This window comes from Pipistrellus hanaki (genome assembly GCF_964339955.1).
Source record: "Pipistrellus hanaki genome assembly, chromosome: 2".
In the NCBI taxonomy this organism is placed as follows: Eukaryota; Metazoa; Chordata; class Mammalia; order Chiroptera; family Vespertilionidae; genus Pipistrellus; species Pipistrellus hanaki.
Genome location: NC_140504.1, coordinates 152,528,229 through 152,630,674, shown reverse-complemented (window position 1 = coordinate 152,630,674; position 102,446 = coordinate 152,528,229). Strand labels below are relative to the sequence as shown.

Below are 102,446 nucleotides of genomic sequence, written 5' to 3'. Positions count from 1 at the left end.
CAGGCCAAACGTTTTTTTAAATGATGTCCTTACAAACATAACTGGGAAAGATGCTCTCCTTCCTGGGAGCACGCCCATGCCTTTCCCATCTTCCTCTTCCCTGCCCCACACTTTTTACCAAGTTCCATGGGCTTTTCTTTACCTCCATAACTTGTTTCCTAAGCCCACTTCTAGAAATTTTCCTGTCATTTACCAAATAAATGTTCTCTTATACAAAAAAAATAATAATTGGGAAGTGACATGTTCTCATTCTTTCCAAAATGTCACTTTGTAAAGGTTATTTCTCCTGTGCACGGTCACTCATGCTAAGCTGGTTAGCTAAAGTATGATGCTTTGGACATAAGAAATTGAAGGTTAACAGTCACAAAAGTGAAATGTTAAAATTTTCATATTTGAATATTGTTTTAGAAGACACATAGATTTAACTTTTTTTTTTTTTTTTTTTTTTTTTTTTTTTTTTACCAGTCAGCATTCTAAGAAAAAGATTTGTTACAGGGATTTGACCTTCATTTTGGGAGCTGGTTAACCAGTTTCAAATCTTGTAATGGGCTTTGTATGATGCCTGACGTTGAAGCCTGCAGGCAGTTGAGAAGGGAAGATGGATAATTAGAGGGAAGATTAAATTAGAACCCCAAGCACAAGCTGGAACCAGTAAGGATGGGCTAAAACTCGGGTATCATTGCTTCTGAACTGGGTGGCATGGCAGAAGCCAGGATTCTGCATCATGAAGCTAAACACACATATCTGGCCCATAAGCTGAAGGAGAAGGTAAAGTAACTGCAGGCCTGGCTTCTACCTCATCCCAAAGGCGCCAGCAGGTAAATTACAAAATTTCTGCTTCGATTCTGCTCTCCAAAACTGCTACATCACCCATTTTATTAAAGCATCCCAGCCAGTCATTGTCAGCCTTTAGTGACCAAGAATGCTATGGGAGGTACAAGTAATTTGAAGTTTTTTTATTTTTTTGTGGTTTTTTTTTTTTTAGTTTTTAGTTTACCCTGTATGTTGTTTTTTATTATACGTTTTTTACTTTAGGCAGGTTTTGTTTTTATCTGCAAATCGATCAAATTCAGAAATGCTTGCCAAATACCTTTCTTTAATATCCTTAGATTTAGCTTAGGTATTTGCAGGCGCTGTGGCAAAAGTGAAATTGTAACTGTATCATAGGTGCCATTATGAATAAAAGTATTATACTGAAAGATTATAATTTTAGAAATTCATCGCTAGGTAGTTCTGTAAAGATCAAAAATGCAAAAATAATTGAGATGACGTGTTTAGATGACAATCTAAGATACTACTGCTCCAGATTTCTGACATAAAATGCTTTGCAAAAAAGTAGTTTTTGCTCATTTGTAGTACATAACCGATAGGCTTTAATTTTGCATTTCACAAATAGTGTAATATCCTCTGTCCTTTTTTCTTTTGGGCAAGTTTCACTGTCAGTTGTCTGAAATTTTAGTTTCCAAATATAAAAATTTTGGTAAGGATGCATTTTCTTAATTTTAGAAAACATTGGTAGGATACCTCTTGCTGGAGTTAATAGCAGAGGCATATTGTGTTCCATGCTAATCAAAAATTCTCTCTCAATTTTAAAGGCAGGACTTAAAAAATAAATAAATAAATAAATAAATAAATAAATAAATAAATAAAGCAGGACTTCAAATTTACCTAGTGTTCAAATTCATCTAGTGTTCTACTGCAACTTTTTTACTCATGCTATCTATATATATAAAAGCCTAATGTGCAAATTGTCAGGAGATCAGAAGTTTGATCGCTCATTATGACGTACGCTGACCACCAGGGGGCAGCAGTGGGAAGGTCAACATAGGCCCTAATCACCGGCAAGGCCAAGGGACCCTATCCGAGCACAAATTTCATGCACCGGGCCTCTAGTTTGCAAATAAAAGGAACATAAATGAGTAAAAGAAGGCAATCCTTATATCAATATGGAAACATTTAGTCCAGATCTATTTTGTCCCCTGGAAGCAGGATCAATTCTGTAGACATAGTGAAAAATAAGAAGGGATCACTAAAGATCATTATTCACTACCCTCCTGTAAGGTGTGGATTATAAACTATACATGAATAACAGTATAAAAACTCTATTAGTGTGAGTGGGGTTCAATACCAATTCAAAGCAGAAACAAAATTGTTTTCAGCTTCTGTCAGCTATTAGCTTCTCTGAAATGTGTTAATTTCCAGACCATCATATGTTCCTAGCTTCACAATAATCAAGCATCTGCTTTATGCTTCTTTTATGAAATCTGTCAATTCTCTATGAAGCAAATTCTCAGAAATTATTTTCTTTAAGACAAGAATCATACCTTCTTTTGATACTACACTGGAGGGCAGAAATATTGAGCTCTTCAAAATAGCTATTTAAGGTGACCATTTCTTAGGCCCCCAAGTTTTAATTTTCTTCAATCACAAATAGAAGACACAGAATTTTATGGACCTACACTACAAAATCTAGATTTTCATGTGAGATTAATTAAAATATATGGTGTTTTGATTTAGTTACTTGAAACACAGAATACAGCTTCATTCATTAACTGGATTAAAAGGCACATTTTGAAAAGTTTAATGTGAAAAGTTTATTTGCATTAATAACTCCTTGTTTTCACCATTATAAGATACTGACATTTGCTTATTATTTATGACCAAATAAAAGACATTTGGAATGGATCATCTCTTTCTACTAACCTTTATGAAAGAAAAAAGTTGAGTTAAAAACAAAATCCAAGTGCAAAAGTTTTCAGTAGTCTTCCTACCTCCAGTGTACCCCAGCAAAATATTCACAGCTTTTAGGAAATTGGTAAGTTCCAAGTTGCAATTTTCCATGTTTTTCCCCTGACTAAATTGTCGGTACTTGTGAAAAATCTATAGTATAGTCCTGAAAATATAACATATTCCCAAAGAGAAAGGGAGCCTAAAAGCAACAGTGATAACTACCATTCAGTGTCTCAAACATCACAAATTACTGACAAGGTAATTCAGTTTCTAAGTCACTTGATCTATAAGGTTTCCCAAAATAATTGGGATCAACTTGTATTTAATAAACCTAGTCTGGGTTTCAACTCTCCACAAAATTCAACAGACCCACATCAGGTAGTAATTGGCCTTTGAATTTTTAACTATCATTATTTTTCTTTATTATAAAATGTATTTAATAAAATGTCAACATATTCAATTATGTTATCAGCATGAAAGATGCAGCTTTAAAGATGTTTATTATAAAATTTTTCTTATGATTGATGCTTTGGATTTGTAAATAATCATCTTTTCAATAAAGTTTTTTAAACTCATTCAAATTATTTAAAATTCTTGAAAATGTTTAAATTACTGGTCACTCTAAAAAACCTGACAGATGCATTCTCACACATTTATCAGGATACATTTAAAAAGCATTTCTTTAGCTAATTTCTTAAATACAACATAACATATTAAGTCTGTTATACCTTATTCTCCCTAATTTATTTTCATTCTTGGACCATCAAACCATCTTGGAATAAACATGAAAAATTTTAAGTGTGAAAATGAGTAATGCATGATTTTTTAACACTTTGAAGATAATTAAAACCAATAAATATTTTCTTGTGACTTAAAAAAATAAACAGTAGGAATTATCAATCTTGTGTACATTTTTGGAATTTAACTTATAACAAATATATTCTGTTAGCATATAAAATGTTTTTACCTTACTTTGAAAGCATTAAATATGTAGGGAGTCCAAAATGTGAGTTGTTTAAAACTGACATGAACACTAAAAACAAACAAAATAATCAGAATGATGTGCAGTTATTAGGAAGCAAGTTTAAAATTTTGGAATATTTTTAAAGTGCTGAGATTTGGAAGAGGACTATACTTAAGCATGCTAGTTATATCCTATTATGAACACAAAAAAGGCTTTAAAACTCAAGTTTAGAAAAAAAAATAGAGGTTCTCTGAAAGGAAGATTAGTAACAAACATTTACCATTGAAGAAAGAATTCAGGTAAAAACAAATAGCACCACAATGAATTGCACTAAGGTGCTAAAGGAGGTACCTTATTCCCTGCAGAGTGAATGCTCCTTCTGAAATGTATTGCAACATATAAATGCAATTGTTTAATGGTTACCATTTGGTTCATTCATCTACAGAAAACTGCATTCCTTTCTAGTTCATCATATTGAACAAACATTCAAATTACTGAACTATACATAAAGTTACATAGTTTACATTTTATGAAAACAAAGTTGGAAGGAATATTTATAAATGCCACCTTGAATATAAGATGACAACTGTAAAGGGCTTCATATCTCTTAAGACATTTAATTTATGTTACTGGTCCAGGAGTGTTTTAGATATAACTATATATATAGATATAGATATATATGCATATATATTTCAACAAGAAGTGTAAAAATTTTTAAAAACAAATCACAGCACTCATAGCTGTTTTACATAAGAAGTACTTAGGGTCATTAAGGTGTCAAACTATTACACTATAATATGTATATATTTAAAAAGACTGAAAATGGCACATCAGGAAACTTTTTAGAGGCCCATTTCATTATGTCATATCACTGATGTGTCAGTTCCACGAAATTCCCTTTTCTTCACTGAGAGTCTGTCCCTCCTCCTTCACCTCCCTGTGGGGTCTCTGCACCCTCTTGCTTTCCTTGGTGAGATGGAGTCATGCTCGTGTCATTAGAGATCAGGAAAACGGCTCGGGTCTTCCTTGTAGTCGTCAGGTATAGTAAAGATGGAGCCATCAAACTCATCATATCGAAACTCCTGGAAAGTCACAGTGGCTGTGATCGTAGGAAACACAGGTATATCTAGAGAGAACAATCAATGATAATACTGTAAAATGAAATGTTAATCTACATATACATATAAAAACCTAAGCGACCATTACAACCAGTCGCTATGATGCGCTCTAACCACCAGGGGGCAGATGCTCAATGCAGGAGCTTCCACTGGTGGTCAGTGCACTTCCACAGCCAACCTCCTGCGGTTCCTTTCCCCCCCCTCCCACTTGGCCAGCCAACCTCACACAGTCCCTCCTCATCCCCCAGACTGGGCGACGGCCCTGATTAGCCCCAATCACCGGCCAGGCAGAGGGATCCCAACCGTACACAAATTCATACACCAAGCCTCTAGAAGACTAAAAATACTATTAGAGATATCCAGACTCCCTAAATTAAAAAAAGAAACATCATTCAAGCACCAGTCCAATCCTACCTAATATGTGTTTATTACTGAGTATGATGTTTTGGGGAAGGATTTAGTTTTTGGTTATGTGAGAATAAACAAACAATCTTTTCTGTCAAAGAAGAGTTTCGGCAGCTGCCATTTTGGCTCCCGTGAGGGGCTGCCATTTTGAAACAGTAAAGGTCTACGCCTTCCTTTAAATTAGCCAATCGCGCCAGAGAGTAAGCCTAAGCTTGTCCAAACAAGAATGAGGAACAGATGACATGTGCCAGGCATGAGAGCCGAGCAGACCGCCACCCATTGTGCCTGTGCTCCCAGACCATGGGAATGCGCACCCTCCTGCAGGAATAGATATTTGCCTTGCTGCCTGGCTCCCGAGTGTGCTTTGTGTTTTACCAGGACCCCTGACTTTGAGGGCTCGCCTTATATCTAACAGAAGAGAGACACAGAAGAATAAAAAAAACTCAAGTTTCAATTGCTTCCCAATCTTACATATAATGCCACATTCAACCAATCTTTTTTTTTTTCCCACCAATCTTGTTTTTCCCCCCTTCAGGCAAAGGGACAGTTAGTTATATTTGTAATCTTTGCAATCTGACATATTTTCTTCAAATTATAGTTATATAGATAGATAGATAGATAGATAGATAGATAGATAGATAGATAATTCAGACTCTTAGCTAATTTATTTTGATTCTAAAACAAAATACATGAGCCCTAGCCAGTGTTCCTCAGTGGTTAGTGTTTGCTGGCCCACAGACTGAAAGGTTGTGGGTTCAATTCCCAGTCAAGGGCATGTACCTGGGTTACAGGTTAGATCCCAGACCCTGGTCGGGGCATCTGAGGGAGACAACCAATCAATGCATCTCTCTCACATTGGTGTCTCTCTCCCTTGCTAACCTCTAAAAAGCAATGGGAAAAAATATCCTTGGGTGAGGATTAACAAAACAAACAAAAAACTTAATTAAACATAAAGTTTACATAAAGAAATCAACATAAGTATTACACAGTTTCCAGTTACTTCTGGGGGGGAAATTATTCACTTGTGTCTACTATGTGCAGATGCTGTTCTACCTAATTCCAGGCATCAGCAAAGTAAAGCCCATTGCCTGGCTCTTTCTGTAAGGCTTGTGAGCTAAAAAACTATTTTCTATCTGTAAGTGGTTAAAAATAAACAGAAAGTCGCCAAAACCGGTTTGGCTCAATGGATAGAGCGTCGGCTTAGGGACTGAAGGGTCCTGGGTTCGATTCCGGTCAAGGGCATGTACCTTGGTTGCGGGCATATCCCCAGTAGGGGGTGTGCAAGAGGCAGCTGATCGATGACTCTCTCTCATCGATGTTTCTAACTTTCTATCTCTCTTCCTTCCTCTCTGTACAAAATCAATAAAATATATTTTTTTTAAAAAAAAAGAAAATCATTGAATTTTAAATAAATAAATAAATAAATAAATAAATAAATAAATAAAAATAAACAGAAAGTAAAAATATGTGTGCCAATAAAATTACATGAAACTCAAACTTCAGTGCCAATGAAATTTTTTTGGGACATAGGATGCCATTCGTTTACTTTCTATGGCTGTTTTCATTCTCCAAGTTGGGCAGTTGTGATAGATACTATATGTACAGCCCAAAAAGCCTAAATATTTACTATCTTTCAGAATAAGTTTTAGTTATTGAATATGCAACTTTATATAAGAGAAAAACATGATAAATTTACAAAGATTACATTCTGGTTGGGAGACAGAGATAACAGAGTAGTAACATCTTTTGGCTTAAGTTTTAGAACATGAAAAGTAGCATTACAAGAGTAAAAGGGGAGTAGCCAGAAACCTAGCAGAAAACCAAAACAGAATGCTATAAAAGAAGTCAGAGGAATTTGAAGAAAAACTATCATTCACTGGGACAAGGACTCCACAAAAATAGTTAAATCTTGGAGAGATTTTAAAAGAGCAACAGAAAAGTATCCACTATATTTAACATAATAGCATGAATATCAATAATAAGCACAGTAAAGAGTGGTTTCAGTAATACAGAATGAAGCAAGATAAATAGATCTGAGGAATTATAGCAAGGTTATATTCACTATTTGTTTATTTTTCTCCCCCACTAGAATGTAAACACCTAGAGGGCAGGAACTTTTATTGTCTCTCATGTTAGAAAAGCATCTGGCAAGTAACAAGCATTGATTAAACATTTGATGTCTGAATTGATGGATGGTACTGAAGACTCTCCTGAACAAAGCCTAAAGTCAGTAGAGAAGGTAGTTAAACTTCTCCTGAAGCTTAAATTAATGCTAAATCAAATGCCTAAACTCCCAGAGAAACTTCTAAGTCACTTGTTCCCAGTTTTTTGATGTAGTTAAGAAGATAAATGTGATTTTACTGTTCTTAAAGAACATTAAGATAAAATTAAGTTTAAATATTTGAAAATAACCCTAGCCGGTTTGGCTCAGTGGACAGAACATTGGCCCGTGGACTGAAGGGTTCTGGGTTTGATTCCAGTAAAGGGCACATGCCTCACTCAGTTGCAGGCTCCATCCCTGGCCCGATGAGGACATGTGCTAGAAGCAACCAATCGATGTCTCTCCTACATTGATGTTTCTCTCTCTGTCTTCCACCTCCCTTCCATTCTAAGAATAATCAATGGAAAAATATCCTTGGGTAAGGATTACCAAAAAATAAATATTTGAAAATAAAATGATTATTACTTTATCTGTAAATAGTGACTCCAGAAACATTCCCACTGTTCAGAAACTCAGTCTTCCTATTTCACTTTAAACACATTATCAAGGTACATCATAAGTTCACCCACACCCTCTTGTAAGAGGTACCTTTTGCATATCCCATACATTTAATTTAAATGAAGTAGAATTAAGCCCAACCATCATGACTCACTGGTTGAGCATCAACCTATGAATCAGGAAGTCAAAGTTCAATTCCCGGTCAAGGTATATAACGAGTTGCAGACTCAAATCCCAGTGTGGGGCATGCAGGTGGCAGCCGATCAATGATTCTCTCTCATCATTGATGTTTCTAGCTCTCTCGCTCTCCCTCTCCTGTCCTCTCTAAATCAATAAAAATATATATTTTTATAAAAAGAAAAGAAGGAAATCTAGTAGAATAAGAACTATCATCAGGCATTTTATATATTTGACCAAGGATGACTATCAAAGCATGTAATAAAAAAAACTTTAAAAATTTTTAGCAGCCGAAACTGACTCAGTGGTAGAGCATCGGTCTGTGGACTGAAGGATTCCAGGTTCCATTCCGGTCAAGGGCATGTACATTGGTTGCGGACACATCCCCGGAAGGGGGTGTGCAGGAGGCAGCTGGTCAATGTTTCTCTCTCATCGATGTTTCTAGCTCTCTATCTCTCCCCCTTTCTCCTCTCTGTAAAATATCAATAAATTATATATTTTTTAATTTTAGCAAAACTTAGAAGTCCATTTTCCTTCAAAGCATATTTTTACTAAATGTTAGTAAACAATACCATATTTCTAATACACACAGAAATTATAAGCAATTTTTCTCTTACCTAGTTTTACAGGAAAGCCTGGAGGAAGCTTCATTTGAACAAATTCTCTAAGTTTGTTAAAGTGCTTGAAGGGAGCTATCACTTCCAAAACATTCAATATACTGAAAAACAACAAAAGAAAAAAGTTTTCATTTTTAAAATGGATTTCTTTGTGTCTTTATGTTGTTTTATAACCACAAGCTTCAAACTTAAGGATGAGGAAATGATACCTCCTTCCTCTTAAATTTTTTTGTTTTTATTATTCTTTTTATCGTGTCAGAGTTTAAAACTTTTACATGTTACAGTGCAAGCATAATTTCCAGTTGTTTGATTTTAGGTCCATACATAAATGGATTCAAGGCTTCTTCTTCCAGAAGTTAAATTAGTGTTATTTTTTGCATACTTAAAGGAAATTTGGCTGGCATTACATTTCAGTTTATATTTCTTCCCCTCTGAACTACAATTTCATAATGTCTCTTAGCATTCAGGATTGAACTAGTCATACTGCAGCTTCTTCCCTTCATGTTTTTGGCTTGATGGATTTTACTTTTTAATTGAATCTTTATTGTTGAAAGTATTACATATACCTCCTTTTCCCCCCTTTGACCTCTTCTAGCCCACTCCTGCCCCCCACCCCAGGCCTACTGTCTATGTCCACTGGTTATGCATATATGCATACAAATTCTTTGGTTGATCTCTGCCACCACCCACCCTTCCCCACCTTTCCTCTGAGAATTGATAGATTTTATTTTCAAGTAGTTGTATTTTTCTTTTAAAAACGGCCGATAGCTACTATATTTCTTGAATTCTTCTGTCTTTTTAAATTGCCTTTATATTTAAATGACATCTTAGCTAGATATATTATCAGATCATACTTTCTTTTGCTTCAGAAATGCTAAGATGTGAAAAAATGTAAGGCCAGACTGTATTTTAGCCTCTTTCTGCCTGAATGCCATTATACTTCAGAGAGAGGGGAAGGAGAGGAAGAGACAGAAACATCAACATAAAAGAGACCATTGAATGGCTGCTTCCTGCAGGACACATACTGAGGATCGAGCCCACAACCTCGGTATGTCCCCTAACCAAGAATCGAACTGGCAACATTTTGGTGCACCAGATGCTCAACCAAATGAGCCACACTGGCTAGGGCCATTAAACTTTATTATAAAGTCCAAGTCAAATAGTTTCATCAGGATAATTATTCTTACTAATCTAATAATCATTCTTTTATCAAATTTTCTTGGACCCTAACTATGTATCTCCATCCCTGATCTACAGCTAGAGGGCTGTATAGCACATCTATCTCCTTTTCTCAAGTTAGGCTATTGGGTGGTATGAAACATATATAGACTTTAGAAAAATATAGATCTTGCTCTATTCTATGATGATTTCTTTTTCTGTTATTAGGCCAGTGATAGGGGAAGGAATTATGAAAGGAAAATAGCCTAGGGCTTCAGTCCGCTAATTGAATTTTTAAAAAGATCTATAGTTTTTAATTGATTCATGAATCAGACAACATCCCACCCAGCACTTTAAAGAGTACTCTAAATTAAAAATTTTATGAGTATCTGCTGAGTACAGTTTGAGAGATGTCTACTACAATATCTTACCTAATAATAGACAAACATGTAAATTGCCCATACCTCCACTATGCCACCAGCCAATTAGGAGTGATATGCAAATTAACCCAACAAAGATGGTGGTTAATTTGCATACACAGGCACTGAGTGACAGGGGTGGGCGGGATGCTTGCCATGGCGATTCTGCCTCACCCCCGGTCTCCCAGGGCACTGGGCAGCGTGGGAAAGTGGGGCTGGAGTGGAAAGAGGCAGCTCCTGGGCCTGAGCGGAAAGAAGCTGGGCCAGAGTGGACAGGCAGTGCCGGCAACCAGGCAAAGGAAAACCCATTCTAGCACGAATCTTTGTGCATCTGGCTTCTATTTTTCATAATAGTGACAAACTACAATCAAAATATTTATCAGCAGGGGAATGATAAAACAAATTACAATAAATCAATCCTGCAAAATAACAAGAAGAAAAAGAGACACTAAAAAGTTATTACTCTAAGAATTGCAAGATACATTCACTTTTTAAATGAAAATAAAAAAGGAACTCACAGAACAAAATGTAGACAATGCCATTTTTATAAAAATGCAAAAACAGACAATCCTAGATAAAAATATAGCAGTTATCATCTATTAGCAATTACTAAGATAAAAGTAAACTATCATTTTTATTCTATAAACCCCATTCTGTTAGATTATTAAATAAAATATATGTATTGCCCTATGCAGTTTGGTTAGCGGATAGACCATCAGCCTGTAAACTGAAGGGTCCCAGGTTCAATTCCGGTCAAGGGCACTTGCCTTGGGTGAGGGCTCAATCCCTAGTAGAGGGTGAGCAGGAGGCAGCCAATCGATGATTCTCTCTCATCATTAATGTTTCTATTTCTCCCTCTCCCTCTCTGAAATTAATAAAAATATATTTTAAAAAATACAAAACAAAAATGTATGTATTTATGTATTATTTTTATAATTAAAAAACTATACAAACATTTTTCTGGTTAAAACAATAAAAATATTGCCCTAACCAGTTTGACTCAGTGGATAGAGCTTCGGCTTGCGGACTGAGGGGTCCCAGGTTCGATTCCAGCCAAGGGCACATGCCCAGGTTGTGGGCTCGATCCCCAGTGGGGGGCGTGCAGGAGGCAGCCGATCAATGATTCTCTCTCATCATTGATGTTTCTATCTTTCTATTCCTCTCTGAAATCAATAAATATACTTTAAAATAATTATAATAATCTTACTATTTTGTAAACTAAAATTTCGAGAAGGATGCACACACTATCAAAGCAATGACTATTTGCTTTTGCATGTCAAAGGCGTCAAATGAACCACTCAGATACAAATATTATTACAGTCTTTAGGGTTTAGTAGCTTCTTTATATAGTTAGTAACTAACTTACGACTGAATTCCCAAGGGAAATTCCTGGCTCATGGCTATTGTGGCTTTAAATGTTTTCTTATTCTCTTTGCACACCAGTTCTCTACCAAGATGAGGAGCTCTAAAATGGAAAAATATATATATTAGTAAACTTTTTCCATGTCTTATCATCTTCTTAAGAAGAATCTGTCCTTTTACAATGACACTTATTAACATTTTAAATTTTCTTACTCTGAGCATAGAAATAAATTAAAATTCTGATAAAAGAAAATGAGACATGTATAAGAAATAAGACAAGGATGACAAGTATAAAAGTTCAGAAAAATGATCAAATCTCACATTGATATAATAAGCACTTTTAGGAACAAAGCAAACCACACAAAAACTGTATCACTGTGTATCTTTAAAGTCACTTATTCAATTCAGCCGAAACCGGTTTGGCTCAGTGGATAGAGCGTGGGCCTGTGGACTGAAAGGTCCTGGGTTCGATTCCGGTCAAGGGCATGTACATTGGTTGCGGCCACATCCCCGGTGAGGGTATGCAGGAGGCAGCTGATTGATGTTTCTCTCTCATCGATGTTTCTAGCTCTCTATTCCTCTCCCTTCCTCTCTGTGAAAAATCAATAAAATATATTTTTAAAAATAAAATAAAATCACTTATTCAATTCAATCTCTGTTATTGTCTACAGTTCTCAGCATGACCAATAAAAAAATAAAAAATGATGTGAAGAATGAAGAATTCAACATTCACTACAGAATACTGTACAAGGGAAACATTTTGGAAAAGTTAGAAAAGTATAATAAAATTTTCAATACAAAAATAATAATCATTGCAACTTCTTCCTAAACATTAGGGTAGGCAATATTTTATTCTCTGTCAAAGAAAAAATACTATTTTCTGTAAAGGATTATACTTTACCTCAAATGGCCGGCCAGAAAAAAAACTTATTTATTGATTCATTCAAAATAGTTGTTTTATATCATTTTTTTTACTCAACAAATATTTGCTGAATATAAACTATGTGCTAGATACTCCAGTATGTATTAGTAATAAAATATCAAGTAAATTTCTTATGTAAGGATGGTGAGAAATAACCTGGCATAGGCTAATGCACAGAAATAATAATCAGAGATGGAGGAGCTTGAAAAACAAAAAAGTAGAGAAATAGTGAATGGCCTTATAAACCAGTCATCCATCTCTGGTCATTATTTCTGTTTTAACAAATTATTCTGTTTCAAAACCAAAGAATCCAAAACAAACAAACAAACAAAACAAAAAAAAAACAACACTTACTTTCCATTTTCAGCAGATATATACTCTTCCCATGTAATCGTGTTCTGAGGAGGAGGGGTAAGGGACTGCCTCCGAACCGGCTGCCAAAAAAAAGAAAGGAAGAGGCAGAGCGACAGGGAGAGAGAAATAGACAAACACACAGAGTGAGAGACAGACAGAGAGGGAGACACAGAGAAAGGGAGGGGGAGAATGACATTTTTAAAAATATAAAATAAAGCTATTTTAAGCTACTATTTTAAATAAAATTAAACTACTAAACTGTTTAATCTCTTCAATATAATTCTTTAAGAGTTTACTTCCAAGATAGTTCCACGGTGATTTAAGCTCTATCAATTTTTCTTCTAAATCTCAAGAAGATACGTTATCAAAGTAATAAAATCCATTCAATTCAATGTTTTAATAATCTAAAATGTTCTTGGCATTATGCTAAAAAGTGAATATGAAGTATAAAAACTAACCATGACTTCAAGGAGTTTACAATTCAAAAGAAAAATCTATATATGAACAGTTAATCAGAAATACAAAATATATTATTAAACACCAAATGAGCTTACAAAAGAATTAAATAATATAGCAGCTAGAAAAAGGAGGAATCTTCTATGGATAATAAATTCAGATTAGGGGACTGGGGCTCAGGTTGTATTAATGTCAAACAGACACCACTTACTTGATCAACACTGATAAAAGGTAATGTCAGGTTTTAAAAGTTACACCTTTGTTAAATATGCATTTGGGTCATTATAGAGAAGCAATATACTTAGAGCCAAAGAACTGATTTTTGCTACTTCTGAGAGATTAATTTCTTTAAACCTCATTTTCCTTCTATAAAGTGGAGCAATGACACTCAACTCATTAAATAACTGTAATAATTAAGAGATGAAAATATTTAGCACAATGCCCATGTTAACAACGCCAAGGTTATTTTGGCGCACTGGGCATTCCCTTCACACCATCTCCCACTGGAGTCTCTGAGCCCTGGAGAACAAGTCTATGCTCCATTCATCTTTGTATCAATAGGACAACTATAACAATATATTATAATAAAAGCTATGTGAATGTGAAAAAAAACACAACTCCGATGTTTTAAACCAACATAAATAAAAAAGAAAACTCACTGAGGTACATATGAAATTGCTTTTTAACTTGTAGAAGCTGAATTTAAATTTATGTTACTTAATTCAGATTAGGCCACTAGAGAATCCTTTGTTATTCGGCAATAAAATGATGTTATAATAATCACTAAAGTACATACATTTGAGTAACTAACATGTGTTTATGTGTTGCAAGTTGACATAACACATAATGATTTTCACACTCGATTCATTTGTATATTACCAGTTGTGACCAAGCAGCCATTAATTTCAATACTGATATATATGTTTTTTAAAACCTTATTAAGATTTTAAATACAATTCCCCATTACAATGGAATTGTCTCTTGAATTTGATAGGTTCCTCTCATTATTCTTTTGACCACCTATTTTTTAACTGTGCATGTTAATTTATATATACATTTCCTGAAAGCTTATTATTTTGGTTTAAAAGAACGGTATTCCCAGAACTATCTATGAAATGCATACAAGTATTTCTTTTCTCCTTTAATGCCCACTGTGGAATATAATTAAACTGGTATCAATTCCATGCTGCTTTCCCTGTGTTTGTAAATTCTGTTTCGGGGGGGGGGGGGGGGGGATCTTTTTTACAATTAAACTAGAGGCCCAGTGCACAAAATTTATGCACAGGGGGAGGGGAGTGTCCCTCAGCCCAGCCTGCACCCTCTCCAATCTGGGACTCCTTGAGGGATGTCCAACCACCTGTTTAGGCCCGATCAGACATCCCTCTCACAATCCAGGACTGCTGACTCCCAACTGCTTGTCTGCCTGCCTTCCTGATTGCTCCTAACGGCTTCTGCCTGCCAGCCTGATCACCCCCTAATCACTCCCTGCCAGCCTGACTGATGCCTAACTGCTCTCCTGCCAGCCTGATTGCCCCTAACTGCCCTCCCCTGCAGGCCTGGGTCCCCCCAACGGCTCTCTTCTGCAGGCCTGGGTCCCCCCAACTGCCCTTCCCTGCAGGCCGGGTCCTCCAACTTCCTCCTCTGCTGGCCTGGTTACTCCTAACCGCCCTCCCCTGCAGGCTTGATCGCCTGTACCCCCCCCCCCCAACTGCCCTCCCTTGTAAGCCTGGTCCCTCCCAACTGCCCTCCCCTGCTGGCCATCTTGTGGCAGCCATTTTTGTCCACATGGGGGCAGCCATCTTGTGCGTGACAGTCAATTTGTATATTACTCTTTTTTTTAAATTATCTGTGTACATATTTTAACACTGCCCCCCCTCCCATACACACCCTCCCTCCCCACAGTTTTGAGTCCACTGGTTGTACTTAATGCATGTATATAAGTCCTACGGTTGATCTCTTATCTCCCCCAGATCTCCCTACCTTCCCCCTGTAATTTGACAGTCTGCTTGTTGCTTTACTGTCTCTATAACTATCTTTTGGTTCATCAGTTTATAATGTTCGTTATTATCCATAAATGAGTGAGGTCATGTGGTGTTTCTCTTTCATTGACTGGCTTATTTCACTCAGCATGATGTTCTCCAATTCCATCTAGGTTGCTGCAAATGATGAGAATTTCTTCTTTTTTATGGCAGCATAGTATTCCATTGTGTAGATGTACCATGGTTTTCTGATCCAATCATCTGTTGACGGGCACCTAGGCTGTTTCCAAATCCTAGCTATTATAGATTGTGCTGCTATGAACATAGGGGTGCATATATCCTTTCTGATTGGTGTTTCTAGTTTCTTGGGATATATTCCTAGGAGTGGGATTACTGGGTCAAATGGGAGTTCCATTTTCAGTTTTTTGAGGAAACTCCACACTGTTCTCCACAGTAGTTGCACCAGTCTGCATTCCCACCAGCAGTGCACAAGGGTTCCTTTTTCTCCGCAACCTCGCCAACACTTGTCGTTTGTTGATTTGTTGATGTTGGCCATTCTGACAGGTGTGAGATGGTACCGCATTGTTTTTTTGATTTGCATCTCTCAGATAATTAGTGACTTTGAGCATGTTTTCGTGTGCCTCTTGGCCTTCCTTCTGTCTTCTTTTGAAAATATTCTATTTAGGTCCATTGCCCATTTTTTAATTGGATCATTCATTTTCCTTTTACTTAGTTGTATAAGCTGTCTATAGATGTTGGAGATTAAACCTTTATCAGTGATAACATTTGCAAATATGTTCTCCCATACAGTGGGCTTTCTTGTTGTTTTGTTGATGGTTTCTTTTGCTGTAAAAAAGCTTTTTATTTTGATGTAGTCCCATTTGTTTATTTTCTCTTTAGCTTCCATTGCCCTAGGGGCAGTATCAGTGAAGAAGTTCTTTTGGCATATGTCTGAGATTTTGCTGCCTGTGGATGCCTCTAGTATTTTTATGGTTTCCCGTCCTGTTGCATATTACTCTTTTATTAGATAAATTCTGTTTTGATGTTCTTTCATCCTGCACCATACCAGATTCAAACAAATCAAATTATATGTATAGATGAATATAATAGAATATTATCTTTAAATTTCTTCTATTTATAACTGAACTCCAGAAGGATTCTTAAATATAATTAATCAGTTCTTCTCTATCAAAAATCCAACATCATCCTAATCAAAATCCCAGCAATTGTTATCTTTCATAGAAATTGACAAATTGATTTAAATATTCATCAAAAACTGTAAAGTTCAAGGTGCTATGATTCACATAGAAAGTGTTTTATTTTTGCTCATAAGTCAAAACCTTAATTATTTAACTTAATTCATATTACTTTGTTCTATTATGTGGCCATCTGAAATTAAGCTATATCTTAATTTCAATGTATATAAAACTATAACTTATTAAAATGCCATTTGCAGACCCCTTTAATAATTCAAGTACATCAAATTAAGTTGTATGCTGCAGGTTTAAACACAGACAAATCAGACAATCAGAGACAATGGGCAAATGGTACATGAAATGCTATTCTATATGGTTTTTCCCACCATATATTCATCACAGAATGGTTTGCTGCCAAAGTTAAACGAAAGTAGCAATAAATACCACAACAAAATTATTTTTTTTAAATAACTAAATAAAATGTAAATCACAATATAAGTCCAACAATGGGTGAGAAAAGCAGTTTTGTCCAAAATTGAGCTCAGCATTTTATCTCTCAATTTATTTCTATTTACTGAGCATATCATGCTCTGCATTTCCTACTTATCAAGATATCAGTAAATCCCAGGAGGGCTTCTGAAAAATGAAGTCTGGTAAAGCTCAACTCTATCCCAAAGCCAAAAGAAACCTAAGGAGTACAGAGAGGATCTGGTAGGAAGGAAATAGATCACACTAAACTAGCACAATCACAATTTTAACTTAAACATTGAATGGGGATTCTCAAACATTTTACATTCTGTACTTATTTAATTGAACTACATGGCTGATTCACTCAATACATGCACTTTGTAAATGGTAAAATACTTTCCTGGCACGCGCGCGCGCACACACACACACACACACACACACACACAGTATTACCATGTCTTAGTTGGAACCTGGCATACTATGGGAAGTTACAGGCTAGAAATGATTTTATAAAGTAAGTGGACCTTTACTTCGGCCTTCAAAGCAGTTGATGATTTCAATTAATGAAATAGGAAAAAGAATATATGCAAAGGAACATGGATTAAATATTAATACTGGGTTTCATGCTTATAAAATAATTTAATCTATTTGTTAGTTAAGTCTCAGACACCAAGAACAGACTCACACACAAAAAGATATATCCCTAAAGACAATGTAAAAAAAAAAACAAAAGCTGTATAAACAAAACCCACGAGTGTACTTATATAAACTCACTAAATGCCAGGAATAAAATCTATTCCCTCTCTCCTTAGAACATTATAAATTAGAAATGAAAATTATACCTCAAAATTTTGTTCCATTATGTTTCCACCTTTACTAAGACTCTCCATAATGGCCTTATTTCGAAGAATATCTTCTTCACTGAGATGTTCTCTTCTTTTTCTCGATTCTAAAACAAGTCCATTCACCAAATAAAAGTCTGCCAAAAAGTTTCCTACTCTTTCCTAAAACAAAATCAAATATTTCAATATAATGAAAAGATTACGTTTGCAACAAGAAAGTTTCAAAGTAACATACATATACATGTTTTTCCATAAATATGTAACATTAAGGCATACATAAATAGTCCTTTGGTACTTGAAATTATCAAATTATCTTATGTGTTCTATTAAGCTAAAAGAAATATATTAAACTAGAAGCCCGGTGCAAGAGATTTGTGCACTTGGGGGGTGGGGAGGTCCCCTCAGACCAGCCTGCGCCCTCTCGCAGTCCCGGGAATGTCTGATTGACAGCTTAGGATATCCTTAGCACTGCTATGGAGAGGGCAGAGGCTCCTGCCACTGTTGCTGTGCTTGCCAGGCCAGCTGTAATCCCAGCTTCTAGCTGAGCGGTGCTCCCCCTGTAGGAGCGAACTGACCACCAGGGGGCAGCTCCTGCATTGAGCGTCTGCCCCCTGGTGGTCAGTGAGCATCATGGCGACCGGTTGTTCCACTGTTCAGTGGATTTGCACATTAGCCTTTATTATATAGGATTACACATTTCAAATTTGTAAAGAAAAATTTAAAACACACCTATTATGGCAATTAATCTGAAAATGAGTTAAATTTAAATAAAAATACCACATAGTATTCCTTTAGAATCTACTCCCAAGTCGCACAAAGCTATCGGAAAACTTTATTTAGTTAAATCCAAACATCACAAGGAGGGGTCAGGGATGATTACTGTTCCCATTTTATAGATAGAAAAGAAAGTGGAATAAAAAGAAATAGTCTAAGTCACATAGAAATCTCTAGGACAACTAGAATTAATTACCTATTCCAATACTCTATTCTATATCAGGATCAAGCCTCAAGTTACATTTGCTTACTACTTTCAACAAAGAGTTAACAACAGAGCATTCCAGCTCTCCAATACAACTGTTTACATGAGAAATGGGGGACAAGGAAACTCAAGACGTATAAGGACATCAAGAAGAGAATTCTTATTTCCTTCAACATCAAACATTACCCTTTTAACTCAGACCCAAGAGGAAGTCAGAGTTTCAAAAGTTTTACTTCAAAAAACATGATGGAAAGCAAGCTTCCCAGTTCCACCTGCACACAGATCACTTTGTCTCATTCTTACTATTGTTTTCTGGCATTCCAAAACTATGTGTTTAGAGTTGTTTCCATGTCCACCTTGCTTCTGGTGGTTCTTTTACCAGTCACCAGAAAGCAAAGCATTCTGCACTTGTTTCTACCTACAAAATGGGAACTATAAGGATTACTGACTCCCTCCTTACCTGTCAAAGATTTAAGAAGATCACCTAGACGCGCAAGAGCTTTGAGCTGCTTAGCAGTAGCACTAGATGAATAGCAGCTTCAATTTTTATCTTCTCTTGAAGAGATCCTTCTAATGCTGTCCAGAAGAACAGAGTACAAATAAATAAGATTTAAGCCAACAAATGGATTTCGGTGTAGGAGCTTACAACTGGGAATCCGATATGCTATTTGTTGCCAAATAGGCTTAGAGAAGAAAGCTGATGAGACTAGATCTTCAGTGAGAATTTTATTCTGTGGTTGTGAGATACTCAGGTGATTATTATCAGTTTTTGAAATCTCATAATAGTATTTACTAAAAGTAAACCATCAGAACAGTAAAAATTTTAAGTGAATAGTCTCTATAATTCAGCCATTTTATTTCTTGCTATCTGTAACAGACACTGCAAAGGAACGTAAAAGAATGCAACATCATTCATAATGGCAGAAAACTAGACAAAATGTATGTCCACTCATTTAAAAGTCAAAAAAAAGAGCCTGGGTAATAAATAAACAACAACATACCCATATTATGAAATACTATGCATTTCTTAAAAAGAATGAAGCATCACTACTAATAAGAAAAAGCACCTAAGACATACTAAAGAGAAAAAAAACAGTTGCAAAAAATAGGTATAACAGTTTATGAAAAAATAAGTATCAACAACTAAAGCTACAGATTACTGTAAATACATATTTATGGAAAGCAAATAAAAAGGTCTAAAGGATATATAAATGGATAACCTTCTGCAAGGTACTCTGGGATTGTGAGTAGTGGCCAAGGGGTTCATTTAACTTTATATGTAAGTTTTTGGTAGTTAATTTTACGCCAATTTGGCAAAGACTATGGTGTTCAATCTTTTGACCAAACACCAGTCTAGATGTTTCAGTGAAGGTATTTTTTAGATGTGATTAACACTTAAATCAGTAGACTTGAAATATAGCATATTACCCTCCATAAAGTAGGTAGGCCTCGTCTAATCAATTACAGTCCTTAAGAGCAAAGTCTATTTCCCAAAGGAAAAGCAATTCTGTCTCAAAACGACAACACAGAAACCCTGCCTGAGTTTCCAGCCTGCAAATTTCAGAATCAAGACCATATCAACTCTTCCCTGAATTTCCAGCCTGCTGCACTGCTCTACAGATTTCAGACTTGCCAATTCCTACATTCACATGAGCCAATACCTTAAAATAAATAAATCTCTCTCTACCCACCACCCCCCTCTACTTATACATCTACTAGAGGCCCAAGGCATAAAATGTGTGCAGGAGTAGGCCTTCCTTCTCCCAGGTGCTGGCACTGGCTACCCTCCGGCACCCAAGTCTCGAGTGCTGGAGGGAAAACTGGGTCCCGGGTGTCAGAGGGAGAACGATGCTGGCAACTGGGGGAAAGAAGGCCTACTCCTGCAGGAATTCTGTGCACTGGGCCTCTAGTGTAATATAAGATGAAACTAACTTTTAAAAGCAGTAAGTACGGCCCTTGGCTGATCTGATTACTTATTCTTTTTTTCTTTTTCTTTTTAATTATTTTATTGATTTTTTTACAGGAAGGGAGGGAGAGAGATAGAGTTAGAAACATCAATCAGCTGCCTCCTATACACCTTCTACTGGGGATGTGCCCACAACCAAGGTACATGTCCTTGACTAGAATCGAACCTGGGCCAAAACCAGTTTGGCTCAGCAGTAGAGCGTTGGTCTGCGGACTGAAAGGTCCCAGGTTCGATTCCGGTCAAGGGCATGTGCGTTGGTTGCGGGCACATCCCCGGTGGGGTATGTGCAGGAGGCAGCTGGTCGATGTTTCTCTCTCATCGACATTTCTAGCTCTCTCTCTCTCTCCCTTCCTCTCTGTAAAAAATCAATAAAATATATTAAAAAAAAAAAAAAAGAATCGAACCTGGGACCTTTCAGTCCAAAGGCGTATGCTCTATCCATTGAGCCAAACCAGTTAGGGCTGATTACTTATTCTTGACTTTAAATTTTTATGAAGTGCTTCTTCATGTGTCTATAATTTAAAAAATGTCTGAGAGCCCTAGCTGGTTTGGCTCAGTGGATAGAGTGTTGGCCTGTGGATCGAAGGGTCCCAGGTTCAATTATGGTCAAGAGCACATGTCAGGATTGTGGGCTTGACCCCCAGTGGGGGGCATGCAGGAGGCAGCCAATCAATGATTCTCTCTCATCAATGATGTTTCTCTCCCTCCCTCTCCCTTCCTAAAATGAAAATAAGTAATTAAAGTATAAGGATATGTCAAACATCTTTTAAAATACTTTTTCTTTATTGATTGATTTAGAGAATGAAAGGAAGGAGGAGGGGAGAGAGAAAGAAACATCAATTGTTGATACACTAACTTCTACATTCTCTGGTTCCTTCTGGTATGTGCTCTGACCAGGGATCAAACATGCAACCTTGGTACTCGAACAAACTGAGCTACCCGGCTAGGGCTTGAGCATTCTTACAGAAACTCTTCTTGACAGATGAAATGGTAATTATGGGGGAAATTTACAATTCACTAAAGAGAAACCTTCAATGAAATTCAATTTAATGGCAGTAGTGTAAAAATGTAAGCATATTTCATTTTAGTCATATATATGGAATACTGAGAAATGAATATTAGATAAGTAAATAGTTTAGAAGTCTAAGAGTAAAAAAAAAAAAATATTCAGGGAAATGAATTAAAAAATGTATTCCTTTTTGTGGTCTTCCTAAAGAATAAAGCATTAAAAATATAATGGAAACATGTGAGGATAAGACAATTGACAAAAAGAATCTTTCCCAACATGGAATTCAATGAGCTAAACTTTCTCTCATGGCTTCTCTAAGAATATGTTCCAATTCTGTAACCAACCATTATAATTCCCTATGTGGCCGCAAAGTGGAGAGAATAAACTAATTTGAAGACAATTCAGTAAGCTACTTCTTCTTGCATTTCCATTACCTTATTCTGGCCACATTAAATACTAAACAATCTTTAAAGTTTAAAAATCTGATTTGTACATACTGTTTTATCTTCCCGAAAAAGCCATCCTGTTTGGGCACGTGTGAAAGAAATTGATTTGGTTGATAGAGTTGCAGAGTAAATATCACTACTCATCAAAATGTCAACCTCTTCTTCTGTTTCCATCTCTGATTCCTGGGGTGGGGGTAAAAGTTAAATATTAGAACCTAGGTTTTCAAAGGTTATTAGCATGGCATATGAAAATAACAAAATGCTATGAATTTCTAAAAAGGAAACAAATTCTAAAAATGTGAAATGCTACTTATTCTAAAACCAATTACAGAATTTTAAACTATATATATCTAAGTAAGTTAAATTATGATTAATTATGAATCTATAAATACAGGACATGAAATACTGTACTCTTACACTGTTATAGATAATGTAGTTGAAACAATACTAGATTATCCACTTCAGAAACATACAGTATATAAGGCAATTTTAAAAGATTACTTAAAGAATTGCCAAAACGGTTTGGCTCAGTGGATAGAGCGTCAGCCTGGGGCCTGAAAGGTCCCGAGTTCAATTCCAGTCAAGGGCATATACCTGAGTTGCGGTCACATCCCCAGTAGGAGTTCTGCAAGAGGCAGCTGATGGATGATTCTCTCTCATCAATGTTTCTAACTCTCTATCCCTCTCCTTTCCTCTCTGTAAAGTCAATAAAATATATTAAAAAAAAAAAAAAAAAAAGAATTAAGTTGACAGGCGTGAGACAAAATGTCTATATGAAGGTTTCATTTTATTTCAACACAGATGAATCTTACTTTAGTTCTTTTTAATCTAAAGACCCACCACTATCATTTGGGTCTTTCTCAATAATTCTTAAGTTGAAGGGGAAAAAAAGGAGGGGGGTGAGGCGCGGAAGGGAGGGAAGGAAGAAAGAAAAGCAGTACAGAAGGGACCTGCCCTGTATTTCTTGGGGGGGAGGGGGGGGGACCATTCATATCAACCTATCAGTTCTAAACTTGATAAGTAGCCTTACTCCAGGTTTTATTCTCTGCATATTCTCCAGTGTTGGCACATAATATGTGATCAATAATTATTTTTTAAATGAGAGAAGAAGAAAAAAGAAAGCTTTGTGCTTGCTTCAGGAACAGAAAATTAAGAAATCAGGTACAGAAGGGCCGAAACCGGTTTGGCTCAATGGATAGAGCGTCGGCTTGAGGACTGAAGGGACCCAGGTTTGATTCCGGTCAAGGGCATGTACCTTGGTTGCGGGCACATCCCCAGTAGGGGGTGTGCAAGAGGCAGCTGATGGATGACTCTCTCTCATTGATGTTTCTAGCTCTCTATCTCTCTCCCTTTCTCTCTGTACAAAATCAATAAAATATATATATTTTTTTAAATCTTTAAAAGAAATCAGGTACAGAAGGGTAAGTGAGCAGGTATAAGATGAGATTCTATCTTTACAGGCCAAGCGAGAGTCAATGATACTTAGGACCAAAGAGTCTTAAGTAGGGGGGGGCGAGGGGGAAAATAGGAGAATAAAAGACAGAACCTAGAGAGCTCACTGGAGAATGAGAACTGTGCACGAAGTTTATAATGGCTGGAATCTTGATTTCCCCCACCTCCTCATTTCTTTTTTTTTTTTCATATATTTTATTGATTTTTCACAGAGAGGAAGAGAGAGGGATAGAGAGTCAGAAACATCGATGAGAGAGAATCATTGATCAGCTGCCTCTTGCACACCCCCCACTGGGGACATGCCCGCAACCAAGGTACATGCCCTTGACCGGAATCGAACCTGGGACTTTCAGTCCACAGGCCAACACTCTATCCACTGAGCCAAAACGGTTTCAGCACACCTCCTTATTTCTATACTAGAGGCCCGATGCATGAAATTCGGGCAAAGGGCTTGGCCCTTGCAGTTGAGGCCCCAGCTTCCTCTGGAAGGTTGTGCAGAAGGGCATCGGGAAGGTCATTCGGTTCAGTCTAATTAGCATATTATACTTTTATTATTACATATAGATTACTAAGAGGCCCATTTTCTATTTTTCACCACTGAAATTCCACCCAGATATAGTCCACTTCTTAATCTATTGTCTATAGAAAAAACAGCAATACTTGGGGGGATAGTACCATTTCCTTCACCCTTACAAGTGAGGAATGGAAACTCTTGACATTAATGCTAAAGTACAAATGTATTTCTGGTAACCCAAACAAATTCAGAACACAATTTTCTAAAGAAAATTTTGAATAACTTAATAATAAAAAAAATGAGAAAAAATAAATAAATAGAATTGGTAAAAAAAAAAAAAAAAAATATATATATATATATATATATATATATATATATATATATATATATATAAAAGGGGGGGAAGAAAATTTTGGACTGACATAGGTTATACAGAACTGTCAAACATTATCTTTCGAATATATTACAATCAATTAGGATTCTGTGTATTAGCTTGAGAATAACTGTGAAGAAATTTACCTTGCATTTCAAATACCCTATTTTTAAAGAAACTTTTAGAATATAACTCTTCTATAAATCATAGACTAATCATCACCGTATCATTCAAAAAACCGTATTAGTTACAACCATTCAACAAACATTTATTGAACAGGTATTACTTATATATGCACATTAGAATAAACAAGTATTTCCTTCTTAAGGATTATTGCTCAAAACCCAACTTATCTGTAATTTTTAGGCATAAAATACACACACACACACACACACACACACACACACACACACACCTTAAATACCAGTTCTTTGGTTTCCCTTTCAGTACCATATGTCCACTTACCTCTGCCTAGTTAGCTATGCTATTCTCATTTAATATTCAATAGGTCAAATTATTTATTAAATATCTGAATCTATAAGAAAGGTCAGCAAACTATGGCCAGCATGCCAAATCCAATCCACTACATTTTTCATGAAGTTTTATGGGAATATATCTATAATTATTCATATACATAATATCTCTGGCTGCTTTTACACTAATCACAGCAGAGTTGAGTAGTTGTGACAGAGACCATATGGCATGCAAATATATCTAAATATCTAAAATATGTATTATCTGTACCTTTACAGAAAGGTTCCCAAGCTCTGGCCTAAAATGTGCTGAAGCTGTATTAGGTACCAGAGAATACAACTAAATGAACCCCATATCCTTGAGAAGTTTAACCCCACAAAGGAAGAAAGCCACACATAAAATGCAGAAGAGGGTCTTTGATACCATATTCAGTGAAAGCATAAAGAAATCAATGGTCACCTGGGAGGAAGTGACACTAAGCCGTGCCCGTTAGGTATGAGGGTGCAAGAAGAAGGACATTCCAGGAAGTGGGAACAATGTGTACAATAAAATGAATGCTAAATAGCCTTGCATGTCTGAAAAAATTGCAAAGAAATAAGTACTACTGTATCTAAGACAGCAAAGTAAGGAAAAGGCTAAAAAAGCCAGGTCACAGAAGGAACCATGTCATGCTAAGGAATTTGGATTTCACTCTTTAGGAATAGGAAACTATAAAATGTCTTTAAAGAAGGCAGGTTTCATAAATTTGTTTTCAATGTTCAATCTATCTCCAGTATATGAGATAATTTAGAAGCAGAACAGAAGGGGGGCAGGAAGATCATTTATAAGACTTGTGATAGTCCAGTTGAAAGACAGTGAGTATCTCTGGGGGAGATAAGAGACAACAGAAGGACTTGTATACATGCATATAAGTACAACTAATGGACACAAAACTCTGGGGAGGGAGGGTATGTATGGGGGGGGGAATGTTAAAATATGTACACAGATAATAATTTAATTTAAAAAAATAAAAAAATAAAATAAAATAAAAATCCTCTATTCCACGGGGGGGGGGGGGGGGGAAGAAAGATAGTCTCTAAATTAAGGCATTAGCACTATGAATAAAAAAAGAGATATTTATTAGTCACATGAAGACAGAAATGACTACACATAATTTCTAACTAGAAAACATGGAGTATAAGAAAAGATGTCAAAAATAACTCCCTGTTATCTGGATGAATAGAAAATGATGTCATTCACCAAAAGAAGAAAAATGGGGGGCGAGGGGGAGAGGAGTGGGAGAAGAGGCAGGTTTGGAGGGAAAATAATGAATTTAGCCTTAGACAAACTAAATTTTGAAGTTATCTTAGAGACATACATGATATCCCATTTGAGTAGATAGGTCTCCACTCAGAAGATTTATCTGGGATCCAAATATATACTTTGTGAGAACAGAAGATATTATTCTGCCAGTTTGTAAAAATGAGAACCACACCAGAGGCAAATCAAGATTAAAGAGGTAAGTAGGGAACAGGGAAAGGAGAATAAGATAGAGAGAAAAGAACAGCAGACTAAAGTCAATTCATATGGAAAAGAAAATTTTAAGAACTGAGTTATTAATAATAGCAAATACTTCAGAGAAATTTAATAAAGTTGAAACAAGTGTGCTGATTTTAGCAATGGACTCAAAATGAGCATTATCCAAAATCCCAAACGTATTTCCTTTTCCAAATAACCCAATTTTATCAGTGGAAAGTGTCATTCCACTCCTCAAGACAGAATCACTACACTCACCCTTAAATCTTTCTAATTCTTAATTCACTCAATCTATTAGCAAGTCCTATTATTTCATTCTTGGAAATGTAAGTCATAATTTCTTTCTTATTCACTTCACCATCCTAGTTAAGGACCTCGTCACCTCTCAACTGTATAACCATAATTCCCCTGCCTCCAATCTCTTCCTTTTCCAATCCATCCTGCATATCAGCTATGTGATCTTTAAGATGTCATTTAATATCTGTAAGCCTCAATTTTCTCATGTGTAAAATGAAGGTAATAAAAGTATTTACTTTAATAGGTTGAGAATTTAATGATAAATACTTTTTAATTAAAATACTTAAATAATAGTTCCAATATGCTAGCAAGAAATGCTTAATATTATATATATGAGTAATAGCTATACACTATTAATAAAGATCCACTATCCATAGCACCTAGAAGTGTCTAGCATTTACTAGATCCTTGATAAATGTTTAAGAAAGGAAGGGAGGGAAAGTGAAAGAAATACATAAGATTAATTCCCTTAAATTACTTTTAGATCATATCAATAATCTAAGAATCTATGACTCTGTTACTAACTACAGCAAATCCCAAGTTATCTTTCTGGCTTTTAAGACCTGCCATAAATCATGTTCGCATACTCAATAGGAGAAAACTTTATTCAGATCCCTTTTCTGTTTCCCCAAAAGACCATTTTTATTCCCACTTCCCTGACTTTACTCACCCTGTGCTCCATAAGAAATACCTTCTCCTCTTCCAATCTAAATCTTCATTGCTCAGTGCAGTTTAAGACACTACTTTTCAATAGTACACATACAAGGTAACTAAGGTCTCATCAACAGATATGATAGTAGGAAGTTCTAACCTAAGAGATATTGAGGAAGGAACTATAAGATGTGGTGAATGACAATATATAGAAATGAAGTGGTGAAAAATAACAACAAAATTTAAAAAGTGACGAAACAAAATGTTGGCTAAGAAAATTTTGTAGTATTATCAATGATAGAGATACTAGAAAAGCTTTGTCTTCCTGGCATCTCTAAAAGCAGGGAAAGGGGAGTTCATGGAATAAAGGATGAGGATAATGATGCATATAGTTTTCAATGATGGCTGGGTAGGCAATACTAACATGGATTTCTGGTGTGATGAAAGGAAGGTAATTTTGTACTTTAAGAAGAAAAAGATAAAAGAAAGGCAGCCAAAGAGTAAGGAAAAATAAGAGTACAGACAGATAATCAAAGTACAGATAGAGAGAGGGATGGTCAGTAACGTTTTAAACAAAACTAACGTTGTAACATCAGTGAATTATGAGCAAACAGACTCACTGGCTTAGTCAAGATGAAAACCAGATGATAATATATAAAATAAAATAAAATAAAACTAAAAAACTAGTAGTAAGAAAATAAAAGCTTTATAATCAAATCCCATTTATACCTTAAGCCCTTTGAAACAATTGCACTGACACTTGGTTCCATACAAAGTCATTTTTTAAAAACCATTTAGAGGAATGCTCACCTCATGGTGTATTCGCTGGTAAACTTTTTGTTCATTGTCTAATACTACAAAAGATTCAGAGGGTGCTGCATCCCCATTGAAAATGAAGCTTAAGTCCCCTCGTTGGCACTTCATGTCAGTAAAGTCTATGAGAGTAGTGTCAAGCCTGTGAAAGATATGTAGATGAGAAATTCTGACAAATAAATTTCAATAACAGTCCATAATAATTAAACCAAATTTTGTTCCTTCTAAACTCAAACCAAGATGCTAATATCATATTGCAAAGTCAAATTTAGAGAGAAAAAACTAAATTTAAAATATCTTATTTAAAAAAACAACACACCAAAAGAATATTTAAATATATTCAATTTTACTTGTATTTCATTTTTCTGAGTATATACTCTAAGAAAGATTGTTTCCCCATTGCTGAAGTATTGTGCCTTTGTTCCTTAACATTTCCCTTACTGTAACAACTCCATAAAAATAACAACCTCAGCACAGAAAAAGAAAGCAGACCTAACATTCTGATTCCTGTAAGACCATGTTACTGACCCAGCAGAGCAATTAAGAGGGTTGTAAAAGCAATGGATGTACCACATTCTTGGCCTTTTGCTCTTATCCCCAACTATCAGGTACCAAAACTTGCTTCATCCTTCCACTTGGTAACCCACTTAACTTATTCCAAAATCTTTTAGCCTTTCTGTTTGACTTCCCAGATTCAATCAGCGTTCTCTTTGCCAACATCTCTACAGCTTGAAAATCTTATGAATCATTCCTACGTCAAAAGCTCATAGATTCATTTCAGTGTATTTATTGTGCTCTTTGGTAACCAAGATCTGACACAATCTACCCCAATGAGTTGGTCTCAAATTTCACAAATCACTACTTGCTGAAATTAGGGAGAATACTGCAGTGGAAAAGTTCCCAAGCACCCTAAAGTCCTTCAATCTTTGAAGACTTTGTAGATCACACCAGGACCTCTCTGACTAGCTCCTCAAAACATAGTCCTTAATCTAAGAAATTGGTTGACACATTTGTTACATGATGGTGATCATGCCCAAGGAAACATCTTTAAGTCCCTGTGAAAGATCCACTCTGGCTACTGAGTTCTAATGCAATTATAAGAATTCATTACTTTGTAGGCTTTTCAGTTTTCACCCTGGACAAGGCAAAGTGAATGGGCATTCTTGGTTTCCCTATACAAAAAGGCTGAGAATGAAACATCTCATACACTGCATCAAAAGAATAACTCGGGTTATTTTTAAAAGTAAAAGTGAGCCCTGGATGGTGTGACTCAGTTGGTTGGGTGTCGTCCTTGCATCAAGAGGTCACTGGATTGATTCCTGGTCAGGGCACATGCCCAAGTTGTGGGCTCAGTCCCCAGTAGGGGGTGCACAGGAGTCAGATCAATGTTTCTCTCCCTCATATCAATAAAAAACTTTTTTTAAAAAAAGTAAAAAAGTGAAAGTGGTCCTATTAATCATTTTACCAGGTAACAGGGATAAATCAGACCAAATAGGAAAATCTGATTATCCTATGTACAAGGCTCTTTTCTGAGCCATGTAAAATATACGTATTCCCTCAGAATGAAATCAAAGAGCACTAAAAAAAGCACGTCACCAACTCCTGTAGGGATGAACCCTGACTGCTGCTTTATAACTGAATTCTGGCTTCTGGTCTGCTGCCAGTGACCTGCTATTGCACTACTAGTGCTTGTACTGCTAAACATGTCAAGTTGTTGCTTGTACATATGGCATAAAAGAAAATAATGCTGGTTAAAGGGGCTTATCCCTTCCCTTTATAAGGTGTGGACTACTGATACCCTGTTTCCCCGAAAATAAGACAGTGTCTTATATTAATTTTTTCTCCCAAAGTTGAGCTAGGTCTTATTTTCAGGGGATGTCTTATCTTTCCATGCGCTAGGTCTTATTTTCGGAGGATGTCTTATTTTCGGGGAAACACGGTTGTATCAAAAAGAAATGGATCAATTTATGTAAGTGCCCTATGTGGACTCTAAGCTTTAGCTACCAGGAAATTCTATCCCCTACATTAAAAAAAATAAATAAATAAAAATTAAAAAAATTTTTTTAAAGGGTAGGTGGCCCTGCCGGCTTGGCTCAGTGGATAGAGCGTCAGCCTGCGGACTGAAGGGTTCCAGGTTAGATTCCGGCCAAGGGGACATGCCTGGGTTGTGGGCGCGATCCCCATTGGGGGGTGTTCAGGAGGCAGGCGATCAATGATTCTGTCTCATCATTGATGGTTCTCTCTCTCCTCCCTCCCTCTCTGAAATCAATAAAGAAATATAAAAATAAATTAATTTGCCAAAACCGGTTTGGCTCAGCGGTAGAGCGTCAGTCTGCGGACTGAAGGGTCCCAGGTTCAATTCCGGTCAAGGGCATGTACCTGGGTTGCGGGCACATTCCCAGTAGGGGGTGTGCAAGAGGCACCTGGTCGATGTTTCTCTCTCATCGAAGTTTCTAGCTCTCTATCTCTCTCCCTTCCTCTCTGTAAAAATAAATTAATTAATTAATTAATTAATTTTAAAAAGGGTAGGTGGCCAGACAAGTCTCTGTCTCCATTCCATTCTTGCCCATCCTAGATGAGAGTGGTAGTGAGTTGCAAAGGGTAAGTGTGAAAATAGTGAGAAAAGAAATACAAAGAGAGGCAGAGACAGATTTACATGGTGATAAGCTCCTAGATGTAGTCACACCTGAGATCAGTAACAGTCAATTTTTATTTCATCTGTACTTTTATAATTTGCAATTGAAATAAGACTATCTAATACATCTTCTGCAATATCCCTGACATATTATATTGCCTAGTAAATATCACACATGCCTTATAATGATAAAATTGATCATATTTTAATGTATTAACTATTCCTTTGCTTTAAGCCTATGAACCTAAATATTAATTTTTATATGTAATGGCATGAAGAACAAAAAAAACTTCATATAAATGCAAAGATTTAAACAGAAAATACTTTTTGAGATAAAAACTTGAAAAATGCCGGGAGAATCCAAGATGGCTGCTCGGGTAGACACCTAACCGCAGCAGCACACAACAATTTCAATGGAATACAATAAAATGTGGAGTGGACATCGCCCAGAGCTACAGGTAGTCGACTGACTGAAAATTCTACAACAAGAAGGAAAGAGAAAACCAGAAGGAAAATCAGAGGAGCTGAAAAAAAGCCTAAGGTACGGAGACATGCTGTGCGCTCGCACGCACGCGCGCGCGGAAAGGTTGCAGCTGGAGAGAAGAGTGCTGGGTGCTGCCCGGCGTTCCCTAGCAGGAAGGAAAAATGCCAAATAGCACTGAAAAAAGAAATAGAGCCTTCTCTTGAGACAGGAAAAGCCTGAAATGGGGCAAAGTTTGCAATGATCATTTCAGTCAATGGGTACAGATCACTCAAATTATTAAAATTAATAGTGAAAATGTTTTAGGTTTCACAATAATAAAGCTGCTCACACTTTCCTATTTCTACTAAAGTATTTCATCTATCCTTGAAACCAAAGATATTTTACATGATCAGATGCCTGTTATGAGGTATGAGTAAACTTTAAAGATCTCTTTGAGCCGGGACCGGTTTGGCTCAGTGGATAGAGTGTTGGCCTGCGGACTGAAACGTCCCGGGTTCGATTCCAGGCAAGGGCATGTACCTTCATTGCAGGCACATCCCCAGTAGGGGGAGTGCAAGAGGCAGCTGATCGATGATTCTCTCTCATCGATGTTTCTAACTCTCTATCCCTCTCTCTTCCTCTCTGTGAAAAATCAATAAAATATATTTTTAAAAAAAAGATTTCTTTGATACAGTTAAAATTCAGCTTCATTTGAAGTGATGTTTTAAAAAACTAAGTCTTTTGACATTTAAATTTGAAAGTTTTTATTTAATGTTAACTTATTTTTTAGAAGTCAATTATTGTCATATATGCAATAAAACTTTGCCAAACTTCCTAAAATCCAGCCTTTCCATTAATGTGGTAAACTTTGTTTAGAAATGAGAGCTTTAGAACCGATCATATTTCTCCTTCTTCCTCAGCTGCTGGTAAGCCCTAGGTCTGAGTGTCTGACTACATTAAAATAGTTTCCTCATAACCTACATTTCTATAACAATGATTCTCCCTCAGGCTCCTATTCTCATGTCTCCATTTTAACCATTTAGTGTTTGGTTTTTTTAAATCTATATTTATTATATAATAGTCATAATAAAATTTACTGCCAAAAATCATATATATAATTTTTTAAAGAGAATGTTCCTCCTTTTCTTCCTATTTCTAAAAATCAAACAAAACTAAAACTCTTTTTTTTAGTATAGCACATGGAAGAAAATACTATTCTCCAAAATTATCTACTACCTTTGGCAAGTGCCTATATTAAACATTTTAAAATTGATGAATCATTTTTTATGAATCCATAATATACTATTAACAATGGGCTGCTGAATTAAACCTATATCATTATCAAATCCCTTCCTAGTTTCTCTTGTATACTTTTCTGTAATTTCCAAGGTTTCTATAATTACCATGAACTTAATGTACATGAGCACTTTCATAATTAGAAACTTCTGAAGGTTATTTTTAAAAAAAAAAAATCCAGAAACTTCTACTTTAATCTAATTCTACTGCTTGAGAATAATTACCCTAGAACTTACTTCCAACTAAAGGTTATTTCTTCCACTAGAATTCAACATATTGCATAATGAATTTTATACAGTTAGTTTTTTTAAATTTCTGCCTTGTGACACGGTAGGAACTGACAGGAACTTGGAGGTCCTGGCTCGGCTACTAATTTGCAAAGTACTCCTGTAAAAATCACTTCACTTTCTCATCTATAAAACAAACAGTTTACATGAAATAATATTTTAAGACATTTCCAGTCCTAATCCCTTACAAATTAATATTCTGGATATGTATAAATATATATATGCAATATTATATATATGTATATATAATTTATAAATATACTAAAATACATATATATAAATTGGCATTTTCACTAGCAATATATATAACTTTCATTTACTTAATTTACAAATATACCTACATTAAAATATAAAGCTAAAGATATAAGGAATGATAAAAGTAAAATTCTGAAATGAGTAAAATAAATATTTTCCACATGATCCAATCATCAATCTTAAGTTTTAAAAGGAAACAGAAGAATATTAAATTTAGTCTTAAAGAGTTCACTAGAATAGATAAATGACTGAATAGATGAATGGATTCATGGATGGGAACATTGGGAACAGAAGGGTATAAGAGTAGGGAAAGAAGGACAAGAGTTAGGTCTTCTACTTATGTGTCCCTTATTCCTTAAAAAGCCAGGATCAAGGAGATGACCATCTTACATCTTCTTAGTATTACATCATGTTCTTCACTGTTTGCCTTCTAGATATTCTGTAGTTGAATAAGAATAATACCTTTGTTTTAGTCAAGAGTTGATACCTTTGATTATCTGTATATAGTATGTCTCAAATGAGATAAAATGTTGTGACTTTATATACAGCATATTTAAGTTATAAAAATACTACATCCTAATGTAAGCTATTACTACAGGGGTAGGGGGAAAGCTTCCTCTAAATCTCAATTTTCTATTACTCAGGAAAAAAAATCAAATCACCTTACCTGATATTGATACCTTGTTTGTATATTTTACATGCATCGGAAGGCAGAATTCGGGAAAGTAAAGGCACTATATTTTTTTTAAAAAAAAGAGGTAAAAATTAATTAGAAGAATAATCTGAACATTTTAGGAATTAATCAAAATTATAAAAATTTCTTTTAAAATGGTATTTTCCCACTTAAAATAATATGTAAAGCAATTCTGAGCAAATTCAAGTATCTATCATTTAATTGTATTTGCTGTATAGTTCACTACATTCCCCACCACCACCTCTGCCCACCATCAGTAGCAAAGTTGATAAAATGTTCCTCATGGGTACATATTGTAGGATATTATTATAGATGAGAAAACTATGCCCTTTGGTAACTAAGCCCTCCTGAATGGGTGACTTATGGACCTGAAGCCTTTTTGATCCTTTAAATATAATGTAATTAAATAGGAGAAAATAGCCCGGTTGGTGTGGCTCAGCAGTTGAACACTGACCTATAAACCAGAAGGTCACAGTTTGATGCTCTGTCAGGGCACATGCCTGAGTTGCAGGCTTGATCCCCAGTGGGATGCGTGCAGGAGGCAGCCAATCAATGATTGACTTTTATCACTGATGTTCCTATCTTTCTCCCTTTCCCTTCCTCTCTGTAACCAATAAAAATATATTTTAAAATAAATAAATTTGCATATTATGCTTTTATTATAAGTAAATATATAATAAAAGCATAATATACAAATCAACTGAACGACTGGAGGGTGGGGGGCAGGACTGGTGGGCAGGTGTCTCCAGACCAGCCAAGATGCATGCCAGTGGGCAGAGGGAAGGGATGGCAATGGGGTAGGGGTGGGGGTGGCAGCAGCAGTGGCAGGGTGATTCAGGGCGGGGGCAGCCACTCACTATCCTCGGGGTCGCTTCCCGCAGAGGGTGGCCACTGGCAGCAGTGGTGCAATGGGGGGTGGGGCCAGCCACTAGCCACCTATGCCGTCCCCTGATTGCCTGCTGGTGGCCTCACACAGACTGCAGCTTAGGCCTGCCAGTTGGATATCCCCTGAGGGCTCCTGGACTGGGAGAGGACACAGGCCGGGCTGAGGGACACCCTTTTCATGCACCAGGCTCGTGCATGTACGAGTTTTCATGCACCAGGCTTCTGATAAATAGATAGATAGATAGATAGATAGATAGATAGATAGATAGATAGATAGATAGATAGATAGATGATAGAAAAGTGCGTAACAGAAAAAGTCATTTTTAAAGCTAAATAATTGAATTTGAGTTTGAATCCCATGTGACTTTGGTTACTTAATCACACAGAACCTCAGTTTCAAAATCTATAAAATGAAATGATACTGTTTATTTATAGATGTCTATATTCCAGGTTGCTCACATTCATATCACAGCTATCTTTTTATAGCTTTTTATTAGTTATTATCTGCCACACTTTGGGGAAATAGGAGTTATTGTATGGATGAATAAATCTGTGTAACAGGTTATAATTACCACATATCAATAAAGAAAAAAATGTGAAGGTAAAAATTCCTGAAAGTAAGATCATATCAGATGTGTATGTCTGTGTGCATGTATATATATAGACAGATAGATATCTTACACATATATTTATATATACATATACATACATACACATACATACACACACACACACACACACACACACACACATATATATATAGAGAGAGAGAGGAAGGGAAAGGGATAGAGCTAGAAACATGGATGAGAAAAATCATTGATCGGCTGCCTCTTGCACACCCCCTACTGGGATTGAGCCCACAACTCAGGCATGTGCCCTGAACGGGAATCGAATCCTGATCTCTTAGTTCCTGGATCGACACTGAACAACTAACTGAGCCACACCGGCTGGGCTACAGATGTATTTTTTTAAAATTCCGTGTTTAAAATGGGTGCTAAGTCAACCTGTGTTAGAAAGAAACAAAAACTTCAGAGAAAATTAAAGACTAGTTTTTTAGTTAGCTTTTTCAGAAGTATCAATATTTTCTAACCACTAAAGGTACACTTAATATATCAATGTCTTTTTAAAATCGTGAGAGGTTACTGAATCTAAAATGATTTCCAGCAATGAAGGCTGTTTTCTAGACATTTTACTATACAAAAATAAGAAAAGTTTACTGCCCCCAAAGAGAATGGAATACCAACTAACAGTTACCCTAGTCAAAATATATAAGAAATCATTTTCTGATTAAAAAAAAAAAATCCCTGTATAAAACAACCGAAGTTGAGAAAAGCAATAGTAGTGTAAATTTATATAAACGGCCAAAGCTCTTCTTTCATGCTCATTGAGATCTAGCTTTCCTGTCACGTATTTGATGTAGCATGAACTAAATGATCAGAAGATAGCATTCAAAATTAATTTAACCTTATCTATTACATCTTTTGAAATAGATAGAAATCCACAAAAACAAATTTAGAAAAATTAGAAGAGGCAGAAATGAATGCAAAAAGAAAATAAAACGCTTAGAAGTAATTTTTCATAAGCATAATTCAAATATTATTTCATAAATAAATCTCAAGAAAATAATCTAACGCAGAAAATATGAAAGTCACTTAAATATAAAACAAGAAAAATGATGGATTATATTTGTAGCGATTGAAAATAATTGAAGAGTATTTAAAGATGTTAAATATATTTATGTAAAATAAAAAATCAGGATAAGAAAAAAGCTTGGGGATTTGGGATTTCCTTTCCTACAAAATGAAAGGAAAGAGGGAATAGTATCAACAAAAAAGATTTCTCCTATGAAATGCATTCCAAAAATAGACTAATTTATATTTTCCCAATTCTGTGATGACTTTTTCCTTTCCCGCATAAACTGAACAATTAAACTCTATATTTTCAGTTAGCTCAATATAATGAGAGTCTAACATGCCATTCCAAAGGTAGCATAATTCACTGAACTGAAAAATGAAGAGTCTCTACATTTAAATTTTGTTTTTGCTATCACTTACTTCCTGATTTTAGCATCTCTAAGCCTAATGTTTTTCATTCATAATATGCAAATAACAACCCCAAATATATATGGTAGAATGGATATTCTGTAGGTAATGAGATAAAGAAACTTTTTAAAATTATCAGTTTTTCTCTTGAAACATATTATATGCATAATCCTAGTTTTGAAGTAGTGATTATGATACTGTAAATTATTTAACATTTTACAATATATACAGGGCTTCCTTCAAAAACGTGATTACATTTCATTCACAACAAAACAAAAATTTGCAAAAGATGGGGCAATTATTATCCCCACTTTAACCAAGTCTGCGGCTATTTTCAGCCAAACACTGAATATGACAGCATAGGAAACAGTAGAGTTTGCATGCTCCACTTCTTCTAAAATAAACTTAGTCTGGGATCTCAATATTTCTTAGATTCCCCCTTACTTCTGGGTTGCCTTTTTTTTTGGGGGGGGGGGGGGGTGAGGAGAAACGTGCCTAAATTCTAGAATAAAATTTGATAACTGAATCTAATAATAAAAATTATCCAGCCCTGACCGGTTTGGCTCAGTGGATACAGCGTCAGCCTGCAGACTGAAGGGTCCCAGGTTCGATTCCAGTTAAGGGTATGTACCTTGGTTGGGGGCACATCCCCAATAGGGGGTGTGCAAGAGGCAGCTGATTGATGTTTCTCTCTCATGGATGTTTCTCTCTATCCCTCTACCTTCTCTCTGTAAAAAATCAATAAAATATATATATTTTTTAAATTATCACGTGTTTTTAAGTCCAAAGTATCTAAGCTAAATCTAGCCAATGAGTTTTAGTTTTTAGAATTACATATGACATCTAACCATCAGGAGCTAGTTTTCACACAAAATCAGAAAAATCCTTTATCAGCAATGAACAGATGTGCTGACTTTTTTGTGTCAAAGTCAAGTTCTCAAAAAAAAAAAAAACCACACGATACTTTCAACAAGTACCTCCAGGGTTGCATCATGAATTTGATTATACAACATTTATAATGTGTTTGTAACTATAGATGTATGTACACTTTCAGGAGTGATTACACCCATTTCTATTTCTTCATATAATTGAACTGTCAATTTCAAAATATTTTAAAACATTTTGCTCAGCAAGATAAATGGACTATTTTAGAATTTAAACCACTAATATTACTAAGATAATCAGTTAAAGAACATTATACTCAAAGGAAACCCTTAGTTTAAGATCATAAAGGAAGATGGGGTCTCAATAAAATATCATAATAAAAAACAGAGTGAAAAAAATGTACTTTAACTTTAGACCAATTTGACTTGGAGCTCTTTTATTATTCAAAGCCACTACAAACCTCTTTTCCTCTCAGTGGTCTAGAACACCAGGACTTCTGAATGATATATAAAGCATAAAGACAAGATAGGCCTATCAGAATAACAAAATCATGTGTGACTTTGATGAAGCCAAAACTAGCCTGATAGGTAGAGTTGTAACAATTTTAAAAAGAACTAATTTTGCCGAAACCGATTGGGCTCAGTGGATAGAGCGTCAGCCTGCGGACTGAAGGGTCCCGGGTTCGATTCCGGTCAAGGGCATGTACCTTGGTTGCGGCACATCCCCAGTAGGGGGCGTGCAAGAGGCAGCTGATCGATGACGCTCATCAATGTTTCTGTCTCTCTTTCTCTCTCTCTCTTTCTCTCTTTCTCTCTCTCTCTCTCTCTCTCTCTCTCTCTCTCTCTCTCTCTCTCTCTTCCTCTCTGTAAAAAATCAATAAAATATATAAAAATAAAAAATTAAAAATAAATAAAAAGAACTAATTTTATTTAGGAATTAAATCTTTATATTTAGAGATTTAAAACATTAGGAAAACCTTAATCATCCATACTATAAAGTATCATGTGGCTGTTAAAATAAATGAAGTACTTTCTCATGAACTAACATGGTAGGATGCCTGTGATATATTAAATAAGAATGACAAATTGCATAATCATACATAGTATGATTCCCATTAAAAAAAGAATGCTCACCGAAACCGGTTTGGCTCGGTGGATAGAGTGTTGGCCTGCGGACTGAAGGGTCTCAGGTTCAATTCCGGTCAAGGGCATGTACCATGGTTGCGGACACATCCCCAGTGGGGGGAATGGTGGGTGCAGGAGGCAGCTGATCGATGATTCTCTCTCATCCATGTTTCTAACTCTCTATCCCTCTCTCTTCCTCTCTGTAAAAAATTAATAATATATATATATATATATATATATATATATATACACACACACACACACACACACACACACACACACACATATATATATATATATATTTTTTTTTAAATGCTCAGGCCCAGCTGGTGTGGCTCAGTGGTTGTGCATTGACCAGGAGGTCACGGTTCCATTGGGATCGGGGTACATGCCCAGGTTGTGGGCTGCATACACAGTGGGGGATGTGCAGGAAGCCACCAATCAATAATTCTTTCTCATCATTGATGTTTCTCTCTCTCCCTCTTCCTTCCTCTCTGAAATCAATAATAATATATTTTAAGAAAAGAATGCTAAGCATATATTTGTGCGCCCACACTCACACATTTGTAAACATTAAAAAAAGATTTCGAAGCATTAGTATGAAACATTAACAGTGATTTCCATATTTGTAAATATCTAATTTATTTATAATTATTTTATGATTTATTTTTACAATTATTTTGGGGGCAAGTATCATAGAGCATTTATATATCTTTATATCATAAAATTAATTCAGATGCTTTAAAAAATGTAAGCCCATATATAAACATTACATTAGTTTAAAATTTTAAAACAAAATTTAGTTGTTTTGGCAGTTGTTTAGTTAGTAAAGGTCACTAGAAACAAGCTTCCTATTTAAACAAAGGGGAAAAGAGAAACTTACTAAGGTAAAATAAATAACTGCAAAATATCTTGGAATTAAGGTCTTTCATAAATAATAAAAACAGTGTGCAACCAAACAGTGTGTTAAGATAGTGGCTATAGCCCTAGCCGTCTGGCTCAGTGGATAGAGCATTGGCCTACAAACTGAAGGGTCCCAATTCCAGTCAAGGGTACAAGCCGGATTTCGGGTTTGATCCCCAGTAGGGGGCGTGCAGGAGCAGCCAATCAATGATTCTCTCATCATTGATGTTTCAGTCTCTCTCTTCCTCTCCCTTTCTCTCTGAAATCAACCAAAATATATTTAAAATGGAAAAAGATAGTAGCCAAAAAGTATATAGGAAAAGTGGCAAAAATGATTGAAAGTTGATAAAATATCCAAATCAAAAGGTTAACCAAATTCTGCACATCCAGGGATCCAAGTACTATATCAAACTTCCTTTAATTCAGTAATCTAATAATCTCATAATTGTACTCTCTACCTCTGAACATTCCTAAAAGTACTTAAAATTTAAACCTGCATTTCATTGTTTAAAAATGAAACGCATTTTTAATCTTAAAGTAAAAATTATAAAAATTACTAATCAGGTTGAGATAATGAAATAGCACTTCAGTGCTTTACAACCACTTCAGTTTATTACAAGATAATTAATGGAAAATATTAATTATCCTGGGGCAAGTATCAAATTTCTTATGTTAACAAATATGTACAATAGTTATTTTTACATTTGCAATTCTGCGTGTGTACGTATTTTATAGTAAAATATAGCACACTCTTACCCCAACTTTGAAAATCCCAGTGAAGTTCTAGATAAAAGTCACCTAGCTAGAAAATAAAATATGAATAATTACTAAATGCACCTTAATTAATAGCTGTTATTATCTAATTAATATTTTGCTTTTTAAAAATCTGTTATCATTTAAGGTCTATAGACAAAAAATAGAAAATTTCAATGTTTAGAGAAAAATAAAATGTCCATTATTTAAAATAAAACATTACAATAACTGTTAAAGAAATTAGTATAATCAAATATTCTTAAAAAAAAATTGTGTCTTCAGAGCTCGAAAAAAAAAAAAAAAAAAGGCATAGCTAAGGAAAGACTTAATCATCATCTTTCTTCCACATTTCTTTTAGGCATCAAAAATCCAGAAGAAAATATCAGAAAATAAACCTCTCTTTCTGTGCCAGTACCCCCAGCTCTTACCATCAAGAGGAGGACACAAAAAGAATTATGTAAGGAAAATGCAAACTGTCCTGCTAAGAGCAGGGGCTGCAGCTCTTAGAAATCTTCTAACCCAAAGGACAAAGAAAAAATATTGCCATTAACTATGACCCAGCTCTTTTTTCTTAGAGCGCTCATCTAAGAAAGCAATGATACTTTTTTTATTTTCCTAGTTCAAAGTGAATGGTGCTTCCCATAAGAGTATATTTTTACATCATAATCAGAGTATTTTGTTATGTTATTATTACTTAACTTAAGCAGGATTTTTACCATTTCTTGACCCTTAATAATTAGTGAAAAATTAGACTGTATTTTTTAAAATGCTTAAAATCACACTTACAATTATTCTTTGAATACAAAATCAGCAACAAAAAAAATAGCCTACCTCTTTCAGGGCTTTTAATAATCGAGGTCGTTTTTCTTCAACACTTTCCCTGGATTGCTGTTTAAGCTTCCTTAAAAGAGCAGTAACTAAAATTTAAATTTAAAAAAATTTTTAATTTAAAATAGATTGCACCATACTAAAAAGTATTATTTCACAAATAAAATTTTATTTCACTGACTCTTATACAGATATATTGAGAGATGTAGTTAGTAAATAAGTTTAGTAAGGCTATTATTATTCACACTAGTTTTCCTCGTTTTAAATTATCTGTATGAATTTACCTGACTGAGCCAAGATTTACCAATCTCAATCAGATAATGCAATATCCGTTGTAATACTGATCTAAGTGATCTCAGTTAGCAGATTTCAAAAACCCTCTGGATACCACTTTTCTAAAAACATAAGTATCTACAACTGTTTCCAGGTACTTATATCTGTTCAAATTTTCAGTAGAGATTGTATTTTCACATAATACTAATACAGAAAAAAAAAAAACAGAAATTAATCCTATTCTATCTTTAACAATAACTTCTGAATCTAAAACCTGAAGACCTCCTTAGTATTTACTTAATAGTTAAGAGATTCAAATATAAACACTGCATTAAAGTGCAAACCTCAGCTTTACAACGTATTACCAGTAGCTGTGTATAAATTTGAACAAGTTATAAAATTTTCCCAAACATAAGTTTCTTTTTTTTCATTTGTCAAATAAGAATGAAATAAAATCTACTATATAGTTACTGTTAAGCCTCAATATAAATTGCTTATTACTTTATCTGCCCTTCAGGTGAAGACTAAAAATTTAAAAAAATGTATAAAGAAACAACAACGAAGAATAGGGCAGAATGCTGTAAGAAGAGAAAAAATACTTTTAAACATAATTCCTCAATTATTTTTATGTATCATCCAATGTTCAAGTTCCATATATAAGCTTATAAATAACTACATACTTTTCAGAGCATGGAAAGTTATGCTAAATGAAAAATATTTCAAATGCATCACTGCATATTTTTAGATTATATAACAACAGTAATTTATATTGCTTACTCATCTGTCTATCTCCATAGCTGATGGCTTCCGCCAGTGGGCTCCATCCCTGAGCATTTTTCACTTTTACTGGAGCATTGTGAGCCAAAAGTAAATGGGCACATTCTGAAACATAAAGCGGTAATAATATCAAACATCATGTAATTTTTAGAAGCTCAATAGAAAACTCACATAAAAATTCAAGAAACCAAATTAATAGAAAACAAAACTATAAAATAAATAATGCACAGTGGAGAGTTAAATGTTTAATTCCTATGTATCTCCCAGTCAGTGGTTGAGCATCAACCTGTGAACCAGGAGGTCACAGTTCCATTTCTGGTCAGGGCACATGGCCAGGTTGTGGGTTCAATCTCCAGTGCGGAGAGTATAGGAGGCAGCCATTCAATGATTCTCTCATCATTGATGTTCTTATCTCTCTCTCCCTCTCATTTCCTCTTTGAAATCAATAAAAATATTTTTTAAAGTAATAATTTCTATGTATTTTAACCAGGTTATTTCAGATCCTCAGATTCACGAAGTATCCATTCTAAAAATATTTTGGATCTCTCTGCAGTGGAAGAATTGTTTCTTAATAATTGTTCTCAAGAGTATTTTGAAAGTGTTTTCTACTCTAAAAGATAACCCAAGAACCTCAAGAGTAATTTACATCAAACAAAAAAGATTTGATTATAATATATCATATGAAAAGCTCATTATTTATTTCATCTCTTAAACAAGTGAACAAACTTGGTGGCATTAATAGTAAGGTACTAGACATTAAGTGTTTCCCAAAGTGATATCACATAATAAAGTTCATAGAACTCCCTAGGCCCCTTCCCAGAGCCCCAGTGCCCCTTCTTCTGGCTCCTTCCCCTCATCTCCCCAAACCCTCTCCACTTCCCAGGCCCCTCTCCTGATCCAAAAGAAAAAAAAAGTTCATAACATCACCTATGCAGCATGCTTTCCAGAAATGTTTAACCCGAATCTAATTAAGCCTCTATAGTTAATTTTCTATTTTTAGGAGAGACTGAAAACAAAGAAAAAGTTAAATAATATCATGAGAAAATAGTTAAATAAATCCGAGATGGGGGTACAGACTACAAATTACTTAGGCAAGACTTCTTAATAGGTACACGGGAGGAAGAAAAAGCTGGGCAAATTTTTCCAGATTAAGATAAAGAGACATATCAGCCAAATGCAATGAGTAAGCCTCAAATGTTCCTTGGTTTGATAAAAAACATCTATAAAAGACATTTTTAAACTGAAAAAAAAATCAAATCTGAATTAGATATCAGATATTACAATAATATTAATTTTCTTAGGTGTGATAACAATATCATGGCTATATTGGAAAATGACTTAGAATGCATGCTAAAGTAGTTGGTGGTAAAATGTCATTATCTCTACATCTAATTTTCAAATGGTATAGCAACAGTAATACATATAAACTGCTTAAAGAGAAAGATAATATAAATATGATAAAATATTAACAATTACTGAACCTAGATGGAGATTATTTCAATGCTCACTGTGATAATCTTTCACATATATTTGAAAGTTTTCATAATAAAGTGTTAAAAAAAGAAATGTAAAAATGATTTTAAAGGAATAAATTTAAGCTATCTCAATGTGGAATATCCGCCGAAACAGGTTTGGATCAGTAGATAGAGCGTCGGCCTGAACTGAAAGGTCCCGGGTTCGATTCCGATCAAGGGCATGTACCTTGGTTGCGGGCACATCCCCAGTAGGGGGTGTGCAAGAGGCAGCTGATCGATGATTCTCTCTTATCGATGTTTCTAGCTCTCTATCCCTCTCTCTTCCTCTCTGTAAAACAATCAATAAAACAAAACAAAAAATACATTCAACGTGGAATATCCACATTGTACTGCTAAATGAAAATGCAGAACTATATTATGATCCAATTTTTAAAAAGAAATAACTAAAAAACTACATATATGAGTGTGTGTTTAGACACATACACACATATCTACACTAATAAAAGAGAAACATGCAAATTGACGGTATCTCCACTATGCCCTCAAGCCATACCCACCAGCCAATGAAGAGCGAGTATGCAAATTAACCCAACCAGCCATGGAGTGAGCAAGAGGCTTGGGTTTCCCAAGCAACAGAGGAAGCCAAGCTTCCCACCTGCTCTTGCCGGCCCTGGCCTCCGCTCTAGGCTGAAGTTTCAATTATAGAAGATAAATAAATGCCAACAAAAATGGCGGCAGCCACAGAGCTGGAGAGAGCAGGAGGCTTGAGTTGCCCCTGGCAACAGAGGAAGCCAAACTTCCCATAGCCCTGGCCTGCCCTGGCCTCCGCTCAAGGCTACAAAGTTTTAATTATAGAAGATAAATAAATCAGATACCAGGGCTTCCACTTGGGTCGCCGAGAGGGCATGGCCGGCTTCTAACCACCACAGGCCCCTCTCCCAAGCAGCCCCCACACTGATCCGGGACACCCTTCAGGGCAAACCAGCCAGCCCCCACCTGTGCACCAGGCCTCTATCCTATCTAAACATATCTAATAAAAGGAAAATATGCAAAATGACCATCACTCCAACACACAAGATGGCTACCCCCATGTGGTCAAAGATGACTGCCCCCATGTGGACACAAGATGGCCACCACAAGATGGCCAGCAGGGGAGGGCAGTTGGAGGTGATCAATCCTCAATCCTGCAGGGGAGGGCCCCTGATCTGAGTGGAAGGGCCAATCGAGAGCAGAGCTGATGGGGGGGGGAGGGAGAGGCCATGGGGATGGGGTGGTGGGGGCCCATTGAGGACCGGCCTGGGGGAGGGGTTGCAGGCAGTTGGCTGGCCAGCCCTTCCCCTGATCGGGGTGGGAAGTGCCGATCTGGGGTGTGGCAGGGTGGGAAGGGGCTGCAGGAAGTTGGCTGGCCAGGCCCATACCCGATCGGGTCAGTTGTCATAGCGGCTGGTCAATACGGTCGTTATGGTTGTTATGGCGTTCTGGTCGCTGGCTCTTTATATATATACTAGAGGCACGGTGCATGAAATTCATGCATGGGGATGTGTGTCCCTCAGACCAGCCTGACCTTCTCCAATCTGGGACCCCTCGAGGGATGTCTGTCCATTTAGGCCCGATCCCAGTAGGACATCCCTCTCACAATTTCATCCATCTCCGCATTTCGATTCCTCATCAGAGCACATGCCCAACTGCAGGCTCAATCCTGTAGGCTCCAACGAATGTTTCTCTCTGTTTCTATCTCTCTCTCCCTCTCTCTTCCTCTCTCTAAAATCAATTAAATCACCTTGTCTACATGTTGTTTTCTTAATTAAAAAATAAACAAGCATTAAATTTTTACAATCATATACAAAAAGCTAGACTTAGGAGTTTTTAATATAAAAGTCCACATTAAAGATTATAAAACTCTTAGAATATTTTAGGTATTACAATAATGCATAAACCTTAATATATAAGAGTCTCCTAAAATTATAAATACTTGCTTGACAAAATAACCAAGTAAAAACAAAAACACATAATTTCAAAAGGCATAAAGGTTAATATAAGATTTCCACTAATGGAAAGTATTTATTTTTCATATAATGAATCCTAACCTCAATTAGCAAATAAAATAATCAGGTTAATTTTTTAAATCTAAAAAGAAAAAATTCATATGGAAAATTTAAAACTGACTATACATTAGTGAAGTTAAAGATTAAAAATATATATATATTTACTAACCTTTATTTCCTAACATCACAGCAAGATGTAAAGGAGTGTTTCCTAAAATAAAATAAAAAGTTAAATTAGTATAAAAACATAAGAAAGTGTGTATTTAGAAGTAGTTTCATCTCCTTCATAAATTCCCTGACAGATTTTAAGCAAAGTAAATGTGATTGCAAATGATCTTGTTTATATAGCAAATTCAAAGTCAGAAGATGTTAAGGTTTCCACACATAATACAGCCAACTCCTCTTCCCTTTGACAGCCCACCCTCACCTCTCTCCAAAAAGTACCCATTTTGCTGTAGGGATTTCTTCTCTAAACAAATTAGAGCTTCCTTTGCGGCTAATTTATCTGTCGTATTATTCTTTGCTCATTCCAGCAAACAACTTAAATACTTATTATAAACTCATTCTTGGAGATAAATACCAGCAAGATCCAATCCCATCCTCAAGTTGTCAAAATTCTATTAGAAACCAATATGAAAGTAAATCACTGTTATATTTTTTAGTAGAATAGAAGGGAGTGTAGCATGATAATAGAACACAAGGTAGAGCACCTAATTTTGCCTGTGCAGAGACTTAAATATTCAAGATAGACCACAGTGGAAAAAAAGTCTTGAAGAAGGGATTAGAAATTTGTAAGAAAAGAAAGCAACACTGACTAGTCTTCCATTCAAATGCAAGAACAGTTTTGGGAAATACACAAAAAAAGTTTACAATTAGTGTGAGTAAAAAACATGCAGGAGAATAGCAAATAATGAAATGGGAAATAATAGCAAAAGACAAATCAATGAGAACCTGTAGGCTATGCTATTGAGTTCAGACTACATCCTAGAGTTGATGTTATAGAATGACTAATTTAATTTCAAAATGATTTCCCAAATCATTCAGCCTAAAGACTTCTTGATAATAGAAGAAATCAAAACTATAGTAACATTTTAAAATAAAGTTACTAATTAAAGTTTATGCATATTAATTTCAGATATTAGCATTTTTATAGAAGTTGCTACATGAACAATTTTTTTCTAATAAAACTACACATGATTGAAGAAATCATGTACAGAATAAAAAAAAACTTGATTACATTTTCTAAGACATCTGCATATGATCTACCCTAATCTCATAGCTAAACAAAACCTACAAAGATAATTAAAATACACACACACACACACACAAATACACCTCTCTTAATCAATAAAGCCAGAATAACATGGCAAATAGAGCAAGATTGTATTTCATGTAAAATTTACAAGACCTAAATAAAGTTCACTAAATTTAAATTGTATCTATAAGAAATTTTACCAAAAAACAAGCTGGGTTATAGTAAGTATCTTAGTCTTAGTCATTAGATAAAATAAATACATTTTTTTAATGGCAGACTTTGGAATACAATTCACATTATGGTTTTCAGAAATAAAAATTTGACGTACAAACCTCCATTAGTGATTAGACAATACACTCCCCAGTTTTCACACCTCAGAACTTAATCTAGGTTAATAGCGAAACCACTATGATATAACTGTTAGTAAGCAAACATTGAAGCATGTCCCAGAAAAGACATGACTACCAAAAGTCACTGGTATAAGCTATTTTCCAAAGAGAAACTTCAATCCCTCCAAGATGTGACAAGCTACCCTTTAGGGTGATCTAGCTATCTTTTCAAAATGCTAGGCCATAATGTTAGAAATATTTATATGAGTAAGAATAAAAACAAGTCCAATGAAAAAGTATTCTGTGGCCCAGGACAGGCCACATGCCCAGGTTTCAGGCTTGATCCCTAGTTAGGGGCCTGCAGGAGGCAGCTAACTGATGTTTTACACTCTCATCAATTTTTATCTCTCCTTTCCTATCTAAAAATCAATTAAATGAGATCTAAAAGATAAGTAGAAACGAAGAAATCAAAGAATGAAAAGTATTCCAGAGGCCAAAGTAATCTAGAATACTCAAGGAACTGAAAGAAAACAGGGCCAGAACATAGAAAAAAAAGATTTTTTGTACAAGATAATATAAGAGAAGCAGGCAACAACCAAATCACGCAGAGCTCTGTAACTATGATAAGAAATATGAACATACTTTTAAGTGAAGACATTAAAGGATCTTGAGCAGGGACATGACCTGATACAAATAAATTTTAAGATTATACTTGTTACCATATAGAAAGGCATAGAGAAACTAGTTATGAGTCTGGTGCAGTATTCCAGGGAAAAGATAAAAATTGGTTGGTCTCAAGTGGTGGGAATGGAGACAGAAAATAGACTGATTTAAAATTGCCGAAACCGGTTTGGCTCAGCGGTAGAGCCTCGGTCTGCGGACTGAAGGGTCCCGGGTTCGATTCCGGTCAGGGGCATGTACATTGGCTGCGGGCACATCCCCAGTATGTGCAGGAGGCGGCTGGTCGATGTTTCTCTCTCATCGACGTTTCTGGCTCTCTATCTCTCTCCCTCTCTGTAAAAAATCAATAAAACAAATTTTAAAAAATAAATAAATAAATAAATAAATAAATAAATAAATAAATAAATAAAATAACTTGTTGCCCTAACTGGCTTGGCTCAGTGGCTAGAGCGTCAGCCTGTGGACTGAAGGGTCCTGGGTTCGATTTCGGCCAAGGGCACATGCCTGGGTTTCGGGCTCAATCCCCAGTAGGGGGCTCGAGGGAGGCAGCTGATCAATGATTCTCTCTCATCATTGATGCTTCTATATATATCTCTCCTTCTCCCTTCCTCTCTGAAATCAATAAAGAAATATATTTTTAAAAAATAAAGTAACTTGATGATTGATGTGTATGGGTAGAAAAATGGGATGAGAAAAAGAATAATCCCAATGACGGAAGTTTAAGCAACTGGATACTTAACGTGATTTACTAAAAGACTGGCCAGGTGTGAGGTGAAAATGATAACTCCATTTTGGACAAGTATATTTTAATATATCCATGAGATTCCCAAATAGAAAAATTAGAAAACCTGAAACTCCAAGAAGTCTAGGGGTCAAATACAAATTTCTGAATATTCATTTTTGTCCTACCTATAGAAAAGGCAGTAACAGTTACCTTTCTTCACTTCTCTATCTTAAAGGAAAAATAAACAAACAAACAAACAAACAAATAAATAATAGCATGCTGTAAATGGTAACTGGAAAAGAAAATAAGAAAATAACACCAGTTACTGCCCAGGAGGATAACTGGGTAGCTAGATAATTACTCTGTTTCCTTAAACCACCCAAGAACATCTAGATGCAAAGTTAAAAATATAAATATCTACTGAAGTTATAAATGAAACTTCTCATTTCAAAACCAAATCAATCACATTTCCAAAAAAATTCATGAACAAAAATGACTGAGTTCAATAATCCAATCTCTCTCAATTTACAGTTAAGAACATAATCAGAAATACATACTACAATTAAGGATGCCAAATATCACGCTGTGATTTCAATATTTTAAATGCAAATGATCAACATCATCTTCACCTAGCCAACCAACACCGCCATTTACTTTACTGACCAAATGTATCATGTAACAAGGGCTCAAATGTTCTAGTCACTTTCATTTATTATTCTATTTTTAAGTCCTCTACCTGCTGCTTAAGCTAGTTACACAAAAAAAATCAAAACTTAAAATAGCCTTCTCTGTGAAGTTTTCACAATGAAATTTTTAAATCTGTAATTGGATGCCTTGGTTCTAACCTAGTAAACAAAACTGAACTGCTCTCCCCTGCAGGCCTAATCACCCACAACTGCCGGCCATCTTGTGTGTTGGAGTGATGGTCAATTTGCATATTACCATCTTATTAAATAGGATGGCTAGCATTTCTGGCTCATCTATTATATTTGCCCAATGCAATGCTATATACTTTATATATGTTATCTTATTTAATTTGCTCCATACCCTGTGAGACAAATATTACTTTACAGGTAAGAAAAATCAAGCTAATAACAGTTAAGTAATTTTCTAAAATTACATATCTAGAAATTGTGGGAGTCATGACTCTAAGATCCTTATTCCTTTTACTACACTAACAGTTTTAAAATATTTTGGTTGCTAGACACTTTTTTTTCTAGACCCTTTTAATCTCTTAAGAATTATTGAAGATGCCAAAAGTCTTTTAGAAATCTACCAATTTTTACCAGATTAGAAATTAAATTTAACATTTTATATTTTCATTTATTAATATTAAAAGGACAAAAATCCATTATGTTTATATAATTTTTTTATGAAAAAAATAATCACATTTTTCACAACAAAAAATGAACTAATAGATCTTTTACTGATACATAATTTTGATCATCTGAAAAATATTGACCGAGTTACACAGATCTTCTAAATATTAACTCATTTCACTATATAAAATCAAAAAAATTCACTTTTGGTAATGACTAGTACAGTCTTTAAGTATCAGGAAATTATCAAACTTAGAGTGAAACTTTTTCCAAATACTAATTTTCATTTCAAAGTTTGATGTTTTTTCCACTGGCAATACTGTCAATTGTTTTCCTTGAAGTTACAAGCTCACTTCATTCAATTTCCAGAAAACGTGTGCCAAATATCAAAATTGGAATAACCATAGTTTGTAAACTGGCTTTTTTTTTTTCCAAGTAAAAATGGGGTTCCATGACGAAAGTCAGTGGCTTACAACTCAAAAAACTGCAGAACTGTTTCTCCTATTTTCTCTTCAGTATGCAGAACAACATCATGCATCATCCATATTATGTCAAAAAATATTAAAAAGATATGTACTTGAGATTAAGACAATAAAAATTAATCATTTCAACTTCATCAAAGACATTAAGAAAAATGCTTTTTAAATTAAAACTGCAAATACATGGCAGTGAATAATACAATGTCTACTGGCAGGTTTGGTGCCCTGATTCATGTTATGGTTCCAAATATTTATTCACCACTGCTTTTATATCATGAGCAAAACTGCCAGCACAGTGAGAAAGGCAAGCTATGACTGTGTATTATTACAAAAATAGTTTTGACTTGATGTGCCCCCTATCTAGGAAGCAAAGCAGGAAATTACAAGTACTAGAACCAACAGAGCTCTAGCTTCCACAGACACTTTCAAGTCCCATCCAAGCAAGCAATAAGAGAATTTTTGTATTTTCTCTCATAAATGGTACTATACTATATACTCATCTATGAGCATATTACATCCAACCCATCTTCAATTCCTCCCTTCTCAATATTTCCATAGCTACCCTTCCTTATTAACATAGCATGATAAATTGAGCCTTGTGTCCCCTAGTTTTTGCTTCAGAGAGCAGCCAGAGTGAGCCTTTTAAAATCAGTGTTACTCCTCTGTTCAAAATCCTAGAGTGGCTTCCTATGTTGCTCAAATAAAAGCCCAAATCTTTAACAATGGTCTACAAAAGTTCCTCCCTGTCACCTCTCAAGTCTCCTCTCTTATCACTCTACTCCTTGTCCCAACCACACTGGCCTTCCTATTCCTTAAACAGGGAATTTTCTTTGCATCTGCCTGAAACTCTGTTGTTCTGCCAGATGTGTTCTCTAACTTTCTTTAGATAACTGCCTAAATTTCTTTTATCATTGATGTCTTCGCGGAACCCGACTTCAGTGAAATAATTACTACCTCCCCTCATCCTCTCTACACGCTTCATCCTGCTTTATTTTACTCTATATTTGTCATTACCATATATGTATTAGTTTGTCAATCAATTATTTACCTTTCCCCTTTTAAAATGTAAGCAGGAGACCAGGAACTTTTAGTTCACTGCTGTAAACCAGACCTAAAACACTGTTTATCACACATTGTGAACTCAATATGTATCTGTTACATGAAGTAACAAAGAAAAAATTAATAAATGAACAAAGATAAGAAAAAAAATGTTAAAGAACCATTAGCATAGTGTTAAAATCGGTTTTTACTCTCCAAGAAACATTTCGCCCCCAGACAAAGCAGGTATCCACAAGAAAGCCAACCCAATGATATATATGCATAAGAGGATATGCAAAACTACACATATGCTTTTATAAAATTCAGTACAGTGCTGAGTAAGAGAAAGCATGCATTAACATGCCTGATAGATATCTACCACCAAGAATCTAAATGCACTAGAAGCAAACTAAGATGACTTACAGGAGTCAAATGAATCTAACCTCATAGCAGACTGACATGCAATATAAATCCAAGTATCAGATAAAATCTCAAGTGAAGTGTAAATCTCAAAAACTTAACCCATGGGCAGTCCTACTCTGTTGGAGATGCACATGGGGGAAGAGGTGAAAGATGGGAAGTCATATTCATATAGTCATCATTAAGATCAACTGGCCCTAGCTGGTTTGGCTCAGTGGTTAAGTTAAAGTGTCAGCCTATGGACTGAAGGGTTCAAGGGCACATTCCTCAGTTGCAGGCTCAATCAACCCCCAGCCCTAGTCTGGTGTGTGTAGGAGGCAACTAATCTATGTGCCTCTCTCCCATTAATGTTTCTCTCTGTCTTTCCCCCTCTCTTCCACTCTCTCTAGAAATCAATTGAAAAATAGCCTCAAGTGAGGATTAACAAACAAAAAAATAATCAACGGAATCAACCCAATAGATCAGCAGAGTTACAGGTTTCACCACCGTATCACCCTCTTCCCCAGCGACAGTATATAACACTTGAATGGATTATCTTGGGCCTCCAGAACCATTTGAAGGGAAAACAAGGTCTGCCTTTCAAAAACAAAGTTCAGAAAAGACTACAAAACACGAGGAGAGCCCTAGCTGGTTTGGCTCAGTGGATAGAGCAATAGATCCAAAAATCATTGGCACATGCCTGGGTTGCGGGCTCCATCTCCAGTAGGGGGCGTGCAGGAGGCAGCCGATCAATGATTCTCATTGATGTTTTCTATCTCTCTCTCCCTCTCCCTTCCTCTCTCAATTATACACACACACACACACACACACACACACACACACACACACACACACACATATATACATACAAAGGAGAACAGATATACAACTACCAGTGTTCTTTTTTAAAGATGTGCCATCATTATAATCCTCCTGCTAAAATTGTTCACTTGAGGCTTAGTTCAAGACTTTTATTTTTTATTTTTTTGTCATGCAGTTTAGCTTTGTAATCATTTCTTCTCATATAGACATAGTATGCATTATTCTCTTGCATCACCTATCAAAAAGATTTTAGTGGCAAAATACCAAAAGGGAATTTAAAGATTTCTAGAGAATAAATCAGAATTGAAAAAAACTTACAAACACTAAACAGATTATCCTATTGCCTCAATTCTCAAACATACATTTTTTAATTTTTCAAAATTAAAATGTTTCAAAATCCCTTATTGAAGACATCTGTGGACTACCAGGCAGAGATATAACACATGTTAATTATTTCCTTATCACTTCAATGAGTTACCTGCATTTAGAAACACTCTAAATTGAATTTTAACTTAAATTTGAAATCTACAATCACTTCAGGATTACACTACAACTCAGTAAAAATAAAAATTAACTGTATATAGAGAGGATGGCTTGTCACATGCCAGGCAATGTAATTAAAGGCAGCAGAAACTGCCAAATCTCTCATAATAGATCAGAAATTGTTCACAATCTAGAAAAGACTAGTGTGAGCAATTTACTTATCAATGACTTTCATCTTTCTGACACCTAAAAGCTTCTGACTAAATGGCCAAGAGAAGGTGCTTAACTTCTAAGGATATGTAAGTAAATTAAAATTACATGTTTAACAAATAGGAAGTGCACTCAAAATCAAGAAAGTCTTCGAGATCTAAAAGGCAGCAGCCATAGAGGTTGCTTGGTGTAAAAAAAAAAAAAGTCTTCGATATGCTTCACAAGCATTCTCAATTCTAAAGGTGAAGAGGTAAAAACATGATGGTTTGTTTAACTACCATTAGCTAAAAGTGATTCAGAAAAATCTTAATAGTCAATATAAAAAATATACTTTTAATTCTATGCTAAAGAGAAAAGATAGAACAAATATATAAAGTTTAATAAATCTGTGTACATGTAATGTAATGGATCTTTTACCCATTCCAAAAACAGTTGTTACTAAACATACAATGAGTCACATCACTTGGTATATTTGAACATAGTATATATATAATTTAACTTAAATTTCAAGAGATTTGTTTGGATCCAAATGCAGTAGACCTCAAAATAATTGATGACACCCTAACTGGTTTGGCTCAGTGGATAGAGCATCAGCCTGAGGACTGAAAGGTCATAGGTTTGATTCCAGTCAAGGGCATGTACCTTGGTTTTGAGCACATCCCCAGTAGGAGGTGTGCAAGACGCAGCTAATCGACATTTCTCTCTCATTGATGTTTCTAGCTCTCTATCCCTCTCCCTTCCTCTCTTTAAAAAAAAAAAAAAAGAATAAAATATATAAAAATAATAATAATAATTGATGGCTCAAAAAAAGCAACTCATATTCAACCAACATTTCACCACAAAAGAAAAAACTCTATTTTTCCTTTTTCCTTCCTATTCAATTCAACAATAAAGAAGGAAGAATTTAAAAACCAGAGTTTCACTGAGAGAAGATGTTTAAGATTTTCACTTATTTAACACGCACTTAGTATGTACTATGTGTTTCAGGGACCATACTAAGAATTTTATAAATGATGTTATATGAAGAATGGATACAGAAGTTAGGAATGTTTACCTGAAGATAAGAACATGATAGCTCTTGTCAAATATCTAAAGGACTATCAAGTGAACCAGGTAGCCCATTTAAATAAAAAAAGATGCAGAACAAGCAAGAGATTTGGGCTCTGAAAAACTATGAGAGCTCTCCAATGCAAAATCTTTCTACAAGTCTACTATAACCACTAAATGGGAAAATAATGTATTAAAGCACTTGGCTATAAACTGCCACATACACATTAAAATTAACTTCTTTGCAATATAGTGGGTCCTGATCAATAGAAATATTTACAAAGAGGTTGATCATGGGCTTTGATATTCACTTCTCCTTTTTGCAACTTATCCTAAGTATGAAACTTTAGGAAAACCTTCCTTTAAAATAAGGATAAAAACATCTGCTTTGCAAAGTAATTGTGAGAATTAAATCTGATAATGTGTATAAATATTTAGTACAGTGCTGAAACACTCATTAAATTGTATCTATGATGATGACCACTATCATAATGTTGTAGAAGGCATCTCTACAGTGAATATAAAACTATATGATATGGTGTGGTATGATTGTATGGTTCTGCTATGCACTGGTATGAGTATATGATTCTGCTATGCACTTATCATGTTACAACAATCCAAATATAATACATAGCTTGTTTCTGTTTGGATGACTTAAAAAGCATTTATCTTTTGTAATGTGAAATGAAAAATATTCTAAAAATCTAAATAAAGTATCCAGGTTGCTAAAAACGAAGCACATAAATAACAAAATATAAACTACTCTTCTTAGGAGACTCTACTGCAGGACATGAAAATACATATTGAAGGGGGAAAAATAATTACACTTTCCACAGGTATGCGAGCCACTGGTTACATTCACCAGAAATATCAACAAAATAATGGTACCTAAATACAATGCAAACATTTGATATATCAAGGCAACTTAAAAAAGTGAATTTCAGTGGGCTAGGGACAAGAACTTAGGAGTATTTAGGATTTCCATTACTTTGAATAGAATTTGTATTTTAGCAAACCAACTTCTAAATGTTGCGTTATAGAATATGGAAGCCCAATAATCCTGCAATTCAGTACCATTTGCGATCAATCAAGAAAATCAGTTCTAACATACCATACTATACTACTTATATTCACATAGCTCTTATTTGAAACGTTATGAACTCTCAGAAGGAATCTTTTATGTTTTCAGGGACTTTTCTTCCAATGACAATGACCATAAAGTAAAACGTAGCTACTATGAAGACCAAATATGAGAAACCTCTTAATAATTGACTAATAATCAGAAACTACAACATTTTTCCCACCAACATTCTTTCCAAGAAAAGTTAAAATATATTACCATCAACAACAAACAATATTATACTTGTTGCAACAATAGTAAAATAAGTAAATGTAGGAATGAAAAACTGGGTGCTTTTGGGGGGATTTGATTTATGATAAATGACAAGTAGTGGTATTATTACAATATCACTAAATTCAGAATACAAGAGCAATTGTTAGAAAATTATACAATCAACAGAAATCTTACTTCACCTCAATTTCTGCCCTAATTTTGGATAAGCCTAGAATCCAATGGAATTAAAGGAGCTTATTCCACAGGCAAGTATTTCATCAATGTGTTATATATTATTTGGAGCACAGAGTTCAGTGTATCCTAACTGAATGTATGCAATAGTCATGCTCAGTTAAAAGCAAAGCTATCAACATCACTTGCCAACTACCCAGTTTAAATGGCCTATGAAATGTTGAAAATATCAATGTTTACATTGGTTTTCATTAATTTACTGTTGACTAGAGGTCAACTCAATCATTGTTTTTAGAACTAAAGAATAAAAAAAAAATCAGCTGAGTTAAAGTAAGGCAAAAAGTTGAAATAAAGTCCTTGAATAACAAATGATTCTACATTCTGTCATATAGGCTGTGATGAAGTTACTATGAAAAACCACAGAACTATTTCTAGTCAGTCATCAAGATGAAATGTTACTATCAGCAATTGCCTATCTAAAACAAGCAAAACATTCAAAGCTCTACTCCAACACAATGTTACCTACTCAGAAGTCACTTTACTTACGCTAGGTATCAGATGTCAACAAATGTAAACTGTGTGGCTTTCAAAATATCAAGGCACTTAGCATTCCATCTTAAATGCGAAAATTAGACACTTTGTATCACATTTTCCTAAAAGCATTAAAAACAACAACAAGAGAGAAACCACCACCTGGCAGGTACAGATCACAACCAGTTGCAATCACGTTGGGATCTGTCCCTAGGTAATGGAGGTTAAGTGGACACTATCTGAATCCAAAATCAAGACACCCCCTCCACACCACCCCCCCTCCAAGGTGGGAGATGAAAGAAGGAAAACACAATTCCGTAAACAGAGAGGGGAAGAAAGCCAGGACGGATGAGAGGCACCGTTAAAGACTCTTATCGTCAAGAATCAACACACACACACACTCAAGGCCTGTCTCAAAGACAAACAAAACGGTTCCTTGCGGGAAACTTTGAAGTGGGCGAGGAGGAAACATTCCTTTGCACCCGCAAGCACCAACCAACCCCCTGACCACTGGCATGCTCTTCCCGAACCCGTCCTGACTGCCGGGCATTTGGCCCGGAGGGCGAGCTGAGGGAAGGAGGGTCTGCGGGCGAGGAGCCTAGGATTTGCAGAGGCCTTGGGGGGGGGGGGGGGGGAGTTGGAGGGGGAGGCACACCCTAGGCCCGGTGAGGAGGAAGGGGAATGGGGGCGAGCACTCCTCACCGTGATTATCTTTCTGCCCGATATTGTGCGTGCGGATGAGCGAGGACAGCCTCCTCACGTCCCCCTTGAAGACGCACTCGTGCACCGGGTAGTGTGCGGGGGAGATGCCTCCGTCCGCGGCGACCGTAGCGGGGTGGGTGCCCGTTAGAAGGGCCTGGGACTGGGAGGCGGCGGGGACGGAGGAGTTGTGCAGCGGCAGGGCCGGCGCGCCGGGCGGCGCGGAGGAGGCCGGGGCCGCCTTCAGCGGGAGCCGGTGGTGATGGTTGCTGAAGATCTTATGACAGGCTCTGCCGCCCTTGCCGCCGCCGCCGAGCCTGCCTCCGGTGAAGGTGCCGCCGCCGAGGGCCGCCGCCGCTTCCTCATCCCCGGGCTCCAGCAGGTCCCCCTCCTCTTTGCTGGGCTTGTGGTCCCTCCGCAGCGAGCGGATCTTCTCCCCGGTCATCGCCGCCGCCAGGGGCAGGGAGGGAATCCGGGGGCCGGGCCGCCCGCGGCGGAGTGGGCGCTGCGGCGGCGGCGCGGCGCGCTCAGAGCGGTGGCCGGGAGCCGCCGGCGCCGCAGGAACTCGCGGAGAGCCCCCGCGCCCCGGACGGACGCATCTCCCGGGGGAAGGAAGGGGCGCCGCCGGCCCTCGGCTTGGGGGACGAAGCTGGCTGGACGCGCGCTCGCTGGGGGGAGCTAGTGCTCAGGGGACCCGCGGCGACACCACGATCCCGGTCCCCGGCGCGGCCGATGCCAACCGCGGTCTCAGCCTGAAAAACAGGGCACGGCCATCTTCCTCCGGCTTCTCTCGCGAGAGCTCCCCGGGAAGGGGCGAGAGTGGAGAGAAAGGAAACACCGCGACAGGTGAGCCGCGAGCTCCCGCCCCCGCGCGCTCTGCGGCGGCCGGAGGGCGGCGGCGGCGACGGCGGCGGCGGCGGCGGCGGCGGCACCTGCTGGGCGCCGCGTTGCTGCCTCGAACTGGACTTCCCGGGTCAGAAGCCCCGGAGCTCCGCGGGGCCGCGCTTCTCCTGGAGGCTCTGAAGCATCTGGTCCAGGACGACCCGAGCCCTGCGACCTCTAGGCTTCCCGCAGAGCGCCGGCCCACGCCTCTGCACACAGGATGTGATGTCACGGAGATGCCCGGGACATTCATTCACCAAATGTTTACTGAGATTCTTCGCGCCTTGCCCTGGAGCGAGTGCATTTCTAAAATGCCACCCCTGGCGGGAAGGAGCTCGGTCGAGGAAGAAAGATGGTCCAGCAATTGGGTTCGGCCTTGAAGGGCGCGAGGAATGCAGCGGACGCGGGGAGTTAGGCTGCACAAACACGCGCGCGCGCGCACGCACACACACACACACACACACACACACACACAAACATACGCGCGCGCGCGCTCCCAGAGGAGCAGCACATTTTGGAGTTGGAGTGTCACAAGAGTCACTGTAGAAGAGGTTAGGGGCTGACCTTGGAAACCAGGCTATTCAGCAGAAGGGGAGAGGTAGGTCACTCAAATATTTGTTGATGAACCAATTTCGGGCAGGCGTCCTAAACGTGGATAGTGGAGGCTGGAGATTGGCAAATATGATTGTGTAACTGGAATCCCTGGGCTGGTTCATGACCAATCTCGGCTCAGCGTAACATTCTAAAAGAACTTTAAGTCTGACATCCATAAAGCCTAAATCTATGGGCACTGGAGTGGAGGGACGTTAGCAAAATGTCCTAAAGATCTTACCCGTTTATCTCTCCGAAGTCCAGCTTATCTGACAACTGCCTCTCTCAAATCTCTTTCCTTAATTTTTATCACCACCTCCCCGCTATCACCCCTCCCCCCTCTCCCTGGCCAAAAAACTAAAATAAACCTCTGAGGGAACTAGCCTCTCTTCCACCTCCCACAACACTCAGGTTTACACCTCCCATCTTCTTTCAAATCTATTCAAATCAATCTCTTCCCTTCTTCCTTTTTTAACTTTTCGTTTTAATTTTGGTGGGGGGAATGGATGTTGTTCCAATTATGTTTAAGCATTACCCAATCAACACCTCAAAGAATTCTACTCAGAAAGCAAGAGAGATTGAACATATTCATATATACAAGAACATTTGGTTCTTCCACAATAGCCAATACTTAAATACAAACTACTCTTTTAGTCATTAGTTTTAAATTAACAGTTATTGTTAACTCAAAACCAGGCAGTATGTTTGGCACTTTGCATATTATTTTCTTGTGATAAGTATCATTTTTAATCTTCATCTGACAGTTGAAAAAACTTGTCCACTGTCTCAATGCTAGAATGCAACACAGTCAAGAACGATTCCAGAGCTAGAGAAATAAGAAAGGGTCAGAACATGTAGGACTCCCTATGTCATCTTAAATGTTTAGTCTTCATCCTAAAAGAAATAGATAGCCTTTTAGGGGTATTAAACAGGGGAGAAGCATAATGAGTTTTGTTTGTTTGTTTGTTTGTTTTTTAATATATTTTATTGATTTTAAACAGAGAGGAAGGGAGAGAGATAGAGAGTTAGAAACATCGATGAGAGAGAGTCATCGATCAGCTGCCTCTTGCACACCCCCTACTGGGGATATGCCCGCAACCAAAGCACATGCCCTTGACCGGAATCGAACCCGGGGCCCTTCAGTCCCTAAGCCGACACTCTATCCACTGAGCCAAACCGGTTTCGGCCATGTTGAGTTTTGCCTTTTAGAAAAGCCACTCACTCATACTTTAGAAAAGCATGTATTCAGAATAGATGACAGGGGCTTCTCTAGAAAGAGGGAAACAGAAGAATGCATAAATAAAAAAATAATAATGCGTTCATACCTATAGTAATAAAGGGGTAATATGCTAGTTAGACTGGATGTCCTTCCGGACAAAGCCGGGCCCAGAAGGAAGCCAGTCCGGGTCCCGGATGCCAGGGGGAAGCCTGCGCTGGCAGCCAGGAAAAGGAAGGCCTCCTCTTGCGTGAATTTCATGCATTGGGCCTCTAGTTTGAATATACGGTGTTTCCCCGAAAATAAGACATCCTCCGAAAATAAGACCTAGCGCATGGAAAGATAAGACATCCCCTGAAAATAAGACCTAGCGCAACTTTGGGAGAAAAAAATAATATAAAACACTGTCTTATTTTCGGGGAAACAGGGTAGAAGTCTAGACAATAGCTGAAACCGGTTTGGCTCAGTGGTAGAGCGTCGGTCTGAGGACTGAAAGGTCCCGGGTTCAATTCCGGTCAAGGGCATGTACATTGGTTGTGGGCACATCCCCAGTAGGGGGTGTGCAAGAGGCAGCTGGTTGGTGTTTCTCTCTCATCGACGTTTCTAGCTCTCTATTTCTCTCCCTTCCTCTCTGTAAAAAATCAATAAAATATATTTTTAAAAAACAAAACAGAAGAAGTCTAGACAATATATACATCACACAGAGTGAACAGTGAGTATTTCTGGAAGATGGAATTGTTAAATCACGTATCCCCTGCATTGCTTGAATTTCTTTTTATAAAGAGAAAGTATTACATTTTATTCATCAGAAATATAATAAATTTTTAAGGAAGTATGCAGTAATTCAGGTAATGAGAGATTGTGAGAGCATGAACCAAGTTGTCTATCTACTTTTATTTCCATAAAGTATCACTGGATCCAGAATTTAAAAGTACCTTATTAGTGGCTGCCCCTCATGGACAGGTGTGGAAACTAGTAAGTGGCCTCCCAATAAAATCAAACACTATAGACATCAAAAATAATATTCAGCCCTTTTAAGAGTTCCACAGTATAATAGGGAAAATAATATAAAAATGAAAGATTATAATACATTGTGAAAAATACAAAAATTGAAATTAAACTATACTCATATACAATATTGAAGAGAAAATTATTCATTATATTTGGAGGAAATGAAAGTCAGGTGATCAGGAAATCTTTTAGAAGGTAAAGTTCAGGCTAGGTTTTAAAGAATATATAGGGGTTGGCTAATTGGGCAAGAGGAAAAGATATTATAGGTAATAATAGCTATCATTTATTGAGAACTCTCCTTGTGTCAGGTATTGTGCCAAACAAGTTTCAATAACTATTTGATTTAATCCCCACAACAAGTCTTTGGGGTACTTACTGTCCTCATTTTACAGCGGAGGCACAGAAAGTGGCCATTCAGCTGATGAGTAGAGGTAAAGAGAACAGTGTATGTAAATATAGCATGATATTAAGAGTCCTTGGAGTACAGTATATGACAGGAAAAGTGATGGTAAATGAGACAAAAAAAGAAAATCTGGGCTAGACTATGAAAAGCAACCATATATGTTAGTGGGAGGAGGAACAAACTTTACTCTCCCGTCAAGGTTCTTCTGGCTGCCCTAAATAGGCATGAGACAGATTAGCAAGAGAAAATAACCATATGTAATACCTACATATGTATGGGAACTTCGCATACAAGAGTCAGAGACCCCACAGACATGAGAGTTTCAGAGACAGGGTATTAAAGTACATAAGACATCCTGAGCGAGGGATGAAGTAAGGTTTTTTGAGGCTTCAAAGGATCGTTGCAGGATGGTAAGAGAATCAGACTTCTAGTAAAAAGAAGTTTGCCTTGCCCTATAGATAGATCAAAAGACGTTGTCTCTAATGGGCAAGGTCTCTGATTTAAATTCTCCTATGTAATTTAATTCATTCTTGATCAGAAGTTTCTCCTGAGCCTGAGGTTAAAGTTGCCTTTAGCTTCAGACATTCTGTGTACCACTGAGGCAAAATTGAACTGACTCGTTCTGGACCCCCACCCTAGGCAATATAGAGTTTGCAAAGGATTTTAAACATAGTAAACACAGGAGCACGTTTAATCACCATAGAGTACAATCAACCTGTATCCCAAAGATAGGAGATTTTGCCAGTCTTTTCAACTTCACTGCCTACCACAATGTGAAATTCATTCTTTTTTTTTTTTAATTCATTCTTGATCCTAACCAATGCAATCTGCTGACTGAGGACTGAAAGGTCCTCAGTTATTGCATTGGTTAGGATCTAGCTCTCTATTTGTAATAGGATGTGCTGAATTTTTATTTAGCGGTTTAGTTTGATGTTTTGACCTTTTCTCATGCCTCCTCCATCTTTGTACATGATGTTCCATATGTTTCAAACTCACTGCTATTTCATTCACCCAGACACCTCCTTCAGTCTGTCTAAAACATATTCAAATTTTCTCTCTCCTTAACACCAGGTATTTTTAAAAACTTGGTATAGAATTCAGGGATCCAGGAAATTACATCAAACTAAACCGCTAAATAAAAATTCAGCACATCCTATTACAAATGTAGGCCACAAACCACATAGTATTAGCAATACCTATGCTTTTGCAACCAGAAGAAACCACAGGTATTTCCGTATCACATTACAGTTGCTGCAGTTAACCCAAAATATCATTCACATTCATTGCTACCTCAAAATTATGTTAATAATGATGCCTTCCTCTAGATTAGGGGTGTCGAACTCAATCAGAGAAGGGGCCAAAATCTAAAATCCAGCCTAAATCGCGGGCTGAATGGTTTACTGAACAGTCATAAACTGACAATGTCATAAACTGACAGCGGAGTGCAGTGATGACAGCGCGGTGCGGGCCACATTGCAAGGCCTGGCGGGCTGGATTTGGCCCGCGGGCCTTGTGTTTGACACATGTGCTCTAGATCTTGTTCAATGAGTTAATCAAGAAGCACATATATTACTAAAGTCACTCATTTTTTTTTAAATACTTCAATAGCTTTTTAATACACTGTTTACTTTGTTAATCCAAAGTATTGTATGCATTTAAAAACACTGTTTTGAAAATGGGTCCCTAGGCTTCACCATACTGCCAGAGAGATCCAAACCAAAGTTGCTAACTCCTTCTTAGGAGTCCTGAATGACACCTGCCCTTCCCTGCCATTCCCCTCCCTTCTCTCCTATACAACACCCCATCATTCTGAGTAAGGTGCCCCTGTTTGCAGTCTTTCTCATTTCCCATTTAACTTTTGCATCCCTCTTTGATATTCTTGTCTGCCTCCCTAACTAGTCCTTTGAGCTCTTTAAGTATTAGAACTATGTTTATCACTGCTGTGGGTGATAATACAGATAGTGACAGAGTGCCTAATATTAATAATAAACAGTCATCTATGTTAATCAAACATTAGAACATAAAACCCCCAAGTATCTGCAATATACCAAGATATGTTGGGACTATATTGTCTAGACTTTTATACTCAAACTAGTCTTAACTATAAACTATAAGACACAAGATCCTAAATAAATTTAGGTAATCCCAATCTGACTACACTGAAGTTGACTACTACTCTCTTGGATGCTTGTGTAAGGCCCAAGAGGAGGTATATAATTTTGGATTTTTTTCATTTACCAACAACAGTAAATTCATTTGAAACTGGCCTAAATTAAGGGGCTTTATTGACTTGTATAATAGAAACGTGAAGAAAGATGTTTTCAAGGGTTACCGCCTCCAAACCACATGTGTCTCTGTGACTCTCAGGTTTCGAGTGTCCCCTGGAGGCCATCTTCCCTCAGGGACACAGATGGCCGCCAGCAGGAACGGGGGCCACGTGCGTCCTCCCTCAGATCCAGAAGGAGGACCAGTGACCACACAAGTCAGGTGCTTGACACGGATCAGAGGACTCTCTCCAAACCTTGTGTCCAGGACAGTGTTGATTGACTCAGGCCGGGGATGTCTAAACAAATTCCTGTGACAGAATTTACCTTGATCAGCTTTGCCCAGCGAGCACTCATTTCTGAGTGGGGTGGGATGGGGCCAAGCCATCCAAACTGCAAAAGGATTTCATGGTGAGAATGAGTGTGATGGGGAAACAAACACAAGAGAAGTCAGGAAAAGTACTGCACCCAAGACCTAAAATGAAATTTTACTTGTAAAAAACAAACAAAAACACTTTATTACAGTGTCTTAGGCCCAACATGATTAAATATGTTGTGTTTTCAATTATATTAATGTGTAATGAATAAATAACTTCACTGTCAATCAATATATTTATTTTTTATCCAAATGTTAACAATATAGAATTCAATCCAACATCTCAACTGTCTAACTCAATTATTGAATTTACTGGTCCTATAGACTGTGCTTATTAACCTCCTTCCTGGAGTAAGAATCCAAATAATGATCTATTTGCCTTGAATAGCCAAAAGAAGTCTCTTCTGATAAGTGTGTTTTTCAACTTTTTCTGATGAGGATTTTGCTAAATGCCTTACTATTCACTAATACCCAATAACATTAAGCCTGGTTCTAGCAATGAATATTTCTGAATTTTAGCAGAAATATTTGTATCTAGATTTAAAGAAGCAAAGCACCTATTCTCCACCCTAGTGACTTCATGTAATAAAAGTAATAATATCACAGTATAAAATATAGAATGTACTATACAAAAATTAAAATCTCACTGATTGTATTTTAAAAGTGTGTCACTGGACCTAAAATTAAGATTGGTAATTACTAATCTTATTCCTCTTAAATTGTAATCTGATATATTCCTAATGTAAACATTAGAGCAAGTGTAGTCTCCATCTTTTTTTCTTCTTCCCTGAAGGTTTGCATTTCATATTTTCACAATAATTTAGAATATTATTTTCTATCCTCCATATTGGCTGAGCCAAGCCTTGGAGAATTGAAGGAGGATACATGATTCAGCTGCCTGCCTAATGAAATTATCACCTTGAACATCCACTGACGCCATTACTACCAGTACACTGACAAATGAAAATAACAAATCATGTAAATCAATACCTTCTTTACTCCTTTTACATCCTTCTCCCTTGGTCTCAATGTTTTTCTGTTTCTCCTAAATCTGCACACTTCTTTTCTCAGAGGCAATGCTGGTCACTTTCCTTCTACTATTTTTGATCAGTGATAATTATAGATTTAGTCAGATTTCTAATAAGCAAGCAGAGAAAATCAGAGAGACAGAGGTTGCCAAGGAAACCCAGAACCAATAGCAGTGGAAGACCCAGAAGGAAGCAATTCCTCTGAGGCAGAAGAAACACAGACTTAGGGCGACAGAAGGAGGGAGGAAAGGTGCCAGGAGGAAAGTGAGAGCACAAGTCAATATGAGATGAAAGGGAAAAAATAAAGTGCAACATTTACAAAAGAAGTTATTTTTAGATCACCGACAGAGGCTTGGGACAAAATATAGAACACAGAGATGAATGGGTTTTTCAGTGAAAGAAGAGGTTAAAACACAATAGGTAGATATGTAAGAGATTCAATGGAATGCATGGATAAGGGTCAGTACTCAACATGTGCAACATGGAACTTAATCTCCATCAGCAGCCCCAGTGGCCAAACTCGTATATCACTTTCATTATTCTTAACTCATACCTCTCCCTTGGCCTCACATTCAGTCGCCAAATCTTTCTATATCTGTTAGATATTTTGCATTGGCCATATTTGAGCTCAGACTACTGTCGCTTGGAAAAGTCTTCAAACTGTTGTGTCTCTGTCTCCCGTTTCCCATTCATGCATGTAGTTCGTATGTCGATGCTCAACCACTGAGCCACACTCGCCAGGCTCAATTTGTACTTCTCAATCCCTTCATCTTTTTTCACTCAGCCCTCAAACCCTCGCCCATTTGGCAACCCTCAGCAGAGTAAACAATTTTTCATATAAGTATGACCCAAATATTATATGAGACAATTTTACAAGTATTGCAAATATCCACTCTTGTGACATACTTATACTTTTCAATTAAAAAAAAATTGACATACTCCTTCAATAAAAAAATATATATTGTTTGTTATCTGAAATTTATATTTAATTAGTAATCTTGTATTTTATCTGGCAGCCTTATTTATCCTACAATCATTTGTGTTATTTAGAATTAATATAGCTAGTTAAAGTACAAAAATCAAATGTCCTTGCTTCTTAGCATTTTCTTACTCTCATTAATAGAGGAAAATAAAGATGCTAGGAAATAGTTGAGGCTGGAGCAGTTGGCACAGGGAAAAACAGTATGTGGAACACGTATCATGAGGATGCCATCTTTACTCCAATTGCACCCTCTTCATTTATTTCCACTTCTCAAATTTTCCATTTCCAGCTCTCAGGTAATGCTTATCTTCACTTTCTACTTTTGTAATTTCCAAAATGGGTCAGTCTTAGGCAATATCAAGATTAGAAAAATAAGTCAAGCGATCATATGATTATTGAGGGCCCCCTATTGATGAAATCTAAACCACTGTGTTCCCAAGACTGTTACGAACATTTGGCTCAGGGAAAGCAAAACAGCTATTGTTTGAAGAAAGTTGGCAGTCAGTCAAGATCCTTCTATACTGTCACTCGCTATAATGGATTTACTGTAGTCTGTAAGCTGGTCCACAGTCTGACAAATAAATCTAATTTTGTTAGCTCTCTGAGAGCGAGTCCATTTTCCAGGGATGGATTTAAGATAGCCAAGGATAAAAGACTAATGTATCAGAATTCCAATCTGAAATGAAAGATCAAGGGGACTAGAATTAGTCATCTGCCCACCTCCCTGTAGACAAACTGCATAGAAGCCAAATAAGCAGAAGGCTGCTTGGTGAGCATGGAATCAGAATGAGAGTGGTCAGTTATTTGATTCTAATGTTTAATGACATTGTGTTGAGAGCCTGATGTGCCCTGTTCCACAGGAGCAAAGTCTCTGTGAGGCTCAGAAGACCTGAGGAGCACCAGCCCCTCCTCACCAGCACACCATGCTCGGATGGCCAGGGCCAACTTATGCCTCTGTGACTCCTTTTTCTCTGCGTTCCTGGATGATTCACACCCCTCCCTCCCCAATTTTATATGCATTTACTTGTTACTTTTTTCTTCAGGTATATTAAAACAATCTATGTCATTGTGATGTCTGAGCCAAGAAGTTATTATGCTTCTTTATGACTTTGCACAAATCCACTCAGATTCATTATGTGATCATTTCAAATTTTAACTTTCAAATAACTGCTTATTTCCCTCATTTTAACATGTTGGGCAGTATTCTGTGGTATCTATATTCTGGTATCATAATATAAAAAGCAATGTTTCATCTCAGGAAGTAGAAATTAGGACTATTACTAATGAATAAAATCTACCAATTAAATATTTGTTAGATTTTTTTAAACAATTCTTCTGCATGTGTGCCCACGCACATGCACAGGGATCAAACCCGCGTGACCTGACCAGAAATCTAACCCCCAAGCTTTGGGTGTAGGAGATGATGTCAGCTCCAACCAACTGACCCCCCCCCCCCCCCCCCCCAGCCAGGACTGAAAAAAAAATTTTTTAAATATATTTTATTGATTTTTTACAGAGAGAAAGAGAGAGGGTTAGAGAGTTAGAAACATCGATGACAGAGAATCATTGATCAGCTGCCTCTTGCACTCCCCCTACTGGGGATGTGCCCGCAACCAAGGTACATGCCCTTGACTGGAATCGAACCTGGGACCTTTCAGTCAGCAGGCTGATGCTCTATCCACTGAGCCAAACTGGTTTTGGCTGGAAAAAAAAATTTTTAATATTGATTATTTGCTCTGATGTTTTAAACTTTTAAAGTCTTCAACATAAGGAAATAGTTGCACACATCCTATATAATAAAAGCCTAATATGCAAATTGTCCCCTCAGGCGGTTGTTTGACCACTTGCTATGACATATGCTGGCCACCAGAGGCTGATGTGGAACATGGCGGGCAGGGGGCTGCAACCTCCTGTTGGCTGCCTGCGGTGGGGGGTGACGGGAACAGAGGTGCGGTGAGAACACAGGGGTCTGCTGAGCTTACTCTCACTCCCCCTGCTGCCCTTCCCAGGAATGCCAGGGCTCACGTGCCAGGGAAGCCCCACGATCAGGTGCTGGGGGCCCGAGAGGAGCCCGCCCCTCACCAGCGCAGCTTCTTCTGGGTGAGCCAGGCGGTAGCCACCAGTATCACAGGGACCGGTCAGGCTACCCATGGGTTCGTGCAAGGCTGGCCAGAAAAGAGCGTGCTACCCGCCTGGCTTCCATGTGGCACCACTGGGCGGCAGCCCAGAGGCCCATGCTGAGCCCCGACCCGAGGTATTCTTCCGCACTCACCTCATCTCTGCGTGGGGACTCAGGCTCCGTGAGTCAGGCAAAGCGGGGCACGAACTGGTGCTGCCAGGGCCCAGGTGCTGCCAGGGCCCAGGGGTCAGCTGGGACCAGCCCTTCCATGCCATATGCTCGCACTTTAATTGCTGGCCAGACCTAGGGACCTCTGATAAGTTATATTCTTACTGGAGGTCCGGTGCACTAAACACATGCATGGGCAGGGGGCGGGGGGGGGGGGGGGGGGGGGGGGGGGGAGGGTCCTCAAACCGGCCTGCACCCTCTCCAATCCAGGACCCCTCGGGGGGGTGTCCGACTGCCTCTTGCAATCTGGGACCGCTGGTTCCTAACCGCTAGCCTACTTGCCTGTCTGATCACCCCTAACCCCTCTGCCTGCCTGCCTAATCGCCCCTAACCGCTTCTTCCTTGCCCTGCATCCAGGTCCCAGGATTCCCTCCTTCAGCCATTCGCAGGCACCTGGGATCCAGGCCTCCCTCCCTCTGGCTGGCCATAGAAACCCAGGACCCGGCTGGCTTGGTCCGGGCCAGCAACAGCTGCAGGGGACCATGGGCGGCGGCTTTGCCCAGTCACAGCCACAGGTGCCGGTGCCAGGGTCCACGGAGCAGGCGGGTTTTCCCTCTCCTGGGCTGCAGCCTGGCTGGTCCCCATTCCTCTCTCCCCAGTGTTGTGTTTCTGAGCTGTCTTTATGGTGTGACGACCATTTGCATATTAGCTCTATTATATAGGATGCAATATAGAGGATTGCCTTAACACCTAGTAGTTCTTAAACAATATTATCAAATAACCATATAAATCTCAAATGCAGCAAAAGTTAACAATTTTTTTTTCTCATTTAAGACATTTTTTGTCACTTTTTTGAAAGATATTTTTAATTGATATTTCACAGAGAGGAAGGGAAAGGGATAGTCAGAAACATCTATGAGAGAGAAACATTGATGAGCTGTCTTCTGCATGCTCCCAATTGGGGGGTCGAGCCTGAAAACAAGGTACATGCACTTGACCAGAATCAAATCCAAGACCCTTCAGTCCGAGGCTCGACACTCTATCCACTGAGCCAAACCAGTCAGGGCTTATGTCACTTTTTAAAGACTTTTTAAAGAGAAGTTTTGAGTTCATCACAAAATTAAGAGATTTCCCTTATTTCTCCTGACCCCACACAGGCATAGCCTCCCCCATGATCAACATCATTTATCTGCTACAACTGGTGAACCTGCATTGACGTATTCCATTTACCCAAATTTCACAGTTTACATTAGGTTTACTCTTGCTGTTCTACATTCTATGGGTTTGGACAAATGTATGACATCTACCCATTATTATAGCCCCATACAGACTATTTTCACTGCCCTAAAATTTTTCTTTGTTCTACTTCAATTATAATACTCTTTTTACTCACTCAAATACATTCTGTTCATTAAGCACTGAAGAGTAACAAAATGTATTTCTTACACACATAGTTTTAATTTTACTTATTTATTTTGCAATCCTAACACTGGTGTGACAAAAAAACATCAATTGGTTGCCTCCCACGCTCACCAAAAATGGGGGCAGGGATTGGACCTGCAACTCAAGTATGTGCCTTTGACCGGGAATGGAACCCATGACTCTGGGGCACAAGCTGATGCTCTAACCACTTAGCAACGCTAGCCAGGTCGCTTACATACATTAACAACATATTCTTCAACTAAAAGTGTAATCAATCAGAAAAGTGAAATATATTGCTATTAAGTCAGTGATTCTAATTTATTGTGCCTTAACACTGACTGTTCAAAGAAACAGGGACTTATAGGCCTGGACATGGTTAACCAATTACCAGGTCAATATAACCAATGGGTTATATTTTGAGCAATCCAAAGGAGGAATTACTTCTATTATCATAGGAACTGAGAAATTACAAGACTGGAGTTCATAACAATAGCCATTCATCAGTTGCTAGCTACATGACAGACATTATACTAGAACCTTTTCTCTGACTGTACATCTCAATCTATGGTAAAGAAGCAGCTTTGTTTTATTTACAATCTGATACTTTTTTTATAATACGACAAAAACAAATAGCTAGAAAAACGAAATTTTTGGCGCGCCGCTAACTCGCTCCGGCTCGTGTGCACGCCTTCCGGACCTCCGAGCTGCTAGTATCCCCGCTGCCGTCCCAGCCGCTCCGGCCGCACCATGTCTTCACCGCCCGAGGAGAAGCCAGAGACGAAAGCCGGACACCCGCCCGCTGTGAAAGCTGGTGGAATGCGAATCGTGCAGAAACACCCGCATTCTGGAGACACCAAAGAAGAAAAAGACAAGAACGACGAGGAGTGGGAGGCCTAGCCCAGCAGGAGAAGGAGTGTAGCAGAAATCTGAAAATGTTGCTCAAGAATTTCTGTCCAGTTGACTTCTAGTTACCTGTGGCCCTTCGCATCCAAGAGGAGTAATAGGCTTAACTATTATTAATTAACTAGAGGCCCAGTACACGAATTCATGCATGAGTGAGGTCCCTCAGCCTGGCTGGTGATCAAAGTCTATCCAGGGGAGGGGCCGAGGGTGGTTGTCTGTGGGAGTGCACTGACCGCTGGGGGGGCAGCTCCTGTGTTGAGCATATGCCCCCTGGTGGTCAGTGCTCATCATAGTGACTGGTTGACCAGCTGTTCTGGTCATTCCAGTTGTTTGGTCGAATGGTAGCTTAGGCTTTTAAATACATAGAAGATACTTTCCTGAGCCGCTGCTGGTTTCAATCTTAGAACTGACCCAATTAAGGAAAGCCATGATTTTCCTTAAAGCCTTTGGTTGAGCAAGCTGCATTATGTAAAGAAGTTGTAGACATAGCATGGAAATCAGGGCTGAGTAGGAGCTACTAAAGAAAACAGTTTAGTGTCAAACATATACTGGAGTTCTGTCAAGTACAAAGCCCAAACATGAATCTGGCTTGATACAAGATAAAACAGGATAGGTGACAGGAAGAATTAACTAGAAATGAAAGGATTTAGGTGTGGACTAGGAGTGGGCTGAGCTCAGCTCTTTACAGCTCTGATTAGGATCATAGTCCTGTTACACATAACCCAAAAATAAGCATACAGTTCAAACCATCAATCATGTGGGAAAGACCTGTAATGGTATACAAGCATTAACAGATGAACCTAACTGTAATACAAATGCTTATATAGTTACTATAACTAATCAAAAGGAGTGGAGAGAGAAAAAATAAGTAATTTTGGATACAGTATTTTGATCAAATACTATGAGGTTTAAAAAAAAAATCATAAATGGAGGATCCAAGATGGCTGCTCAGGTAGACACCTAACCGCAGCAGCACACAACAATTTCAATGGAATACAACTAAAATGTAGAGTGGACATCGCCCAGAGCTACAGGTAGTCGACTGACTGAAAATTCTACAACAAGAAGGAAAGAGAAAACCAGAAGGAAAATCAGAGGAGCTGAAAAAAAGCCTAAGACACGGAGACATGCTGCGCCCTCGCACGCACGCGCGCGGAGAGGTCGCAGCTGGAGAGGAGAAGAGGGCTGGGTGCTGCCTGGCGTTCCCTAGCAGGAAGGAAATAGAACCCCCAGCCTGGGCTGAACCCCCGAACCGGCAGCGCTGAGCCCCAGTTATGAGCCAGACCCTGGGGACCCAGGCTCCGGCGGGGGAGACGGGGCTGTGAGGCGGAATCCCAAGCGAGCAGCGAAAAGCAGGGCCCCTGGAGTCGCGCACACACTGCGCGCAGAGGACTGAATGTTGACTCTGATGCTGGATTACCCTAGCGGGAAGAAACAAAGCCTCCAGCGGCACTGAGCCTCAGTCCGGACTGCTCTGAACCCCAGTCCTGGACCAGACCCTGGGGACCCAGGCTCGGGCAGGGGGAGACGGGGCTGTGAGGCGGAATCCCAGGGGAGTGGCAAAAAGCAGAGCCCCCAGAGTCGCGCGCACTGCGCACAGAGGACAGTCTGTTGACTCTGATCCTAGACGCCCCTAGCGGGAAGGAGAAAAAAAAAAGCTCCAGACTGGAGGAATGCGACAGGGAGCAGGAGCCCCTGCCGGACACCGGCCAGCCGGGCGCCGGCAGGGAGCCGGGCGACGGGGCCCCCAGGGGTGGGGTGCCCCTGAGCCTTCGACCTCTGAGCGGGGGCAACGGAGCCAAGGCTGGGGGCTGCTTCCTGGGCGGCGCCGACCCCGGCAACAGGCTGGAGCAGTGCGGGAGCCCGCGGAGAACAAAGGGGTGCCACAGGCCAACCTGCTGAGCTCCCAGGACAAGGAGGAAGAAACCAAAGTTCTCAATGTGAAGAAATCAAGTGAGAGCAAAAGATAGTAAAATTACTTAAGAAAGAATACAACGAAGATCTTGAAAAATCAAAGACTAAGTCAGAACTCAACTCACCAGCCAACATTGCAACATAAATGCGTTTTTTAAAAAAAAAAAAAAAAAAAAAAAAAAAAAAGGACAGAATGTTGGAACAGCGGCGGCCAGGCCTAGAGTGCCCAGGTACAAGGCACAACCGGGCCCGGAGCAGCAATGGCCAGGCCCCAGAGCAGCAGCAGCCAGAACCAGAGCAACAACAGCCAGCACTGGAGCAGCCAGACCTGGGGCAGTGGCAGCCAGGCCTGAGGCAGAGGCAGCCAAGCCCAGGGTGGCCAGTCCAGGAAAACCCAGACCCGGAGTGGCCGGGCCCGGAGCAGCTGGGTTGGGGGCAGCCAGGCCCAGCACAGCAGTAGCCAAGCCCGGAGCATCCAGGCTGGGAGCGGCCAGACTCGGAGCGGCCGGGCCCAGAGCAGCCAGGTCTGGTGCGGCCAGGCCCGTAGCAGTGGCTGCCAGGCTGGGAGCGGCCAGGCCCGGAGCAGCCGGGCCTTGTGCGGCCAGGCCCAGAGCAGCGGCTGCCAGGCTGGGAGCGGCCAGGCCCAGAGCAGTGGCTGCCAGGCTGGGAGCGGCCAGGCCCGGAGCAGCCAGGCCCTGAACAGCCCGCTCCTCGCCTGCCCCTGCCCCACAGCTAGCTGCCTCTCAGACATGGCTGGAAACTTTTGTGGGAACTTGAGGGTCTGCTGAATCAAGTGATGAAGGCTTAGATCTGGATGTGTTGAGTTAGTATAGGGCTGGGGTGTTGATCTGTGAGTGCCTTGGGTGGGGCCTGGATGAGGCTGGTTGACCTATTTGGAAATGTCTTTTGTGTGAAATGTATCATTGGGCATGTGGTGGTATTAATGATATGAGAAAATGCTAAGTAACTGATTTACTATCTGAAAAGGGATTTACTATCAGGGAAAGGGAGGGAGGAAGAGACTGAACATAAACCGCACCTATGGATGAGGACAATGGGGGATGGGGAGGGGGTGGAGAGTGGGGTGGGAACCTGGTGGAGGGGGGAAAAAATGAGTTACCTTTGTAACAATATGAACAATAAAGATTGATTAAAAAAAATGAAATTTTTAACTGTCATAAAATTATATTAGAGTCAAAACACAAAAAAATTACTCTGTCAAATTTTTATAAAAGTTCCTATTTCTAGTAATATATGCCCATGGTATAAGACTTGAACACGAAAGCAAATAAAACATAAGCAAAATTACTTTTCTAGCTGAAACTGGTTTGGCTCAGTGGTAGAGCGTCAGTCTGCGGACTGAAAAGGTTCCAGGTTCGATTCCGGTCAGGGACATGTACGTTGGCTGTGGGCACATCCCCGGTAGGAGGTGTGCAAGAGGCAGCTGGTCGATGTTTCTCTCTCATCGACGTTTCTAGCTATCTCTCTCCCTTCCTCTCTGTAAAAAATCAATAAAATATATTTTAAAAAATTACTTTTCTACTGTAGGTTCATGGTCTCTACTATCACAGGAATTTTTATGCATATTAATGCATATACAGCTGTCTGAAATGAATGCAACATGGTACTGCATCTATTCTCAAAAAAGTGGATGAATAACATATACATTGCTTCCACAATGCTTTGAAGTCTCAGAAATTAGAGAACCCAACATACTGGCTCAGATAAATCTCTTCCTGCTTCTTGGTCATTCTGCAGACTGACCTGTCTCCTATAAATGGGTATACTTAAGCTATTTTCCATTCTTTTGCTATTAAAAAAATATGGCAAAAATAGATATAAAGAACATCCTTACCCACCTTTACTTGCATGTAGGAATACATCTGAAGGATAAATTCCTATCAGTAAAATGGCTGAGTCCTAGAAATCCCTGCTACATAATATTAAGCATCCATCTAATAAAGGTTCCTCAACTTATGAGACTAAAACAGGTTTAATGTATAGTATTTATATTGGTGCCATATTTTAAAGAATCCTTGATTAAACACGAATTATTTTAAACACTAAATCCTTGATTACAATAACAACTCAGGGTTTGTCCACAAACATTAGGAAGTAAACTAATTAGCAGTGCTTTAGACCTTTCTGGTACCTAAGCACCATATCAGATAAACACGCCCATGTAGTTATACATATCTCTTGAGATAAGTTGAGAGCTGTTTATTTTGGATTCTCCTCTTTCTTAATTGGCTTAAGAAAGTTCCAAATCTGTAGCTAAGACTTTGTAGGAACAGACATATTCCTAAATTCCCTAGTCTTAGAAAATAGTCACAGTAGTAAATAGGACAAGTCTATTTAAAACAAGAAGATTTCTGTTGTTTTTTTTAAAAGCGTGATCCTTGTGAGAGAGTAGGTCTCGGTGCGGGTGAGTGGTAAACAATGCCAGGGGACTGTTTCCTTTCTCCTACCAGAACGTTGCTGTCAGTTATGCGACAAGGAAAGCATTTTTTTGCTAAGGATTTGAGGCTCCAATAAGTTGTTTAAAGCCAGACTATTTTTATTTATTTATTTATTTATTCACTCGGAAGAGTTTTTCTGGCTACTTTAATAGCTGTTAGGAGGCTGCCCGAGCTCTGCTCGGAGACCCTCACTACAATCGCTTGCTATCACTTAAGAAAAACATGACCTTCACTCCTGTTGCAATCTCATGGCAAGAACTGGGCCATTGCGGAATTTAGTTAGAGTACCTTAAAAAGCAGCTGCCTTCGGACAATGAGAATCCAAGCTACCCATTTGGCAGCTTGGACCACGTTTTTTTTTTGCAAGGAATCTCCACTAGGTCGCTTGCGTCTGTCAGCACCACCCTCAGGACAAAGGGTGCTGGGGAGTGGAGGTGGTGGGACAGGGAGGAGGAGTGCAAGGTTGAGGGCAAAGGGCTGCAGCGAGAGGCGGCTACCTGGTTTCAACACCAAACCAGTCTTTTTTTTCCAAGTCTCCCGCGAACCTACGGCCCGAGGTCACACACACCGCCCGGGGTCTCGCTCAAGAATTAGGAGCCAGGCAGCCAGCTTCCTCCGGAGCCCGGACCCGGACATTTCGCCCGAGGGGGACAAGCACCACGTGGAGACACAGACTCTGCAAAGCGCCGCCCGAACCGGGAAGCCAGGACCCGGGGCGACGCTGCAGGCAACGCCTCCGCTGCCAACCAATGGGGAGAGGGAGCCGCGTCGGGGCTTTCGCCCATTGGGTGGCGCTGGCCCCGCCCCCCGGGCCGTGCAAACCCTCCTCGGCCACTTAGGTCTCCGCCACCGAGGAGTCGCCCAGACGGGCTTTTGTGTGCGGGCTGCTGGCCACCGGCTTCCCATCAGCTCCCTTCCGCCTGGTGCTCCTAGGGCTCTCTCAGGCTCTCACGCCCCGGTTTCCTAGTTCTGTCTCCCTCGCCTCTTTTCCTCTCTCCGTCCTTCGCAGCTCGCCATGCAGAAGAAAGACGTCGCCCCGCACGGCTTCCTGCCTCCCTTCCAGCATTTCGCCACGCAGGCCATCCATGTGGGCCAGGAACCGGAGCAGTGGAGCTCCCGGGCGGTGGTGACCCCCATCTCCATGTCCACCACGTTCAAGCAGGGGGCTCCCGGCAAGCACTTGGTGAGCTGGGTCTGGCTGGGGCGGTCCAGGGTAGGGCGGGAAAAGAGAGGTGGCTGACTCGTTAAAAAGGCACCCACGTAATGTGTGAAATGATTTACACATCAGCAAGGCAGCCGGGAAGGATGTTTGCTGCACCTGCAATCCTCCCTTGCGATAAAGGTTTGTATGGGATGGTCCAGTGATCCTATTTCTTTTTGATAAGCAAGACGAGAAGGAAACAGTTTGTCCAACTTGCCATCTAGATCTGGCCTTAAATTCATGGGATTCTGGTAAACGTGCAGTTCAGTACTGAGGATCATAACTTCCTGGAGTTACTTTTAGCAGCAACAATTATAAAGATATAATGAGTCGGTCAAAAAAAAGTTTTTAAGGGTTTTATAACTCAGAATCAAGATCATTTCCAGTAGCTGTATTCAATTGTTAATCGTTATTGAGTACTTACTCTTTGCTAGATGCATAATTACATGTGTTATGTGTTTTACATGTATTGTTTCAGGTAATTCTGACAACTGCCGTAGCCTGAACTAAGTTTCTCATATTTCTCATTAAAACAACAATAACAACCACCTGAGATTTAGGGACAAATAACTAGTCCAAGGCCACAGGGTTAATAAGTTGTGGAGCTGGGATTCCAGCCCTGTACTGGAACCCCACTTTTAGGCATTCGGCTACATTGTGCTCTACTCCAATAATGCTAGCAATAATGTAACTCATTGCATCATTTCAGCAGTGTGGTTTAGTGATTAAAAGCATGAATCCCATGTTGTCAGCGGAGCTAGGTTTGGATTCTGACACCACCTCTTCTGACCTGGGTGACCTTGAGCAAAGTTACTTAACATGCTCAAGCCTCAGGTTGATTCTGTGTAAGTGGGTTAATAGTACCTACCACATAAGTTATTGATATGTAGGTTAAGCCATATGGTACATTATAATTGCTCAGTAGTTTGGTATTTCATGATGCTCACATTTACACTTTTTTCATTGGATCCTCAAAACAATCAGATCAGGGGGCAGGACCAATATTATACACTTTTTAGAGAAAAGGAGCTGACCCAGAGGCATTGGTAAGTGACATGTAAGGTTTAGGAGCGCGCCCTCTTTATTAACCACGTAGCCCTTTCCCTTTTGGTAGGATTCTTGATGGGTCTTGGAGTACTTAAAAGTTTCTGAGGTTCAGAAAAAAGTTAGTTAAATGAACTTGGTAGGTCCTAAACCTTGAATAAACTTCAAAAACCTCTTCACTGTGGTATGCTATAGAAAGTTGAAGAAAATTCTTTTAGATTTAACCCTTTGTTTTGCCAGGTAGAATCCTAAGGACATTTCTACCATTGGCTTAGGATACTTCTAGCTGCTGTGTTTTGGAATCAGGATGTATACACACAACCTGTCTTCCAGCATGTGGTTTGTGCCTGATGCAAAGTTTTTGTGAATGTGTGGCCACCAGAGCTTCTTCACAAAAGTTAGCCATGTAACTGTGATAGTAATAATTTAAATGTTTTCAGAGAGCCAGCAGGGATGGTAAAATGCACAAGCTCCACTTTATACGTTTAAAAAATCAGTGAAGGATCTAAAGAGTATTTGAGGGGCTGAATGAGAAGCATCTAATTCTTCAGTTCCATTTGGAAAGCTATTGAATAGGCGAGGGGGTAGGAAATGCTTCGAAAATAGGCTTCTCCCCATCCCCTCAAAGTTAAATCTCTGCAGTGAATATGGAAACATGGGCTTCCCGTGGCAATTGCCACATGAATACAAACAGGGCTTTTTGTTTTTTTGTTTTTTTTCCTGTCTGGTAAGTACGGCTGCAGGTCACATCAATTAGGTGTTGCTGGGAAGAGATGAGAGTAGCTGGAGTCCTATAAAATATGTCTACACCGTTTGTCAAAAACAAGGAAACAAAGCAACAAAACAAATGAAAATATATACTTATAACCAATACTGGGAGCTCGTGAATCAGAAACAAAGGTGTAAAGAGTGGTTATCTTTTGTTTTGTGCTACAGGAGGAGGGCTTTGGGGGGAGGGGCGGTTAGGATATTCTAGGACTTTCATTTAAATCCCGGGTTTGAATTCTGGCTGTGACACTCCCTATAATATTTGGCTTTACTTTCCTCAAAGCAGAGCACAGGATTAAATAAAATGACTGGATGAACACATTCAGAATGGTGTCATACACATGAAATAATACAAAATTTTAAAATGGTGTTGTGTGGAGCTCTCCCCCCCCCCTTTTTTTTTTAATTTAATACATTTTATTGATTTTTTACAGAGAGGAAGGGAGAGGGATAGAAAGTTAGAAACATGGATGAGAGAGAAACATCGACCAGCTGCCTCCTACACACCCCCCACCAGGGATGTGCCCGCAACCAAGGTACATGCCCTTGACCGGAATCAAACCCGGGACCCTTCAGTCTGCAGGCTGACGCTCTATCCACTGAGCCAAACGGGTTCGGCATGACTCTCCCTGTTTTGAATCACTTTTGTAGAGCCAGGATCTGATCCTTGAACATTTGTAGAATCTGTTCATAGCTTCCTGTTGGAAGCTAAACAGAACTTGCATCATTCTCTTCTTAGGAAATGAAATACATGTTAGAATTAGGTTTCCTTTTAGCGTAGGTGATTCCCTTTTCTTGATGTCTCCAGGTTAATGGGCAAAGATAAGTCTAACATAATAATAATAATGCTAATAATACAATCAGTTTTCTAGTAGTTGGCATGGAGAGGACTTATATATTACCTCATTTTATCATTACAACAATTTCATGAACTAGATGCTTATAGTTTGTTCCCATTTATGGATATTGAGATCGACTGTGGGGAATGCTAAGTAAGTTGGCTGTTGGCATGTAGCTCATAAGTGGTAGGTACAGAATTCTAATCCAGTTTCGCTGACTTCAGAGCCTTTCCGTACCACTACACTGTTACCCTCTTTATGGCAAGACATGCCATAAATAAATAAAACTTTATTACAGTAGGAGGAATTCATAGATGTGGAGTTGTCCAGTTATGACTGTAATAATGAACTTAGATTTCTGACTTCTTTTCTTCAGGGTTTTGAATATAGCCGTTCTGGCAACCCCACCAGGAATTGCCTGGAAAAAGCAGTGGCAGCCTTGGATGGGGCCAAGTACAGTAAGTGATTTCCCATCCCAAGTTTGTGAAGTCTGGAATGTATTCTCGCATGCACAGAGAAGATCACAGAAGCATAGAATGCAGAACTGGAATGAAATAAGGATTAGCTAGTTCAACACTGTTATTTTACTAAAACATTGAATTTTTTACCCAAAGTTCCACAGCTGGTAAACTGTGCATATATATATGATTATTACGTAAGAATAAACATGAATTGAGACAAAATGGCAGAATTTTCCATTTGGTATTCATGTAGATACTCTTTATCTGAAGCTGTCAATATAAATAGATAAAAATTAACTAAATTTTATAAGACTCCCTAAGAGAATATAAGCTTTCTTATATTCTGGTTCATTCATCTGATTGTCAGTGCCTGAGAATAGCAGCATTTGCACTAGCAGGTACCATTGATAATGCATTCTCAGAGATTAGAAATTAGCTCTTGAATCTTATGTTTATTTTCATAAGAGAGTGGATTGCTAATAAATATCTTTGTAATATTTATGCAAATGATGCTAAATGAGGGGAAAATAGTGAATAAATACTGAAGTCTTAAGTGTAGCCAAAACCAGTTTGGCTCAGTGGATAGAGTGTCAGCCTGGGGACTGAAAGGTCCCAGGATCGATTCTGGTCAAGGGCAAGTACCTTGGTTGCGGGCACATCCCCAGAGGCAGCTGATCGATATTTCTCTCTCAACTATGTTTCTAACTCTCAGTCCCTCTCTCTTCCTCTCTGTAAAAAATCAATAAAATATATTTTTTAAAAAAGTCTTAAGCATTTTCTCACAGCAAGAATGTAGGAATGAGAAAGAATAATGTGAATTATTGGGTTTGTTTGGGATTTGGGAGAGGCGGATGGTTTTATTTTGGATGAAATTAAACACAAAACTGCTGAAATTTAGTACTGTGTGGGGAGCATTATTTTCTGCAGGAGGTATAAAGACTGAATGTTTATGTCAAACACTTTTCAAGTGGGATCCAGAAAACATGGTTGCTTTTAATTGCACTTTGAAGTTTAGCCATCTATGTGAATTGTTGCAGTAGACAACTGCAATCCTAACCTACACTTTTCTGAGGAGATTTATTTTCTTTTCTTTTATTTTATTTTTTGAAAAGTTAATTGGATTGTCCCTTCCACCAGTCACAGGTGATTTTTTTTTTTTTTTTTTATCATTAAGATGATTTATTGGTATTTTGTCAGGATATTTTCTTTTATAGTGTTAAATGTGCATAATGCCAGTTATTTTTTATTTTATTTTGTTTGTTCAGCATAAGATCATATTTGTCTAAGAGAGATTTACATTTAAAAAAAATTAAAGTACATTTTATTAAATTTATCAGACAGGTCTCAGGTGTGATTTTGAGTTTTGTTAAACTTGCCAGTTATACTAGTACCGTGGTCTGCCAACTGTGGCTCACAAGCCACATGCGGCTCTTTGGCCCCTTGAGTGTGGCTCTTCCATAAAATACCACGGCCTGGGCGAGTCTACTTTGAAGAAGTGGCATTAGAAGAAGTTTAAGTTTAAAAAATTTGGCTCTCAAAAGACATGTCAATCCTTGTACTGTTGATATTTGGCTCTGTTGACTAATGAGTTTGCAGACCATTGTGTATATCCCTATAGTTAATGAGTCATAGCTTAGCTCTATTCCTCAAGTTTGAAATTTCTTTAGAGCCTGATATTTTCAAACTGTAATTTAATTGGCAATTGGCCTTTTATTTCAGAATTCTATAAAAAAAAAAAAAAATTACTTCCTTGAAGTGTATCGGAGAAATGTTATCTACTTAAAGCAGATTTATATATTTTTAATTACATAGATATTTTATCTTTGAAATGAAAAGGGGTATTCTGTAATGATATTCGTCATGGGACTTCTTGAGACTCAGTGGTGATAACTGTCTTATCAGCAGAGAGGGACATGAAGTTAATAATGTAGGTGTTTTTAACCTATTGGTCTGACTTTTTGGTTTACTGTAACTTGGTTTTTATTTTAGGTTTGGCCTTTGCTTCAGGTTTAGCAGCCACTATGACTATTACCCATCTCTTAAAATCAGGAGACCAAATTATTTGTATGGATGATGTATATGGAGGTAGGTGATTTCTTGAATTCGTGTTGTGTCAATTGGTATTTAAAGATAATAGTGGGTCCTGAATTATATTAACAATGTTGCCATGATTGGTTCACTTACTTTAGATTTGAGTACTAGGAAGAAATTGTCTAAAAAGACACTGATGTTTTGGAGAGCATGCTCATTAATGTTTGAAGAATAGAGGTTGTGTTTTTTGAGAAATATTTTCTACTTTATGCCACTTGGTGTGGATACCAAGTATGTTTCATTTGACTCTCTAGCTTAAAAAAAAAATCCAAGCCTTACATTCTTTACAATACACAATAGCCAAATTGTTTAACCAAAGTAGAGTTGCTCTTAGTTGTATTTTTCTTGGCAATTGATGCTTCCTTATGTTTTTAAAGTGATTATACAGATAATCAATATTAGGAATAACATTTCTAATACGATGTCCTTTCTATTTTATCTGATTCTCTTCTGCTTCAGGTACAAACAGGTACTTCAGGCGGGTAGCATCTGAATTTGGATTAAAGATTTCTTTTGTTGATTGCTCCAAAATTAAATTACTAGAGGAGGCCATTACCCCAGAAACCAAGGTAATTCAGTTTTGTTTGGCTTGATGTTTTGTTTTCATCATTTTTGTTTATGAGGGGACATAAATCTGAATAACAAATTTTATTAGAAACTTTTGGAAGCGATCAACAAGAATAAGATAGGTCTGGAGTCTCCTAAGTATTACAGCATAATGATTAGGTACCTAAATTATGAAGTGGGATCCAATTTCTAATTCTGTATCATAGTTGTTATATTATTTAACTAAAGTCTCAATTTCTTCATTTGCAAAATGGGGATAATTGTACCTGCTTTATAGAAAGTTTGTTGTGTGAATTAAATGAGATAAGGCTTATGAAACGCTTAGCACAATTCCCAGAACATGATAAGTATTACAAAATTTGTTAGCAAAACCACACAATTGTTAACTGCAGTACTAAGCTAGTATTGGTAACAGAAGTCATCACAGAAATTGGATTACAGAAAAGGAAGCTTGTCAAGCCTCTCCAAGTTCTAAGCAAAGTGGCTTTTTAGGGGTTTTAAGGGATACTTCGGCAATAATAGAAGTAGAGATGGGCCACTAGCAATCTTTAGCCTCCATCCTGGGAAGCTTGTATGCCACCGGAAGGTGTTTTGTGCTGAAGTGAATGGCATATGTGCTATTCTTTTTTGGTACCTCATTTAAATTCTGCATGGGTAAAAGAAGGACCAGTGTCTTTTATAAGTCAACCCCTTCCAACTTTTTGTTACTGATTAAAAGCTTTGAATTGTACCCAAGATAATGTTGCAGTGAATGCTAAAAAATGAAACTATGTTCTCACACAAATACTTTGAAGATAACACCAGGGTGAACTTTGAGTGATTAAGGTTTATTTTCAAAGGAATTTTTTTTTTTTTTAATCTTGCTTGGGAGAAAAGATACTTATTAAAATAGCTAGTCTGAGTCTTTCTAAGGAAAGAGAGCAAATTGTGAGTATATTAATTCTTGTCAATGTAACTTTATGTATTATCTCTTTACTGACTTGAATCAATACACAGTGGTGCCTCACACAACGAACTTAATTCGTTCCAGGAGCAAGCTTGTTATGCGAAAAGTTCGTTATGTGAAACGCGTTTTCCCATAACAATACATGTTAAAAAAAATAATTCGTTCTGTAGCATAAAATATGCTAAGATGACATAAAAAAAAAATATGCTAAGATGACATATTTTTATTTAGATACATCTAAAAACATAATTTTTTTAAAAAAAAACACACACATTTTTTTAATTTTAAGACAGACTAAGTAGAGTCTACCGAATCTTGCACATCTTCATCCATTTTCTGCTTTTTGGCCGATGGTTTCATGAAAAACCTGTCCAAAGTTCGCTGTGCGAGGCGTTCGTTATGCGAGGCACCACTGCATTTCCCCCTGCCCCCCAAAAATATTTGCCTCATCATTTGAAGTAGGTTTTTTTGCAGGTAAACCTACTTTTTATTTATTTACTTATTTTTACTTTCATTTTTATAATGAGTGGAATAATAAATTCTAACTAGGGAATAATTTTTATAGATTCTTAAAATTAATTCTCATAAAATATACATTACTTAATTACCTTATCTTATGATAAAACTCAAGAGTTTTTATCCATTTATATAAGTAATAAAAAAATAAATGTTAACTCTTAAAAAGAAATCAGTAGATAATGTCATTCAATACAGCGGCACCTTGTTTAACAAATAGAATTATCTTCTTTGGTCTTAAATAACTATCAGGCATCAATTATGTACCTGAATTGTACTAGATTTTGGAACATACAGATATGTATATGATATGGTCTCTTTCTTAAGTGAACTTGTCAGAGCTGTGTGGTCCCCAAAGAGCTGTAGCCAGGTTTTCCGTGTTTTTGTTTTTGTTTTTTTAATATATTTTATTGATTTTTTACAGAGAGGAAGGGGGAGAGATAGAGTTAGAAACATCGATGAGAGAGATTCATTGATCAGCTGCCTCTTGCACGCCCCCCCACTGGGGATGTGCCCTCAACCAAGGTACTGCCCTTGATGGGAATCGAACCCGGGACCCTTCAGTCTGCAGGCCAATGCTCTATCCACTGAGCCAAACCGGTTTCGGCTGTTTTGTTTTTTGGTTTTTGTTGTTTGTTTGTTTTTTGTGTGTGTGTGTGTGTGTGTGTTACTTTCTTCTCACTCTAAAACCCATGTTCTTCAAGACCTGGGTTCTTAGTTTATAATTTTTAGTGTATCTGGAATTACTGACATTAAGGATTTTTTTTTTTTTTTTTTTTTTTTTTTTTTTTTTTATCATAGAGCTAGTTCTCTTTAATGAAAATTCTAGGATGTAACTTTAGACAATCTATGTTATTCCTAAGAACAAAATTTCCAGACACTGAATTATGTCTTTAAAAAAATCCTCTTTTTTTAAAATAATTACAATAATTTCGTGGAGTACTTTTCTGCTTATATGTAAATTATCTCATTTGATTCTTACAACAACTCTTATTAGGTAAATATTACCAGGCCCATGATACAGATGAAGAATTTGAGGGGTACAAAGAGTAAGTTACTTAGCTATGGCCTCTCAGAAATTTGTGAGGGCTAGGATTCAGATTTGAACCTTTCAACTTCATCATCCAGGCTCTTTTGATATAGCCTCCCAGATGGTTAAAACATATGGGATGTATGTCTGTACAGTGTTGTTGACAAACTACTGGCATTTACTGAATTGTTTTAGCTGGTTTGGATTGAAACCCCCACAAACCCTAACTTGAAGATGATTGACATTGAAGCCTGTGCACATACTGTCCATAAACATGGAGACATCATTTTGGTCGTGGATAACACTTTTATGTCGGCATATTTCCAGGTAAATGCAAATAAAATGTTTTGGTTTGATTAGTGGACTAGAGGGACACCTGTAATTGGGTTGAAAAGATATTAACTAATGGTAGAAAAGGCCCAACTATAATAATTTGTCTAATCCATAACGATGACTAGATTTTATGAGTTTGAAAATTATTTTAATGTAAACAAGGCCTTTCTTTCCTCAGGTTAATACCTTGTATGTGGGACTTTGTGTGTTTTAAATGTTGTCTTAATTAGCTTTTAGGTTTTTATAGGATGTGTAAACTCTCCAAAGATGTAACCTTATTTTCTGATTGTATCTGTCAGGGCCTTGCACATAGTAGGGACCTGCATGTTTATGTGCTGCTTACAAGTTGGTAACATTATTTCTCAGTTGTCCCTAATTCGTTTTTATTTGACCAGCCTTCCAAATAAAAGGAAAAGAAAAGCTGTACTCGGTGACATCTCGATGTATGTCACGTATTAGTTCTTCATTTCTCTTCCTTCCTCCTAGCTTCTCTTCCCTTAGCACCCATAGATTATGCATAACCCTTTATATCTTAACCTTATTTGTATTATGAATTTCTACTTAGTCTCACATTGTAGCTGTAAATATTTAGAGTGCTCCTTTTAAACCATCTTTTTTTTCCCTATCTATCCATCCCTCTACATACATCTCCATATCCACACTTTGCCATTTATTCTTCATTTCTTTGCTTTTTATCTCCTTCCCCCCCCCCCCCCAATTTATTTTTCCTGTTTCATTTGGCTCCCTTTGTAGATGATCTTGGGATTTCTGTAATTGAGTAGTTGTCTGCCCTTGACTCCCACTCCTTTCTCCCTCTCTTTTCTCTAGTAACCTAGTAACTAGTAATCTAGTAACTCCTTATTAGGAGTTACCTTCTCCCTGCTCTTTCGTTCCTGCCTGCACCTTGTAGTCCATTCTTATTACACTTCTGTAGTGCTTCTTTATTGTGCAGAGCTCCAGAAACCCCAGCTCCGTTTCTTCAGCCCTCCAATTAGGCACGTGTTTACAAACTCAGTTGTTCCCATTTCCCCCCTTCTATTCTGGGCCCCTGAAGTTGGGCCAAGCTTCTGCCTTCATGTGACTGGCTGACTCCCTGGAAATTTGCATAAGCCTGTTCACCTCTATCCCTTGTTTTGTTCAGAAAGCATTCCTATGTTTTTATTTTCCTTTCCTGAAACACTGTTCCCAGCTAAACTGCATTTATATAGCTTCATGGGCCCCTTACCTTCATGATATGTGATGGTCCCTCAGTATCCAAAAGGATTGGTCCCAAGAACCCCTGTAGATACCAAAATCTTATGAAACACTTATGAAATGTTATGAAGCTAAAGATCTTTATATAAAATGGCATAGTAGTTGTATATAACCCATGCATTTCCTCTTGTGTACTTCAAGTCATCTCTGGGCCACTTATAATACCTAATAATACTCTGTAAATCAACGGGGCATATGGCCCGCCGGCCGCCAGTTTGACATGCTTGCTGTAAATGCTATATAAGTAGTTGTTATACTGTTTTGCTTAGTGAATAATGACAAGGAAAAAAAGGCTATGCATGTTCAATGCAGACACAGTCATTTTAGGCCTAATTACATAGTACCAGAGGCAGCAATGGTATAACTTTTTTTTTCCCAAATGTTTTCCATCTATGGTTGGTTGAATCCATGGATACAGATGACGGAGATAGAGGGCTGACTGTATCTTTAGTTGTTTTCTGTAACATCTCATAACAGAAAACCTAGTAAGGCAGTCTGTTTCGAAGTGAAAATCTCCTGGCATTATCTATTTGTCACAGTTGATTTTCTTTCCCTCTTCTTTTTTTTTTTTTTTTTTTTTTTAATATATATATTTTATTAAATTCAGAGAGAAGAAAGAAGAGGGAGAGATAGAAACATCAATGATGAGATAGAACCATGGATCGGCTGCCTCCTGTACGCCCCCTACAGGGGATCGATCCCACAACTCTGGGCATGTGCCCTTGACCAGTAATCGAACCCGGGACCCTTGAGTTCACAGGCCAATGCTCTATCCACTGAGCCAAACCGGTGAGGGCATCCCAGGTGATTTTCATTCTTAGATTCTTTATCCCAATTCCTTACTCATCTATCACTTACACTAGTCCAGTTAATACAGCCTATGAGTGATCTGGCTGAGTCACAGTGAGTCCTGCATACGTATTCCTAGAGTGGTGGCGTGAATTGTTTTAGCCTGGGCCTGTCCAGGTTACTCATCAGGCTTCACCCTCTCCTATTACCGTCACTAATATAGTCCAGTTTTTCTACCTTCCTGAAGCCCATATCACATTGCTCATGCCAGGGATGAAATGCTTCATTTCAATCTGGATGCATTCCAGTTGAATTAATCAATCTCAGGGTTCCTACGCAACCACATGTATTGATTCCACAAAGCAAATCCTCTGAAAAGGTCCTCTCACTGTTTTATCCTCATGAAAACTGAATACATTCTCTTTCTTGCCTGCCTTTTGTCTTCTGGATCTTCTGTAAGTCTCAGAAAAGACACAATGACAGATTTACCAGCATAAAGTTCAGAGTAGAGCCCTTTGATTCAGGTAGTTTTTTATCTGAGTGATCTATTGTACTAGTATTACTCTTAGTCCTTTTTCCTCGATGGTACAATTAGAGTCAGACAGTCCTTTTTTCCTGAGTTAGGTGAAATATTTTGCACAGTGTTTTCCTGGGTTACATAAAATGTTTAACATGATTCTTGGCACATGCTGCAATCAATCGATGTTAGTTACTGGGTTTTTCTGTTGACCATAGAGTTTACAGAATATTAGTCCTAGAGGAGACCTTAGACATCATCTAGTTTGAGAGATGAGCAAGCAGCTATGCAGACAGTGCTTAGAGCAGTATCTTACTAAAAACCTGATTATGAGGCCTGGCTGGGTGGGCAAATAGGTTTGAGCATTGTCCCCTTACACCTACGTGTTGTGGGTTCAATTCCCAGCTGAGGCCCATATGGTAGCCCATCAATGTTTTGCTCACATATTGATGTTTCTCTCTCTTAAAAAAAAAATTAATAAAAACATATCTTTGAGTGAGGATTAAAAAACACACACAAGACCTGTTTATGAAACATGTATAGTCCCCAACATTATAATACCTTCCAAAGACTAAACAGCTAGTGAGGTTAAAACACACACACACACACACACACACACACACACCATTTTAAAGAAAACATAAATGGAAAGATATTGATAGTATATTGTTTAATGAATATGTTGACTATATCAAAGACATCTTAAGACTAGAGAATTAACTTGCAGGACAAGTGAGGGAAACAATCCAAACTTTGTTTGTTTGTTTTTTTAATGGTGCAACTTTAGATTGCCTTGTCAGGGAAAGCAAAACTCTGAGGAAGTGACATTTATTTATTTATTATTTTTAAAATGTATTTTTATTGAGTTCAGAGAGGAAAGAAGAGGGAGAGAGATAGAAACATCAGTGCTGAGAGACAATCATTGAACTGCTGTCTCTTGAACCCCCCTCACTGGAGGATTGAGCCTGCAAGCCAGGCATGTGCCCAGACTGAGAATTGAACCATGACCTCATGGTTCATAGGTCGATGCTCAAGTGCTGAGCTATGCCGCTGGGTGCAGACAAGTTTCTTTATAATTGATTTAAACGTGGTAAAACTAGTATAATAAAAGAGTAATTAAAAGCCAAGATCATGGCAAACCAAGTGAATAAGCATAGCATATATTGTCAGGTTTTAATGATTAAAAATCAAAGAGATTACTTGCTGAATGTTTATGTTTACTGAATCGTAAGAATGCCAACATTTCTGCTGTAAGTCATAAACTTAGGAGCCAGTCAGCAACTGCCCTAGAGAAACAGGTTCAGAGTTTACCTGCTATTTCTAAAAAAAAAAAAAAAAAAAAAATGTGCCTTTGGATTGACTATTGGGTCCAATTCTTCATATTTTTATTTGGGGGAGGTAAGAAAGGGAGCAATATCAGTAATCCTGGAAAATTTTAAGATGTATATATTTTTGAAAAGTTAGAATAAGAATGGTCATTTCAATAACAAATAGTCAAGTAGTGAAACACATTTTCAGGTGATCTCTCATTTAAAATAAAAACCTTTGTTCTTTTCAGCGACCTTTGGCCCTGGGAGCTGATATCTGTATGTATTCAGCAACAAAATACATGAATGGTAAGACATGCAGAATCTACGCTTTGAAAGTTCTTTTCCATGAACCAATGAAAATAGTGTATGGTGGCTATTTTTGACTTTTTTGATCCCTATTCTTCCACTGTTATTTAGGTTTTCTCTGTGACTCATGTAGCAAGTAAAAAAATTACACTTTGATTAAATATAAGACTTCATTTATAATAGATCTAATGGGACTCATGATTTATGAGCAGAGGATTAAAATTTACTATAATATAATATACTTTCATCCTGCTTACAGGTTTAAAAGAAACATTTACTTTTTATATGATTTTAATTTTATTATTTGGAGTATGGCTTTTGCTATTATAAAATAAAGTTGATTTAAACTTATTCTAGAAGGCTTTTTTCCAGAGTTCTCTCAAGTGAAAGTCACATTTTTACAAATTATAAATTGAAATAAAAACACGTTGTTTTTAACTTAACCGTGTTTGTTTTGTCTTAGGCCACAGCGATGTTGTAATGGGCTTAGTGTCTGTTAACTCTGAGAGCCTCCATGATAAGCTCCGATTCCTGCAGAATTGTGAGTAATAAAAAAATCTGGATTATTTTATGGTCTCAGAAAATCTACATTTAATCTTTGTATTTCCACTAAATGTTATAAAGTGATAGCATTCTATTAATTTAGAAAGAAATCAGAAAAAAATTGGGTATTTAGAGGAAAGTAGGAAAATGGGGTTATATAGATTTAGTTATAGCATAATGGGGCTTTACAGCATGACACACAGGATGAGTTGTGTTATTTTTCAAATCCATGTTAATTTTGATCATAATGTGCTTAAAGCTCAAGTGCATTTTTAGTTTTAAGACTCAATGGATTTTTTTTCTTTTCTTTAAACACCAACATTTGGTGTGATGGCTTTCTTATTCTTTTTATATCTGAAATGGTGGTGAATTTTAAATAGCACATAAGATATAAACATAATTTTCATCAGATGTCTGTCTACGTATCTCTTCCTGGTTCGATTGTTTAGTTATCCCAGGATAGATAGGAGTTATTTTTAAGAGACTTTGATTAGTTATTACAGTTTGACAAACACATAACATACAAACATAATTAGGGATACAAATGCCCTTCTAGGAAGTACATAGTGAAATAACAAAAGGGGGCTCTGAGGAGGGAGTTAAAACTTACTGCTTGATAAGTTTCATTTGTAAAATGTCCGAGTGTGGTCTATATCCTGGAGGCATGTAAAGTCATAGGCTGCTTTAGACAAAAGCTGAATAGACTAACCATAGAACATTCAGTAATGACAGGAGCTGAACTGTTTTTTTCTCTCTATCTTGTAATACTTTTTCAAAGAAATAAAAGGCTCAACTCTGTGCAGTACGCCATTTTATTAAAGTCATAGAAAGGACTGTTTATGTTCATATTCGAAAAGTTGCTGTTGTTTGATATTCCTTTCCCCTCTCATTTTAAAGCCCATTCCTCTAAGCATAAATTATGCTCCATTCTCATGCTTCTGATTTGAGACATTAACCCCCCCCCCCAAACACACACACACACACACACACACACACACACACACACAAAAAAAAAAAAAAAAACAAACAAAACAAACAAACAAACAAAAAAACCACCACACAACTCTCAGAGACACTATCATGAAAAAGAAGGGTCAGAAAATGTTGGGGGTTCCTACCCACCTTCAACACTAACCTAGGATATGTTTATTTTGCAGCAATTGGGGCAGTCCCCTCTCCTTTTGACTGTTACCTCTGCAATCGAGGTCTGAAGACACTACAAGTCCGAATGCAGAAGCATTTTGAAAATGGAATGGCAGTTGCTCAGTTTCTGGAATCACATCCTCTGGTTGAAAAGGTTATTTATCCTGGTAGGTTAGTCTGATTTCTAAGCACATATTCTTGGGATTGTAAGGCTTATCCTAAGCATCCTGTGTATGTAACATTTATTTGTAAGTTAGGTGCTTTCATATATTTTCATGTTGTTCATTGATTATTGAATGCTGCTGGGTATCAGGTCTGTGGTGGTTCTGGTGGTAAAGAAGGTAGACATGATCTATGGCCTTGTGTTGCCTCATGGATGCTTGGATGTTATTAAATGTTGTTAATGGATAAGAAATTAGTCTTACCCAGCTGGGGTGGCTCAGTGGTTGAGCGACGACCTATGAACCAGGAGGTTATGGTTCGATTTCCCGGTCAGGGCACATCCCAGTCAGTGCACACTCAATCTCCAGTGTGGAGCATGTAGGAGGCAGCTGATGATCAATTATTCTCATCATTGATGTTTCTATCTATCTCTTCCTCTTCCTTCCTCTCTGAAATAAAAAAATTAAAAAAACCATTAAAAAAAGAAATTAGTCATATGCATTAGAGCAGCAATTTTCAACCTTTTAAATCTCATGGCACATATAAATTAATAACTAAAATTCTGCAGAGCACCAAAATTTTTTTTTCTACTTTTTGTCAATCTGACAAAAAAAAAAAAAAAAAAAGTACAGTTTTGATTCATTTATACCAGATAGCTATTGTTGTTGTTATTTTTTTTTTAATTTAATATATATTTTTTTTTATTGATTTCAGAGAGGAAGGGAGAAGGAGAAAGAGATAGAAACATCAATGATGAGAGAGAATCATTGACCAGTTACCTCCTGTAAGCCCTCTACTAGGGATCAAGTCCCCAACCCAGTCATTTGTCCTGACTGGCCGGGCCATTAGCTCTAACTTTTTTCTGCTTTAGGTTGGAACTTGATACATCTCTATTACTTGCACCCATCAAAATCCCCCCAAAATTCTCTTCCCTTTTGAATTCCTTCACATATAACAACCTGAAGAAATGCTCATGTGGAGTTAATAGACATACATGTTACTATTTGAATCTATTTTGCCAACGGTTTGAATTGTGGTGGTCTTAAGTAAATAACTATCTTAAACTCTTAGAGATATCTAGCCATGTATTCTTAGGTATACAGGAGAATTAAGCCTGATTTCTACCCTCAAAGAACTTTAATAAGCCAAGGCAAAAATACAAGGTGGGCAAAAGTAGGTTTATAGTCATGACTACATGAAACAGAATTTATTCTTATATTATTATTTATTAATTATTACATTATTTTTCATAGAGTCACTGTAAACCTACTTTTTCCTCATTCTGTATCTATGCTAGTAAGCGCCCTATATGTACCCCACATAAAGAGGTGTACATTTTGAATGAAGGAAGGGAGAAATGTTTTGGGCTGTGAACTGAAGAATGGATAGCATTTGTTAAAAAGGCTTGGGCAAGGCATTTCAGGTTCATTCAGTAAATATTAACTTCCAACTAAGGACCAAGCTTTGTACTAGCAACTGGAATCCAATTATCAACAAAAGAAAAGGATTTCTTACGGAACTGTTTGAAAGCCCGGAGACAGGCACCATGTGTGAGACTGGTGGGTCAGATTGGACCTGGGTTCACCAACCTTGGTACTTGATCGAGTCCAGGCTAGGAAAGAACTCAGAGCCAAGACTCAAACTATAAGAGAACATTTATTTAGAAAATTACAGCGGTAGAAGTAATTCATAGAAGAAATGGGCTGAAGAAACAAGTTATACAATAGAAGCAAAGGAAGGGCCCTTGGAGCTTGGGGGTGAGGAAGTTAAGGTGATGCGAGTTGGGAGGGGAAGGGAAAAGGCCTGGGCATGCTCCCGGTGGGAGAGTGAGCTGGGTCCTCTGTCTTAAGGGTGTTAAGGATGGAGATTTTAGGGGAAGATCTCAATAGAATATTCAGCTGATCTCCAGGTGTGTCCTTTCAGGGTCAGGTTCTCCACTGATTGGCTGGTCAGCGCCAGGACAGGGGGTCATTATCCAGTGCAGCCAGCCTTGAGGTCAGCCTTGGTGTTGCTTGTCTGGTTTTGCTGTTTTTCTGGGCTGGAAGCTGATATACAACTGAGGCTTAGTTGTTATCTGTAGGGACAAAAGGTCAGGGGATCCAAACCGCTTGACCAACGATATGCTAGGGAAGAAAGGTCATCCTAGGATGACGTCGTCCTACCCTGCAATTGTCCTTTTTGCAGCCACCCAGAGCTTCTCGCTCTGGTGACCTTGTGTACCTGGCCTATCGTCCTTGCTCTGCTCATGTTTGTCTAACTGTCTATGACAGAACTATGTTGGTGAATAAGACAAATATTAAGCAGGACAATATAGAAGGATGTAATTAACAAGGGATAGGGCAGTCAGTGTAGAGAATGTCCCAGGCAAAGGTCCTAATGATAACCAGACAGTGAGTGATTTAAGCAAAAGTGTGGAAAATGTATTACAAGCAGATTCAGACTCCCCTCACGGGATAGGGGGGCCCAATAATGGACTACAAGGCTCCCTCAAACCTTGTAGTCCAGGGGTATATATTTGCTACAAGCCTGCTTCTATAGCTATCCAAGTCATCACCTGATTGATTCCCTTAGTTGTTCTTGCCCAGCAACAAACCTGAACTTTCCCTGTTTCTATGTGTTCTTTCTCTGTCCCTATGCTGAACCTTTCCTGTTTCTATACATCAGTTCACCTTATTGTTGCAGGCCCTCCCCTGTTTTCCCATACCTCCCGCTTTGAGTCCAGAAACATTTTATAATTTCTGCTTGGTTGGTTCCTGTGGTGAGGCTTGCTCAAACTGCCGTGTCTGCCCCTGCCTGTGTTTTCCCCTGAACCCCTGCCCTATCTGTCTGTGTTTCAAATTAACCCTCTGCCTGAGGTGAAATAGAGTGTGGTACTTCTGGTGTAAAGAAAGCTGGTGTGGCTAGAGCATGGAGAGCAAAGGAAAGCGATAGAAAGGAAACCAGGGAGAGAAAGACGGGGCCCAGAACAAGCAGCCCGCTGAGACCGTCGGGAAAGCTCACGATTAGGCTTATTGGTAGTTGACTTGAGCAAACTGATTTTTTTTGTTTTGTTTCGAAATTACTTGTTTGACTCTAAAATAAGACTTTATTACAGGGCTGCCCTCTCATCCTCAGCATGAGCTGGCAAAGCGTCAGTGCACAGGTTGCCCGGGGATGATCACCTTTTATATTAAGGGCGCTCTTCAGCACTCTGAGGCTTTCCTCAAGAACCTCAAGGTAAGCTTTCAAAGCAGGTGATTAAATTTTAGAGGTAAGGTCTTTTTTACGGCAGTTTATTATTTCTCACTTGCATCCAACTCGGATAAATGTTTTTGTACCTGCAGATCCCACCCACAAACCTCTTTATCATGAAATGCATCGGGTTAGAAAATGGCTTTGGCGCGGTAGCAGATAATCTGAATATGTGTATTTATTTAGCTCTCCAGAGACTGCCATCAATTTGAGAGATACGGGATGTTCTAGCACATAGGTTTTCAAGTTTATTTAAAAGTAAACCCCTTTTCCAAATGAAATATTATGTGAGACCTCAAAGTAAGGTGCTGTTAGTGCAATGCCCGAGCCTATGCTGGAGCCCAGCCCAAGAATGGCTTTCCAAACCCCGTGACCTCCCAGGCTGCACCTGCCTGGAGTGAGGGAAGGGAGGCCTGTGTCTGATTGCACAGGGGCAGCAAGTTCTCAGGGGCCCAAGGAGAGTCCTTCATAACCGCACACTGAGCTTTCACTGGTCAACCTCACGCAGTAGACTGAGTTTTAAATACTATCAGTATATGTCAAATTACAGAGGGGATGGGGAGGGAGATATGGGGGAGATAAGAGATCAACCAAAGGACTTGTATGTATGCATATAAGTAAAACCAATGTATGGAAAAACTCTGGGGAGGGAGGGCATGTATGGTAGTGGGGGGGTGGGCAATGGTAAGATATGTACACATATAATGACTTAAGAAAAAAAAGAAAAAAAAGAAAAAAGAAATAAAATAAATACTATTGGTATAAAGAATAGGGTGCTAACAGATTCATCAAAGCCCTACTGGTCCATCTCTGAAATCAGAAAAATAGTAGTGTGTATTTAATTTAATATGGCTGTGAGAATAATTTTAAAAATATTTATAAAATTCTTTGCTACTAGAACACTAAATACTCTTTCTTCTATTCCAGGGGGTAGTTTAATGGATGTATTAATTTAATAAGTGATGCATGCTAACAAATAAGAGCTTAAACATTTAGATATTTTTCTTTAAAGGATAACTGTAACCAGACAATCAATGGGTCTACACTACAGTGTCTGTAACTACTTGAGCCAGTTAAGCAGAGAAAGGGTTGAATCATCCACAAAAATCTGCTCTGCAGCCCCGGATAAACCAACTGCTTATATAGGGTAGGACAGGGATTACATAGGGAAGTAGGGATTACAGGAATGGGAAAGTAGGAAGTGAGGGATGGGACTCCATTGTTTGGGCAACAAGGTTGTTAGTCCTTCCATGATAATAGGCAGGTCTTGAATGAGAATGGACTGCATTCCAAGATTGTCTGCCTGGTCCAAGGTTGACTCCCAGGTCCCAGGGACATACAGCTCCCAGCCAGAGTAGACTGTCCTTTCTTTAACTGGAACAAGGCAATCATGGTTAACAGAGCATGGTTAATATTTCCCATAACCATAACTAGTCCCCAATATTCTTTGTGCCCCTAACATAACCACAGAGCTAGGTCTCAAATGTAGTAATTCTGAGGTTTTAGAGCTCAGATTAATTAGGAAGATATAGGAGATTCACCTTTATCAACTTTTAATGTTGTGAAAGTTTATACATAAAATGTCTAGTTAATGAAATCATTGTTATGTATTCTATTCTCATTTTTTTTCTCTGACTTTCTTGGCCAGTTATCATAATCACTATTTCCTATCCTCTGTCCCAGGGCCTTTTGATTTAAAACATTTACTTTTAGATATTCATTTTTTTTATTTTGGTGGAAGCTCTAAATTAATATTTTCTTTGCTATAGTTGTTTACTCTGGCTGAGAGCTTGGGAGGATATGAGAGTCTTGCTGAGCTTCCGTAAGTATGTTTTTTTCTTTCATAGCATTTTAACTTTGATGTCAGTTTTAATGATCACTTGATAAAGAAATGTGATAAAACCAGAAATAATTCAAGATATTTAATGATCAGAAGAGCACGGTACTATTTAATCAGAATGGATTCTAACTCAATAGAATGGAGACTGATGAAATCTCATGGAGGCTACTTATCAGTGTTTTCTGGAATTTACCTCCACGCCTGTTCTGTCTGAAGCACATTCTAGCAGTAATTGTATGTTGGGCTTTCCTCCTTTGGCCCAGGACTTGTTCCATCCCACTCCGCCCTGGAAGGGAGATGGAGATTTCGTCCTGGAAGGGCTGATTTCAAGGCTCCTTGGGAAATGGGGAATGTTTTTTCTGATGAAACACCTCCAACGCCTTGATTGTCAGAAGAGGGCCCAGCTAGCTATAATCAAATATCTAAGAAAAGATTTCAATCAAGGACATTGTAGGAAAGCAAGCAAGAATTTATTGGCTGCACCAAATACACGTAGGACAGTGAAACAAGGAAGGGCATAGGAGAAGCAACAGGAGAGCCTAGGTTGGGCTTCTTTGGCTCACTGGTAAGTCAGAGAAAGGGGCCCTGGGGTCAGGGTCAGGGGGTTAGCCTGGGACGAGCTGCTACTGCCCTTTGCTCTCCTGGTTACAAGTCTCTTGGGGCCCCTTGGAGTTTAGGAGATAGGTGCCTGTGGGGGGAGGAGGGGATGTAGCACCTTATTTTACAGACAAGGAAACAGAGATTCAAAAAGTTTTGCTGATCCCTCAGATGTCACATGGGAATATGTTAGGAACTTAACTCTTGAGGCTTTGCAATGAGGGGAGGTAAAAGCAGCCTCCCATCTAAAGTTGATGCCTATTCTAACAATTACTTAACCTTTAAGCTTCAATTTTTTTATCCTTATAATGGGCTTAATATTTGAAATAATGATTATCATTTATTGATTACCCATCTCATCAAGCATTCCTGAATTATATCCCGACTTCATTGTATGTTACTATGACCATATGTTGTAATTATTGCGGTGGTCAATCAACAACTTTGCCTAATAATTTTCAACTGCTTGTGTGTTTTAATTTCCATAAACATTTCTGGAATAACTATGTTCTGGAAGCATTGTACTGAGGGGGTATTAGAGATTACCAAAATTTGGGCACATTTTCTGCTCTCTCATAGTAGTGTACAGTTAGGCAATTTCGCAAAGTTAAAAAGAAGAAATGATGTCCCCCAAAAATGATTCGGATAATTAAGATGACACTTAGAGATTTTGCTAGTCTTTCCAGATTTTGCCTGTTAAGTCTGGATGTACAAGAGGCACACTCAGCATACGAAATTGGGTTATTTTTCATAGTAATGAAATGTGCATTGCTTTAAGGCAAGTCTTAAACCTCTCCTGATTTGTTTAGGGATTTGGTTTAAAGTTGCTTGGCCCTCAGATGGTTCTGCTAGGCCACAACCCTGCTGCCTGTAGAGGAGCGAATCTAGGTCAGAGCTTGCCTGTTCTATCACCCTCCTCTGTGTCTCCCAACTTGGCTGCAACTAGTGCAGCATGGCAATAAGGGAGGGAGGAAGCAGAGCCAGTGTGCACTGGGTTGGTCTCCCAGCCTGAAGACATGTATTCATTTTTTGGCCTTAAAAAAAATTGTTTATCCTCTCTCAACCACAGTTTTCTCCATTGTCAAATGTGGTATAATACTGTGCCGTGCTCTTAGGGTTATTGTGAGAACATGGGGGAAAATAGAGCCTCAGCTAATGCCTTGGTTCATATTAAGTGCTCAGTAAATTCTGACTTCTCTTATAGATTATTTTTTATTGGGCTTTTACTACATCACTATATTGCACATACATCCCAGGTACATGTAAGTGCTTTTATATGTTCCTTCCATTAAGGACTGTAACACACTTTTGAGATCGATGTTATATCCAATTTTTATCTATTAAAATTAAATTAATGCACATAAATGACCTACGGTACCTGTTTTATGAGAAACATACAGTAAGTGATAGCTACTATTATTTCAGATAAGAAAATGGCCTCTGAGGACAGGTAAGTTTTACAAGCCCACACAGCCAGTATGTGGAGGGGCTGAGATTCATACCCACGTCTATTGGTCTCAGAGGCGTAAGTCTTATTTCTACCTGTGCACGCTCTGTTAAGGAATTAAGGGCCTGAAAAGGCAGAGCATTTTAAGGAGGATGTTTACATGTAAAACTTAGAGTAGTGAAAGAAGATATCCATTTACTTTGACCATGACTGATATTTTCTTTCCATGGGCCTGAAGTGAGATAGGAGAAAGCAGCTTAGGCATTGATTTTACTGGCAGTGTTCGGGTAAAGGTTGAGTGTGGGTGGCAATGTTAGTATTAGAGTTCAGGAAGACTGCCGAAACTGGTTTGGCTCAGCGGTAGAGCGTCAGTCTGCGGACTGAAAGGTCCCAGGTTCGATTCCAGTCAAGAGCATGTACATTGGTTGCGGGCACATCCGAGGCAGCTGGTCGATGTTTCTCTCTCATCGACGTTTCTAGCTCTCTATCTCTCTCCCTTCCTCTCCGTAAAAAATCAATAAAATATTTTTTTAAAAAGTCACAATTTAAAAAAAAAAAAAAGAAGAAGAAGAAGAATAGAGTTCAGGAAGACTATAAGCCCCTCTGTAAAGCCTCAGCCCCAGAGATCTCCCTCCTCTGAACTTTGGCAGTCCTTGTCTTCATACGGATTTGTGTCGACTATTCTGTTTTGTGAATTGTTCATAGTCTTTAGCTCCTGCTTTGTTATCTAGGGTAAAGAAGATATCTCATTCTTCTTAGTTTGCTAACTCTTACTATAATACCTAACCCATAATAGGTGCTTTGCCTTTACACTGAGTTGTGTGCCAGAACTTCTAATGCACACTGGCTGTTACTAGTGATCCTGGGTTGCCTTTTCCAGATCTGTCTGAGAAGGTCCAGTTCTGGATTGATTCATTGATCTAGAAGAAATTAATTCTGATTGGCTCTTGGTCCCAGATGCCTCTTGTAAGTTCAGCTGGTTGGTCATGGCATATGGTTTCTGGCCAAGGTCTCATTCAGGCAAGGTATTAAAATTTACACACTGGAGGCTATGTCTTTCCCTACTATATGGCACCTTCAGTGTCTGGATTGAGTGTACCTTACTGATGCTATAATTGATATAAAAAAAAGTTTGGATTTCACTTAAATGACTAGAAAAGATAATATTAACAATTCTTTTTTTTTTTTTGCCTATAAAAACTATAAGTGTATGAAGAATTTTATATTCAGAGTAGAAGAAATTGGAAGATAATTGCAACTTATGATTTAGAATATGCCTCCATTGATATAATATAGTGGTAAAAAATGTGCTCACTTTGGGCCCAGCCAGTGTGGCTTAGTGGTTGAGCATTGACCTATGAACCAGGGGTGTCATGGTTCAATTCCCAGTCCAGGCACATGTCTGAGTTGCAGGCTTGAGTCCCAATAGGGGGCCAGGGGATACTAGGAGGCAGCCGATCAATGTTTCTCTCTCATTGATGTTTCTCTCTTTTTCTTCCTTCCTCTCTGACATCAATAAAAATATACATTTAAAAAAAAAATTTGCTCATTCTTCCTTCCAGGGCAATTATGACTCATGCATCAGTGCCTAAGGGCCACAGAGATGCCCTCGGAATTAGCGATACGCTGATTCGACTCTCTGTGGGCTTAGAGGATAAAGAAGACCTAATGGGAGATTTAGATCAAGCTTTGAAGGAAGCGGTAAGTTTTATTACTTTAGTGTTTGTGGGTGTGTGTGTGCGTGAAAGTGGTGCTTAATCCTGGGGCTGGGGCTCCTATTTATAAAGAGAGCCTTGCTATGAATGCTTAAAGGTTTTTCTATTCTCTTCCTACAATAAACAGGGTGTATAAATGTGCATGGAACGTAGTCGAAGTGCAGATTTAAAAGGTGGTAGTATTCAGGAAAGAGTCCTTAGGGGAGGGGAAGTCATTGCCGGCATATTTAATAACCTGTTTTTCTTGTGCACTGTTTTTACAGCACCGTCCAAATGCACGTTGAACCTAGCATACCAGAACTGTTATTAGAAGTTGCTTCCTGAGAGATCAAATATTCTGAATGATCAAATGGACCATTAATGAACTTTTATAGATTTTCAAGTGAAAATTTTAAGGCACCTCATTACCTTTCACACAGCTGTAATCTTGCAGGGATCATCCCTGTTTTCCACAGTTTCCTCTTTCCCTTATTGTCATTGACAGGTCAATTCTGTTAATATCTTTTTGTTAATTTTTGGCATACATTTGCCTTTGAAGGAAGTGAAATTTGTGTTGCTTTTTGGGATTATTCTCTTCTTTTCATAGCATAAGGATTATATTGATCATGTTTACAACATAGTGATAATTCACTTTTGATGTTTTCTGAAGAACTTAAATTATTACATGAATGTTTCTAAATCAAGTGTGATTTTTCATATCATTGAAAATAGCACTTAAAACAATGGTTTACACTTAATTACCATAAGCCAAAAATCACATGCCTGTAAAGTCTACTGTGAAATTCTACTGATTTACGATGGTGTTTACTATATTTAAAAAAATAAATCTAATTATCAAATCCATTCCATTGTGATGTTTCTATATTATGTGAAATTAACTTGGATTCCTGAGCCCTATGATTCTTATCTCTTATGTTAATTTTTACCAATTCAATTATAGAACTATCATACCCAAATCTTAGTGTTTGCAGATTAGTTACAAATTCTGTACATAGAAGGTCAAAAGCCACTTTTATAGACAGAAATAAAATACCTTTTTAGATTTTTATCTGAAACAGTAGGTTTGTGAGGCTAACGGAATAAATGTGTAAAACAATCTTTTATAGTTGAAATGCATAACAAGTTATTGTCAACAAGTCATAAGTCAAATAGATTTTTAAAATTATTTTTATGCCAAAAGCTTTCAGTCATTTATTTGCTACCGCCATTTGTTTCAGTGTTTAAAAAAAAAATGCGTACAGTATTGAACTTGATTAATAATAGTGCTGCATAGGAGGGGAATTCATACTAACACACATTCTTACGTATTGCCCACATTCTGTATAGTCTGGAAATTCTGTCTATAGGCAGCAGCATTTGAGGCAGCTCATATCTCACGATGGTTTCTGGCAGGCCTGATTTCTTGCCTTCTCAGGACCATAGGGCTCTGGAAATAAACAGACTCAGCCAAATAAGAAAAGCAAAGACTGTTTATTCTGAGTTTGCAAGGGAGTCAGCTACTGTGACTTGTGTTTTGTCAGAGACCCAAAGGCAAGCAGAACATGAGGAATTGTAGAAATTTTTAATATTGATACGGATGGATGAGAAACTAAAACTTCCATATTTAAAATTGTCAGATAGATAACATTAACTCACTGTTAGAAATCAAAAAAATAAAAAAAGACTAAAAGCACCAAAGCAGACAGGAGTGGAAAAGCTTTAGAGTGTCCAAAAGGAAAGGTTTCGGATATGCCCTGATCCGGAGTTGTGCTGGCGTTTGGGAAGCTGTTGGTGAGCTACATCCTGCGTGATCGGTTAGAGCAGTGGTCGGCAAACTGCGGCTCGCGGGCCACATGTGGCTCTTTGGCCCCTTGCGTGTGGCTCTTCCACAAAATACCACGGCCTGGGCGAGTCTATTTTGAAGAAGTGGCGTTAGAAGAAGTTTAAGTTTAAAAAATTTGGCTCTCAAAAGAAATGTCAATCGTTGTACTGTTGATATTTGGCTCTCTCTCTCTTTTTTTTTTAATATATTTTATTGATTTTGTACAGAGAGGAAGGGAGAGAAATAAAGAGCTAGAAACATCGATGAGAGAGAGTCATTGATCAGCTGCCTCTTGCACACCCCCTACCGGGGATATGCCCGCAACCAAGGTACATGCCCTTGACTGGAATCGAACCCGGGACCCTTCAGTCCCCAAGCTGACGCTCTATCCATTGAGCCAAACTGGTTTCGACTATTTGGCTCTCTTGAATAATAAGTTTGCCGAACACTGGGTTAGAGGTACACATTTGGCTTTCTTGAGTTTTTCCTTATTCAAAAGTAGGGGCAAAAATTCGGGAAGTTGTCAATTATTAATCAAGTCCTGGCCATTTGGGGCTGATTGTTATAGGAGGGATTGTTTAGCTTCCTGGATTGTCACTAGAAATAGAAATAGATTTTCAGCAAGGCTTGTTTGTAGATGTGTTTCCGGGAAACCCCTGGTTGGGCTCGGGCTGCCTGTCACTGTCCAATAATGAAGGCAGGGTTGAATCATATAAGGCGT

At 38.0% G+C, this 102,446-nt stretch overlaps 2 protein-coding genes and 2 long non-coding RNA genes across 4 annotated transcripts; 3 read left to right on the top strand and 1 right to left on the bottom strand.

Annotated features, from left to right (window-relative positions):
- Nucleotides 1-2,569: 2,569 nt before the first annotated feature.
- ANKRD13C (ankyrin repeat domain 13C) lies at nucleotides 2,570-58,590 on the bottom strand. Its single transcript, XM_084871868.1, has 13 exons — nucleotides 57,540-58,590; nucleotides 46,165-46,206; nucleotides 42,476-42,580; nucleotides 41,429-41,514; nucleotides 40,601-40,646; nucleotides 33,979-34,045; nucleotides 28,373-28,517; nucleotides 22,338-22,469; nucleotides 17,887-18,048; nucleotides 12,946-13,025; nucleotides 11,674-11,772; nucleotides 8,731-8,831; nucleotides 2,570-4,820 (listed from the first exon to the last, which is right to left on the bottom strand). The coding sequence occupies exons 1-13, from the start codon at nucleotides 57,979-57,981 to the stop codon at nucleotides 4,690-4,692; spliced, it is 1,638 nt and encodes a 545-aa protein (XP_084727994.1). The 5' UTR covers nucleotides 57,982-58,590; the 3' UTR covers nucleotides 2,570-4,689.
- LOC311616494 lies at nucleotides 31,475-73,239 on the top strand. Its single transcript, XR_014793905.1, has 3 exons — nucleotides 31,475-31,596; nucleotides 72,062-73,045; nucleotides 73,106-73,239. It is a non-coding gene; the product is annotated as an uncharacterized lncRNA (long non-coding RNA).
- On the top strand, nucleotides 58,799-67,592 carry LOC311616295. Its single transcript, XR_014793873.1, has 3 exons — nucleotides 58,799-59,016; nucleotides 66,431-66,585; nucleotides 67,150-67,592. It is a non-coding gene; the product is annotated as an uncharacterized lncRNA (long non-coding RNA).
- Nucleotides 73,240-75,718: 2,479 nt separating the features above from the next.
- On the top strand, nucleotides 75,719-100,767 carry CTH (cystathionine gamma-lyase). Its single transcript, XM_084871896.1, has 12 exons — nucleotides 75,719-76,457; nucleotides 79,503-79,584; nucleotides 81,577-81,672; nucleotides 82,138-82,247; nucleotides 84,933-85,064; nucleotides 89,189-89,246; nucleotides 89,710-89,787; nucleotides 90,947-91,099; nucleotides 94,189-94,310; nucleotides 96,095-96,147; nucleotides 99,772-99,910; nucleotides 100,188-100,767. Exons 1-12 carry the CDS (start codon nucleotides 76,290-76,292, stop codon nucleotides 100,206-100,208), a joined length of 1,212 nt encoding a protein of 403 aa, XP_084728022.1. The 5' UTR covers nucleotides 75,719-76,289; the 3' UTR covers nucleotides 100,209-100,767.
- Nucleotides 100,768-102,446: the final 1,679 nt, after the last annotated feature.

Bases quoted from the DNA above. Each gene is read 5' to 3' on its own strand.
- CTH (XM_084871896.1), top strand. From the start codon at position 76,290: ATGCAGAAGAAAGACGTCGCCCCGCACGGCTTCCTGCCTCCCTTCCAG. The intron at 81,673-82,137 runs GTAGGTGATTTC...CTTCTGCTTCAG, and splicing joins TATGGATGATGTATATGGAG to GTACAAACAGGTACTTCAGG. The intron at 82,248-84,932 runs GTAATTCAGTTT...GAATTGTTTTAG, and splicing joins CCATTACCCCAGAAACCAAG to CTGGTTTGGATTGAAACCCC.
- ANKRD13C (XM_084871868.1), bottom strand. From the start codon at position 57,981: ATGACCGGGGAGAAGATCCGCTCGCTGCGGAGGGACCACAAGCCCAGC. The intron at 46,207-57,539 runs GTGAGGAGTGCT...ATTTTATTTTAG, and splicing joins CGGGCAGAAAGATAATCACG to GAAACACTCCTTTACATCTT. The intron at 11,773-12,945 runs GTAAGTGTTGTT...TTTCCATTTTAG, and splicing joins ATATCTGCTGAAAATGGAAA to AGCTCCTCATCTTGGTAGAG.